We start from the raw sequence: 121,896 nt of genomic DNA, 5'->3' as shown, positions 1-121,896 counted from the left end.
CTGGCTGGCCAGCCAGGTATGTCTGACCACCGCAAGCCATCACTTTCCCTGTTTATTGTCTCCCTGTGTGCAGGTGAGCGGAAGCAGGAAGAAAGCCTTCCTGTCTAGCAGCTGCACACCCAGCCTCACTTCTCCAGCCTGGCTTCCCTCTCCACAACTCCATACAGCCTCCAGCTCAGGGCGCCCAAATCAACCACCTGTGGGGGTAAAGCAACAGTGCTGTTCCCTGGCTCCCGGCCGGGCTCCCAGGATGTGCGTCAGAAAAAGCCAATGAGTGAAATTCCAAAGCAATGTGAGTCACCGAGGAGGAGGAGAGGCCAGGACAGAAGTCGGAATGAGAGCCTGAGGACAAACCAAAGGCAGGGCCCCAGGGCCAGGGTCTGGGCCAAGATACCAAGAATGCTCACCTGTTCAAAGATGGGAATGGGACCTCCTGCCCGGGTGGCTTATCTGTGGGCTCTGCGCAGCCCTAGATGGGGAGGGAACTAACCAGGAGGCCAGCCCTCTGGCCCCACCCCTGGATATGGTAACCATGTCCCTCACCTGGCTCCCCATAGGCTGGGCTTGGGCTCTCAGCCCTTAAAGTCCATGTATTGTTTCCTCACACATTCCCTCCCACTGACCTGGCCCAGGACACTACTCTCGGACAGGGAATGGTGACAGGCCAGCTGGGCCCCAGAGGAGAGGCAGCAGGTAAGTCTACGACTCACACCCCACCAGTCCGAGACCACCCCTGGGCTCTTTCTCTGAGCCTAGGTGCTCCCCTGTCTTCACCTGGTCCCTCCCAGCACTCAGGAGGATGTGCGGGTCTCAGAATGCAGTCTCCTCGGAAGGTGGGAGATGTGAAGGCAGCACCAGGGGTGGGTGGGGTAAGGAATCACGTGTCTTACCCATCCAGGTATAGTAGCCGCTCAACTGTGGCCCAGCAACCCGAGGCAGCCAGTCTCAGGGCAGGCAGTGGGGGGTTCCACCTGCAATGGGAGAACCCGGAGGGAGTGTCTAAGGGGCCACAAGTCAGCGGCAGGCCTGGGTTCCCCTCTCCTTGTGAACCTGGCCAGGAGGGAAGGGGAGGCAGTGGAGCAAGCGGCTGACCAGGCATGTCTCTCTAACAGCCCGGTTCATCCCTGTCAATCAAAGGCACCCCTGGCCAGGACGGAGCCAGGGCAGCCTGTGACTCTGTGGCTGCCTAGGCCCTCTCGCCTGCTCTGTCTTCTGTCCCTCCCCAACCTGCAGGGCCACTGCCAATTCCAGCGATGCCTCCACGAGGCCAGTTATCCTGTGCTTGGCCTCTCCTGCCTGCTCACCCTGGCCTCTGTGCAGCCCCTGAACAGCTCCTCTCACTCTTGGAGCTCCCCAACCCCTCAGGCAGTAGGATGCATTTCTCCAAACAGGAACTGAGCAGCATCCTTAGCCCTAATTCTCACCCTCTCAACTTGGTGCCTCTTTCTAGTCCCACCTGGCCAAGGACTCTCAGGCTTGCACTGGGAATTCCTTCCAGGGCAGCAGAGACCCTGGGCCAGGCTGCGGTCACTTCCTGCAGAGGAGTAGCTGAGCGAAGGAGCTCCTTTGTTCTAGGCAGGGACCAGGCTGAGGCAAAGGCTTCTTGGGACCTGAGGGTGTCCCTTCTAGGCTGCGGCCACTCAGACAAGGGGCCAAGGCTGAGAGGTGGGTGGCTGTGGGCATTAGCAAAGGTGGAGATGGGTACAGCCCACAAGTGTCAGCCTATCTAAGAGGGGCTGTGTGAAGTGACCATTTAAGGATCTAGCTGACCATGTTCACAGTTAACCTTTGCCCAGGGCTCTAAGCTACATTAATTTTACGTCTTCTACCTGTCTCCCCATCTCTAGGGCATATTTCCTCATCCCCAGCTGTTGAGACCTGTCAGATCCTCCGTTGACATATATATATATATATACCCCATCAGTTGAGTCAAAATCCTGTGCCTTGAGGCATGAAAACATTTCCACATTCTTGGCTCCCTGTGGGGCAAGGATTGCTGGGCTGGGTGTGGGCTGGGAGAGGGGTTTGAGGCAAGTCTTAGCTAGTCCGTTCCTGCTTCTCTGCTTTCTGTCTCCCTACGGCCACGGAGCTCCTGTTGACCCTCTCCGATGGCAGAAAACAACATTGTATGATAACATCACACAGTCAGAAATTCAAAAGTGGGGGAGGTCATCCAATGGAACCGCGTGGTTTCATGAATGAGGAAATAGAAGCCGAGAGATAAAGTCCGGTGCAGGGGCCACAGCACTGGGCCTGACATGGCCACACACTCCCTGTGTGACTGTGCATGGCCATTTTCCACTCTGGCCCTCAGATTTCTCACCTGTAAGATAAAGAGGGTTATTTTTGTATGAATTAAGAACAACATGTTAATGCTCTAAAGTCAGGGCGTGAGGTTGTAAGGGACTCAGGGGCTGTGTGGTCTCCCCTGAGATGTTCTGAGCCAGCTGCTGGGTTAGAATCCTTGCTCTGTCCCTCCCGCTTTGCGACCCTGGCAAGCCACAGCACTTCTTGAAGCTTCCATTTCCTCATCCATCAAATGGGGATAATTGTAGTGTTTCCTCAGAGGATTGTTTTGAAGTTTAAGTGTAGTAGTACATGCAGCCCAATACTGGGCATGCAGTAAACTCTTGATAAATTATCGCTATTATTAAAATTAAGGCTCCCTGATGACAGGGATGGAGTCGTTATCATTTTATGATCCTCACAAGCTCTGGCACAGTGTCCGGCACTAGTAGGAGCCTCAGATGCGTGTGATAAGTGAAAGAAAGGATAAATGAGCGAATGAGCAAACAAGTCTCACTTTTCTCCAGATGCAGGATGAGTGATGTGACTTGGGTTGCATGGGCAGGTCATGTGCCTTCAGTCTGGAGGGCTGTTGGTGGCCCACACCACCTCTGCCCACAAAATGGCCACTGCGTGGGCCCTGGGGAGGCAGTGTGCGCTCAGGACTCTGACCTAAACCTCCCAGCACCGTGGCTCCCAGTCCTCTGTTCTGCATGGGTAAAATGGTGGTTGGAAGGGACATAAGCCGAGGTCTGCTGGAGCCAGTCTGCTGCCCCAAGCTCTCCCTGCTGGGGTGTGAAGACGGCAGGACGTAAGTCCCCTCTTTACACTGCCTCTGGCTTGAGGAGATTCCTCTCAGAGAGCAAAAGAAAAACAAGGTGGCAGGGGTGGGAGGGGTGGACTTTCGAGCATGTGGTGAGGCCCAGACTGCGAGGCTAAGTTGAGGCATACCTTCCAGTGGCCTCAGAGGGCCCTGAACTGTGTTTCCAAGGGCGCAGCGGCAGCACCCTGCTGCCCCTGCCACCCGGCTGGCTGAGGTCCTGCCCCACAGGCTGTCGAGTGGGCTGACCTGTGAAGCTTTCCCCGCGGTGTCCCGGTGTCAGCTGCCCTGAGGTCTGGCCTGCCTCCCTTCTCCTCATCTCACCTCCAGCCTTGCCCCAGAGCCCATTGAGCGGGTAATGACCACATCCTGCAGAGCGATGCTTTGGCTGAGACAGGGCGCATTGGAATCTCCACGAAGCTGGGTCCCCTTCTCAGACATTTAAAAACCATGCCCCTGGGAAGGGCTGCAATTTCCCTGGGGTAACTGGCTGCTAAGTGGCTGGTCAGAGCCTGAGAGAGGGCTGTTGGGTCCAGAGAAGGCCAGAGAAATACAGCTGCCCGGTTGGTCGCTCAGAACAGGGATGGCCCTGTTTTCTGGAGCTCAGGCACTGGAGGGCTAGGCACGGATGAAGCAAGCTGGTAGCCAGATCACTGGCCCGGGAGCCGAGATCTTGAGGCTGTCTGGAGTAGCCAGGAGGGGTGAGTTGAGGGTCAGGGTGGGGAGAAGGCCTGGCATCGGCCACAATTGGGGCAGAGCTGAACTGTCACTACCCCAGGACACTTCTGGCCAGCACTCCCTGGCTCCCTGGCTGCCTGCCTTGAGGACCATCCATGCCCAGGAGGGTCCCTCGTGTCCTGGCTGTTTGCCAATCCGCTCAGTTAACACACTGTCCTATCTTTGACCAAACTGGAGCCACGTGTGTATATGTTTATGGAAATCTCTGCGCAGGAGGTGGGGGAAGGGAGAGGAGAGAATAGGGAGACAAAGGAAAGAGAGAAGGGGAAGAAAGGAAGCGGGCTTGTTGAGGTGATGGAGGGGGTCCTTGTCCCATCCAGACTTTGTGGGGAACATGGAGTCAGGGGAGCTGGGGAACTCTCTTCCTCTGGTTATAAAAGAAAAGGGCCAGAGACTCTTCAGATATCATCCAGGTCAACCTGATTTCACCGGGGACCCCGAGGGGCGGGAACGCGGACTCTACTCCAGGACCTTCGCACCACTCTCTCTCTCTGTTGTTGGAGTCCAAGGACCAAGAGGAGGGCTTGGCGCTGGGGCGAAGGGTGCAGGGTGGCTCTGCAGAGGCTGTTCTGGAGCCCTGCAAGAGGAGCCCAGGGCGCAGGTGAGGACCAGGTCCCTTCCTGGATTGCCCCTGACAATCCTTTACCCTGGGTCACAAGCAGCTACAGCCCCAAACTCATATCTGGTTACAGACATGCAGCAGTGCGCAAGGCGGATCCAGGTTCAGGCTGGGCTGACCTCGACGAGAACACTGAGCCTCCAAGTGTTCACTCAACAAGCCCTGCCTGCCGGTGGGGCAGCCTCAGCCAAACCAGCCTCACTGCAGGGCCACTACTCTCTTAGAATGCCCCGTTCCTGCCGCGCACTCCTTTATCTGGAGCAGTGAACAGTAATGCACACTCACAGAGGACCACTTCTGAGGTCAACAAAACCCTTCTGGTCCCTAACATCAACTATTGTCCCTGTGAGCTCTAGCAGAAACTAACTACCAAGGGAGAAAAATGGGTCAGAAGAGAGGAGACTGGACACACACCTCCCCTGCCCTCTCTCCCAGCCTCCTCCCTGCCCTCCTAGAACACCGCAGCCACGTGAGGACCTGTGGGGAACAATTGGGGCTTTTTATAATCTTGATTTGTTAACAGTTCAGGCTATTTTTTTTTCCATGCTGCAAGAGATGCCAATGCCTCATGGAAAAGTTGTGAAAAAAAACATGTCTATTTTGGGGTGATCAGCCTCCTCAGAGCTTCTCGCTTGCGGCTCTGCAGAACTGCAGGAACAGGCCTGCCCTCTCTCAGGAGCTCCACAGCTTGTTTGAAGGACAGGATCTTGGGCCTGGACACATTGGCTGAGGGATGCATTTTTGACCCCTTCTTGTCACTTTTCTGCCTATAAAACAGGGCAGAAGTAACACCATCTAGCTGCTTTCTGCTGCAGGCCTGCCTGATGGTAGCTTCTGGTGCACTGTCCTGAGAAGTCAGCGTCCCAGGAGACTCAGGGTGGATCGTGCATTTCCCCCATGGCATCAGTGGTGGTGGTACTTTAAAGACCTAGGCCAAGAAATGCTCAAGTTTCTCTGCTGGACAAGGAGCTGCTTCAAAGCTGCAGCATATGTTTCATGGAGGCCTCAGTCAGCTGTGGCTTCCTGGGAGGAAGGCCAGGACAGAGGGGCTGGGGCGAGTGGGCCGAGGGGCTGGCACGCTTGGATCTCTGACAGCTGGGGCTGGCTGTAGCCTGCTTAGACCAGACCGGCAGTGGGCTCTTCAGTTCTGCTCTGAGCAGCCCGGCCAGCCCCACGGTGCTGAGGCTGTAGGAAGGCTGCGGGGGCTGGCCGGACTTTGAGGATCCCCAGCAGAATTCTCACTCAGGTTCCTTTCACTGCCTCACCTGGTTTCTTCATTTCCTCAGGAGACCCACCAGGCACCAGGGCCAAGGGGGGCAGGGGACTTTTTGAGCCTGGTGTGTTAGGCTGTCAGAATTCCAGCTCCCTAGCCTTGCCCCATGCCCTCTGGGCTGTCTGCTCGCCATAGGTGGCCCAGGTGGCATAGGCACAAATGGGAGTAGGGTCCCCCTTTACACAGGGGCACAAACCACAGGTCTGTGATAGGGAGAAGCAGAAGTGGAGGAAGAGTTAGAAGGATCACACAGTCTCTGATCTCACTCCTGGAAGGGGCCGTGAGAAGATCATCTAGTCACCCCCTGTCTTCAGGCAAGTAATATTGTTATCGCCAATGGAAGACCAGAGAGATTAAGCTCCTTGCCCAAAGTCACACAGCCAGTTCTTGGTGGAGGGGAGGCCAGCAAGGTCGGCACCAACTAGTGCAATGGCTGTTTCTGTGCTTTAGTTTCTTTTCACTCTGGGCTCTTAGGGCCACGGTTGCCCATATCCCTGCCCACACCTGGCTCAGGGGCCTCTTCTTCCCTTGGCTTCCTTCTGCCCTGTCACAATCTGCCCCTGGGGTGTCGTCACAAAGATGCTCTTCCATTCCCCTTTAATGACACAGTGCCAACTGCTTCCAAAGGTGCCCAGCTGGCCTCTCCAATCCCTTCCTTGATCATTCCCAATCTCTCCAGAAATTCTAGAGTTTTCTTTGGCTGAACTGGTCCCAAGATTGTGACAGACCATTGACGGAAGCTAAAGGTGGGGACAATTGCAGAATTAGACTCTCTTACCATGTGCCTAATCCCTCCCTCCTGCCCCCAAATGCCTCCTTCTTCCATTCTCAGCCTTGGTGGCCACCAGCTGGTGTTTTGCTGAGTCCCAGTTTGGGTCAGGAGCTGCTCCAGTGAAAAGGATGACCGATAAAATACAGGCTTTCCATGCTAGGAACCCATTTCAGACGTCAGTGCTGGAATGCATCTTGGAAGTCACCTGACCCAACCCTTGAAGATGAGAAGGCTGGGTCCCAGGGAGGAGAAGGAATTGTCCAAGGTCACACAGCTGCATGAGGATGGAATCCAGGCCTCCTGATGGACAACAGACCGCTCTTTCCAAATTACCAAACCAGTTCAGAAAGTGCAGATGCCCATAGCATGGGATGAACCCTGACCCTGGTTCTTGCCTCCTGGGTAGCCCCTTGACCCCCTGGGGTGACCTCTGTCTTGGTCCCCAGGCTGGGTGTCTCAGCCTACTGGCCTGGACACTAGGAGCCATGCTCTTGCCCTGAGTAGGACTCTCCGTTTGGGCTGACCGACCTGGTGGTGCCTCTCCGGGTCCGGGTAACTCACGCTGTGCTCATTCCTTCCCCCGCTGTCTTTCCCTGCTCTGCCTCATTCACTTCCATCCAGCTCAACCAGGAGCCCCAAGGGAGCACAGAGCAATGGCAGTCGGAAGGAAAGGCCGGTACGACCTGTGGAAGACCTCTCTGGACAGCACGTGAGTAGCCACTGGGTGGTGTCAACTCCCTCCCACCTCCAGTTCTCCTCCCCAAACATTCATTTATCCATCAAGCATTTACTGAGTGCCTGTTGAGCGCTTGTTGCCAGACCAGCACAAAGGATACTCTTTTGAATAAGCACAGTCCCTTCCCTAAAAAGTTCTCAATATGGAGAGGGAGAGAGACACCCAGTGATAGAGCAGTGTGGTTGGTATTATTAGGGAAGAGCAGAGGCAGGGCAGAGAACCCAGATTTTGTAGGGGGTATTCATGGAAGGCTTCCTGGAGGAAATGACATGTAGGGTGAAACTTGAAGGATGAGTAAGCACTGTCCAGGTGAAGTGGGTGGTAAAAGGAGCAGTGTTCAGGTTGAGAGAACTGCTCTGGTAAGGCCTGGAAGGGTCCTGCCTCCTTGTGGAGACCTGGAGGTGCCCCCTGAGCCCCGGGCAAGGAGGTTGAGAGACTTCAGGCTTACCAGATTCACCTCCTCCACCCTGCTGGGGCTCTGCATCTTGAGATGCCTCTGCCTTTGCTCTTGGCTGCTTCTGAACTTTGCCCCAAGTGCAGGCTGGCAATGCCGTGTGTCCCAGACTCTGCACGCTGCAGAGGAGAGGGGCAGAGCTCACGTTACAAGCCCTGTTGGGTAGGCTTTGCAGAGGCTCGGGTGCTCCAGGACAGGGGTGGAGAGAAGAGAGGTTCGTAGCCTGCAAATAGTCAAAGGGCTGGAGCTGCCTGTGAAGCAGATGGACCGTGCAGGTTGGAGGAGGGCTCAGTGAGAGGGGTCTGCACAGCTGGCCGGCACTGGGGAGGGGCCACGTGGAGAGGAGGGTTTGGAGTTCTGGCTGAGAGCCTGCTGCACGGGCGCCTTCCTGAGGACCAGGAAGGAGAGCTCTCTCGCCAGACTAGGTCCCCTGCTCATGGACTTCAGGAAAAAGGCGGCACACGATGCCCTTGAGGAGGGTGGCCATGGGGATAGATGGAAGGAGTGCCTTTGGGGACAGGTTCAAGAGGTTTATGTCACTGGGAAGGAGGAGTCACAAGAAGGCTTTGGTAAGGGAAGAAATGTTGGGGGAAGCAGGAGACCACAGTGGAACCGGGAATACCTCAGGCTGCAGCCAGGCATTGCCCTCCCGGGGCGAGTAAGCCAGGCTGTGGCAGGGCATTGCCCAGGCCCATCTGCGGAAGGGCAGTGAGAAGCCCAGCTGGCCAGTGACGTGGGGGAATCAGCAGCCGGTTCTGAGCTGCTCCAAAGAACCACACCAGTGGTTCCACGCTGAGGGAACTGGGCAGATGGGGTTGGGGTGTGGGTGTGTGTGCGCGTGCATGTATAATAGAAGAAAGAAGGAGGCAGAGAGAGAAAGAGGCTAGGAGTCTTTCTGGAAAAACTTCCCACCAGGCCTGACTTGAGAAGTAATCTGAAGCAAGGAAACTAGATTCCCCAGGCTTGGGGTGGGAGGGGTGCAAGGTGAGGGAGAGTGGGGAGCTGCCTGTGCTGAGATGCTGCTGATGGCTAGAGCTGGGGACTGGGACAGAGCCCACCCAGACTGGGCTGCTGACATCTCTTTGGTTGCTGGCGAGGAACCTGGCCTCAGGGGATGGCCCTGTTTTCTGGAGCTCAGGCACTGGAGGGCTAGGCACGGATGAAGCAAGCTGGTAGCCAGATCACTGGCCCAGGAGCCGAGATCTTGAGGCTCTCTGGAGTAGCCAGGAGGGGTGAGTTGAGGGTCAGGGTGGGGAGAAGGCCTGGCATCGGCCACAACTGGGGCAGAGATGGAGGGCAGAGCTTGGTGGTGATCTGTGTTTCGTGTCGAGAATCTTCAGTTGTACTGGGAGGAAAGAGCTGGATCCCAGTCACTGAGCTGGGAGTGAGAAACACCAGGGCCTTGTAGACTGGCTTGAGGGAGAGGTCTGCACAGGCTCCCAGACAGCCCAGGGCTGGGCAGTGGGGGATGCAGGCTGACTCTTTCTCCAAGCAGGGAAAGGACCTGGGCCCCAAAGCTGCAGGCCTGGTAGCCTCACAACTCTGGGTGGAGCTCAGTTCTGTTTTCCTGCTCTATGCTGCCCTGGAGCTGTGCCTGCTGCCAGGACCTGTGAAAGGTTGGCGCTCTGGAGCTGGGTGTGGGGAACAGGGTGCTGGTGGGAGAGACCCTGTCCCCTGGTGGCTCTGGTGGCCCCTGTGCAGAGAGCTCATACTGGGCTTTCCTTTGATGCAGTGAGCTCTGGCACACAGAGGATGGGGTGAGGCTCTTCAATGCCAAAAAATGTGGGAAGAACACACCTGTACACGGTTTAGTTTCTTTGCTAAGCATGTATTCAAACCAATACCTTGTTTTACGGACAGAGGGGCCTCCCCAGAAGTGTGAAGTAAGTAGGACCCTCAGTCATCCCTAACCTCTTCTCCAGCTCTAGGCAGATTCAGAAGGAGGCGCTTACTGAACGTGGACCAGGCCAGAACCCGTGTTTATCACAAACACCTTGATGGGCAACTTCCAACTACACACAATCACACATGGGAAGCATGCTTCAGACCACACAAAATTCACTTTTTATTGGCCTTTTTTTGGCAATGGATTTCTCTTTCTAATCATATTTTGCATAAACTAGTATTAAAGTGGATTTGCATCCTCAGAGCACAAGCTGGAGGTGTGATGGAGAGTGCTAGGTGGAAGGCATGTCAGTCTGGGCTTTAAACACTGTCTAGAAGTAACAGACAAGACGGATAAAACCAGACTGAGCTGACTATTGTAATTACTAGCAGTCAAGATCATCAAAGTCTAACCAGCCTTGAACATGGAAACTTCCTTTGAGGACCACTCATATTACAGATGTCATACCTTACAACTTCCCTATTTTACAGAGGAGTAAACTGAGGCAGAGAGCCCCAAGGTGCCTTAGGTACCGTCTCCTGGGCTAGTGTCTTCACAGCATTTCTCTCAGAGGTCAGAAGATATCGGTGAACTCAAAGTGGCAATAAGATGGGGGTGGGATGGAAGCGCAGACTGCCGGAGAAGAGTGGCAGAGAGAAGGCCTGGATGGTTAACAGGTACAGTGGTACAGGGACCCATTGTGAAACTCATTCAGGGCCAAGGCAGTTGGAGGCATAGGCTGTAGCCACAGGGGGTGGTGATGGTGGGAGGAAGGCCCTCAAGTGCCAGGATAACTCCCGAGCCGGCAGAGGGCTTGTACGGAAACGGTGTCTTCCTCTCCTTCTGGGCAGGTGGTGGAGGCCTGGGTTTAAGGGGCATGGAAAAAATGTTCCCTCCCCTAACTCGCATTCCTTCCAGGGCTGACCCAGGATACCTTTCAGAGTTCTTTCTCAGCCTCCCGGAGGAAAGGGGAAAACCTCGTGGGAGTCCAGTGAGGTTTCGCGCCTCCCCAGGTAGAGCGCCGCCGCCAGGTTCTGGGGGTGAGCCGAGACCCTCCCCGCTGCGTCTGCCGGGAGGGGCAGGGGAGGGGGAGGGAGGGAGCGAGCGGCGCCGGGGGCGGGGCCGGGGCGGGCCGCCGGGGCGCCCAATCCCCTTCTTTCCCCGCCCCTTCTCCGTCCCCCGACCCCTTTCCACCAACCGAGCGCCGCGGTGGGCGGTGCCTGTCGCAGCAGCCGGCCTGGACGCGATCTTCCCCCCCTTCCTTTTTTTCCTCTGTTTTTCCGTTTTTTTCCCTTTCTTTTTTTTGTGAATGAAAAAAGGAGGTCGCGAGCGGTCTCCTGGACTGCAGCGCGAGGCGTCTTGGCGGCCGCGCCTTCGAGCGGCCCGGCGCGGAGCAGCGTCGGCCTCGCCCCTCTCCTCCGCTCTCGGGCGCCGCCTCCCGCCGCGAGCCGGAGGACCGGCGGCGGTGGCGCGGCCCGGCCGCCCGAGGTCGGAGCGGCGGCGCGCAGCCGCCTCCATGACGCTGGGCGCCTGGGGCGCGCGGCGATGCTGATCCGGAAGAGGCAGAGGCTGCAGAGCCGCGCGCGGCCGCTCCCGGCCCGCCGTCCGGCCGGGGCTGCTTTGTCAGAGTTTCTGAGCTGACGCGACCCGGGTCCGGAGCGTGTAGCGGCAGCGGCGGCAGCGGCGGGGCGGCGCCGGCATCGTCCTAACTTGCACGCACGGAGTGACCCTAGACATTTCACTAAAATGAGCGTGCTTAGCAGGAAGAGATGTGTTCCTTACACTAGAAATTACCCCGTCACATGTAGAGGTGTAAGTAAATGATTAATTTCTATTATGGCCGGGTTGCAAACAGCCTCTGGAAACGCGCCGCTTCTCCTGCGCTCTCCGGGCCCTGTCTTCGCCCCTCCTGACATCCTCTCGGCTCTCGCTCGTCCCTTGGCTGTAGCTTAGGCTGCTGGGCTCTCGGGGGCGGGGGACTAACCTTTTCCGGGTTTTTCTAGGGAAAGGAAGATGACTTGATGGCCTTGGCGTCTCGCAGCCTTTCCCCTTCCCCGTTTTTTAATTTTAATTTTTGTCTTGTGTGTGTGCAGAGCAGCGTGTCGGGAAAAAAGGTCCAGAGTGGTGGAAATGTTTCTCTTAAAACCCAGTGGAATCTGGGTGCTTTGCTCGTCGTTTCGGAGATCTTTCTTTCAATCCAACTCCACTGCAGTCTGTACATCTGAGTTCTGGCAAACTACTGGGAGAAGAAATCCTTAGCGTTGTTTGTCGATGTTTCCGCATTTTAGGTTTGAGAAGGCTTATTCGGTATTCAGGCTTCTAGTTTTTGTTAATATGACCGTGCAAGATCCCGTGGGCCTTGCTGTTCATTGGCTCTGCAGGGGAATTCATCTCCCTGCCTTTCACCATATTACAATGTCAGCCACCCCTTGGGAGCCTCCTTTAATGCCGAGGCCACCCTCTCTTCTCTTCTCTTTCCGATTCTCCCTTCTCTTCCCAACCCAGCCTCCTTGATTTTTGCCTTCATTTTCAGGATATTCCTCCCTTTTGCATTTTGTAAGATGCAGGATGTGGGATATTGGTTGCTAGGAGACAAGTCAGGCTCCCGGGGAGATTCTGTCGTTTCCTTGACAACCAGACTAGGGCAGCTACAGATGAACAAGCCTCCTATCAGCTGTGGGAGGGAAGGGGGGGTTTTTCTGGGCTCTGCAAAGAGTGTGTGTAGGGTTGTGGGAGGTGGGAGTGGGAGCCCAGGAGGGTTGTAGCTAATCTGAGCACACCTTGCATTTTGGCCTGGCCTGAGCGCACAGCTGGGAGAGCAGTGAGCAGGATGCTGTTTTTGGAGAGGGGCACAGGGACCATGGGATGGGGTGGGGAGGGAGCTCCAGGCAACTCTGGGATCATTGAGGGCGTGCAGTGATTTGGGGTTGTGATATCCAGGGCAGGGTGGCAAGGAAGCCATAGTTTATGGAGGTTAGTCAGGAGGCTCAGAAGGAATGGAGATGAGGTAATTGTGCGGAAAAGTCTAGAGTCATTGAAGGAGAATGCCAGAGGGAGAGGGTAGGTTAAGAATCTCATTGGGTGGGTCGTATACATTAGCAATCATACAATAAAGTAACAATATTCTAGAGCAAAAATGACATTAGTTGGCATTGGCATGCTATCTTTTGTACAGGATCCTCAATTAAGACAGGCCTGATTGAACTAGGAGTTCTGCTGGCTTAACTGAGCCAGTCTGTATCTTAAGAAAGAGAGAACTTACACATGGAGATATGTAATCTAGCATTATATAATAATACCACATTACATAAGAAGACAGATACCTCCTTTCAGCCCAGGCTCTCTTGCCACAAATTCACCAAGCTTTAGGATACCTTCTTCCAAAGCTCTCATACCCATTTTCCAGAAGGGCAGACTGATGCCTAGAGAAGTGAAGTGATTTGCCCTTTCCTAAATATGACAATGAAGTTTGCCGGTTAGGCAGTTGGGACAGGGGTGAAGTGGGTGGGAATGATGAAAATAGGGAGGAAGTTGAAGTACAAGCAGAGGAGGCAAGCAGGGGCAGCTGGGGAATGGATGGGGAGGGGCGCTCAGCCTGGCAGCAGCCAGCAGGTCTGCTGTCTAAACTCTCAGCAGTGCTTGGCGCTGTCCTACTTGTTGGTTGGCCATCCCCTACTTAACCCTAGAGGTGCGTAAGGTGTGCGTGAGTGTTTTAGTCATAAACTCGCTGATCTTGGACCGGCACTGCTCTGCTGGTGTTCTGGCAGCCTCCTTGCCATCAAGATACTCCTGGATTTAAGAACTGATGCCCCTCCTTTGTGCCTCCTCATCCCCCTTCTGCCTATACAGCTACATGCTTCTAGAATCTAAATTTGAGAAAGAAGTTCTATTGGCTGGTGCGTTTTTCTTTCTCCTACAGCTGTACGTATTTGTATTTGGCGTCCTATCTGTTTTGTTCTTCAATCGATAAAACAGAAACCACAACCCAGATGATTCCTCCCAGTGCCAACCCATCCTCTCAGCTGCCTGACTTGAGACTAGGGACTGTCCAAGTAGGGTTCCCAGTTGGTCCTCAGCTCAGGAGAGAGAGCAGGGAGGAGGCAAGATGGTGGTTAGAAAAACCGTTGCTGGCTGGGGAGGACGAGGAGGGGTGGAGGAGGGAGAAGGAATGGTGCGGACTGTTGCCCTGGAGACGGGGATGGGGACCTGCCTGGAGACCCCTTGTGGTTTAGAGTCCTGATCCTGTAAACTTCCAAGAAGAAGGAGGCTCTTGGCTCATTGAAAAGTCCTTGCTGTACTTTTTGCTTAGGTTGCCGAGACGTATCCACTCGCGCAAATCCCAGTTGCCACTGTTACTTGGATATTTCAGCTCTGCATTCCTGCATGCTGGCATCCAGTCACAGCCCGGCAGGAATGGAGCAGCTCTCTTGCTGCTGGTGGCCTGGCTCTTGGGCTGGATGGCTCAGCAGTGAGGGCGTCTGGGCAGCCTCCAGGACTCCTCTGAGCGCAGCCTTCCTTGGCCTAGGAAGGATTCTTCCAGGTTGCTCCAGCCCCCAGCTGACTTCATGCACACTGGGTATGTGAGCAAGGGCAGGCCAAAGACCCTGGCAAAACCCAGCTCCCCAATAGTGCTTGCCCTACACTTACTCACCCCCCGACCCCCAACCCTTCCAGGAGGGTGGATGCCAGCTGGGAGGCTGCCAGCGAAAGTCCCCTCAAGCCTCCTGGTGACAGCTTTTTGAACACTGATGTGACATTTTGACTGCAGAAGGGCCTTCTGTTTGTTAATTTGAGCCATCCTTCTCTGTGGGTGGACAAACCACTCCCTCTCTGCCCAACACAGAAGGAAACTGAGGCAAGCATTTACCCAGAAATCCAGGCCCGTTTTTGACCCTCTGCTTGCCCCAGAAACCCTATTACCTGGGCAGTCAATTTAGCAAGCATCCTTCCAGGAGTGTCAGGTGTCTTGGGCTTCCAGCTTGAGAACTCTCCTCCCTAGGAATGGGAAGTGCAGAAGGTCCCATCCTGACTGGATGCAGGATGCTTGGAGGGCAGGCTTGGGTAGGCGATGGGAGGGCCCACTGGCCATGGAGTATATTATCCCAGGCCCGTAGTTACCCCCACTTCCATCTTAGAGCTGGACCTGCAGCTGAGTGAACCACACAGGTCACATGAGAGGGGAGGCCCGTGGGCCGCTCAGGTGCACCCAGAGGCCTCCCCAGATCAGAGAGACTGGGAGGAGAAAGTTTGGTATCTCTGTAAAGGGGAGTCGGAGCTAGGGCTTGGAAATCCACAAGCAGAGAGGGAGAGAGGCAAAGGTGGAGGCCAGGAATGCTGCACCCAGCTCTAAGTCCATTAAACTTTAAAGTGGCCCTGCCCTCAGGCATGCTGGGAAGGGTGGGGACCTGGTCCCGACTCTGCTTCTCTCAGCTGTTTGTTGTTCTGCTGCCACAGCCCTGCTGGTGGGAGGAGGAGAGCGGAGGAGAAGTGAGCTTCCCAGGCAGATTCTTCTCTTTCTGGGAGAGTGGGGACAGGCCCTGGGCAGGCTCCGCCTTGGGACCTCTCACAGCCCTCCCCCGTTTGGAAGCCCAGTTGGAGGATGGTGGCAACAGGAGGGGCACGAGCGGCTCATCCCGTGGGACTGCCCCTCTCAGCCTGAATGGGCTCCTGCCTCCTCGGCCCCTTCAGAGCTGTTGCCCAGAAAGCTACTCCCTTCTCCTCCTCTCCGCTCCACGGCTTGAAGAGGGGGCAGCCCTGGCTGAGGAGAGCTGCTGGCCCTGGCCCTCAGGGAGCTGGTGTGCGAAGCTGTCTTGACTGCTTCTCTCCTCTCCGTCAGGTCCCAATTAATGGATTCTGACATGGATTATGAAAGGCCAAACGTAGAGACCATCAAGTGCGTTGTGGTGGGGGACAACGCCGTGGGCAAGACCAGGCTCATCCGTGCCCGGGCCTGCAATGCGACCCTCACCCAGTACCAGCTGCTTGCCACCCACGTGCCCACAGTTTGGGCCATCGACCAGTATCGGGTGTGCCAGGAGGTAAGGTTGCAAGGCCTCCTGGCTGGGGGTCCACGCTGTGCATCTGGGCTTCTTCCCAAGCTGTAGCTCAGTGTCTCCAGGTAGGGCCTGTGCTGAGCTCACGGACCCTCACCTGGTGTGGGATGGGGGCAGCTGAAGAGGAAGGAGCCCCTGGAGAGAGGTCAAAGAGGAGCCCACCGCGGGGGAGTGGTCTTTGCCCATTTGTGGTTTGCATGGCTGAGCTGGTACCTTGGACCCCAGCTTTGCCTGGGGCACGGCATCTTGTGCAGTTACAGCCCCCAGTAATGGGAAGAACTGAGGGGGCTCTTTGGAGAGAAGAGAGCTGAGAGGAGGAAAGAAGCTGCCAGCTAATACCGAAAGATCAGAGGCTCGTAAACATGCGATTTGCAGGGGAAGCTAGAACAAGGGCAGGCTCCCTAAGAGATCCCTTCCACGCCTGTAACAGTCTGCCCTCTTAGGGTCTCGCCTTCTGGCCAGCAGGGAGGCTGCCTTGTTATTGAGTCTGCAGAGATGGCACCTGGATAAAAGTGGTGTGCAGGGTAGAGAGGTCCTAGCCCTGTCCCTCTACCCCCTTGCTGCCTGGGAACTGGGGTGGGGGGGCGGTGAGCTGGCACCACCCTGAGCTGATATGCAGAGACCCTAACAACTGCTGCCTTGATTCCCATGCCTCCCTGCCTCCCTGCCCCACCCAGGTGCTGGAACGCTCCCGAGACGTGGTAGATGACGTCAGCGTCTCCCTTCGCCTCTGGGACACCTTTGGAGACCACCACAAAGACCGTCGCTTTGCTTATGGGAGGTAGGGAAGGCCTCTGGCTGCCTCAGGGAGCCAAGCAACGGAGCAGCTCAGAAATATAAACTGGGAGGAAATAGCAACAGCAGAGCCTCGCAGGGGCGGCGGCCAGGGCCGGGGAAGGAGCCTGTCTGGGGGCAAGAGGCCTGGGTGGAGTCCTAGCCCTGCCGCCTGCTAGCTCTGTGACTTTGAGCGATTAGGAGAACTGTTCTGAGATGGTTTTTCTGAGCCATGACATGGTAAAAATGGCAATTTCTAACTCACAGGGTAACTATGAGGTCAAAATGAGAGTCTTTGAAGCTCTAAAATGCTAAATTAGACATAAATTAGGGGTACTATTATTGTACGTTTTATGTAAGCTCAAGTGAGCAGGTCCATAGGACAGATGTGGGATTGTTTCTACGGGTAGGGGTGGGGAGGCATGTTCTCCCTCATTTCAGGGCCAGGTAACCTGCCGCTGCTTTCTCTGCCCATAACCTCACTCTCCCACCCCCAGATCCGATGTGGTGGTTCTTTGCTTCTCCATTGCCAACCCCAATTCCCTCCACCATGTCAAGACCATGTGGTACCCAGAAATCAAGCACTTCTGCCCCCGAGCACCTGTCATCTTGGTGGGCTGCCAGCTGGACCTGCGCTACGCGGACCTGGAGGCTGTCAATAGGGCCAGGCGACCCTTGGCTAGGTAGGGGATGCTGGTGCCTAGGGAGGGGAAGGAGGAAGACAGAGGGAGGGGCGCATCTCCATGGCTCCCTGTCAGCCCTGAGGGAATCCACTGAGCCTTACATCTCTCCCTCCATTTGAAGCAAGCTCATGTAGAGAGCCAACAGAAGTGCTCATTCTTTCATTCACTCGTCCATCCATCCATTCATTCATTTATCTATTACACACTGTGTGGAAAATACTGGGCTAAGCATCATGAGGAGAGAAGGAGAACAGGAGGTAGTCTGCGTGAAAGGGCTTATAATATTGCTGAGAGATGAACTGAATACGTGAACATGTTAAAAACCAATGTGGAACATGGCGTGCTAATTGTTAGAGAGGTAGTTAGTGCTACCACTTCTTTGAGCTAGGGAGATCACCAGGGCCTGGCGTAGATATGGAAGGCTCCTGGAAGAAGAGGGGATTGGAGGTGGGCCCTGAGGACTGGTAGGATTTGGCCAGGCAGAGGAGGAAAGGCAGAGATCAGTGGAAATGAGCAGAACAGGAGTGAGGCCAGGGCCACAGATGCTGAGCAGAGACCTTCCCACCAGGTGCAGAAGGACAGGCTCTGGAGAGCTGCTTTTCCCCACCCTTACAGTCCGCCATCAACATGAGTTTGGTTTCCCTTCAACCCACCAGGCCCATCAAGCCCAATGAGATCCTTCCTCCGGAAAAGGGTCGGGAGGTGGCCAAGGAGCTGGGCATCCCTTACTATGAGACCAGTGTGGTGGCCAAGTTCGGCATCAAGGACGTCTTTGACAATGCCATCCGGGCGGCGCTCATCTCCCGCCGGCACCTGCAGTTCTGGAAGTCCCACCTCCGCAATGTGCAGCGGCCTCTGCTGCAGGCGCCCTTCCTGCCTCCTAAGCCACCTCCTCCCATCATCGTGGTGCCCGACCCCCCCTCCAGCAGTGAGGAGTGCCCCGCCCACCTCCTGGAGGACCCGCTGTGCGCGGATGTCATCCTGGTGCTGCAGGAGCGGGTGCGCATCTTTGCCCATAAGATCTACCTCTCCACCTCCTCCTCCAAGTTCTACGACCTGTTCCTCATGGACCTGAGTGAGGGGGAGCTGGGGGGCCCCTCGGGGCCAGGGGGCCCCCGCCCAGAGGACCACCGGGGTCACCCTGATCAACACCACCACCATCACCACCACCACCACCATGGCCGGGACTTCCTGCTTCGGGCAGCCAGCTTTGATGTGTGTGAGAGCGTGGAGGAGGGTGGGGGATCTGGTCCTGCTGGGCTTCGGGCCTCAACCAGCGACGGGATCTTACGGGGCAATGGAACAGGGTACCTGCCGGGGAGGGGTCGAGTGCTGTCTTCCTGGAGCCGAGCTTTTGTGAGCATCCAGGAAGAGATGGCAGAAGATCCACTGACCTACAAATCCCGGCTGATGGTGGTGGTAAAAATGGACAACTCCATCCAGCCGGGGCCCTTCCGGGCCGTTCTCAAGTACCTGTACACAGGGGAGCTGGATGAGAAGGAGCGGGACCTCATGCACATTGCCCACATTGCTGAGCTGCTCGAGGTCTTTGATCTGCGCATGATGGTGGCCAACATTCTCAACAATGAGGCCTTTATGAACCAGGAGATCACCAAGGCCTTCCACGTCCGCCGGACGAACCGGGTTAAGGAGTGCTTGGCAAAAGGCACCTTCTCAGGTATGGAATGTGCTTAGGAACTCACGGCCAGGAGGCAGGGGAGTTCCCTCCAAGCAGCCCTCTGAGGAGTCCGGGTTGGTTTGATTAGCATTCTGAGTCATCTCAGCTGCTGTGTGTCCTGGAGATGTGGTAGTTGTGCTCCTGAAGCCTTGTGCCCCAAGCCTTGCGAGCTGGTCGCACAGCGCTCCAAAGCTTGTGGCTCAGAAGGAGGCAGCTTGTCTGGGCACACTGTCGCCCCTTGGGGTTGGGTGTCTCACATTCTTTCACCACATCCTCACGTGGTGCCTCTTCTCCTGGACAGATGTGACCTTCATCCTGGATGATGGCACCATCAGTGCCCACAAGCCCCTGTTGATTTCCAGCTGTGACTGGATGGCTGCCATGTTTGGGGGACCGTTTGTGGAGAGTTCTACCAGGGAGGTAAGGCTCGGATGAGAATGGGTGGGAAGGGGAGAGAGACTCAGACCCTTTGCATCTGAGGCACTGTCATTTGGTGATACTTTTCTCAGCACTGACTGTGTGCTAACCGCTGAGTGACAGGCCCAAGAGAAGTTTGAGATGGTTCCCATAGCTAAGGATTTTACAGTATGTCAGGACAGGGAATTGTAGTAACATCTTAACTTTATAGTTTAGAAAGTGCTTTCAACCCATTATCTCATATCGTCTCACACATGCCTCTTATACATAGCATAGCGTTCCCACTTTATACACAAGGAAGCTGATGGCCTGAGAAGTTCAGTCACTTGGGTCAAGCTGTGTAAGTAGAAAGGAGAGGTTGGGACTTGAACTCAAGACTTCTGATTCCTTGGCTCTATACATTGTAGCTTGCTTTCTCTCTGACACATGTGAAACAACTAGAAAAAATTCAGTGTGTCCCAAACTGAATCCATCACTGTTTTAAAAAGTAGATTTTATTGTTATTGAGGTATGGTGAAGCCAACAGATGAGGAGAAAACAGCCATTGAAAAGGTAGATTGTTATACTCACAGATCTCAACAGGAGGGGCATGCACAGCACGGAGGGCTGCACCGGGAAGCACCAGGGCTGGTCAGGAGGCAGGGGGAGGAAGGGGAGAATGTGGACAGGAGCCTCTGCTGTGCTTTCCACGGGAAGCAGGCAAAGCAGGGCAGGCAGGTTTAGGATTGGCTGGTTTCCATAACTTTAACGCGCTCTGGGGCATAGGGTCTGTCCCGAGTCGTTGGCTGCTTGGCCCTGGGGTGATGGGGGCAGGGGGATAGTGGCCTGGAGTGTGCCAGCTGATAAAGGAGGTGGTTGTGAGTGTGAGTTCTGGATTGGTTGGTTGGCATATGAAAGGTGTGCTCTCAGGAGAGTCCTTTTCTATCTCTAGGAATTGGCTACCCTGGGAGGGGCAGTCTCTCCAGAGTCAGCAAGGCCCCCTATTTCAGAGCATCAGAACACAGACAATAGAAGACAAGCTTCGTGTAATCGCCTTTCCCTCTCATCAGGGCCACTCTGATTCACTTGTTCTCTCACTGCTTCTGCTACTTTCCCAGGCGCTGGGACTGGAAATGCAGAGTTGGAAGGGGCCTATCAACGTATCCCTTAGAAATAGTCTCTTAAGTCTGTTCTCTCCTTTGCATTCTTCCAGCCAAGCAAGGAGCCCAGGCCATGGGCCTTGGTGTCCTCCATCTTTGAATGACTGTAATATTGATTGTCTATCACTCAGCCTTGTAGTTAACAAGCTACTACTTTGTGCAGCTGCTGAAAGTTCGGAGTGCCCACACGCAGTTTTCCCAGCTGGTCTGTGATTTCTTTTGAAGGTGGGGACTAGGTCTTTTACTTCTACCAAGTAGCCCCCTCAGCGCTGGTCACTTAGTAAGTGCTCACCAAACACTCAGCGGAAACTTGGCTAAGGACAATGCAGCATAGTGTCCTTGACACAGAATAGGAGTTTCCTAAGACTTCTGGGAAGGAAGTCCTTGTAGAAGGCTAAGTGGGGGGTTGAGGTTTGAGTCAGTCTCTGATCCTTGAAGCTGAGTGGGATTTGGATATGCAGAGTGTGAGACGAGGCGCTCTGCAAAGCCCCAGGGGCCTGCCCGCCCTCGGTTCTCCTCAGCACCATGGAAGCCAGCTTGAGAGCCCAGGCGATTCCCAGGGCAGCTGGGAGACTTGTGTCTGATGAGAGCAGTTTTGCTGCTGCGCTGCTCCGAAGACATCTCCAAGGCCCGAAGCAGCAGCTTCGAGCACCTGGCTTTGCTCCCTCCATATCCCAGTTGCACTGCTCCCTGCAGGGCCGGCAGGGCCCGGGGTGTAGGCTTAGGTGACTAGAAGGGCCCCTCAAGCATCCTCCAAGCCGGAATGTCTTCGGGAGGATGCCAGTGAGATCCAGGTCCTCTAAAAAGCTATCAGAGCGCTGCTCGCTGGGGCTGTCAGCAGACGGGCTCCGCACAGGTTGTTGCTCTGGGAAGCAGGCCTTTAGGGGGCTTCTGAGCGGGTGTAGGGGCAGCCTGGGGGTGGCTCCCTGTCTGAGGGAGACCAGCGATGTGAGCCAGGGCCTTTTGAGTTTCTCCGAACTGAGTGACTCTCCCTAAAGCTGGGCCTCACTGCAGCCTGCTCTGTTCCTTCCCACCGCAGGTTGTGTTTCCTTACACAAGCAAGAGCTGCATGAGGGCGGTGCTGGAGTACCTCTACACGGGCATGTTCACCTCCAGCCCCGACCTGGATGACATGAAGCTCATCATCCTGGCCAACCGCCTCTGCCTGCCGCACTTGGTTGCCCTCACCGGTAACTAACCAGAGCGCTCAGGGACCTCCTGGGAGAAGGCAGGGAAACCTCAGGAGTCATTATTTCTCCTCTCATCTGTCTCCTCCTAGGGGACAGGCTGCTAGCACCAAGGGAATGCGTTTACAAAAAGTGAACTATATCGGTGTGTATTGGGGTTTGGGTGGGGACATAGACGTAAAGAAGTGTGTGTGAGAGAGACGCTTGATGGGTCATGTTATAGGCTCTCTCCAGAGGTGATTTCAGCCCCACAAAGTGCTCTCCAATCGATGATAGCACGTGGTGTTCCTATTAGCTTGATCTCACTCAGGCCAGCTTAAGAAGTTGAGAGTGGAGCGCACTTCCACCTTCCCACCCTTTGGTTCCTCTCCTCCCCCTCCTCCTCCCCCTCCTCCTCCTCCTCCTCCCCCTCCCCTCCTCCTCCTCCTCCCCCTCCCCCGCCTCCTCCCCCTCCTCCCCCTCCTCCTCCTCCCCCTCCTCCTCCTCCCCCTCCTCCTCCTCCTCCTCCCCCTCCTCCTCCCCCTCCTCCTCTCCTTTTCCCTCTCCTTCTTTTTCTTTTCCTCCTCCTTCTCTTCCACCTTCACTTACTCTTTCTTCTTCCAAAAACAGACAACAAACTTTGACCTGCCACTCCTAATTCCTCTAAAAGATTGTAAGAGCTGGAGCTCAGCTTTTAGAATGAACCAACCGCAGAGGCCCTGGGGGTGGAGCAGGGACTGAGGCAATAGGGAGACCAAGTGAGGGGCTGGACAAGAGAAATGACTGTCCGGATGCAGGGAGTCTGGGGCCAGCGAGGCAGGCAGACAGATGGCTCCTGTTGATGTTGGAATTGGCATTTGCTTTGTTGGTGTTAGCATTGGTACCTGTACTGGTGTTGATATCAGGGTTAATATTCTTGGGCAGGTCAGGAGGCAGAGAGCAGGGCCTCAAGATGTTGAGTTGAAGTTCAGGGAAGGACCCTGGGTCAGAGCTGCTGGGCCCTGGGCAGATGGGCAAGATTAGGACTGAGATACAAAGGAAGCAGCAATGCCATGGTGAGAAATGAGTTATAAGGTGGGACTTGGTCATAGGAAGAAGGCAGAAATTGTTGATCAGAACTGGAGTACCAGGAGCTGAGCCTGGAGAGGGAGTCCAGGGGCCCCAGCTGGGGACATCAAGGGCTTTAGGGTGGGGGGAGCCAGAGAGAGGCTTCCAAAGATGACAGCTGAAACAGTGTGTCATCCACGGCTGTCCAGGGAGGGTGGTGTGGTTTTCCCAGGGCACATAAAACTGTGCAACTCTTGGACCAAGTAATTCAACTTTAGAAAGACTATCTCCAAAGAAATGACCCAAAGGAAAAAATTGTATATAGATGCTTCTCCAAGTTTGTTTCATCATGGCAGGCAATCAGAAACAAGTCATATATGCACCACTGGTTATGCACACATAGTAGCCACTAAAATTTCACAAGGTAGCCAATAAAAATGTTAAGCTGTCCTGCTGCATGGAAAAGCTTACAGAAGATGATGTTGAATGACTTTTCCTATGACATGGCCATACATGCTAGAAAACATACACAAATTTGTTGTGTACGTGCTTTGTCAAGGATCAGTGGAAAATGCCAAGCAGGGTCTAACTGGTGATGCTTTGTGTTCTGTGAGACGTGCTTCCTATGAAGCTATTAATTCCAACTTAAAACTTTTTCATTGTTTTATTTATTATTGTTAAATATAACACACGTACATGAAACATAGGTTTAGCTTAATGAATTATTAGAAATCAAAATGACCTATATCAGGAGCTCCAACCTTGCCAGCCACGACAAAGCCCTGCACCTGTCCCTCCCAATCAATCTTTCCTCCCCTAGAGTAACTGCCCTGCTTGTTGCTCTTTTTCAGGCACTTTTTCTGGCCTCATTTCCTTGTTCTTCTTCATAGTTTTATCACCCAAGTGTGCATCCTTAAGCACCATAGCATGGATTTATTTTTTATGTATCTTTTAAGTTTCTTATAATCTATAGGTACCTTGTCCATTGAAAAAAATTTTTTTCCTTGCAATTTATTCGTTGGGAAAGATCCACTAATGTCCAGAAAGTCTAGATTTTTGCTGCTCGCATTTCCAGAGTGGCTGTCTCTCCCGTGGCCTGGTGGTGGGCCCTGGCGGCCAGGCCAGAGTCACAGGCAGCACTCTCTCGGGGAGACCGCTCCTCAGGTTGCGTCTGTCCCATCAAGAAGCATAGATTGTCTGCTTTTGTCTCTTTTTGTGATGTCAGCAGCCCTTGAGCATCGTTGCCTGAGCCATTACTTTATGAGGGGAGGTGGAGTGGCAATATTCCGATTCCGTCGTTCCCTCTGTGTTTATCTGTTGGAATGCTTCTAGAAAGAGGGAAGCTTCCCCTCACCTCCTGTTGGGTTACCCAGTGGTACAGTTCATTTAGGAAAGGCAGGTGTATGCTTCATTTTTTTCTTTCATTTACCAATTTTCAAGATAAATTTGCTTCCTGTCATCCTTTGAGGATGACCAATTAGTTTTAAAAATTTTTTGAAGTATTATCATGTGTTGGGTATTATTAAGTATTCTTCTGAACTGCTAGATTTGAGCATACTTGGTTGGTTTCAGTGAGCTGCAGTCATGCTGACTGAAGCTCAGACGCTGCTGCGCTGTCACCCGGGAGGCGTCTCTGCAGGTCGGCCCCACAGTTGTTGAGCTTCCTGCTCATCTGGAATGATGAGATGTTCCAGGTTCATCTTGTACATTTCCTGCCCCAGACCTGGAATCAGCTATTTCTCTAAGAAGGCCTGGTTTCTTAGAGTTGGAAATGGTATTTCAAGGCTACAGTGTGTGCCTTTGGGATGCTCATTGCTACTGGGATATTGTTTCCATGGACTGAGCTGGGAAATATATTTCTATTTTTAAAGATAAAATACCTTACGAGTTTATACTGATACAGTTAAAATTCAGGACTAAGAGTGTTCACTTCTTCAATATAAACATTTCAACATAAAATGCAAGGTTAGTATAAAGTTTGCTGCAAAATTTAAATTCATACAAACAACTAGGGTTTGTTTTGTTTTGTTTTTTGCTGAGGAAGATTAGCCCTGAGCTAACATCTGTACCCATCTTCCTCTATTTTATATGTGGGTCGCCACTGCAGCATGGCTGACAAATGGTCTAGGTCCACACCCAGGATCCAAACCTGTGAACCCAGCCTGCCAAAGCAGAGTGCGCTGAACTTAACCACTAGGCCATGGGGCTGGCCCCACAAATAACTAGGTTTAATCTGTAGATCTAATTTGTAGTTCTCAGTAAACTGTAGACTTCATACCCTCTCCCATTGGTATGCATGGCTCATTCCACTGGGGGCTTTCACCCTACAGACATCAGACTATTTGGTCCAATGTGTGTAGCTTGAAAAATCCTCTTGGGTGATTCTAATATCCTCCTTCACTTCCCATCCAACTCCACTGGGAAAGTCTTGCTCTAATCCCAGTTTCCTCACTGGTGGGAGCAGACTTAAATTGCTTGTGGCCTTTCTTGGCCCATTGGGACTTGCCCTGGGTCCTGATCTTTCTTTGCCCTGCATCGGCCCCTGCCAGAGGGTGTATGTGAGTGCATGTCCACTCATGTGGTTCTTTAGCTGATTCCTGGCTGTGTGTGTCACAGAGCAGTACACAGTGACTGGGCTGATGGAAGCAACTCAGATGATGGTGGACATTGACGGGGATGTCCTTGTGTTCCTGGAGCTGGCTCAGGTATGACGGCAGGGGAAGGAATCTCTCTAACATTCCCAACTTTGGGTTCTGTCTGTGCATTGGCAGAGAATGGGCAGGGCCGGAGGTGGGGGGAGGAAGGGAACCTGTTTGGGCGGAGCCCATCCATCCTCCATGCCAGGGGACATACCCTGATGTGCCAAGAGGAGGGGCTGTGGTGGGGGAGGGGACTGAAACTTCAGGCACCAATCTGTTGTGGAGGGAGCCCCTGCCTCCAGGGTAGATGTGGTGGCTGCCTGCCTGAGGTCATCTAAGGGACACTGAGGACTCTCCATCTAAAATCCACTTTCACCTCCTGATTCTCAAATAAGCAAAATCTCCCAGCCTAGCCCCATCAAGTGCCAGAAATTCTACCACTAAACATGAGTTTATGAAGTGAAAGCAGAGCAGATTTGAGGCTTGCTCACACACCTGGGCGAGTCAGCGCCCTAAGCCTGATTGTCAACACCTGAGTGCAGACTGCTTTGGCCCCTGACGGAGAGAAGGACTGAGGAGGGTGGACATGGCAGGAAGCCACCACTGGGGGCGAGGGGGTCTCTTTGGATCCCAGGGCAGGACAGAGGAGAGGTGGTGGTGGTGTCAAGGAGCATGTCAGATGCCGTCTCCTCAGTTTTGTGTGGGCTCACCTCTTGATGACTGCAGGGCCTTTGCCCACCTGCCCCAAAGCTTCAGGTCTGAGGTGACTGTAGGTGTCTATGCAGACCCGCCCCAGGGTCCCAGCACAGACGCTCTTCTGTCTGTCCCCAGTTCCACTGTGCGTACCAGTTGGCGGACTGGTGTCTCCACCACATCTGCACCAACTACAACAACGTATGCCGGAAGTTCCCCCGAGACATGAAGGCCATGTCCCCAGGTGAGCGTCCCCCGAGAGATGAAGCCCATGTCCCCAGGTGAGCGTCCCATGAGACATAAAGGCCATGTCCCCAGGTGAGCGTCCCATGAGACATAAAGGCCATGTCCCCAGGTGAGCGTCCCCCGAGACACGAAGGCCATGTCCCCAGGTGTGCATTCCCATAGGACCTGTTCCTCCTCCCTCACGCTGCAGGGGCCTTAACTTGGGTCCAAATCGCCACTTGACCCCAGAGCACCTGGAGGCTGCCTGAGATCCTTGGGCTTAACTTGACCTTGTAGGTGGGGAGAGGTGCATGCAGCCAAGCGGAGGGGGCCCAGGAAAGCGCTGGCCCGGAGGGCAGGGCTGCTGGGGGCCTCAGGCAACTCACTACCTCCCTGGGCCTGTTTCTCACAGGTACAAAGAGCGTGCTGGGCTAGAGTTGGTATTTTTCAGATTTTTTCGACAGGACTCCACAATAAGAAATACATTTTATATTGTGAGCCAGTACAGATACTGAAAAATATATAAATTGTTTTTAATGCTGCTCATGAGCTGCTACATTGATTTCAAAGCCTAGGAAAGGGCACAAGACACGGCGTGGACAGCACAGGTCCACATCTCCTCAGAGGTCCCTGCGGCCTGTCTCTGCGCCCCTAATGACTCGGGCCCTGGGGCCAGGCAGGAACTGACTGCAAGGGCTCCAGGGGGAGGTGTCGCTGCCCCCCAGTTCCCGCCACTTGGTTCTGCAGGTCTTCACCGGGGGCTCCCCTCTGCCGGACCCTCCTCCCTGCCACCAGGTGTCGCTGCGCCCCACCAGGGCGCTCGCCCCGCTCTCTCCTTGTTACCCTTCTGGTGTTTTCCTTCTAAAGCAAAGCTCCAATCGCCTCACGCCTCTGATTTCCAACCCTCCGTGGCCCACTCGCCTTCCAGCATAGGAGCAGAGCCCTCAGCTAGCATGCCCTCCTGTAGCCTGCGCCCGCTCCCCGGAGCAGGAGCCCTGCTCTCACCCGCGCCCCTCCCGCATCCTCCATCTCCGCCCGCGGGGGTCCTCCCTGTGCTAGAAGCTCGGCCCAGGCACCACTGCCTCCCGCGGCCGACGGCCCCTCCTTCGCCGGGCGGTTGACCTGTCGGGCGCTCTGCAGCTCGAGGCGGGGCATCTGAAGGCAGGGCCCGGGCCGCACTGAAGGCCCTGCAGGTCCCCGGACGCCCTCCGCGTCCCACTGCTCTCTGGCCCCTTCTGCCCTCCTTCTAACCAAGCCTGCTGCGTTCTCTCCAGAAAACCAGGAGTATTTTGAGAAGCACCGGTGGCCGCCCGTCTGGTACCTGAAGGAGGAAGATCACTACCAGAGGGCGCGGAAGGAGCGGGAGAAGGAGGACTATCTGCACCTGAAGCGGCAACCCAAGCGGCGGTGGCTGTTCTGGAACAGTCCTTCCTCGCCATCCTCGTCGGCGGCCTCCTCGTCGTCCCCGTCTTCCTCCTCGGCCGTGGTCTGAGATGCTGCCACCCTCTTCTGACCCTTCTGCTGTCGTCCCCACTTGCCCTTGCCCCTCTGCTCTTCTGCATCGCCCCCTCCACCCTCCAGGGACAAGGGGACCCACATAACCAGGACCCTGAGGGCGGAGCTGTTCTCACCAGCCAACACAGCGCAGCAAGAGAGGACGGGCCTTGTGGATCAGGACAGGGACTCCCTGCACAGGTCCCCAACCCAAAGCAGGGCAGGTGACAGCAGCTGGGAGGTGGGGAGCAGGGAAAGAGCTGAGAGTTCTGGCATCTTGTCTCTGGGTTGGAGAACCCTAGAGTCGAAGGGAAAACTCTCCCAGCCATGAGGCTGAGTGTCTTGGTCTGTGGAGGCGGCCTCCTCCCACTGAGCCACGGTGTGCACGCAGGGAAGGTCCTGTCCCTATTGCCACTGATTTTCCACTGATGGACTTGATGGTTGCAAATGTTTTGTGGGCATTTCCATAAGGAGTCTACTCAGATCCTCACTGGAGAAGTCAGGGTAGAAATTAAGCCTTCAGAGCCCAACTCAAGGCTTCCACATCCTGGGCTGTAGCTCCCAGATGCCACAAGTGGGAGGCTTGCACGCTGCCAGCCTCCCTCCCAGGGCTGTCGGCAGCCAGGCCTGGTACAGGGTGGCGGAGGTGGTTGGGAGCTCTGGCCTATCAGGAGTGCCTCCTGGTGCCATGAGGAAGTTCTCCCTCCTCCCTCCTTCACCGCTCAGATGTGGAGATGGGTACCAAAGGAGGCAGCCGGAACGGGGGAGAGAGAAGAGGGGGTGAGGGGGTCTGGGCACAGCAATCCCATGCTCCTCTGGGCTCTTCCCCTCGCCTCTGGTTAGCACGGCTTCTTATGGAGTGGGGTAAAACTAGCAAAAAACCCTAAACAACGACAAACAATCACCACCAATGAAAACACTCTAGCCTCTATTCCCTCGAAGAAAGGAAAACAGAAGACCCTGTATAGCTTACATCTTTATAAAGCTAAAGAGGAGACCCGTGTTGATGAGATAAAGGTTTAGGTTGTAGAATTGATTCCAGTGCCTGTCAGGAAAGAACCTGTCACCTGCTGTGGCTGAGGATGCCCTGGCCCTGCTGGCTGGCTCTGCGGGGCAGCACCCATCCCATGCCTTCAGCATGAAGGATTGAGGTTTCAGGGGGCAGGGAAGGGGTGGTCTCAGGGCTCCAACATGGCATTGGACCCTTGTTTTTGCCCATGATGAGAAACACATTATCCTCTTCACCTTCAGAGGGTGACTCCACAGGATGTGAATGTGTTGGGGGTAGGGGGTTGGGGTAGGAGTCAAAGGTCAGGTAAAAGGGCACTGACTTGGAGACTAGGAGTCCCTGTAATGAAGGATCACAGGGCATGACTTTCCTTAGTGCTGGTTTAGGATAGGTAAAAGGGAAAGAGAAAAAGGGAGACTAAAGCAGGAGCAAAACCAAGATCAGCTTGTGGGGAAAAGCTGGGCCATGCCGACCCTTCCTGTTTTCTAGCCCTGCTCCATATTGCTCCCCCACACCCTTCTTAGACCGGGAAGAGTCTCTCTGATAAGGGGTGGAGCCAGCGAGACAGCTCCTGGGCTCACCTCACCTCAGAAAGATGCTTTAAGAAGAGGGTCTGGCTTTAGGTCCCACGGCCCTGGGATGGGCTCCACCACCAAGAGTCTGGCTTTAGGTTTGGGATAGAGCAAACCCAGAAACAGAGGAAACCTGTGCAACATTTTTGTGGTGCCAAGACTTAGAGGTTTGACGTCACGTCTTTGTCAAGAGGAGGAGCAGGAGGTGGCAGGTCTAGAGTGACTATGACCACTGTTGTCCGAGCCCCAGACTTCTCCAAGGCTATGGCTGCCTCCCCTCCAAGTCCTCCTGCAGGGTGGCTGGCTGGGAAGCCAGACGTGTGCTGCCCTCTACTGACTGGTCAGCCTCCCTTTCACTGAGCCTGCAGGCTGTAGCTTCTGGGTGAAGCTGAGGAGCCAATGGGCAGGGGCAGGAGGCTGAGGACCCAAGGGGAAGACTGCTCTGGGAAGAGGGACAGGGGTGGGGCCATGGGGCCTCCCAGGAACTCTGGGTAAGAGGGAGAGCCGAGGCCTAAAGAGCAAAAGGAGGGGAAATGGGTCTCCAGGAGCTTGCAGGGCTGAGCCATCTGACCCACTGATGAGAATGCAGTGGGGAGAGAAAGTGAAGGTGGCCCAGGAGGTGCAGGAAGCCCACAGGAGAGGGGCCACAGAATGACCCCAGCAACTAGGGTGGACTCACCCCTCAGGGACCCACCACCCCCTTCCCAAATGCTGTGTCAGAGCCAGCCTGCACCACACTGGAGCCCAGCAGGCCCAGGTGCAACCCAGAGACACCACCTGGGGAGGCTGTGGGGGAGCCAGGCCAAGACTAGTGTCCCTCTCCCAGGGGGAAGGGCAGGGAGGTGAAGGAGGGGCAAGGTGCTGAATTCCAGTTCCTCAGGAACCTGGCACTTGGAGATCCAGAGTCAGCAGGAAACCCACCCATGCAGGGCAAGCCTGGAGGCACAGAGGGGAGAAGGGAAGGAGCAAGTCCCACAGCAAGAATACACACCCTTGCACTTGTGTCACTCGGAGCTGCTTCAGAGGAGAATGGGGGGATGGGGGAGAAAAAACCCACACCTCTTTTTATATAAGGTTTCATATTTAATTTGGTCATGAGTTCATAAATACATGAGTATTTTGTACCTAACGGCCTTCCTCGTAGTCTTTGATATTTCCAACAAGCTCTTCAAAGGTGGGACCTTCCAGTGGAGAGAAGCATGAAAGGATCCCCAACCATTAATGCAATACTTATTAAATGCCTACTGTGTGCTATTTGGCTGGATAAAAGACAGTTTTCTTGAGAAAGAAGAACAAAGTTGGAGGCATCATGTTCCCTGATTTCAAATTATATTACAAAGCTATAGTAATGAAAACAGTATGGTATTAACATAAAAACAGACACATAGATCAATGGAATAGAATAGCCCAGAGATATACCCATGCATATATGATCAATTAATTTATGACAAAGGAACCAAGAATATACAATGGGGAAAGGACAGTCTCTTCAATAAATGGTCTTGGGAAAACTGGACCATCTTACACAATACACAGAAATTAGCTCAAAATGGATTAATGTAAGACCTGAAACCCTTGAACTCATAGAAGAAAACATAGGCAGTAAATTCCTTGATATATGTGTTGGCGATGATTTTTTGAATCCGACAACAAAAGCAAAAATAAGTGGTACTACGTTACACTAAAAAGCTTCTGCAAAGAAAAGGAAACCATCAACAAAATGAAAAGGCAACCTACTGAATGGGAGAAGCTATTTGCAAGTCATGTCTCACAAGGGGCTAATATCCAAAATATAGACGGCCCCTGACTTAGGATGGTTCAACTTAGAATTTTTCTACTTTATGACGGTGTGAAAGCGATACACATTCAGTACACACCGTACTTGGAAGTTTGAACTTCGCTCTTTGCCCGGGCTGGCGCTTTGGGGGACAGTCCTGTCTTGTGATGCTGGGCAGCGGCAGCTGCAGCTGCCAGTCAGCCCCGCAATCACGAGGGTGAACAACCGATACACTGACAGCCACCCTGTCCCCACACAGCCATCCTGCTCGTCACCCTCAGCGCAGAGTTCAGTATGTCACAGGAGACGTTCAGCACGGTCTCATAGACGAGGCTTTGTGTTAGAGGCCTCTGCCCAACTGTGGGCTAAGAGTCCTGAGCACGTGTGAGGTAGGCTGGGCTACACTGCGATGGTCGCTAGGTTAGGTCTATTACGTGCATTGTCGACTTAATGATATTTTCAACTTCCGATGGATTTATCAGGATGTAACCCCATTCTAAGTCGAGGAAGGTCTGTATGAAAAGAACTTACAGAACTCAATAGCAAAAAACCAAATAATCCAATTAAAAAATGGGCAGAAGACCTAAATAGACATTTTTCCAAAGAAGGCAACAGCTACATGAAAAGATCCTCAATATCATTAATCATCAGGGAAATGTGAATCAAAACGCAATGAGATAGCACCTTATACCTGTTAGAATGGCTACTGTCAAAAACACCAGGTTTCGGTTCAAGATGGCAATGTAGGAGGATCCTAAACTCACCTCCTGCCACAGACACACTGAATTTATGGCTATATATGGAACAATTTCCTCTGAAAAAAACCTAAAAACTGGTGGAGTGACTCCTTCACATCGAGTAAACAAGAGAGAAACCGCATTGAAGCAGGTAGGAAAGGCTGAGACGCAATCCCACCCCTGGTGCAGCGACCCACAATGGCGAGGGAACTCAAAACCCTGAGTTTCTCCCTGAGGAGTGAAGTGTTAGTACTCTATATTGGGCACCTCAGCTTTTAAGACCAGCACCCGAGAGATGAGCCCTCAAAACATCTGGCTTTGAAGACCAATGGGACTCTTGCCCACGAGACCCACAGGATGGTGGCAAACTGAGAAACATCTCTTAAAAGGCCCATGTGCAGACTCACCCACCCCAAGGCACAGCACAGAAGCAGCCCTTTGAAGAGTGCCCAGGCTTTGTGTGAAAGACTCATTTCCTAAGTTTAAAGCATTGGTCTAATGGGCAAGAGATTCTCTCCAGGGATGGAGGCTAGGGGGGCACCATCTTCCTGCTCTCCAGTAGGCATCATCTTTTTCTCCCCTCTTTTTTTCTTTTTCTTCTATTTTTTCTTTTTCTCATCCTTTTTTTCCCTTTTTTGGTGAGTGCCATCTTCATGCTCTCCCTTTGCTGTGCTCCAGAATGCCAGTATCTTCCAGAGGGTAGCTTCTACACACATCTGGTGACCCAGTTTTTGTGGCTGCCACCCAGGGGATGCCCCTTGATTGCCTGGCCATGAAGGCCAGGGGGCTTGTGTTCTTGGGTCCCATGGGGCTGTAAAAATCAGAGAAACAGTTCTTGGCAGACTGTCACTCCCAGGGCACTGCACAGAGAGAAAACTGAGGCACAGCCCTAGTTTTTATCAGAAAGAGGCCTATCTGCTTGTCCAGGAGCTTTGGCCTGAGGAGCAGGCTGGTTTGGCACACTTACAGGGGCTTTGGAGGGGCTCTCCGAGAATGGAGGCCAGGGTCACCATCTTTGTGCTTTTCCCTTGCCTCACTAGAGCTCCCTAGTATCTCTCAGAATGAAGCTTGTACACTTGTCTGGAGCCCTGATTTTTGAGAATGCTGCCCAGGGGACATCTCCAGATCACCTGGCTCTGGGGCCAGCGGGGTTTACACTTGCAGTCCCACAGGACTGTATATATTTGTATCCTTTAAAAGCTGTTTCCTGAGGTTCTGTCTTCCAATCAGCCTGAATCTAGGTGCTTACTGTAATCCAGCTAGTGGGACACTGACTGGTCTTGGCACACCCTAATCTACTGGGAGCTATTAAACATAAAATAGGCTGCTTGGACAAGCACAAAGATTTGAGAGATGACCAAGAGTCAGGGCAGGGTTGAACAATAATGTTCATCATCTACACAAGGCCAACTCTTCAAGACTGGGAGAAGTGGTTGTTTCATCTAACATGTAGAAACCAACAGAGAGTGAAGCAAAATGAAAAAACAAAGGAATATCTTCCAAATGAAAGAACAAAATAAAACCTCAGAAAAAACCTTAATGAAACAGAGATAAGCAATTTAACTGATAAAAAGTTCAAAGTAATGGTTATAAAGATGCTTACTGAACTCAGGAGAAGCATGAAGACAGTGAGAGCTTCAACAAATAGATAGAAAATATGACAAAGTTCCAAACAGAAGTCACAGAGCTGAAGAATACAGTAACTGAACTGAAAAATACACTAGAGGGGCTCAACATCAGGCTAGATGAAGCAGAAAAAAGGATCAGTGAACTCAAAGACAAGGCAGAGGACCTCACCCAATCAGAGCAGCAAAAAGAAAAAAGAATGAAAAATAGTGAAGATAGCTTAAGGGACTTATGGGACATCAATTGGGCCAACATTCACAGTATAGGAGTCCCAGAAGGAGAAGAGAGAAAGGGGCAGAAAACTTATTTGAAGAAATAATGGCTGAAAACTTCCCTAACCTGGAGAAAGAAACAGACATCCAGATCCAGGAATCCCAGAGAGTTCCAAACAAGATGAATCCAATGAGACCCACATCAAGCCACATTATAATTAAAATGTTAAAAGTCAAAGACAAGGACAGAATCTTAAAAGCAGCAAGAGTAAAAACGACTTGTTACCTATAAGGGAACCCCCATATGACTATTTTTCAGCAGAAACTTTGCAGGCCAGAAGGGAGTGGTATGATATATTCAAAGTGCTAAAAGAAAAAAATTCCAACCAAGGATACCCTACCCGGCAAAGTCATCATTCAGAATTGAAGGAGAGATAAAGAGCTTTCTAGACAAGCAAAAGCTAAAGGATTTCATCTCTAGTAAACCAGATAGTAATAATAAATAATTATTTAAAAACTATAAAAATAAAAATAACTGTAACTACAATAATTAGTTAAGGGATACACACGATAAAAACATGTAAAATCTGACATCAAAAACATAAAATATGAGAGAGGAGAGTAAAAGTATAGAGCTTTAGAAAGCATTCAAACTTAAGTTATTATTAACTTAAAAAAGAATGTTATAAATATAACTTGTTATATGTAAGCCTCATGGTAACCACAAAGCAAAAACCTATAGTAGACACACAAAAGTTAATGAGAAAGGAATCTAAGCATACCATTAAAGAAAGTCATCAAACCACAAAGAAAGCAGGAGAAGAAGAAAGGAACAGAGGAACTACAAAACAGCCAGAAAACAATTTAAAAAATGGCAATAATTTCATACCTATCAATAATTACTTCAAATGTAAATGGACTAAATTCTCCAATGAAAAGACATACAATGAATGGATAAAAAAACAGGAATCATCTATATGCTGCCTACAAGAGACTCACTTCAGATGTAACAACATATACAGACTAAAACTAAAGGCATGGAAAAAGATATCCCATGCAAATAGAAATCAAAAGAAAGCAAGGTAGCTGTACTTATATCAGACAAAATAGACTTTAAAACAAAGACTGTAATAAGAGACAAAGAAGGGCATTACATAATGATAAAGGAGTCAGTCCAACAAGAGGATATAACATTTGTAAATATTTATACACTTAACATAGGAGCACCTAGGGGCCAGCCTGGTGGTGAAGCAGTTAAGTGCGCACATTCTGCTTCGGTGGCCCGGGGTTTGCCACTTAGGATCCCAGGTGCGGACATGGCACCGCATGGCAAGCCATACTGTGGTAGCTGTTCCACATATAAAGTAGAAGAAGATGGGTATAGATGTTGGCTCAGGGCCAGTCTTCCTCAGAAAAAGGAGGAGGATTGGCAGATGTTAGCTCAGGGCTAATCTTCCTCGGGAAAAAGAAAATAGGAGCACCTAAATATATAAAGCAAATATTAACAGACCTAAAGGGAGAAATTAGACAGCAATACACTAATAGTAGGGGACTTTACTACCCCGTTTACATCAATGGGCAGATCATCTAGACAGAAAATCAATAAGGAAATGCTGGCTTTCAATGACACATTAGACCAGATGGACTTAACAGATATATACAGAAATTCCATCCAAAAGCAACAAAATACATATTCTTCTCACGTGCACATGGAACGTTCTCCAGTATAGATCATATGTTAGGCAACAAAACAAGTCTTAACAAATTTAAGAAGACTGAAGTCATATCAAACATCTTTTCCAACCACAATGGTATGAAATTAGAAATAAATTACAAAAAGAAAATGGAAAATTTACAAATATGTGGAGACTAAACAACATGCTACTGAACAACCAATGGATCAATGAAGAAATAAAAAAATGAAATAAAAAATACACTGAGATAAATGAAAATGGAAATACAATATAGCAAAACTTATGGGATGCAGGAAAAGTAGTTCTAAGAGGGAAGTTCATAGCAATAAATGCCTACCTCAAGAAACAAGAAAAATCTCAAATAAAAAACCTAACTTTACACCTCAAGGAACTAGAAAAAGAAGAATAACTGAAGCCTGAAGTTATCAGAAAGCAGGAAATAATAAAGATCAACGCAGAAATAAATGAAATAGAGACTAAAAATATAATAAAAAAGATCAACAAAACCAATAGTTGGTTCTCTGAGAAGATAAGCAAAATTGAAAACCTTTAGTTAAACTCACCAAGAAAAAAAGAGGGCTCAAATAAGTAAAATCATAAATGAAAGAGGAGACGTTACAACTGATACCACAGAAATACAAAGGATCATAAGAGACTACCACAAACAATTATACACCAACAAATTGGACACCCTAGAAGAAATGGCTAAATTCCTAGAAACATACAACCTTCCAGAACTGAATCATGAAGGAATAGAAAATTTGAACAGACTGATTACTAATAAGGGATTGAATCAGTAATTTAAAAACTCACTACAAACAAAAGTCTAGGACCAGACAGCTTCACTAGTGAATTCTATCAAACATTCAAAGAAGAATTAATACCAACTCTTCTCAAACTCTTCCAAAAAACAGAAGAAGGAAGCTTCCAAAAACAAAAATTAACTCCAAAAGTCTTGAATGTAAGACCTGAAACCATGAAATTCCTAAAAGAAAACAGAGGTGGTAAGCTCCTTGACATTGGTCTTGGTGATGATTTTTTGGATTTGACACCAAAAGCATAGGCAACAAAAGCAAAAATAAACAAGTGGGACTACATCAAACTCAAAAGCTTCTGCACAACAAAGGGAACCATCAACAAAATGAAAAGACAACCTACTGAATGGAAGAAAATATTGGCAAATAATACAGCTGATAATAGGTTAATATATATATAATATATGTTATATATTATACATCCAAAATATATAAAGAACTCACCCTTAAATAAATAACTCACAAATAAATAAACTCATGCCTAAATGAAGAACTCATACAACTTAATAGCAAAAAAACCCAAAAAACCCAATCCAATTAAAAAATGGGCAGAGGATCTGAATAGACATTTTCCTAAAGAAGGCATACAGATGGCCAACAGGTACACGAAGAGACCCTCAGCATCACTGATCCTCAGGGAAATGCAAATCAAAACCACAATGAGATATCACCTCACACCTGTTAGAATGGCTATTATCAAAAAGAAGATAACAAGCATTGGTGAGGATGTGGAGAAAAGGGAATCTTTGTGCACTATTGGTGGGAATGTAAGTTGGTGCAACCACTATGAACACAGTATGGAGATGCCTCAAAAAATTAAAAATAGAACTACCATATGATCCAGCAATTCTACTTCTGGGTATTTATCCAAAGAAAACGAAAACACTAACTCAAAAAGATATCGGCACTCCCATGTCCATGTTCACTGCAGCATTACTCACAACAGCTGAGATATGGAAGCAACCTAAGTGTCTATCAACGGATGAATGGATATGGAAAATGCTGTGTACACACACTCGAATATTATTCAGCCACGAAAAAGAATGAAATCTTGCCATTTGCAACAACAAGGAAGGACCTTCAGGGTATTGTGCTAAGTGAAATGTGACAGAGAAAGAGAAATACTGTGTGACCTCACTTATATGTGGAATCTAAAACAAACAAACTCAGCTCACAGATACAGAGAACAGACTGGTGGTTGCCAGAGGTAGGGGGTAGGGGTGGGAGAAATGGGTGAAGGGGGTCAAAGGCAAAAATAAAAATGAATAAATACTGTGCATTACTGAGCAGGAGCAGCAATAACAACAAGGAACACCGAGTGTGAAGGAATAGATCAAATATTCAAATAAAGAAACAAATTTTAACAGAAACTGGAATATATTTAAAATTAAACAACAGTAAGACATATAAAGGAAAAATAAATAAAACAAACAAAAAAATAACTTCATGCTCTCATGAGGCTTACCTTAAATGAACACAGGTGACAAGCACGGACATGGCTAACAGTTTAGATGGGCACTCAAGTTCTCTGAGAAAGGGACCACTGAATCTCGACTGGCAAAAACTCAAGGCTCCACCCGAAGCTATAAGGCCAGAGTGGCCCGCACTGAGGGAACAGCTAAGGCAGGAAATACCTGTCTTTCGGGAAAGCAAGTGGGAGAGGGATGTAAGCCCTAAGGCCGTGGAGGCTGTGCCCCCACCCAGCTCCACTAGAACACCAGCACCCTGAGCGTGCCTAAAAGTTCAGGCAATTCCAGTTGCAGCCAGCCACGCTAGTCTTGGAACAAGACAACACACAAAACTTTGAGATGAAAAAGACCGAAAACCCTGAGAATTTCTACCTCCACAACTTTATCTTGTCATGACTGGAATACTACAGCGATAGTTATGGTGGAAGGAGGGCTCAAGTGGTTACAAAGTATTTTAAAAAGTAAGAGAAAGTGATACAAGAACAAAACTCCAAAATATCAGCCATTTTAGGCCCAATTCTCAGTGTCTAAGAATTAGTATTTACGTGTTAAGTCAGATGCTTATGGCAGCACTAAGCTCCTCAGATGGGGAACCTGTACCCTGAACAGGCAGTCTTGGGCCTCAGATTCACAGACCAAGAAGTGAGAGGAGATCCAGTGCTGAGTCAGCAGATATTTAGCACAACCCACAAGCACGCAGCAGACCCCAGGAGCAGACCCCATTCTCTCCCTTGAGCCCAGACAGGGCTGAGGGTGCACTAACGTGACCTGAAATGGTACCTGACATAGAACCTATTGCCCCCTCAGATCCAACCCATCTCCCAGCCTCCCCCCGGCACCCGGCACCCACAGACGAGGAGCAGGAGGCCATGCACGGCTGCCCAGTGCAGACACCCAGACACGGGGTGACATGCGATACCACTTCTCCCCTCTCTGCTCGCTCGCAAACATGTGCCTGTAAATAACATAGATATTCACACACCTATGAAACTGCCAGGTTGAAAAGAGTGGGGTCTTTAGAAGTTGCCGGTCATCTAATCCTGGACAACAAGCTCAAAGTGTGTATGAGGGAGAACTGGAACCCACCAGTGCCCCCCGCAGACATGGGGTTTTCAATCCTCCCCTTTGTATTTCTACTCATCTTATGGTCTCCTGCTCCCATTCAGGTAACCCATGTAATCAACTTAGTAAGTACCGCTCTAAAAGGGTTTCCGTGCTCATATAAATATATACAAAAATATAAAAATACAAAAATGCCACATAAAATAGACATAAATAAATGCATACACATGAACACGACTGCATCTTACAACATAACAAATACAAGTAAAAAGCACAGTTCTCTTAGGATAAAAAGTGGCATTAACCGAAAAAGAATGATATCCTAAAACAACTGCTCTCAGTATGTATATGAACAGACAACTACACTCTGCATAGAATCTCATTAGACGTGGCATTTCCACAGGTTGCTTATTATACCAAACATTTCATAAAAATTATTCCACCTGGGGCCAGCCCTGTAGCATAGTGGTTAAGTTAGCGTGCTCCACTTCAGTGGTCCGGGGTTCATGAGTTTGGATCCCAGGTGCAGACCTACACACAGCCATCAAGCCATGCTGTGGTGGCATTCCACATACGAAATAGAGGAAGATTGGCACAGATGTTAGCTCAGGGCCTATCTTCCGCACCAAAAAATAAATAAGTAAAAAAAAATTCTTCCACCTACTTTGAAAAAGTGCTAGAACATTCCAAGAGCTCTAGGCTTTCGGACGGTAGAGTTTCTTCAAGTATTGGTCAAGAACTAGGCATGTGTCCAATCGTGTCTTTTCCAGGAGAGAAGGTAAACTAGGGAACCCCTAGTTTCCTAAAGAGATTCTTTGATACTCAGGACACAGCAGAGCCTGCCCCATCTTCCTCATAGACATACTTTCCGGAGGCCAACAGGTGGTCCTGAATTGTCTCCTTCGCATATTTTTCCCCGAGTGTTTCCAAGGCATCCAGCAGGGTGTTGACAGAGGCACTCCGCCCTGTTTTCTTGAGCCAGATCGTCAGCATTTCATACAAGGCATCCTGATGGCTCGTGATTTCAGCTTCCGTCACATCGATCTCATTTTGTGTGAGACCCAACTGCCGCATCAAGCGTTTCCATGACTTAAAGGGCACAATTCTTGGAAAGTAATCAAAGAACAGCTGCAGGCCTAGGTGGGGAAAGCACAGGGACAGTCAGGTGAGCTGGGCCGCCTGCAGAAAGGGCAGAGGACCCTCAGTCAGGCCCAGACCTAATGGAACCTGGTGGAACCTTGTGCGCTCCCCCTGCTCTGAGCCTGCTGCTCTGCCTCCCTTACCTGCTTCCCATCAGCAAAGGATCAGGCCACGCTGCCTGGGCCCCACCTGGGCCCAAGTCACTGCGGGGAGTCGAGGTCAACAGAGAATCCTGCCCTAAGGGAGGCTGAGAGCCCACCTGGGAGGGGAGACGGATGTCATGGAGGGAGAAAGCAGTATGTGGCGTGAGACAGACCGGGTGCAACAGGTCCTCAGAGGAGGGAACCCGCTCAGGCTGTGCCCATCAAGCAAGGGATGTCCCAGGGCTGCCACACCTGCCCCTGTGGAGGCAGCAAGGTCTCTGGCTTTACACCCGGCCTGGGCTCCGTCACTGACACTGTGGCAGAGCGAGATGAGGACAGACAGACTCTGAGCCAGAATTTAACCTGTGAGATGGAGCAGACACCACTCATCTCGTGGGACCGTACTACAGTGCACACCACCACCCACAGGTATATAAGGCAAGCCAGGCTACTTGTTTAAATGTTGATAATAGCTTCATTGAAGAAAATAAAAAGAAACAGGTGATATTAATTTTAATAATACAGTCATGCGCTGCATAATGACTTTTCAGTCAGTGATGGACCACATATACGACAGTGGTACTACCATAAGATTAGTACCATATAGCCTAGGTGTGTAGTAGGCTGTGCCATCCAGGTTTGTGTAAGTGTACTCTATGATGTTTGCACAATGGCAAAATCACCTATTTCTCACACAACGCATTTCTCAGAATGTATCCCAATCGTTAAGTGACGCATGACTGTATATGGTACTAACTCGATAGCTACAAAATATTATCATTTAACATGCAATCAATAAGCAAAAAATTACCAATGGGATATTTTATATTCCTATTTTGTGCTAAGATTTGAAATCTGGTTTGTAGTTTACAATTACAGCTCATCAAATTTGGCCTAGCCACAGGTCAGGTGCTCGGAGCCTCCCGAGGCCAGTGGGTGCCCTGCTGGTCAGCTTAGCCCCTTAGGAAGCCCTCAGTGTAGGGGAACCTGGCACTGAACAACAAAGGAGAACAGAGTATGGTGGAGGAGGGAGAGACAGGGAGGTGCTAGCAGATGTTGTTGGGGACAGAGGGGTGCAGTGAGGGGAGAAGAAGAGGTGGGAGAGCCTCCTCTTAAGGGTCCCGATGGCCCAGTGACAATCAGCATAGGCCCCCTGTGTCCAGCATCCCCTGCTCTGTACTTCCCTAACAGCTAAGACACAGCAGGAAGGATACTGACCCTCTTCCCTCCACTGCCCCGAATAAAACACTCACTTTCAGTGGGGTCTGCACCGTTGGCTGGAACCAGCAGCCTCCTTCTCATCTGAGACCCTTCAGCTCCTGCAGGTCCCTGTGAAATACAGTGGAGACTGCCCTCGGGTCGAGACAAGAGTCCTAGATCTCAGACCTGAGCCTGACAACCAGCCAGCCGTGTGGCCTGGGGCAGCCACCTCGCCTCCCAGGTCTCCATGGAAATGGAGAGGAACCTCCCACTCCGTGCAGCTCTCAGGCTGCGTGTGCTTGTGTGCTCACGGAGGCCCACCCTACCTGCATAATGCCCACTTCTCAAGTGTCGTTCCAGCTCTGACAACTGTATACACCCAAGTAACCATCACCCAATCAAGACATGGAACATTCTCTCCACCCCACACAGTTCCCTTCTGCCCCGTGCAGTCCATCCCCACCCACCCCATCAAAAGAGTCAGCCCACCACAGGCTTTTATGTGACTCAAAGGAAGAAGATAGATGGGGGCACTTTGGAAAATCAAAAGTAAAGGTTTATTCCATTAATGCAAAGATAGTTTCAGCAATAACAGTGTACTATTTAAATAGTCTAAATAAGAGAATGAAAGCATTAGATAGTCTCCATGGAGTATGGAAAGGTATTTTGTAAAATTAAATATGAATTCTGATTTTTTAAAAACACCTCAAAATAGGATAAGATCCTATTTTGCATCCATAGTGCACTCATAATGATAAGATTTTCTATAGGAAACCAAGAGTCAACATCATTCCTAAGGAAATATTGGAGGCCTTCCCAATGAAATCAAATCAAGACGAAAACACCTGCCTTCTCTCAGCATCTCTGAACATTTGTTCTCTAAGTCCTGGGCCATGCAGCAAGACGGGAAACACAAATGAGGCACGACCCGAGGAAGCGGGCAGAAACAGTCACTATTTTAGATGTGATTATATATTTTTAAAAAGCTCTATGGTGTAAACTGCAATATTTAAAAAAGAATGTATGTCTTGCTAAACAATAAATTAAAAAATAGAATTATAAGAGGATCCAACCGATAAGACAACAAAACACATAAGGTACAAAGAAACAGCTTTGACAGGAAACAGGAGTAATTTATCTGAAGAAAAACACAAATCTTAACTGAGTCATAATAAAACCCTTGACTTGAAATGCTATCTTCTTTGATAAGAAAAATATTTAATATTGACAAGATCTCAATTCTTCCTAGATTAATTTATGAATTTAAGATGATATAAAAAAATTCCAATGATTTTTTTGGGGTGGAGGAAATCTTATAAAATAATTCTAAATTTTATCTGGGTAAAAATAAATTTTGAAAAAGGAAAGAAGAGTTATTTGCTCTCCCAGATATTAAGACATATTAGAAAGTTTCATTTGGTGGGATATTGTACACAGATGGTATTTGCATAAAGATTTAAGCCAAGAACCACAAACAATTATGTCTCGTGGTTATGTGAAATGAAAAGAGCCAGGGGCTGAGAGCCAGGGGCAAGAGCAGGAGTCGGTCACTGCCCACTGAGAACCTTTCTGTACCACTGACAGTTTCTCACTGTGGATATGTATTAACCACATTGAAAAAAAGTGAAAAGTGATCAATCCGGATGAAGGGATTATTGGCCTTTTTTGTTTGTTTCCTTTTATACTTTCTCTTTATTTAAAAAGAATGTAATATAGATGCAGAAAAGGAACAGAAAGGAGCACTCTAATTACAAACAGGATCATTGTCAATGCAAACATTTCACAAGTGATAATGGAGGGACCAGAAGCAGAGAGATGTGTGAGCAACAGCCGCTAAACGGAGTTGGAGGAGGGAGGGGGTGAGTCAGAATTCAGGGGGCACCTCACGACATACCATATCACAAAATAAATCCCATTTAGATGATATTGCTATGTGATAAAAATCGTTATTAAAGAAAAAACCTCTGTAAGAAATGAGAGAATTTCATCCTATCTTATACTGGGGGAAATGACTTTTCAAGCTTATGAGGAATGAAAAATTAAACGTTTCTACAGATTTACTACTCAATGTCACATCGAAACTGATGAACCGATATGAACCAAACTGGATATGTGTGTGTGTGTGTGTGCATGCATCCAGCAAAAAACTACTTCTACACATTAACCTAGAAATTCTACTTCTTCTAAGAAGCCACAATACAAATATGATCAGATATCTGGACTAAGAATTTTTTTACATGTTCCATGTAATAATAATCTTGAAATAAACTTGAAATTCTTAGTGATATGAGGAGTGGCTTAAAATTAAGTAACACACAGTGGAGCACTATGTAGCTGTCATGATTCAACAATCATAGAAGCGCCTGCTCTATGGCTCTTATTCTAGACTCTGGGGATACAGTGAGAACTGGACAGATAGGAAGACCCACACAGGCCACAGGGCTGACACTCTACCATATCCGGGTGGCGGGCTCCTGCACACGCAGCCTCCTCCTCTTCTGGGCCCAGATCTCCCTCCATCACCACTTCCCATGGACAGGAGACCTGACCAGTGCCAGCCTTTCCCTGTTCCTACCACGGTCCTGGGCAAGCAGAAGGGCCAGGGCGCCACATGGCCCATCACCCACTCACCAGCAGACGCTCTGCTTCCCCTTGGGACTGTGCGCTGACACCTGTCGGCTCTGCCTGCTCCTTGCCTTCCAGTTCCTGCTCAGAAACCAGGGTGGACGATGACTCTCTGTTGTTCAGGGTCTCGTTGTAGGCGTTGTCCAGAGCCTCAGGTCTTCTTGGGGGACAGGAGCGCAGGAAAAAGACCTTGGGAAGGCAAAGAGCTGCCTCAGGGGTCCTCACCCACAGCCCCCTGCAGGGCCCCAGGGGACACGGCAGGCTCTCCCCCATCCCCTCCCACGCTGTCCCCCAGGCTGGCCCAGGCTCAGCACATCCAGGACTCGAGGGTCGGCACCCCTGCCTGACGCCCCCGATGCCCAGGGGCAGGGCCATGGGGTGAGGGCATCTCACAAGCAGCAGGAAGGACAGGACTCGGCACTGCCAACAGGCCTGGGGGCTGCTCACAACGGGCCACTTGACCTCTTACGGTCAGCCCAGGCCCCCAGGCCACTTTAAGAGCCAGGGGCAGCAGTACAGGACAATGGGGACCACATCCACCCAGGGCTTGCTGTGGGCGGGAAGAGGTTCCAGAGGGCCTGATGCGGCCAGATCCTGGAGAAACCAGCTCACTCTGTTTATGCAGTTGGCGGCCACTTCACAACCTAGAAGAGAAGGGGCATCCGCCTTAGCCATGGAGAGGCCTCTTTGCAGCGCCTCCCTGTCCATGGACAGTGCAGGGGCAGGGTGTGGGCTGGGGGCTCAGACACCAAACAAGGAGCCCCGGGCCTGGTGACAGGAGGGGGCCATTCCAACCCCAGGCACCCTGGGGGACGGGGAAATAAAAATAAACACATATAGATCTCTGTTGGGTTCTGCTCTGACCAAAGCTGTGCAGACCCCTGACCCTCTCCTCTTGAGTCCAGGCACCCAGTCGAGGAGCGGACCACCCCTCTGCCCTGGCTGGGGCCCGAAGGCATGAAGAACTGGCTCTGCCCCCCTGGACTTATCTAGGGACAGGAGGTGACCGTCAGCCCCAAGAAGAGGGCACTGATGTGATCTCGGCCCTCGTGAGGTGCAGGTGAGGTGGGAGATGGAGGGAGATGACAGGAACAAGATCAGAGCGAGACCAGAAAGACCAGGGGGTTCGGGAGTTGGAGGGGAGGGCCCTTCTGTCGGGAGAAACAAAGTGGGGAGTGAGGGAGGCAGAGAGCGTCAGCGCCTCCCCGCCCACCTCACCTTGAAGGATGCGCCTCCGGCAAAGATACACAGTCAGCCCCAGCAGCAGCACAGCCACAGGCCCGACTACAATCCCGATCACTGGCCATGGATTGCCTGAGGAGGGAGAGGGAGTAGTGGGTAGCCCCACGGTCACTGGCTCTCCAGGAACCGGGGCCTCCCCACTGGCCTGGGTACCTGATCCTTGGTGGACACACTTGAGGTCACTCCAGGGGGTACAGGGACTGGCCTCAACCATCCCATCAGGGCACCTGGGCACAGACACAGAAAGGACATGGAGGGGATCGGTGAGGGAGAGCTGGCAAGAGGAGGAGAAAGAAGGCACAACCTCCCGCCCAATGTCCCTAAGAGTGGAGGAAGAGCGGCCTTCTCCTGTCTGCAGGCCCTGGGCCCCTCACTCCCCTGCTGGGTGCCAGAGGATCTGAGCATGCGCACTTCAGCCCCTGGGGCCCCTGCTGAGTGTTCAGAGCTGCACCTGCAGGGGCTGCGCCTTCTCTGCAAGCTGAGCTTCCCTGGCTGCGGGTGGAGCCCTGCATGAGGGGGCATCTCACCCAGGTCAAGGGTCAGAAGCCCTTTAGGCGCCAGCTGAGCCTCATCCTCCATCAACCTTTAATACAAGGAACGTCTTGTCCTCCCCGTGCTGACTATTCCTACCAATCGTGGCCAACACCGGGGTCAGAGAACAGGAAATTACTGCTGGACCCTGAATCCCAGTAACGGGGAAACGCACGTCTCACTGGGGTGACAGGGGCCTGGGCCAGGCAGGCTGAGTTGGCTCAGGGCTTTGTGGGAACCGGGAAGGAGCCACAGGCTAGGTGTCATGGGGGCTCAGCTGTGGTCACATTCGTGTTCACGGGCCCCGCCTGCATAAAAATAATATTAAAAATCACGCTTGACGACGCAATTGTTGTAAAGAAGAAGACAAGCCCAGCTGCACTCCACTCAGTTTTCCCTTGTGATTCAGAAGAAACTAAACCTTTTCTTGGGCCACTGAGAGCATCACGGGCCCTACATAGTGGCCCAATGTGCCCCGTGGAAAACTTTACCCGGCCGCAGGGCAAACACGTTGTGAGATCAGGGAAGGGGACACTGCAGGGGCCAGGGTGGGGGCACGCTGATGGATGACGAGCGCCGCTGCAGGCTCAGAAGACCCCACAGGCACAGGGAACCCTGGGGAGGCAGAGGGGCTGCATGGACGAGGACAGAGAGAGGGTGGGGGAACCTGTGTCTTCTGTGGGCTGGGAGCCTCGGCGGCTCCTCGTCTCACCTGCTGCGGCAGGTCTGGCAGACCTCGGGGAAATCTTCTCCGTGGAAAGTGCCACGTTTGCACCGACACTGTGTGTCCTCAGTTCTGGTGCAGTCAGCTATTCGTTCTTCATCTGATGACAAAGGACACGGTTTTGGGGACGTGTTTCCCTCACGTGTCCCTCAACACTTCTTCACCGCCCCACTCCCTCCCGCTCAGCTCCACTCGGTTCACTGCAGCTTTGAGGGTCAGTGGCTGCAGCACACATGTGGGGTACTTAAAGGACAGCCACCATCCACCTGTCACCAACACCCAGAGGTGTAAAAAAAAGGACACGATTCATTATTTAAAGCATCAGGATAGGGAGAAAAATTTTAGCTCACTAGGTCAGTAGGAAGGGCGGGGTATAACCTGAGGGACTGTGGATGGAGAGGAACCCTGGGTGACTCACCAAAACCTAGCCCTGCTGGAGAGGCAGACGGGCCTTAGGCTGTGAAGGCTGAGAGAGGCTGAGCACCTGCCATGGGCACCGACTGCAGGGCCAAGAGGAGCCTGGCCCAGGACCAGACCCACGCCACAGCTCAAATCTAGCCCTTCTCCTGGGCCAGGCTGTTTCTTGTGCTCTAACTACACAGCTCCCTCCATCAAGGGACACTTATTTTCCCACCACTTTCATCTGATGGTTTAAAAGATTTCCCTACCACGTGGCATGCACTGTAAAAATAATTTCTATTCTTATTTTATTGACCTAAGTCATAATCATGCAGCCTGCATGCATCATTAAGACCAAGATGGATTGGATTAAGATGAAGAGCAAGAAGGGCTGGAATCCAGGTGTCCTGACGCCATGTGGGCTGCAATGCCCACCTCATCACCCTTGCACTTGGCGTGGGGTCTCCATGTTCTGTACCTGATTTACATGTAGAGCACGGTAAGCAGGAAGAGAAGAGATTCTTGTGACTGGTATAATCCACTCCATCTGTGCATGGTGTACAACTTCTACTGTCTTCTGAAACATGGTATCCTGGGAAGGGAGAGAAAATCTGGTAGGTGAATCCTTATAGGATTCCCAGGGGCTGGCAGTGGTGATTGGGGGACCCCTCTTTCGGCCATCAGTGGAATCCTAACAGGGAAATCCACTCTCTCGGGCTTTGGCCAGTTCATCAATTCTGCATCTACCATACACCCTTGACCAGCATTGTAACAGAAATATATTAAAAGCCAACATGAAATTCAAATACTACAGACGTCACCTTAAAAGAGCAGAAGGAAACAGGTCAAATTAATTTTAACCAATATATTCAAAATAATATCACTTAAACATGTAATAAATTTAAAACATTCAAATATTTTACACTATTTTTTCAGAGTATGTCTTAGAATCCAGGGACTCTTTCTCCCTCACAGCACTCACAATTCAGAGTAGCCATATTTCAGGTGCTCAAAACTCTCACAGGCCTAGTGACTACTGTATTGGACAGTGCCACCCAGGTCCCTGGAAAGTCACAGAAGAAAGTCCTAATCTCTGTCCTCAGTGAGGTCCAAGTCAGTGGAAGACACAAACAACAATCAGGGACAAGCCTTCAGTTAAAGTTCCTGCCACCTGCCATGGCAGGAAAATGGGAGGAAAAATGGGTCCCCTATGTAAAGAGTCAAAGAATGATCCAAAGAAAGGGGCTTGTGCCCTGTGTGCAGAGGAGTTCTCCAGCCACTGCACTGTGCTCAGTAAGCAGTCGCTCCCCGTTTCCCCCGCCCTGCCCCCGAGAACTACTCACCTATGTCCTGTAGCTCAGAACTAGCCTAGTCTCGACAACCCTACAAGGGAATCATGATTGTCTTTGGCGCATTTCACTGAGCATAATGTTTTTGAGGCTCAGGCGTGCTGCTGCATGTATCAGAATTTCAGTCATTGCAGGAGCTCTCCCTTCCCGGAGCCCATGTCCCGAGGCTAGACTGGCACCTCCAGGACTGCTCCTTCAGGTGACCTCGCTCTCCCCTGAAGGATCAACCTCTCCTTCTCTATATTCATTTTTTCTTTTATTGTAGTAAAATATACGTAACATAAAATTTGCCATTTTACCACTTTTAAGTGTACAATTCAGTGGTATTAACTATATTCTTTGTACAACCACCACCACTATCTATTTGCAAAGATTTTTTCACCCTAAACAGAAACTCTGTACTCATTAAGCAATCACTCCCCGTTTCCCCTTCCCCCTCAGCCCCTGGTAACCGCTCATGTGTTTTCTGTATCTCAGAATTAGTCTAGTCTAGATATCCCTATGAGGGAATCACGCAATGATTGTGTTTGGCTTATTGAGCACAATGTTTTTGAGGTTCATCCATGTTGGAGCATGTATCAGAATTTCAGTCCTTTTTAAAGGCTGAATAATGCCCCATTGCACGTACATAACACATTTTGTTTATCCATTCATCCATCGATGCACCTGTGGGTTGCTTCCACTTCTCAGCTATGGTGAATAGTTCCGTGAAATTGGGTGTGCAAATATCAGTTTGAGACCTTGCTTTCAATTCTTTTGGATATATACCCAGAAGTGGGATTGCTGGATCATACGGTATTTTAATTTTTTAATTTTTTGAGGAGCCTCAATACTGTTTTCCATAAGGGTCGTACTACTTTACAATCTCATCAACAGTGCACAAGGGTTCCAATTTCTCCAGATCCCCACCAACACTTGTTATTTTTTGTATTGTTGATAGTAGCCATCATAATGGGTGTGAGGTGATATCTCATTGTGGTTCTGATTTGCACATCTCTTATGATTAGTGATAGTGAGCATCTTTTCATATGCTTGTTGGTCATTTGCATATCTTCTGTGGAGAAAGGTCTATTCAAGTCCTTTGCCCACTTTTTAATTGGGTTGTTTGTCTTTTTGATATTGAGGGGTAGGACTGATTTATATATTCTGGATATTAAACCCTTATCAGTTATTTGACTCACAAGTATTTTCTCACACTCTGTGGGTTGCCTTTTCATTTAGTTGATTGAGTCCTTTGATGCACGGTTTTAAATTTTGATGTAGTTTGATTTATCAATTTTTTTCTTTTGTTGCTATGCTTCTCATGTCATATTAAAAAACCATTGCCAAATCCAAAGTCATCAAGAAATGTCCCTGGGTCTGGGCCGGTGGTGCAGCGGTTAAGTTCGCATGTTCTGCTTTGGTGGCCCGGGGTTTGCTGGTTCAGATCCCGGTGCAGACATGGCACCACTTGGCGCGGCATGCTGTGGTAGGCATCCCACATATAAAGTAGAGGAAGATGGGCACGGATTTTAGCTCAGGGCCAGTCTTCCTCAGCGAAAAGAGGAGGATTGGCAGCAGTTAGCTCAGGGCTAATATTCCTCGGGGGGAAAACAAAAAAGAAATGTCCCTATGTTTTCTTCTAAGAGTTTTAAAGTTATATCTCTTTTATTTTGGTCTTTGATTCATTTTGAGTTAATTTTTTATGTGATCTAAGGTAAGGGCCCAACTTCATTCTTTGCATGTTGGATATCTAGTTTCTTCAGTGCTATTTGTTGAAGAGACTACTCCTTCCCCATTGAATGGTCTTGGCACCCACATCAAAAATCAGTTAACATAGACATGAGGGCTTATTTCTATCAATCCATAGGTCTGTATGTGTAATCCTTATGCCAGGATCACACTGTTTGGATTACTGTACTTTTGTCATAGCTTGGATATCAGGTGTGAGTCCTTCAACTTTGTTTTTCTTTTTCAACATTACTTTGGCTATTCTGGGTCCCTCTTAACTCCATATGAATTTGAAGATGGGTTCTTCTGTTTCTGAAGTTACACTGTTGGAATTTCGAGAGGGACTGCATTGAATCTGCATATTGTTTCAGTTAATACCGTCATCTTAACAACACTGTCTTCCAACCCATGAACATGGAAAGTCTTTCTGTTTATTTATGTCTCTTTGCACTTTTTTCAGCAATGTTTTGTAGTTTTCAATGTAAAAGTCTTGTGCCTCCTTGTTACATTTATTCTTAAATAGTTTATTCTTTTTGATGCCATTCCATATGGAATTGTTTTAATTCCCTTTTGGGATTGTTCATTGCTAGCATATAGAAATATAAGTGATTTTCATGTGTTGATGTTACTAGTTCTAGCAGGTTAGAATTCATTTGTTAGTTCTAATAGAGTTTTTTTGCACGTGGATCCTTTACATTTTTTACATATAAGATCACGTGATCCACAAGAAGTGATACTTCTACTTCTTCCTTTCCCATTTGGATTCCTTTTATTACTTTTTCTTGCCTAATTGCTCTGGCTAGAACTTCCAATACTATGTCAAATAGAAGTGGTGAAATTGGGCATCTGGTCTTGTTCCTGAACTTACAGGAAAAGCGTTCAGTCTTCACTACTGAGTATGTTGGCTACGGTTTTTCATAGACAATCTTTATCATGTTGAGAAAAGTTCCTTCTAGTCCTAGTTTATTGAGTATTTTTATCACGAAAGTGTATTGGATTTTGTCAGATGATTTTCCTGCATCAATCAAGATGATCATGTGGCTTTCCCCCTTCATTCGATTAATGTCATGTATTACATTGATTGATTTTCATATATTGACACACTGTTGCATTCCTGAGATAAATCCCCTAGGGCATGCTGCGTAGTCCTTTTAATATGCTGAATTCAGAGCTGGCCCCTTGGCCGAGTGTTAAGTTTGTGTGCTCCACTTTGGTTCGGATCCTGGGCACGGACCCGCACATCACTCATCAAGCCATGCTGTGGCGGCATCCCTCATAGAAGAACTAGAAAGACTGACAACTAGGATATACGACTACGTACTGGGGCTTTGGGAGGAAAAAAAAGAGGAAGATTGGCAACGGATCTTAGCTCAGGGCCAATCGCTCCTCACCAAAACAAACAAACAAACAAACCAAGCTCAAGTTGAGTTGTAAAAGAAGAGTATTAAAAAAATATGCTTAATTAAGTTTGCTAGTATTTTTTTGATGATTTCTTTGCATTTATATTCATAAAGGTATACTGATCTGTGGTTTTCTTTTCTTCTGGCATCATTGTCTGGCTTTGGTGTCAGGGGAATGCTAGCCTCATAGAATGAGTTAGGTTCTGTTCCCTTCTCTTCAACATTTTTGGAAGAGTTTGAGAAGGACTGGTGTTAATTCATTCAAAAATATTTCATAGAAGTTCACAGTGGAGCCTTCTGGTCCTGGGCTTTTCTTTGCTGAGAGGTTTCTGATTGCTAATTAAAGCTCCTTACTTGCTATAGGTCTATTTAGGTTTTACATTTCTTCTTGAGACAGTTTTGGTAGTTTGTTTTTCTAGGAATTTGTCCATATCATCTAGGTCATCCAATTTGTTGATGTATAGTTGTTCAAAGGATTCTGTTACAACCTTAATATTTCTGTAAAGTCAGTAGTAATGTCCCCTCTTTCCTTTCTAATTTGAATATTCTTAGTCAATACAGCTAAAGTTTGTCAATGTTGTTGATCTTTTCAAAGAATCTTCTTTTGGTTTTGTGGATTTTTCTCTATTTTTCTATTCACCATTTCATTTATGTCTGCTCTAATCTTTATTTTTTTCATGCTTCAGTTGACTTTGTTCTGGTTTGTTCTTCTTTTTCTATTTCCTCAAATTGTTTTGTTACATTATTTATTTGAGGTATTTTCTCTTGTTTTAATGGAGGCCTTTGCAGTTATAAATTTCCCTGAGTACTGCTTTCACTGCATCCCATATGGAGTTGTGTTCTTGTTTTCATTTGTCGGAAGCTATTTTCTAATTTCCCTGTGATTTCTCCTGGACCTACTGGTTGTTTAAGAGTGTTGCTTCATTTCCACACACTGTGAGTTTTCCAGTGTTCTTTCTGTCATTGATTTCAAACTACATTCCATTTTGGTCAATGAAGAAACTCTGTATGATTTCAGTCTTTGAAAAGTTACTGAGGTTTGTTTTGTGGCCTAATATATGGTCTATCCTGGAGAATGTTCCACGTCCACCTGGGAAAAGCATGTATTCTCTGATGTTGTTGGGTGGAACATTCTGTATGTGTCTTTTAAATCTAATGGATTTTTTTTGAGCGTTGCTCAAGCCCTCTAATTCCTTTTGATCTTCTGTCTGGATGTTCTAGGCATTTCTGAAAAGGGGTATTGTAGTCTCCAACTACTATTATTGAACTATTTCTCTCTTCAATTCTGTCCATTTTTGCTTCATATTTTGGGGGCTCTGTTGTTAATATGCTTGTAATTACTATATCATCTAGATGGTTCAAAACTTTTATCAGAATAATGTTCTTGTGTCTCTTTTAAAACTATTGTGATTTAAAATCCATTTGGTTTGTTCATAATGTAGCCACCTCGGATCTTTTTTGGTTACTACTTGCATACAATATCTTTTTCCATCCTTTTACTTTCAACCTCTTTGTGACTTTGTGTCACTAGAGGGGTTAAATGGTAAATTTGTGCATGCAGAATAAACAAAATCAGTGAACACGTAGATAAGTCTATGGAATTACCCAATCTGAGGGGCAGAAACAAACAAGTTTTCTAAATTTGATAACAGATTTGCCCGTGTATCCAAAAAGCTCAATGAACTCCAAGGAGGATAAATGTAAAAAGATCCACCCAGACACACAGTCAAATGGACAAAAGCCACACACAGACAGAGAAGCTTGGGAGCAGCAGGTGACATACGACTCATCACCTGCAGAGGATCTCAGTGAGGCTATCAGCCAATTTCTCATTAGAAACCACAGAGGTCAGGAGGCAGCGAATGACACATTTACAGCACCGAAAGAACATTATCTGTCAACCAAGAAGCTCTATATCCAGCAAAACTATCTTCAAGGATGAAGAAGAAATTAAGACATTCCCAGATAAATAAAAGCTAACAGAGTTCGTTACTAGTAGACATGCCCTATAAAAAAGTAAACAGGGTCCTTCAGTTTGAAATGAAATGACAGATAGTAGCTCAAAGTCACATGACAACACAGACACTGGATACAGAAATAAAATACTGCAAAAGGTAACTACACAGATAAATATAAATGCCAGTATGTCTTAGTCTATTCAGTGCATGGAGACAGACAGAGAGAGAGAGAAAACAAGCAAGCCGTTCTTATCAGGGCACCAACCCCATCATGAATGCCCTGCTTTCATGACATCATCTAACCCTAACCATCTCCCAAAGGCCCATCTCCAAATACCATACACTGGGGATTAGGGCTTCAACAGATGAATTTTGGGGGAACATAATTCAGACCATGGCACAGTTTTATAGTACTTTTGCTTTGTCATTCCTCTTTTTTTTCAGATATTATTTAATGGGCAAAGGCATAAAACAATAGTAATAGATCTGTCTCAATGATCACACAATGTACAAATATGTGACCTATGACAGCAACAATATAAAGGGAGAGAGATGGAGGTAAAGGAGGACAGTGTTTGGATACCATTAAAATTATGTTGGTATTATTCATTCAAACTAGGTTGCTCAAGTTTAAGATGGTATTCATAATGTCCAAGGTAACTGTGATGTATAATTTTATGTATCAACTTGGCTAGGCCATGGTACCCAGATATTTGGTCCAACATGGCTGGATGTTGCTGTGAAGATATTTTCTTAGATGTAATTAACATTTAAATTAGTAGACTTTGAGTCTAATTTGAGTAAATCAGTTTATACCAAATCGAGTGGGTGGGCCTTATCCAATCAGTTGAAGGTCTTAACAAAAAGGACTGAGTTTCCTGGAAGAAGAGGGAATTCTGCCAGTAGCCTGCCTTTGGACGCAAACCGCAACGTCAATTTTCCCCTGAGTCTCCAGCCTGGGTTTTGGACTTGCCAGCTTCTACAACCACAGGAGGAATTCTTGAAAACAAATCTCCATCTCTCTATTGGTTCTGTTTCTCTGGAGAATACTGACTAAAACAGATTTTGGTACTGAGAGTGATTCTAGAGAAACAGAAAGTTAAGGATGGGTTTTCTGGGGTTTCTGGGATTGGTTCTTTGATCTAATTAGGCTTAAAGGCACTGATGACTCATTTCCTGTAGTAAAGAGTGCACTGACGGTCCATGGCTTGATGTGGCAATAGAGATATGCAAAATACTCACCACTGTATACTCCTAATCCAATACGTATAAGGGACAAGGTTCCGGTCAACCATTTATATGATACCTTTGAATTTTTTTTTAAATTGTGGCAAAAAATATATGACTTTCAATTTGCTATCTTCATTTTTAAGTGTATATTTCAATAATGTTAAGTGTATTCATATTGTGTACAACAGATCTCTAGAACTTTCCACCTTACAAAACTGAAACTCTATTTTCATTAAGACTAATTCCCCCTCCCAGCCCTTGGCAATCATCTTCCTATCTTCTGTTTCTATGATTTTCAGTACTTTAAATATTTATATGAGTGGGATCACACAGTATACATCCTTTCATGACTGGCTTATTTTGCTTAGCATAATGCCTTTGAGGTTCAACTATGTCATAGCATGTGACAAGATTTCCTTCTTTTTCGAGGCTTCATAATATTCCACTGTATCTATATAACACATTCGCTTTATCCATTCATCTGTTGATGGACAGCTGAGCTGCTCCCACCTCTTGCTATTGTGGATAAAGCCGCTGTGAACAGGAGTGAACAAATACCTGTTCGAGACCCTGCTTTCAATTCTGTGGGATATACACCCAGAGGTGGAATTGCTGGATCGTATAGTAATTCTGTTTTAATTTTTTTGAGTAACCTCCATACTGCTTTCCACAATGGCTGCATCATTCTACATTCCGACCAACAGTGCTCGAGGGTTCCAATCTTTCTGCATCCTCACCAACACTTGCTATTTCCTGTTCTTTTGGTAGTGGCCATCCTAATGAGTGTGCGTTGATATCTCATTGTGGTTTTGATTTGTGTTTCTCTTATGATTAGTGATGTTGAATATGTTTTCTTACGTTTGTCGGCCATTTGTATACCTTCTGTGGAGAACTGTCTATTCAAGTCCTTTGCCCACTTTTAATCAGGTTATCTTTGTTGTTGTTGTTGAGCTGTAGCACTTCCTTATATTCTCTGGATATTAACCCCTTATCAGATATATAACTTACAAATATTTTCCCCCATTCAGTAGGTTGCATTTTCACTCTGTTGATTGTTTCCTTTGATGCTCACTTTTAGAGTTTACCATTTGTCTGTTTTTGCTTTTGTTTCCTACTACCTTTGAACTTTTCTGTAAAACTAATGAACAAAGTGAGACCGGCTGCCTGCTCCTAATTTTGCTGGACAGAATGGGGACAGGAAACAATGAGCTCAGAGATCTGAATTCCCAGCTCAAGCACCGCATCAATGGCCCGAAAGCTTCTGTGTGCGCCCCAAAAGAGACTCCTTTCCTGCGCTGCAGAGCTGAGGTCGCTGGAAATCAACCCAGCGCCCAGCGGCTGACCCACAATGCCAACTGTGCACCGTACTCCAGAAGAGCTGCTTGACTTTTTCAACTTAGAATCCGGGGATATTTGTGGGAGTGGTTACTAAGGTTATGGAATAATGGTAGAAGGAATATAAAGTTGGATCAGGCCAAATTTATTGACATGGGTCCACTATACAGAGATTCTGCATTAAAGCTGGAGTTTGGGGAGTTATAAAGGGCTCTAATTGATTGGCTGCTTGGCTGAAACATGAACTAAAAGGTGGCTCACAGTAAATGAATCTGAAATGCTGGACCTGCCTGGGGATACTGTGGACGAAGGGATTCAAAGGCTGAGAGAGACTGGAATTTCAGACTAGGTTTGACATTTAAGACCTGCTCACCCACTCTGGGCTGGCCCAGAGGCGGCACCTTTCACTGTGATTCTGGGAAATAACTTTGCGTGGGGAAATAAACTTATGAAGGACCCCCACAATCCTTGAAGAGCTCTGTGATTACTCGTCTCGGCAGGCCAGAAAGCACCATGGGAACTGCTGCCACTGAATTGGGAAAACTAAATGTGATGGGGGTAATTAGGTCCCAAGGTGACAGGAACCAAGTGGCGGAACTCAATCAACAAAGGCAAGGTGGGCATGGTCATTGAATGGACAGCAGACTCAAAGGAGGAATCCGAATAGTCTGATTCACAGAGACCTAGGGCATTGGTGAGTTGATCTTGGTGTTCCTAAAACTGAAATAGATGGAAAGTCTACACATTTGTACTCGATACACACAAGTAGAAAAGTTCTAGGGCAAGTGAACAAAAGTCCAACTTGAATCATAAAAACAGAGTCATGGCCCCTCAACCAATTCCTAAACTTTAGCAAGTTTACAGACCGAGACCCCCTGAATGCAGGGCGATCTGAGTACTCTCTGAGGAAAAACCCTAGGACGCTGCCAAAAGCATACACTGGTGATCATTCTCCCAGCCTTCCCCAAACAGACTTTTACCAGAGTGACTGCGCACTGAGGAAGAGGAAACAGTCAGACCTTTCAGACACTGCTGGGCCCTGGCTCTGAACTGACTGCTTCCGGGAGATCCAAAGCAGCCCTGTGATCGATGGGTCAGAACAAGGGCTTATGAAGGTCAGATGAATGACACAGTTTTAGCTCAGGTCCATCTCATGGGGGTCCAGGGGATCCCCAAACACATCATGTCATGATTTCCCCGGTCCTGAATGCATAATTGGAAGAGACATACTCAGCAACTGGCAGTTGCCCCACATTAGTTCTCTAAGATATAGAATGAGGGCTATTAGGTGGGAAAGACCAGGTGGAAGCTACTAGAACTGCCTCTACCTAGGAAAACAGTAAAGCAAAAGCAATACTGCTTTCTTGGAGGGAGCGCAGAGATTAGTGCCACCATCAAGGACTTGAAGGATGCAGGGGTGGGATTCCCACCACATACCCATTCAACTCGCCTGTCTGGCCTGTGCAGGAGACGGACAGGATCTTGGAGAATGCCAGCGGATTATCAGAAGCTTAACCATTGCAGCTGCAGTGTGGTTTCATTGCTTGAGCAAATTAGCACATCCTCTAGCACCTGGCATGCAGCTATCAATCTCCACATCGGTTGGTAAACGCCACTAGCCGGCAAGGCCAGCCATACACCTTCACTGTCCTACATCAGGGGTACGTCAACTCTCCAGCCCCAGGTCATAATTTAGTTCACAGGGATCTTGATTGCCCTTCCCTTCTACAAGGTATCACACGGGTTCATGACATTGATGACATTATGCTCATTGGACCTAACAAGCAAGAAATAGTAAGTACTGTAGACTTATTCGTGAGATATTTGCATGTCAGAGGGTGGGAAATAAATCTGACAAAAATGCAGAGAACTTCTACCTCACTGACATGTCTAGGGGCCCAGTGTTGTGGGGCATGTTGAGATATCCTTTCTAAGATAAAGGATAAGTTGTTGCATCTGGCTCCTCCGACAACCATGGAAGAGCCGCAATGCCCAGTGTGCCTCTTTGGGTCTTAGAGGCAACAGATTCCCCATTTTGATGTGTTATTCTGGCCCATTTACTGAATGATCCATAAAGCTGCTAGTTTTGAGTGATGCCTAGAACAAGACTAAGCAGTGGGTTCATGCTGCTCTGCCATTTGGGACATGTGACCCGGCAGATCCAGTGGTGCCTGAAGTGCCAGCGGCAGATGGGGTGCTGTTTGGAGCCATTGGCAGGCCCCTATAGGTGAAGCTCAGTGCAGGTTCTCAGGATTTTGGAGCAAAACTCTGCCGTCCTCTGTGGCTAACTACTCTCCTTTTGAGAAACAGCTTTTGGCCTGCAACTGGGTCTGAGTAGATACTGAATGGTTACCCACACGCCACCAAGTTACCAGGTGACCTCAGCTGTGCATCACATACTGAGTGTTATCTGACTCACCACGCCATAAAGTTGGGCATGCAAAGTAGCACCCCATTATTAAACGGAAATGGTATATATGAGATTGGGCTGGAGCAGGCCCTGGAGGCACAAACAAGTTACACGAAGAAGTGGCCCAAATGCCCATTGTCCCCACCCCTGGTACATTACCTTCTCTCTTCCAGCTTGTTCCTACAGCCTCATGGGTATTTCCCTAATCAGTTGGCAGGGAAAGAGGAAACCAGGGCCTGGATTACAGGTGGTTCTGCAGGATACAAGGCACCACCCAGAAGTGGAGAGCTTCAGCGTGACAGCCCCTTTCTGGGACATCGTTGGACAGCAGTCAAGGGGAATCTTGCCAGGGACAGAACTTCTGGTTATGCATTTTGCTTGGAAGAGGAAATGGCAGACGTGTGACTATATACGGACTCAAGGGCTGTGGCCAATGGTTTGGCTGAAGGGTCAGGGACTTGAAAGGACGGTGATTGGAAAAGTGGTGACAAGAAAGTCTGGGGAAGAGGTCTGTGGATAGACCTCTCTGCAACAGGCAAATAATGTGAAGACATTTGTGTCCCATGTCAATGCTCACCCAAGAGTGACCTCAGTGAGGAGGATTTTAATAGTCAAGAGGAGAGGATGACCTGTTCTGTGGATACCAGCCAGCCCCTTTCCCCAGCCACCCCTGTCATTGCCCAATAGGCTCATGAACAAAGTGGCACAGGTGGCAAGGATGGAAGTTATGCATGGGCCGAGCAACATCACTTCCACATGCAAAGGCTGACCTGGCTATGTCCACTGCTGAGTGCTCAGTCTGCCAGCATCAGAGACAAACTCTGAGCCCCTGATATGGCATCATTCCCCAGTGTGATGTCAGCCACCTGGTGGCAGGCTGATGACACTGGATCACTTCCATCACAGAAGGGGCAACATTTTGTTCTTACTGCGATAGACACTCTGGATATGGATTTACCCTCCCTGCATGCAATGCTTCTGCCAAAACTACCATGCATGGCTTCCAGAATGCCTTATCCACTGCTGTGGTGTGCCACACGCCGTCGCTCTGATCAAGGAGCTCACTTGGCAGTAAATGAAGTACAGCAATGGGCCCATGCTCAAAAAATCCCCTGGTCTTACCATGTTCTCCACCATCCTGAATCAGCTGGCTTGACAGAACGGTGGAATGGCCTCCTGAAGACTCAGTTACAATGCCAGCCAGGTGGCAACATCTTGTAGGACTGGGCCAACGTTCTCCAGGAGACTATATATGCTCTGAATCAGCATCCAATATATGGTATTGTTTCATTAATAGTCAGGATTGATGGGTCCAGAAACCAAAGGAGAGGGAGAGGCACCACTCACTATTACCCCTAACTATCTGCTAGTAAAAGTTTTGCTTCTTGTCCCACAACATTATGCTCTGCTGGCCTAGAGGTCTTAGTTCCAGAGGGAGGAACACCTCCACCAGAAGACACAACAATGATTCCACTTAACCGTAAGTTAAGATTGCCGCCCATCTCTCGTCAAGATGGCGGCATAAGCAGACTCTGAACTCATCTCCTCCCACGAACACAACCAGGTTACAACAATTTTTGGAAGAATTACCCTGGAGAGAAAACTGAAAACTGGATAAAAAGAACCCCCACAACAAGGGACAGTCCTGACAAAGGCAGAAGAGGCAGTAATTACTGCTGGAGAGGAAAAATGCCACCTTTGGGAGCAGCGGAGCTTCTCAGCTGGCCAGGCAGGAGCCACCCTACGGTATGCAGCCCTCCCTGGAGGACTGAGGTCCTGAGCAGGGGCCGATACTGCTAGAAGCATCCTTCAGACTCGGCCCAACTGAGACGGGGGGGTCTTACTGTCAGGCTTTGCTGGCTATTAACTGCAGAGAGGACACCCCAGACAAGCTATTGGCTGAAAGCCAAAAAGATCTGGGTCTTAAAGGGCCCATGCACAAACTCACTCATTGCAGCAACCTAAAACCACCAGAGAGAAGGCTGACAGTCCTTTGGTGAAATGAGACTCACCTGGTGGGCCCTGGGGGCAACTTGGTGAGAAGAGGGACAGCTCCGGAGACTGAGACATTGGTGGGGGCCATTGTTCTGACCTGGTCCAGGTGTGCTGACACAGACCCCGGTGGGCAATATTGAGGTTTCTCCCTGGGCCCGTTAGCCCAGGGGTCTGCCATGCCCACTAGAGCACAGATTTAATCCAGTTCAGCCAGGGCAGGCAACCCACCCTAGGGACTGGCCCCACCTAAAGCAAGCCCTCAGGCTACTTTTCAGGCTGCATTGACTGGCTGCCTTGATCCTCTACAGGCAGGCAAGGGTGTCTGCCTCTGTGAGGCAGGGCCTGTGTGAGGACCAGGTGAACTGTGGGGGGCATCGGTGAAGGGGTGGGGGCCTCTGCAGTGCAGCAGCAGGGTGCACTCCAGGGGGTTGAGAAGTGTGCACGGACCAGGACTGTGTTGATAGTGTGTGTGGTCCTGTGGGGGATGAGGCTTATCAGCTGCAGAAGACCTGTGCTTCACAAACAGCCATAAAAAGGATCAGCCCCACTTTCCAAAGCCTGAAACAATTGAGTGCTCCCATGCCTAGGGCCAGCCCCACTCCTAAGAAAACTGACAACAGCCTTGTAGGCCTGAGGCCTATCACAACCGTAAGCCCCTGAGCCTAGAAACCAGCTACACTGGGTACCAACCCAATTAAGAGGACAACTGCAATAAGAGTGTGCTGATAGACTTTGTAGCCACCAGTGCTGAGACTCCCCAAACTGGACTTACAAACAGCTGGCCAGGGAAGGAAAGACTAGACTCCCTGGGTACCTGCAGTGCGAGCAACCCTGCCACAGCAAAAGGACACAAGTAACCCACAAAGGGGTCACTCCTGGATCTTCTGGACTGGTGACAAGAGGGAAGCACATTGCTCGGTCTCATAAGGCATCTCATACATAAGGCCACTTCTCCAAGATCAGGAGACATAGCTGACTCAACTAATACACAGAAATAAGCACAGAGAAAGAGCCATAATGAGGAAACAAAGGAATACTTTCCAAGCAAGGGAACAGGACAAAACCCCAGAAAAAGGACTAAATGAAACAGAAACAAGCGACCTACTCAACAAAGAGCTCAAACAAAATATCATGAAGATGCTCACAGATATTGGGAGAAGAATGGATGAACACAGTGGGCACATCAGCAAAGAACTGGAAGATATAAAAAAAAAACAATCAGAAATGAACAACACAATACCGGAAATGAGAAATTCATTAGAGGGACTCAATAGCAGAGTAGAGGATGCAGAAGAATGGATCAGCGAGCTAGATGAAAGACTAGAGGGATCACCCAAGGAGAACAGAAAAAAGAAAAAAGAATTAGACAGAATGAGAACAGTCTAAGGGAACTCTGGGACAATATCAAGCATGCTAACATTCGGATTATAGGTGTCCCAGAAGGAGAGGAGAGAGACAAAGGGGAAGAAAATTTATTTGTAGAAATAAAAGATGAAAATTTTCCTAATCTGAAGAAGGAAACAGACATCCAAGTTCAGGAAGCACAGAGAGCTCCAAACAAGATTAAGCCCAAAGAGGCCCAGACCAAGACATATCGTAATTAAAATGTCCAAAATTAAAGATAAAGAGAGAATCCTAAAAGCAGCAAGAGAAAGGCCACAAGTGACATATAAAGGGAAGTCCATCAGGCTATCAGCGGACTTCTCAGCTGAGACCCTACAGGTGAGAAGAGAATGGCATGACGTATTTAAAGTGCTAAAAGGAAAAAACCTACAGCCAAGAATACTCTATTCATCAAGGCTGTCATTCAGATTGGAAGGAGAGATAAAGAGCTTCCCAGACAAGCAAAAATTAAAGGAGTGTATCACCAAGAAACCAGTTCTACAAGAAATGCTGAAGGGACTTATTTAAGTGGGAATGCAATGACCACAAATAGAGATAAAAAAAAATTACTATCAAAAAAACAAAACAACAATAACAAAAAAAACAGGCAATAAAATCACTTGTAAGGTAAAAATATAGTAAAGGTAGCAGATTAACTACCTGTGAAGATAATATGAAGGTTAAAAGACAAATGTACTAAAATCACCTATTTCAATAAGAGGTTAATGGATAGACACACACTAAACAAGAGACTATATATGATTTGAAAAACATAAAATGTGGGAGGAGGGGAGTGAAAAAGTAGAGCTTTTAGAAAGAGGTCAAGCTAAAGAGTCTATCAACTCGATATAGACTGTTATATACATGGAATATTAAATAAGATCCTCATGGTAATCACAAATCAGAAACCTATAACAAGCAAGAAAAAAGTAAGACAAAAAAAATCAAACATATTACTAAAGATAGCCATCAAACCACAAAGGAAGAGAGCAAGAGAAAAAGAAAGGAACTGAGAAGAACTACTAAAATACCCAGAAAAAAAAGTAACAAAATGGCAATAAATACATATTTATCAATAGCTACTCTAAATGTCAATGGACTAAATGCTCTAATCAAATGCCACAGGCTGGCCAACTGAATAAAAAAAAAAAGACCCATGTATATGCTGCATACAAGAGACACACTTCAGACCTAAAGACACTCACAAACTGAAAGTGAAAGGATGGAAAAAGATATTCCATGCAAATGGCAAAGAAAAGAAAGCGAGGGTAGCAATACTTATATCAGACAAAATAGACTTTAAAACAAAAACTGTAAGGAGACAAAGACGGGCACTACATAATGATAAAGGGTACAATCCAACAAGAGGATATAACACTTGTAAATGTCTATGCGCCCAACATAGGAGCACCTAAATATATAAAGCAATTATTAACAGACATAAAAGGAGAAATAGACAGTAACACAATAATAATAGGGGACTTTAACACTCCACTTACACCAATGGATAGATCAACCAAACAGAAGATCAATAAGGAAACACTGGCCTTAAATGACACATTAGACCAGATGGACTTAGTAGATATATACAGAACATTCCATCCAAACACCACAGAATACACATTCTTTTCAAATGAACATGGAACATTCTCCAGGACTGATCACATATTAGGCCACAAAACAAGTCTCAATAAATCTAAGAAGAATGAAATAATACCATGCGTCTTTTCTGATCACAAAGGTATGAAACTAGAAATCAACTACAGGAAGAAAACCAGAAAAGCCACAAAAATGTGGAGATTAAACAAAATGCTACTGAAGAACGATTGGGTCAACAAAGAAATCAAAGGAGAAATCAAAAGATTCCTGGAGACAAATGAAAATGAAAATACAACATGCCAAAATCTGTGGGATACAGCAAAAGTGGTTCTAAGAGGGAAGTTTATAGCAATTCAGGCCTACCTCAACAAAGAAGAAAAACCCCAAATAGACAATCTAAAAGTGCATCTAAAGGTACTAGGAAAAGAACAACAAACAAAGCCCAAAATCAGCAGAAGGAAGGAAATAATAAAAATCAGAGCAGAAATAAATGAAATAGAGACTAAAAAAACAATAGAAAAAGTAAATGAAACCAAGAGCTGATTCTTTGAAAAGATAAACAAAATTGACAAACTCTTAGTTAGACTCACCGAGAAAAAAAGAGAGAAGCCTCAAACATAAAATCAGAAATGAAAGAGGAGAGATTATAATGGACACCTCAGAAATACAAAAGATAATAAGAGAATACTATGAAAAGCTATACACCAACAAATTGGCTAATCTAGAAGAAACGGATAAATCCTTAGAAACATACGACCTTTCAAAACTGGACTAAGAAGAAGCAGAGAATTTGAATAGACCAATCACCAGTAAGGAGACTGAAAGAGCAATCAAAAACCTCCCAAAAAATAAAATCCAGGACCAGATGGCTTCCTTGGTGAATTGTACCAAACATTTAAAGAAGACTTGATACCTAGCCTTCCCAAACTCTTCCAAAAAATTGAAGAGGAGGGGAAGCTTCCTAACTCATTCTACGAAGCCAACATTATCCTGATACCAAAACCAGACAAGAACAACACAACAAAAGAAAATTACAGGCCAATATCACTGATGAACATCAATGCAAAAATCCTCAACAAAATACTAGCAAATCAAATATAACAATATATTAAAAAGATCATACATCATGATCAAGTGGGTTTCATTCCAGGGATGTAGGGATGGGTCAACATCCACAAATCTATCAACATGATACACCACATTTACAAAATGAAGAATAAAAATCACATGATCATCTCAATAGATGCAGGGAAAGCATTTGACAAGATACAGCATCCATTTATAATAAAAACTCTAAATAAAATGGGAATAGAAGGAAAATACTCCAACATAATAAAGGCCGTATATGACAAACCCACAGCCAATATCATTCTCAACGGAGAAAAACTGAAAGCCATCCCTTTAAGAACAGGAACCAAACAAGGATGCCCACTGTCACCACTCTTTTTTAACATAGTATTGGAAGTCCTAGCCAGAGCAATCAGGCAAGAAAAAGAAATAAAAGGGATCCATATTGGAAAAGAAGTGAAACTGCCACTCTTTGCGGACGACATGATTTTACATCTAGAAAACCCTAAAGAATCCACCAAAAAACTTTTAGAAACAATAAAAGAATACAGTCAAGTCACGGGGTACAAAATCAACATACAAAAATCGGTTGCGTTTCTATACACTAACAACGAAGCAGCAGAAAGAGAAATTAAGAATACAATCCCAGGTGGGTGGAGCAAAATGGCGGAGTGAGCTGACCCGGGATTCTCTCCCCTCCAAAATACAACAAAAGATTGGAAGAACTGAATTTCAGAGAATAAACATAATGCCAGCTCGTTAGAGACCTACAATACCAAGAAGGCAGAGATCATAACCTTGCTTACACCCTCGGAGGCGCCGGAACGGTAGGAGAGAACATCGCTCGCTCCCCTAGAGTCTGCCATCGCTGCGGCACAGGTCGGGGAGGAGCGGGGGAGGGGCCGCGCGACCGGGGGATCATCCAGGACTCCTGCCGCTGATTCAGAGGAGACCCACTGACGGGGGGGAAGCTTCCATCCGCGGGTACCATATAAATCAAGGGCCTTGGGAGACCAGAGAACAGAACAGATCTGAATCCAGATCGGTGCGTGTGAGTAACAGCCCCCCCTCCCCCCCGCCCCCGCAAAGTGCACTGGGTGCCGCCATCTTGCCCGAAGTCGGAGAGCTCAGAACATGTGGCTCTTGACCACCATCTAGTGGCGACAGGCTGTAACTGCAACCAAATTCTACCACCATGCGAAAAAACTGCTCCTCTAACATCCAGCAATTTATAAAAGCCCCAGGCCAGAAGGAAAACAATAAAAACATAGAATTAAGTCCTGAGGACTTGGAATTAGGTAAACTAAGTGATAATGAATTCAGAGCAGCTATAATCAAAAAACTCAATGAGGTAGAGAGAAAGATAGAGAAACAAGCCGAGTTCTGGAGTTACTTCACAAAAGAGATTGAAATCATAAAGAAGAATCAAACAGAATTACTTGAGATGAAAAACACAATGGACCAGATAAAACAGAATATGGATTCCCTGAATGCCCATGTAGACAACATAGAGGAGAAAATTAGCATAATTGAGGACAGACAGGCTGAATGGCGCCAGACAGAGGAAGAAAGAGAACTAAGAATTAAAAAAAATGAGGAAAATCTCCGAGAGATAATGGATTCAATGAGGAGTAAGAACATAAGGATCATAGGAATTCCCGAGAATATGGAAAAGGAAAATGGAGCAGAAAGTGTGCTTAACGAAATTATTGAAGAGAACTTCCCAAATCTAGGGATCAACGGAGAAATGTGTGTAGAGGAGGGTTTTAGATCTCCTAGATTTGTCAATGTAAAAAGACCCACCGCACGGCACATAATAGTAAAGGTGGCAAATAGGAATGATAAGGAGAGAATACTCAGGGAAGTAAGGAAAAAAAAGAGAATAACCTATAAAGGAGCCCCTATCAGACTGTCAGCGGATTTCTCTACAGAAACCCTACAAGCTAGGAGAGAATGGAGTGATATATTCAAAGCTTTAAAGGATAAAAACCTTCAGCCAAGAATACTCTATCCAGCAAGAATTTCCTTCAGATATGAGGGAGAAATTAAATCTTTTCCAGACAAACAAAAGTTAAGGGAATTTGTAACTAAAAGCCCTCCATTACAAGAAATCCTCAAGAAGGCTCTCATACTTGAAAAAAGAAAAAAGGGAGAAAGGGGACACAATCCACAGACTAGGGAGACCGATGGATAGAACCAGAACAGGATAGCAAATATTCAACTATGGCATTAGGGTAAAAGTAAGGAAACTACCAAAACAAGGACGATCTTAGCACTCTAACTACAAATTAATAAGACGAGTTGGAATAAAAAATGAACATAATTATTTAGGAGGGGAAGAGCAAAGGGTCTAAATCAGTATTGGTCAAGTAGGTAAGAAACCACCAGAGAATAGACTATATTATACACGAGATTCTAAATACAAACTTCAAGGTAGACACTAAAACAAAGTACAGAACAGAGTCACAAATCATAAATAAGGAAAAATCTAAGAAACCCAGCATAAGAAATTGCAGTATTAAATGGGTAGTCTAAAGCACACAGGAAAAGAAACACAGGAAAACAAGATAATGAGCGACAGATTGACAGCATTAAGTCCACATGCATCAATAATCACTCTCAATGTGAACGGATTGAACTCTCCAATAAAAAGACACAGAGTGGCAAAATGGATTAAAGAACACGATCCAACAATTTGTTGCCTCCGGGAAACACACCTCAGCCCCAAGGACAAACACAGACTCAGGGTGAAGGGGTGGAGGACAATACTTCAAGCAAATAGCAAGGAAAAAAAGGCAGGTGTTGCAATTCTCATATCAGACCAAGTGGATTTCAAAATAAGACAGGTAAAGAGAGACACAGAGGGACAATATATAATGATCAAAGGGACACTTCATCAAGAAGAAATAACACTTATAAATATCTATGCACCCAACAGAGAAGCACCAAGATTCATAAAGCAACTATTAACAGACCTAAAGGAAGATGTTAAAAACAACACAATAATAGTAGGGGACCTCAACACCCCACTCACATCAATGGACAGATCATCCAGACAGAAAATCAACAAGGAAATAGTGCAGCTGAATGAAAAACTAAAACAATTGGACTTAATAGACATATATAGATCACTCCACCCTGAAAGAGCTGAATACACATTCTTCTCAAGTGCACATGGAACATTCTCTAGGATAGACCATATGTTGGGAAACAAGGCAAGCCTCTACAAATTTTAAAAAATTGGAATAATAACAAGCATCTTCTCAGATCATAGTGCTATAAGGCTAGAAATTAATTACAAGAAAAAAGCTGAGAAAGGCACAAAGATGTGGAGACTAAACAACACACTACTGAACAAGCAATGGATCATTGAAGAAATTAAAGAAGAAATAAAAAAATACCTGGAAACAAATGAAAATGATAGCATGCCATACCAACTCATATGGGATACAGCAAAAGCTGTATTAAGAGGAAAATTCATCGCAATACAGGCACATCTTAACAAACAAGAAAAATCCCAAATAAGCAACCTTAAAGCACACCTAACTGAACTAGAGAAAAAAGAACAAATGAAGCCCAAAGTCAGCAGAAGGAGAGAAATAATAAAAATCAGAGCAGAAATAAATACTATTGAAATGAAAAAGGCAGTAGAAAGGATCAATGAGACAAAGAGCTGGTTTTTTGAGAAGATAAATAAAATTGACAAACCACTAGCCAGACTTACAAAGAAAAAAAGGGAGAAAGCTCAAACAAACAAAATCAGAAATGAGCGAGGAGAAATAACAACAGACTCTGCAGAAATACAACAGATTATAAGAGAATGCTACAAAAAACTATATGCCAACAGAATGGATAACCTAGAGGAAATGGATAAATTCTTGGACTCCTACAATCTCCCAAAGCTCACTCAAGAAGAGGCAGACAATTTGAACAGACCAATCACAAGGAAAGAGATTGAAACAGCAATCAAAAACATCCCAAAGAATAAAACCCCAGGACCAGATGGCTTTCCTGGGGAATTCTACCAAACTTTCAGAGAGGATTTAATACCTATCCTTTTCAAGCTATTCCAAAAAATTAGGGAAGATGGAACACTTTCTAACACATTCTATGAGGCCAACATCACACTGATACCAAAGCCTGACAAGGACACCACGAAAAAAGAGAACTACAGGCCAATATCACTGATGAACATAGATGCAAAAATTCTAAACAAAATTTTGGCAACCAGAATTCAGCAATTCATCAAAAGAATCATACATCAGGATCAGGTGGGATTCATACCAGGGACACAGGGATGGGTCAACATCCGCAAATCAATCAACGTGATACACCACGTCAACAAACTGAGGGATAAAAACCACATGATCATCTCACTAGATGCAGAGAAGGCATTTGACAAGATCCAACAGCCATTTATGATAAAAACTCTGAACAAAATGGGCATAGAAGGAAACTACCTCAACATAATAAAGGCCATATATGACAAACCCATAGCCAACATCATACTCAATGGGCAAAAACTGCACGCCATCCCCCTGAAAACAGGAACGAGACAAGGATGCCCTCTATCACCACTCTTATTTAACATAGTACTGGAGGTCCTGGCCAGAGCAATCAGGCAAGAAAAAGGAATAAAAGGAATCCAAATAGGGAGGGAATAAGTGAAACTCTCACTGTTTGCAGACGACATGATCTTATATATAGAAAACCCCAAAGAATCCATTGGAAAACTGTTAGAAGTAATCAACAACTACAGCAAAGTTGCAGGGCATAAAATCAATTTGCATAAATCCATAGCATTTCTATACTCCAGTAATGAACCAACAGAAAAAGAACTCAAGAATACAATACCATTCACAATCGCAACAAAAAGAATAAAATACCTTGGGGTAAATTTAACTAAGGAAGTGAAGGACCTATATAAAGGAAATTACAAGGCCTTTCTGAGAGAATTGGATGACGACATAAGGAGATGGAAAGACATTCCATGTACATGGATTGGAAGAATAAACATAGTTAAAATGTCTATTCTACCTAAAGCAATCTACAGATTCAACGCCATCCCAATCAGAATCCCAATGACATTCTTTACAGAATTAGAACAAAGAATCCTAAAATTCATATGGGGCAACAAAAGACCCCGAATTTCTAAAGCAATCCTGAGAAAAAAGAACAAAACGGGAGGCATCACAATCCCTGACTTCAAAACATACTACAAAGCTACAGTAATCAAAACAGCATGGTACTGGTACAAAAACAGGTACACAGATCAATGGAACAGAATTGAAAGCCCAGAAATAAAACCACACATCTATGGACAGCTTATCTTTGACAAAGGAGCTGAGGGCATACAATGGAGAAAAGAAAGTCTTTTCAACAAATGGTGCTGGGAAAACTGGAAAGCCACATGTAAAAGAATGAAAATTGACCATTCTTTTTCACCATTCACCAAAATAAACTCAAAATGGATTAAAGACCTAAAGGTGAGACCTGAAACAATAAGGCTTCTGGAAGAAAACGTAGGCAGTACACTCTTTGACATCAGTATTAAAAGGATCTTTTTGGACACCATGCCTTCTCAGAGAAGGGAAACAATAGAAAGAATAAACAAATGGGACTTCATCAGAGATTAAAGAGCTTCTTCAAGGCAAATGAAAACAGGAATGAAACAAAAAAACAACCCACTAACTGGGAAAAAATATTTGCAAGTCATATATCTGACAAAGGCTTAATATCCTTAATATATAAAGAACTCTCGCAACTCAACCACAAAACATCAAACAACCCAATCAAAAAATGGGCTGGAGACATGAACAGACATTTCTCCAAAGAAGATATACTGATGGCCAATAGGCACATGAAAAGATGCTCATCATCGCTGATCATCAGGGAAATGCAAATCAAAACTACACTAAGATATCACCTTACACCCGTTAGAATGACAAAAATATCTAAAACTAATAGCAACAAATGTTGGAGAGGTTGCGGAGAAAAAGGAACCCTCATACACTGCTGGTGGGAATGCAAACTGGTGCAGCCACTATGGAAAACAGTATGGAGATTCCTCAAAAAACTAAAAATAGAACTACCATACGATCCAGTCATCCCACTACTGGGTATTTATCCAAAGAGCCTGAAGTCAGCAATCCCAAAAGTCCTGTGCACCCCAATGTTTATTGCAGCACTGTTTACAATAGCCAAGACGTGGAAGCAACCTAAGTGTCCAGCAACAGACGAATGGATAAAGAAGATGTGGTACATATATACAATGGAATACTACTCAGCTGCAAAACAGAACAAAATCATTCCATTTGCAATAACATGGATGGACCTTGAGAGAATTATGTTAAGTGAAATAAGCCAGCGAGAGAAAGATAATCTGTGTATGACTCCACTCACATGAGGAATTTAAAACTATGGACCAAGAACAGTTTAGTGGATACCAGGGGAAAGGTGGGGTGGGGGGTGGGCACAAAGGGTGAAGTGGTGCACCTACAACATGACTGACAAACATTAATGTACAATTGAAATTTCACAAGATTGTAACCTATAACTCAATAAAAAAATTAAAAAAAAAACAAAAACAAAACAAACAAAAAACAACAACAACAACAAAAAAGAATACAATCCCATTTACAACTGCAACAAAAAGAATAAAATATCTAGGAATAAATTTAACCAAAGAGGTGAAAGATCTGTACACCAAAAACTATAAAATGTTGTTGCAAGAAATCGAAGAAGACACAAAGAAATGGAAGGATATTCCGTGCTCTTGGATTGGAAGAATTAACATTGTTAAAATGTCCATACTTCCTAAAGCAATCTATAGATTCCATGCAATCCCTATCAAAGTTCCAACCACATTTTTCACAGAAAGAGAGCAACGAATCCTAAAATTTATATGGAACAACAAAAGACCCCGAATAGCCAAAGGATTCCTGAGAAAAAAGATCAAAGCTGGAGGTATCACACTCCCTGACTTCAAAATGTCCTACAAAGCCATAGTAACCAAAACAGCACGGTGCTGGCACAAAAACAGACACACAGATCAATGGAACAGAATTAAGAGCCCAGAAATAAACCCACACACTTATCGACAGCTAATATTCGACAAGGGAGCCAAGAGCAGAGCATACCATGGAGAAAGGAGAGTCTCTTCAATAAATGGTGTTGGGAAAACTGGACAGCCACATGCAAAAGAATGAAAGTAGACCATTCCCTTATACCATGCACAAAAACCAACTCAAAATGGATTAAAGACTTGAATGTAAGACCCAAAACCATGAAACTTCTAGAAGAAAACATAGACAGCATGCTCTTTGACATTGGTCTTAGCAGCATATTTTCAAGTCCCATGTCTGACCAGGCAAGGGAAACAAAAGAAAAAAAGGAACAAATCAGACTACATCAAACTAAAAAGCTTCTGCAGAGCAAAGGAAACCATCAACAAAACGAAAAGACAACCTAACAATTGGGAGAAGATATTTGCAAACCACATATCAGATAAGGGGTTAATATCCAAAATATACAAAGAACTCACACAGCTCAACAACAAAAAAGCCAACAACCCAATTAAAAAATGGACAAAAGATCTGAACAGAGATTTCTCCAAAGAAGATATCCACATGGCCAACAGGCATATGAAAAGATGCTCAACATCATTAGCTATCAGGGAAATGCAAATCAAAACTACAATGAGGTATCACCTCACTCCGATCAGAACAGCTATAATTAACAAGACAGGAAACAACGAATGTTGGAGAGGATGTGGAGAGATGGGAACCCTTGTACACTGCTGGTGGGAGTGCAAACTCGTGCAGCCACTATGGAAAGCAGTATGGAGATTCCTCAGAAAATTAAGAATAGATCTACCATATGATCCAGCTATCCCACTGCTGGGTATTTATCCAAAGAACTTGAAAATGCAAAGGCATAAAGATACTTGCACCCCTATGTTCATTGCAGCATTATACACAATAGCCAAGACTTGGAAGCAACCTAGGTGCCCATCAAAGGACGAATGGATAAAGAAGATGTGGTATTTATACACAATGGAATACTACTCAGCCATAAGAAAGGATGAAATCCGGGCATTTGTAACACCATGGATGGACCTTGAGGGTATTATGCTGAGTGAAATAAGTCAGAGGGAGAAAGTCAAATACCATATGATCTCACTCATAAGTAGAAGATAAAAACAATGAGAAACAAACACATAGCAACGCAGAATGGATTGGTGGTTACCATGGGGGATGGGGGGGAGGGCAAAAGGGGTGATTAGGCTCACATGTGAGGGGATGGACTATAATTAGTTTTTGGTGGTGAACATGATGTAATCTACACAGAATTCGAAATATATTATGATGTACATCCGAAAGCTATATAATGTTATAATCCAATTTTACTACAATTAAAAATAAATTAAATTAAAAAAAAAAGACTGCCACCCAGCCACTTTGAGCTCCTCATGCCTCTGAGTTAACAAGCAAAGAAGAAGTTACTGTGCTGACTGGGGCGAGTGACCCTGCTTACCAAGGAGAAGCTGGAGGAGTACTACACAGTGGAGGTAAGGAAGATCATGTCTGGAATACAGGAGATCCCTCAGGGTGTTTCTTGTATTGCTGTGCCTGTGATTAAAGTCAATGGAAATCGATAACAACTCAATTCAGGCAGGCCTCCTAATGACTCAGACCCTTCAAGAATGAAGGTTTGGGTCACCCTATCACACATAGAGTCATGATTAGCTGAGGTGCTTGCTGAGGGCAGGGGAAATGGAATGGGTAGTGGAGGAAGGGAGTTATAAATACCAGCTATAACTGTGTGGCCAGTTACAGAAACAAGGACTGTGACTGTTATGAACATTTCATCTTTACTATGTTTGGCATATTTTTTGTATGCCTACATGTTAAGCAAATATCTTTGTTTTCTTCCCTCTCTTATCCTATTATCATATAACACAAGACGTATTGACTTTGTATCACAGTATTTAAGTATTGTTAACTTACATCACAGTATTTAAGTTAGCGGACATCAAGGCCAAGAGTAAACATCACCCAAGGACACTGGGTCCTCTTCTGGGGAAAGGGTTAGTGTGTTCTCAGATGTGTGCAGCAGTTTATCACATTAGACAGAACGATGAGCTTCTTACTGTCTTTATTTGGAGATCAAGTATGGTCGAAAAGATTTGAAAATCTAAAATTCTGTACTTGTCAGGGTTCTTGAGAAAGAGAACCAGTAGAGAGAGAGAAAGAGTGTATATAGAAAGAGATTTTTATTTTAACGAATTGGTTCACACAATTGTGGAGGTGAGCAAATTCAAACTCTGTGGAGTCAGCCAGGAGGGAAGAGTTGCAGGCTGAGTCTGAAGGCAGTCAGCTGGCAGAACTCCCTTTTCCTCCAGGGAAGTCAGTCTTTTTCTATGCAGACCTTCAGATGATGAGATGGGGCCCATTCACATTAAGGAGGCTAATAAGCTTCACTCAAAGTCTACTGATTTAAATGTTAATCTCACCCAAAAAAAATACCTTCACAGAAACATACAGAAAACTGACCAACTATCTGGGTACCACGACCTAACCAAGCTGACAGGTGAAATCAACCATCACAAGTCCACGCCTTGTCAGCTTGGCGCCCATACACATCGCCGTAAGTTCTATGTTAATGGGCACACTATGTACAAAGTTGTGATCTACAACAATACGGAGTAGCAGAGATGGAGATGCATAGGGGAACAGTGTTGGGATTCCACTGAAATTAGGTCAGGATTATAAAAACTAGGTTTCTATCAGCTTAAGATGCTAACTGGAATCTCCAAAGTAACCACTAAGCGAAGTAAAAAATACACAGAAAAGGAAAGAAGAAAGGAATCCAAACGGTATTGCAGAAAGTTAACTAAACAGAAAAAAAGGCAGTAATGGAGGAATTGAGGAGCAAAACACATAGACAGAAAGAAAGCAAGTACCTAAAGGTCAGAAGGAAGTCTCACCTTATCAGTAATCCTGTTAACTATAAATAGCTTAAACTCTCCAGTTAAAAGGCAGACATTGCAGAACAGGGAGAAATGACAAAAAAACATAATCCTTCTATACGCTGTCAATGAGCCTCCAGATTTATTTTTATCAATATTGAAAGATATTCTAAAAAATCTACTTACACAAACCTTACTTAATAATGAATTATCATGATGGTAGTTGATATCAATGATAACAATGTGATTATGTAACAATGGTGCTGGGGCAACTAAGAAGACTACTGGAAAATAAAGTGTCTTTCTTACTCTCTTCATACAAGAAAATACCATCTGAGCGAATCAGTGACTTAATTATAAAATAGGAAACCGAGGGGTGTACTTCAGTCATGCCTGAAAGGCCCTCCACCTGGCCCATTCTCGCCCCCTTTCAGTCCAAGAGTGTGCGCTTGAAACACAAATCCGATCCCAGCAGTCCTCTGCCTGTAACGTTTCCAAGATGTCCCTCGCTCACAAAATGAATCCCGTGCTCCCTGTGTGGTCTGCCCCAGCTGTCCCTCTCACCTCTTCACCCTCCGCTCACCCCAGCTGCCCCCTAGCTTCGCTCAAACAAGCCCCGCCCAGGGGCGACAGTTTCCTATTGGTCTCCTGGGGGTCCTCTCAGGAGCACCTACCTGGCTCTCTGCAGGAAAGTCACATCCCTGGGAGGCCTCACCAGCCCCGCCTCTGTCCCACCCATCACTCAGTTATCCTCACGGTTCCTAGCACGCCTCTCTGACTGTCACGTTCGTCCTCTGGGGACCATCCCAGAAGGCGGGCTCCAAGGGCAGGGGCCTCTTGCCCTCCACTGGCACGGTGCCTGGCACACAGAGGACATCCAGTAAACCCCTGGGGAATGAAGACCCAGGAAGTGCAGGAATAGAAGACTGAAGGGCATGGAGGCAGGCTGGGTAAAGCGTTAGAGATCAGTCTTGGAAAGTACCTGCTGGACACTTGGTGGACATCTGTGGGGCCGCTAACTGCTGGTGAACTCTCTCCTGCCGGATGATCACGGCTGAGGCAGCTGGGCCCTGTGGGGACAAAGCAGGGACGGGCATGAGCGGCTTCCAGACCCTCACCCTCCCAGGATCTGTTTCACATTCTCTTCACTCCACCTCCCATACTAAACAGAACTTCCACCTTTCTTCCAGCTCTAAACTCCCAAATATTCTTTTGTACCTATGTTTGTCCTTTCATAATTCGGGACTAGCCAAGTAACATACACTTGAAAAACTCTTCTTTATCCTTTTCTCATTATAAAAGAAAACATGTTTATTCCAGAAAATATGAGCAAGTTAAGTTTTTATAAGAATACAAAAACCACATGTGGTTTCTCAAAAACCACATGTGTATTCTCAACTAGAAATAGCATCCACTAATATTTTGTCTTACTTAGTTCCACTATATCACCATATGTGTAAGGACTCACTCTCCCTCTCTCGCTTACACACACACACACATAAAATTTACAAATGAGAGTCATACAATATGCAAGCTTTGAAAAAAATCAGGATGCAGAATCAAACATTAAATAATGAATTTCTGGTTTAAAAAGGTACCGCAGACATCTACACCAATGGAACAGAAGAGACGGCCCAGAAATAAACTGTTGCATATACGTTCAAATGATTTTTGACAAAGGGTACCAAAACCACTTCCCCAGTGGGAAAGGAAAATCTTTTCAACAAACAATCCTGGGAAAACTGAATATCTATATGCAAAAAAAAAAAATAAACTTGGACCCTTATTTCATATAATATACAAAAGCTAACCTTAAATGTGTCAAAGATCTAAACATAAGAATGAAAACTATAAAACTCTTAGAAGAGAACATAGGGGTAGTTCTTCACGACTGTGGGTTTGACAAGGATTTTTTGGATATGACACCAAAAGCACAGGTAACATAAGAAAAAAATAGACAAATTGGGCTATATCAAAATTTTAAAACTCCTATACATCAAAGAAAAGAATCAACAGAGTGAAAGGGCAACCCACAGAATGGGAAAAATATTTGCAAATCATATACCTGATCAGGGGTTAATATCCAGAATATATAAAGAACTCCTGTGCACAAGAATAAGCAACCTGATTTAAAAATGGGCAAAATGGGGGGCCAGCTCCGTGGCCGAGTGGTAAGTTCGCGCACTCTGCTGCAGCGGCCCAGGGTTCGGATCCTGGGCGCGGACATGGCACCACTCATCAGGCCATGTTGAGGCGGCATCCCACATGCCACAACTAGAAGAACCCACAACTAAAATATACAACCATGCAGTACTGGGGGGATTTGGGGAGAAAAGAAAAAATAAAAAAGATTGGCAACAGTTGTTAGCTCAGGTGCCAATCTTTAAAAAAAAGAAAAATGGGTAAAAGATTTGACTAGACATTTTTCCAAAGAAGATATACAAATGACCAATGAGCACATGCAAAGATGCTCAACATCCCTAATCATTAGGGAAGTGCAAATCAAAACCACAATGAGATACCACTGCACACCCATTAGGATGGCCACTATTTAAAAAAAAAGGCAAGGAAGAAACTGAGAAAATACAAGTGTTGGCAAAGACGTGGATAAATTGGAAAACTTGTGCACCATTGGTGGGAATGTAAAATGATGCAGCCCCTATGGAAAAAGTTTCCACAAAATTTGAGGGTTTCTCAAAAAATTAAAAATAGAATTACTATATGATTTAGCAATTCCATCTCTGGGTACATATCCAAAAGAATTAAAAGCAGGGTCTCAAAGGGAGATACGCAAATGCACATTCATGCAGCATTATTCACAATAGTCAAAAGGTGGAAGCAACTCAAATGTCCATCGATAGGTGAATGGTGAACAAAATATGGTATATATACAACGGAATACCATTCAGCCTCAAAAAAGGACGGAAATTCTCACCATGTCACAACATAGATGAACTTTCAAGACATTATGCACAGTGAAGTCAGTCAGTCATAAAAAGACAAACACACAGGATTCCACTTATATGAAGTACGTAGAGTAGTCAAATTCATAGAAATAGGAAGTAGAATGTTCCTTGCCAGGGACTGGGGGGAGACAGAAATAAAGTGTTATTGTTTAATGAGTAAAGGTTTCAGTTTGAAAAGAAAAAGAAAGTTCTGTGGGTGGATGGTGGTGGTGGTTGCACAGCAATGTGAATGTACTTAACGCCACTGAACGCCATACCTAAAGACTTAAATGGCAAATTTCATGTCATGCACATTTTACTACAAATTTAAAATTTTTTAAAAAGTGTTTACTGTAATCCCTACAGCAATTGCATATAAATATTGTATATATTATAGATAAAAAGCCAATACACAATTAAAATGAAGTTCTAAAATATACTCAATTAACATTGAGTTAAGGAGGAACAGAGAAGAAATGGAGTGCACAAACAAAAGAAATCATAAAATTGCAGAACCATTTCAACCATACCAGTAATTACATTACCTGTAAATCCATGAAACACTTCAACTCAATGGTAGAAACGGTTAGAATGGATGAAAAGACAAAACTCAACTGCATAGTATTAAAAATGCAATTTAAAAGCAAGACACAGATACACTGCAAGCAAAGGGATGGAAAAAGATATACCACGCAGACAGTTAGAAAACTCTGTGACCACCTTCCTATCAGACAAAGGTAATTTAAGACAAATGATAACACCACAGATAAAGAGGGGCCTTTTGTAGTGTTAAAAGGGTTAATTCACCAGAGTCATGATAATCATAAATGTGTATGTGCCCAACAACAAAGCTTCAAAACACATGAAGCAAAAATTGAAAGACCTAAAAGGAAATTATAAGACCCTTCCCTCAGCAACTGATAGAACAATTAGACAAAAACATCAGTAAAGTCATCAAAGATTTGAGCACTGTCAACTTAATGGACATTCACAGAGCAGACATGCAACGTCTACTGAAGACTCATTCTCTTCTGTGAACACGTACGTTCACCAAGATAGACCACATTCCGGGCTGTAAAACAAGTTCAAATACATTTAAAAGGAGTGAAATCATATCACGTATGGTCTCTGATCTCAATAATAATAAACTGGAAATCAATAATGACACCCAGAAAGACTTCCAATGCAATTAAAACCACATCAAAATACCACCTCACACTCATTAGGATGGTTACTATCAAAAAAGAAAGAAAAAAAGGAGAGAAAGAAAAGTGTTGGTGAGGACGTGGAGAAATTAGAAGCCTTGTGCACTGCTGATGGCAATGTAAAACGATGCAGCTGCTATGGAAAACACTCTGGTGATTTCTCAAAAAATTAAAAATAGGATTACCATATGATTCAGCAATTCCACTTCTGGGTATATAAACAAAAGAAGTGAAAGCATGCACTCAAAGATATTTGTACACCCATGTTCACAGCAGCATTATTCACAACAGGCAAAGGTGGAAGTGACTAAGTGTCTTCTGATGAATGAATGGATAAACAAAATGTAGTATATCCATACAATGGAATATTATTCACCTTAAAAAAGAAGGAAATTTTGACACATGCTACAAGATGGATGAGCCTGGAGGACATTATGCTAAGTGAAATATGCCAATCAAAAAAGACAAATACTATAGGACCTGGAGTAGTCAAATTCAAAGAGAGGGAAAGTAGAATGTAGGTTGCTAGGCTGTGGGTGGAGGGGAGAAGCGGAAGTTGTTTAATGGGTATAGTTTCAGTTTTGCAAAATGAAAATAGTTCTGGAAATGTGTTGCACAACAAAGTGAATGTAGTCAGCACTACTGAAGTGTACAGTGAAAAAATAGTTGATGGTAAATTTTATTTAATGTATATTTAAAATTTAAAAATTAAAAGAAATTAAAAAAATGTTTTTAATCTAAATTTGAATTAAAAAAACTTTTTAAAGGTACCTGACAAGCTGTCCCTAATAGAACCTGTCAGTGTCCCACCAAATACCAGAGTCACAGAAAGGGGACAATACAGTGATTTGTGTCATGATCTCTGAGCTACAATTAACCAACAAGAATGGGAGAAATGTGAATGGGGTCTGAGCATTAGGTAATCGTAATGTACTGATGTTAATGTTTTGATCTGAAGGTTGTATTGCGGTTAAGAGGGAGAATGTTCTCGTTTGTAGGGAGTACACACTAAAGTGTTCAGGAACGACGTTCATGTTAGCATCTAGTTTTCAAATCGTTCAGAAAAAAGTTTTTGTATAGTTTTTGCAACTTTTCTGTAATTTTGAGAGTACTTTAAAATAAAGTTAAATTCAGAAAGTAAGACAGAAAAAAAACATGTTTTTGAGCTCAGTTCAACCGACTGTGTCCACACAAGGTAAAATGCAGCCGTCTTCCAACGGCTGGTCAAGCACCTGGTGACAGCTCAGCTCGTGTGTCCCCAAAGCCCTCCCTTTCCCGGGCTGGGCCTCCTGAGTCCAAGCAACGTCACGGCGCCTTTCACAAGGCTCTTCCCTTCTGTGTTTACTGGCTCTCTCACTGATTCTTTCCCTGAACATTTTATTACAAAAATTTTTACACACTCAGTAGAATTTACAGACATGCACAATGAACACTCACAAACAGTGAAATGCATATTTCTTAAGTGTGCCATTCAACGAGTTTACCAACTCACACGCGTGTGTAACCCAAATCCTTTATCTAGATCACAGAACACAGCATCGCCACAGGACACTCCCTCATGTGCTTCCTTCCAATTCATCTTTGGTAATCTGAATCCGCAACTCCATCCCAAAAGGCGGTTATTTCTCCATGGAATGAGTCTTCAGTAGATGTTGCATGTCTGCATGTCTGCTCTACGAATGTCAATTAAGCCAAGGCGGTTGACAGCGTTCAGCTCTCTCATGACTTTACTGAGCTGTATTCATCTAATTGTTCTGGCAGTTGCTGAGAAAGTTGTGCTGTGGTCTCCATTTAGTCCTGTAGAGTTTTGCTGCATGTATTTTGAAGTTCTATTATTAGGCACATACAGATTGATGATTATTACACCCTACTGGTGAATTAACCCTTTAACACTTCAAAAGGTCTCTCCTTATCTCTGGCAATATTCTTCGTCCTAAATCAACTTCATCTGCTGTGAAGATAGCCACAGAGTTTCCTTAGGCTTACTCTTTGGATGTTATATCTTTTCCCCATCCCTTTACTTGTGTCTTGCTTTTAAACTGCATCTCTTATTGACAGTATATAGTTGAGTCTTGCTTTTTCATTCATTCTAACCATTTCTACTTTTGAATTATTCTGATGTGGAGTTAATATAATTACTGATAAGGCTGAAATAGATCGACAGTGTTACCATTTGTTTTCTGTTTGTCCAGTCTATTGTTTTCCCTGTTGCTCCTTCTCTGCAGAGTTTAATATTAACGAAATATTTTTTAGAATTCCATTTTAGTTGTGTGTCGGCTTTTTGTCTACACACGCTTACTTATTTCTTTAGCAGTTCCTACAGGGATTACATTACATACTTATAACTGTCTACAGTTTATTTAAGTTTTTACAGATAGATTTATAGACTACAACAAACTGCACACATTAAGGAATAAAATTTGATGTATGAATTCATCTGTGAAAATTTCACCACAGTCAAGGTAATAACCAGGTCACCATCCCAATAGTTCCCTTTTGCCCCTTGGCAATCCTTCCTCCTGCCCTAACCCTTCTGGCCCCAGGCAACTACTCACCTGCTTTCTGACACTAGAGATTAGTTTGCATTTTCTAGAATTTCATATAAATGGAATCAGACAGTATGTACTCTTTTCTGTCTGGCTTCTTCACTCAAGATAATTATCTGGAAGTTCATCCATGTCCTCATGTGCATTAATACCCCATTTCCTTCCAATACTGAGTTGTCTTGCTGAATTAATAGTGTAATATTAATATAGAATGTTGGAGACTTGCAACATTATAAGTCCATTCCTCACTGGCCTAATTCTTATTGTTATAGTTGTCCTAGGAATTATGTGGATATACTTTATAAACCCTAGAAACAATGTTATAATTTCGATAGTGTATAATTTCAGAAAACTAAGGGGAAATAACAATTCTTTACATTCGGCCACATTTTTGTATTTCTGATGATTCTTCTTCTTCCTGAAGATCCATGTCTCCATTTGATTTCATCTGTCTTCCTCCTGAGATCTCCATTTAGCATTTTGTGTGGTACAGGTCTGCTGGCTATAAAGTATCAACACTATTTCCAATATGACATTCTTATTCCTAATTCTCAAACCCTTTTCTCCCCACTTAGTCTTTGATTTTGTTAATGACCTGTGCCAGCTCTCAGGTTAGGAAACTAGAATCCACCTTGAACACTCTTCCCTCCCCTTACCAACCCATCGCATCACCTGCCCCTGCCCCGTGTTATCATGATCACCTGCCTCATACCCACATCTGCTGCCACTTTGCTCTTTCAGGCTGACAGAACCTAACCACTCAACCTAACCACTAGGACACGTGTCAAATGCTCAGGCCATGTCTGAGTAGCGGAAATTAATAAAAGGAACCGTTAACTAAATTAGAGTCGGGAAGGCCTGTAGGGGGAGCTCTCACGCCCTATCATACCTTGTCAATGACTCCAAACAGGATGAGACTTGAAGTAAAACCACCACATTGTTACCGAAGGAAGATCTCTCTCCAAACCTGGCAACAGCGCAGCCAATGAGAAGTGCCGCAGCCGGGCCAACCAGAAATGCTGCGGCCCAGCCGAGAAGCTCTTCACACCCTGAACTGCGACTTTCCCTCAATGGACTTGGGTTTAGAACAACCCCTACCTATTCTCCCTTTTTCCATTAAAGCAAGCTCCTCTCCTTTGTTTTCTGAATTTGCCTATGGTTCGCCATAGCAGGCACACTCTCAATGCAATTCTTTTGGCTAGTCCTGAATAAACTCCTTTTGAGGGTCAAATAATAGGCAATTTGACTTTTAAGTTGCCAGAGTTCACACTTTTAAACCACTATGCCCTGGGCAAACACCCATAAAAGTGCCGATTTGATCAGGTCCACCCAGTGAAAACCTGACCCCAGGCTCCAGGAGCCTATGGACCTGGGGAATTCCTCTGCATTACTTTTAGCTACCTCTCTGCTCACCTGCCTGTCATATTTCCCACCACTCACATTAAATACACTCTAGAAAGGATGAGGAAATCCTATCAGCTTTAGTCCAGGCATCTTAGAACCCAAGTCACCCTCTCACTCAGGGAAGGCATGGCTGGAGCCTGGGGAGCAACCCTGTGCAAGGGCCTGAGGAGCATCAGGGACAAAACGAGCCCCTTCCTTTCCTTAAGGCAGCTCCCGGTCACAGGGAGCCAAGGCAGAGACACAGGTAACCCCAAGGTCAACAAAGGTGGAAAGAGCTGGAGGGGCTGCTCAGGCAGAGGTGACAAATGCCATGGGTGGCAGGGACACTGGTGGACATAGAGGGAAGTGTCTGCATGGACAGGATTGCAGAGAAGAAAGGAGTCAAAGGAACAGGGTGGCGGGAGAGGACAAAACCAAGTCGGGTGGGGGAGACGCTTTCTAGGGCGTGGTCACCTCTGCTTGAGGGACCAAGGGCGCGGCTAGGGATGCGAGGCTGTGTCAGTCCACGGGGGGGTGTGTGTATGTCTGTGTGTGCATGTGTGAGAGAGAGAGAGAGAGTGAGTCAGAGAGGGACTAGAGAGAGTGCAGGGCTTGAGCAGCATGGTCAAAGGAGAGAGGGAAACTGCAAGCCAGGATGCAGTGTGTTCTCCCTCCATCAATGAGTCACTAGCTGAGGACGCTCCTTCCCTTGCTCCTCCCCACAAATGACGCAAGAGTTAGAGTCCATAGCCAAGTTTGATCCTCAAACTCAGGACTGTTTCCTCATCAAAAATTAACTCAAGCAATTTCCCCTGTCTTCCCTAGGTTAACACACCCCGAAAGCTGGCCTGTTTACCTTACACTATCAGATCTGTCCTCAGCGTCTTCCTAGGCCTGAGATCTGCTTCTGAGGTTTATGGGTTGTTATTTTTTAACTGCAGTAAGAAATTAAATTGAAAGTCAAGTCACCTGGCTTCTAGTCAGGGCCAGGCACTAAACAGCAGCATGATCCTGGGACAGTCACTTTCCTTCCTCTCTAAACCTCATGCTACCATTTTTGAAATGACAGGCCACACTAAATGACCTCTCAGGGCCCGTCCAGCAGTGACCCTGGGCCGGTCGACTCCAGGCCTCACAGACGAGCACCAAATGCTCACCTGGGTCAGCGGTGGACCCAGTGACCCAACCCTTGGTGTCACTGCCCCTGGGGCTGCTCACCCACCTGCCCGCCCCTCCACCAAAGAGCTGGGTGACCTCCAGCAAGTCGCCGAATTAACCTGTGTCTCACACTGCTCATCAGAGAACAAAGATAATCACAGCTCCTACATAGTGGGGTTGTGAGAACGAAATGAGTTAATAAGTCTATAAAGTACGGGGACAGAGCTGGGCAAATGGTAAGTGTTGTATTTAAGCACAAGCTGTGTTAGTATAATCATTACCCTCAATGCCGATTTAATCAACACCAATCCTCCAACCAGCGATACCACAACCCGAGGCCTCGCCTCTGTCAGAGCAAATTTGTGGAGGAGGCACTTCACAGGCCCTCTGGAAGGCAGGGCGAGGTCTCACGCCTCCCTCAGGCTACCTTCTTTATTATTTAGGTCCCTCATCCCATCTCCTCCACCACACTGCAGCTCCCAGGCGCAGGATGAACATGGTCATTTGTTCCCTCCCCGAGGGCCCCTAGGTTCCCAATCCTTGGGGGGTGAATAACAGCGTCCTCCCCTAGGACACAAAGGAGGTGAGTCCAGAGACTGACAGCCTCAGCGTCCTGCCCAAGGAGAGTTTCCAGGCTGCAGCCCAGGGAGGGGAGCAACAGGAGCCCCGGGGCCTCTGTTGAGGAGATCCAGATAGGAGCTCCCAGAGGCCAAAGGCGGGGCAGAGAGCTGGAGAAGGAGAAGCTGCTCAGAGAGGGCCCTGGAGACGCCCAGAGGGGCCCATCCAGCATCTGCATGAGTGCTGATCTGTGCACGCAGGAGAGGGACCTGCCCGGCTGAGAAGAGGCCCCGAAATCAGCAGGCTGGACAAGGACCGGGGTTCACCGGGGCTGGGAACTGTCCACGTGCCCATCCACCAGAGGGGACAGACCGCGTAAGAGGGGTGCTGTCTGGTTATCAGAAGTTTACCGTTAACTAACCCTTAAGAGGCAACTAAACTCCAATGACCTAATAGTGAAATTCCAGTTTAATGCTGAGATTGGCCCTATATCTTGCTTTTAAAAGTGGTCATTCCTGTTTCGCCGTCTTCCTCTCAGCTCCTCTCTACAGACTTGAGTCCCAGCCCGGACACGTTTCCTCTTTGAGCTGCAGTTTCTCATCTGTAAACTGTAATTACCTCCACTCCCCCAAAGGACCGAGGTGGTCGTCTGAAGCGTTGGCACCCTGGGGTGTTAGGGTCAAGGCAGAGCCTCCCTCCCTTCCCCACTTGTCATGCACACATGAACAGGAATGGCAGGAGGTACTGTTCCCGGGCCAAAACGTAGCTGCTATTATAAAGGAGCTCAGGCCAAAATGCCAGAGACCATCCTACTGAATCTCGTTTCCTCCACGTTAAAGACACGTGAAAACCATGCCCAGCTCCCGGGCTTCTCGGGGAAACTACACAGGATAACGGATGCTCAGGGCAGGTCCGAAGCTGCCCAACAGCACATGCTCAGTGCCTGTCACTGCCCCGCTCCCCGACCCCACCCTGGAAGGCGGAGCCCCCTTCTCTTCCATCCCTGGCTAAGGGAAAGTGGCCCAAGAACAGGGACGGAGGCCTTCTGAGCAGGGCCTGGGGCCACCAGCCACTGCAGCCACACAGATTGATAGGCTTCCCGCTCGCCCCTCAAAGTGCACCTGTGCAAGGCCCTCAGCAGAGGGACAACAGAATCATCTGGACACACCAGGCCTGTGGCCCTGCAATGCCGTCACTGTCATCCCTTGATGTTTGGGTTCCTCTGCATTGCTCCATGATCCCCTCCAGCATCTCTCCCCCCCCCCCCCCCCCCCGTGTCCTTCAGAAGCTCCTGCCTCCACCTCAGGGAGCCGACAGCAAGGTGCCAATCAAGCAGGTGGCAGCCACTGCTGGGCTGCACACCATGTGCCCTGTGACCCTCCCAGCACCACAGTGACCGACCCCACCCTGAGGATGTGATTTGTCCTCCCACAGGCGCCCTCACGGCTCTCAGTGGTTTACAAAGGGCCCTGCAGACTTTCATCTCCTCCCCGTTTCACACTTGGGGAAGCAGGGGCCACACCAGGGTCCCAAAGCTGGAAAGGAGCAGAGCAGGCCCGCTGTCTCCAGCTCCAACATCAGGACTCACAAGCCTGAGTGAGCTTCCGAGCCGCTGAGCCTCACAGTTCCTACTCTGATAGGAGTAGGTGGAAGCCTGCGCAGAAGACCTGGAACGGAAATGGGGCCGTGCCAGCACTGCAGACAAGGACCGGGACCAGGAAGGAGCTCAGCACTGGGCGCCGTGACGTCCCCCTTCAACAGCCCGAGGACACGGGCCCCATCACGTTACAGGCAGGGCTGGGGCAGCAACTGGCCCCAGGTGACACAGTTCAAGGGCAGAACTGGGATTCCAGTCCCCCTGCCACCCTCCCCTGCTGCCTAATCTGGGTCATCCGCCCCCAGTCTCAGAAAGCTCATGGAGCCTTGAAATCTCTCAGAGCACCGAGGAATCAAAACCACGACTCTGTGGCCCACCGCTTTCTACCTCTTGACGAGCAAAGAATTACAGCCGAGTGCAGCAAGGGTGTAAGGAGCCAGGAGCACTTGTGGACTCGGTGGGAGTGTAAATGGTGCAGCCTGCTTTCGGAGGACAGTTGGTCAATATCTGAACAAAAGCATAAAATAATCTAACCGACTGACACAGCAATTCCACTTCTAAGGGGCCACCCAACAGTGCACATGGATATATGGCACACACAAGGGTGTGCACCACAGTGCTGCTGGAATTAGCCAAGACAAACGGGATATAATCTAAAAAGATATTCACAGGAGACAAGAGAAATAAACTAGCTCACCTAATGTCTGCTTTATCCATACAATATTAATTCTGTTGCTAAAAGAATAAGATAAATATGCATGTACTGACATAAAACATATAATGGAATTTGTTATTAGCTCCGGATTTAACAAAAGGGATCATGACTGTAAATGCATAAAAAAAGGGCAAGAGTTGAGACGGGTTGAGAAGAGGAGTTTGGGATGTCAGAGGCTTAGGTCTCATGTTGCCCAGAGCATGAAATTCAGATTTTTGACCTCCTCCACACAGGTATCCCTACATTCACCCAGAGACACCCGGCCTGACTAAAGAAGCCGTTCATGACGCAGCGTTAAACATAACTTTGTTAAAAATAAATTCCGTAATTTGTGATTATAAATATGATTGCTTCTCTGAATTTTAAATTTGTTAAATGAAAATATTTAAAATTTCGTGATATCGGTAATGTCGATTTGGCATTTAATTTTTCTTTTTAAACATATAAGGAACCTGAGAAGCGTGACGAGCCAGAGTTTCATCAGCCGTGCCCGGAATACACGCGGCCTCCCGCGCGCCCGTTCGGGATGCGCACTGCTAGTTCGCGTTTGGGAAGCTACACACCCCTTCTTCCTCGCGGAGTGAGGGCGGCTCGTATCGAGCCTTTTCTGCGCCGCTTTTCCGTGTGCCGGAAAGTGACTAGAAGAAAGCCGGGAAAGCGCGCCCCGCGGACATCCGGGCTCAGAACTGAAACGTGGGGCAGGCAGCAGAGTGAGACTTCGCGGGCTACTGTTTAACCGACTTGAGATGACTACGTTTTAGAATTTAAATCTGAGTGAAAAAAGTAAAAAGAAAGAAAGAAAAGAAAGCCAATATCTCTATCGCTCCCTGCGCTTGCTCGGGAGTTTCCAACTTGACCCTGGTCCTTCCACTATTCTGGAATTCACCCCTGGGACCGCCCGCCGTGGCCAGCCCGGCCAAGGACCCGCAGGCGGAGCGCGGGCTCTTCGCCCTCTCGGTCCAGGTCGGCGCCGCCGGGCCGGGGACCCCGCTCTTCTCCGGACTCTGCCCACTGTTCGATCTGCCTGGACATGTCCCGGCCGCTGGTGACCCGGGCAGGCACCTGGCCGCGTCCCCTCCCCCTGCTCCCTTCCGGCCACCAGGCGAGCCTTCCCGAGCCAGGAACCCCGGCGGCGACTCACCAGCAACAGGGTACCCAAGACGAAGATAAGGGTCCTGGGGCCCGGCGCCGGCCTGGGACCTGGCGCGCACCCTGCCGGGGCGCCCGAGGCGGCCAGGGCGCTGGGTCCCCGCTGCCCCGCAGGGTTAGGGAGCGCTCCGAGTTCCGGGCGCCGCTGGGTGACACCCGGCAGAGTCATCAGGAATTAATCCGTGTGTTCCCGGAGCGCTGTAGGACGCGGCGCGTTCAGCAGCTCCGCTGGGGAACCGTGGAGGCGGCTTTGGTACCTTTGCCTTTTACCAGTGGGAGGGGCGAATCGGAGCCAGTAAGCAAGCCCGCCCGCAGGTTGGCAAGACTCGTGACTACAGTGACGTGACTGCAGTGGCATGTAGTTACGTCCAAGCTCTGGTTCCTCGATGGAGGGCGGAGCCACATCGAAAGAGTTTAAAACTAGGGAGTTTGTTAGACATTTCTAACACCTTATTATTGATTACGTTATGACAGAGTGAAGTCTTGGCTTCCTGGTCTGACATTTAAGACCCTGCTATTGGCTGACCTGTACCAGCCTTTCCATCCATTTCTTTCACTCTGCTTGTACATGAAGACCTCCTCCCTGACCTCCAGTCACCCTGGTAGCTATTGTTTGTCATTCTAAGGAAATCGCTTTTTATCATATTCCTTGTGTCCCAGGCCTCACTCTTTTTTTTTTCTTTTTGACACTTATCTTTCCGAAGAAAAAGCCCGAGGCTCACAATGCACTGGCAAGCAATTGTCAGACTGTTGACAATAAGGAAAAGAAACAGGATGAGTGTCTAAAGGCAGCGATCCATCCAAGCTTAAAGTACTAAAAGGAAGGAGCTGACCGCAAAAGAGTCATTGCACACATTGTCTTGTCCTCAGTGGCATTTGATACGTGGTAAGTCAAAGCAGCAGCAGCCACGTCCAAACTACCTTGAAGGTCAGGTTGGGTCTCTGCTACATTTTAGCAATTCTAAACATGAGGTAATAGGAATATTTCCCTTCCCTTTAAAAAAAACTATTTATTTTTATTGAGATATAATTTACATGTAACATTATATTTGTTTCAGGTGTATCACGTGATTCAATATTGTATATATTGCAAAATGATCACCACAATAAGTCTATTTAATATCTATCACCACACATAGTTAACAAATTGTTTTTTTCTTGTGATGAGAATTTTTAAGATCTACTCTTTCAGCAACTTTCAAATACCCCATACAGTAACTATAGTCACCATGTTGTACATGACATCCCCAGGGCTTATTTCGTTTATAACTGAAAGTTTATACCTTGCCCTTGAAGGGAGTGTCCTGTTTTATGTTCTCCACCATCCTTATTGCAATTACCTTCGGGTTTCATTCTTTATTCCATCTCATCCAAAAGATTTCTTCTTTCTTGGAAATATACTAGCTGTTCTCTACTGCTCACTTGACACAGCATGTCTTCCCTTCTATTTTCTTTTCTTTTTTTGCATACTGTATATGTTGTGACAACAATTCTGTTAACATAATTTTCGTATCCCCTTCTTTTTTTTTTACTTCAAATATCTCTTTGTTTTCCACATTGTGTCTTACATCCATGGGCTAACAAAGAATTTGCTCAATAATTGTAGATCTTGATCTTAGGGAGACATAAGCTTGTCCCAATACCTTTTTTTTCCTTACTGGGACTATGTAAGCTTTCCAAATGACTGTTATTTCTAATTATTGAGGTCCTTGATGAAGATGGCCAGAGTGGGGGGTGATGCAAAGGGGAGGCAGGGACAAGGACAAGCCAGAAGAGCCAACTTCCTACTTGTGTCTTCCTTTGGTTCCTCTTTTAGGCTATTTATATTTGAATATTAGCCTTGCAGAAAGTGAGGGTCGATAGAAACCATCACTTATTGTCAAAGTTCCCTAACATTTCTCCTGTTTGAGAAAAGTCTCTGATCATTTTATGACTAATCTCTGAGCTACTTCCTACCTGGCAACCTGGCGGCCCAAAGGAGGGCTAGAGAGGACTACCCAGAGCCTTTCCCTCTGGCCACAGCTGACTGGTATTGGGCAGAAATCCCTTTCACCCTCCCTCTTGCACAAGAAAATGATGATAATTGGTGCTGCCACAGATAGGAATTGAGGCTTCTTGAAAATCCAGAGTTGGCTTTGTTATTGTCACCTTCCTGATCAGTGACCTTACATGGTGGGCCACAGCCTGAGGACCCGCTGTCAGGGCATCTAGATGGAGCAGGACAGCTCTGTCCTCACAGTCAAAAGGAGTTCTCAGTGTTCACAGTGACAGTGGGTAGTGTCCAGGACCCTCGGTGGCACTGTTTGTGTTTCTCAAGCATGTTCAAAATGTCAACGCCTCAATCTATGAAGCAAACAGTACCTGCCGTAGACGTAGGGATCCAGTTTTATTGGATTCCTGGTATTCACCTGACACTGATTTAGCTACTTTACATTCATTGTCTTATTCAGTTCTCAGAACAGTTCTTTGAGGAGGTATTAGCAGCCCATTATTGCAGATGAGGAAAGCTGAGGCCCTGACAGGTGATGCAGCTCGCTCAGGTGAGGTCCCTGCATTTAAATAATGGAACTGCAGTTTAAACCTCTCTTGTCTGACTCCAAATCCTGCCTTTCCTCTCCACTGTGGTGATTTGCTGAGGTTTGCCCAGAGGACGTGGACCAGGCTGCATACATTTACAGAAGATACTGTACCCTCTGTGTGGGAGGTACCCAATCTTGTTTCATTGCCTTATTCACCAAGAGAACCTTGCCCACTGCCTGGCTCAAAGCAGATGCTTGTAAACGTTGGCTGCACAAGTGAGTGAATAAAAGAAGGACCACATGACGCCCATTGCTCAGAACAGACAAGAGAGTAGAAGGTCATCCCTTTTGTGTATTCTCTACTTCTTGGGCAGTCCTACCAGGGTCTCTCTCCCACAAGGTTTCTGCCTGCTGTGGTTCTAGGAGGATTACAAACATCATCTTAAATTGAGATTAATGAAAGCAAAGGCCATTTGTGCAATCATAACAATGAGGAGCAGTTTCATTACTGTCAAACAGGTAGGAAGAATTGAGATCTTTTCAATATTTTTCTTTCAAAAAAGATACTTCAATTCAAGTATTTTATTATAATTCAATTGACATTTGTGATTTTCTTCAGATAAACTATTCTTATTTCTTATCAAGGCTATTTCTTTGTATTTTATAACCCTTATGAATTTGATTCTCTTGTAAATATATTTTTAACTGGTTCTTTCTACTAAGCGTTTTGAATATTCATCCAGATATACGTTTACTTTATTTACTGTAGTTTAGACCTAACGGTTTTTAAAGTATGCAATCACGTCTAAAATAGTGATTACTTTCTCTACTCCCTTCCAAGAGTCTTGCCTTTTATTTTTGGTTCTTGTTGTATAGGCTAGAACTTTGAGTACAAGGTTCAATGGTGGTTAGAGAAGGTAGGCATTTTGGTCTTGATTTGGTTTTATTGGGAAGGCCTAAAGGCCTTTCACCATTAGTAATGACATTTGCTCTTGTTTCCCTATAGAAATTCTTCTTATTATATATCCTCCTATTCTGATCTGTTTTAAGAACGAGAATAGGTGTTTAATTTTGCCAAAACCTTTTCAGCCTCCATTAAGACAATAATGCTTTTTTATTTAGACTGTTGATATAGTACATTATTATTAATCAGAACACAGTCTCATTCTTGGAATAAGCCCTTACTTTAGATTTTCCAAAGTACTCTTATATATATTCTTCCATTGAGTTTCATAAAAGTCTGTGAGGAAGTAACTGTCTCTTGTGGGGGTGGCAGAGAATTGACTGGAAGGGTGGAAGGGGACTTTCTGGGGTGTTAGAAATTTTCTGTCTTGATTGAGTAATAGTTGCATGCAAGTACACAGTTGTCAAAGTTGAAATGGAATGCTCAAGAAGTGAGCAGATTACTGCACATAATTTATGCCTCAATGAGCAAATAGGTACACAGAGACCATGAGCTACACAGAGTGGGAGGTTTTTCTCCATGTTCATAGAGACTCAAGAGGGGAAGTGGCATGGCCCCGTTCACACAGCTAGCTGGTTGTCAGGATCAGCACTGGAATCCAGAACTCCTGAGTCAGACCGAGGACCTTCTCTACTGTATTTTACAGGAACAGGCAAAAGATGAGATGAATGAATGAATTACAATTAATGTCATTGGTTTCTTTTTAACTTTTAAAAAGATACAGCCTTTAGAAAATATAAACTTATATTCCTGACTTGCCTTGTATTTCTATGAATGGTGGTGTGCTGTGCATTCCACGCACATCTCATTTAATCCCCAGTACAGTCCCAAGACTTGTATGATTTGCTCTGTTGTACAGGTTAAATTCTTGCTCAGAGTCTGTTTGCTCTCTAGCTCTGCCATGTTATTGGAGGGAAGGCTGAGCTGAGTATAACGCCAGGAATCTTCCTGCCCTCAAGCCCTTGCCCCTTCCATAGATACACATATGGCAGCCCTGGTGCTTTACGCCATCATAAGTGCAGCCCGAGCAGATTCCCTCCTCTGAGGTCCTTTTCCACCCAGTCTGTCCAACCCTCTGGCTAGTACCACTTACTGCTTTCTCTCTTTGTAACATCCATCTCCCCTCCCCAGGAGGGCTCTCAGCCCTCCCTTAGGGCAGGATTCTCTGTTGACCTTGACTCCCCGCAGTGCCTTGGGCCCAAGTGAGGCCCAGGCAGTGTGGCCTGATTCTCAGCTGATGGGAAGCTGGGAAGGGAGGCAGAGCAGCAGGCTCACCAGTATAGGGAGCTCATCAGGTTCTACATTTGGGTTCTAGGCCTGATTTAGGGCCCTGTACTCTTTCTGAAGGGTGTCCCAACTCACGTGACTATCTGTGTATCTTTCCCACCGTCCAGCCCTGATGCTGTTCTTTGCTTACTTTCCAAGCCTTGAGCCCTTTAATTCCTGGAACCCACCCATGTGGCTGAGGGGCCTTGCTAGCAATGAGATCCATGTGGCTGGAGCACGAGCCATGGGCCCACAGGATGCCTTGTATGAAATGCTCCTAAGTGGCTCAGCAAAGCACTCTGCTAGATGCCATGGAAATGTTAGAGGAAAGAAACGTAAAGAAGACAATTCAGGACCACCTGTTGCCTCTGTAAAGTTTGTCTATCAATACAGGGGGGCCTTCTCTGCTGTATTGAGGGACTGAAAAAAATCTCTTTAGGAAACCAGAAGTTCCCTCATAGGTGTTAATATATAATACTTATTGATTTATGATTACTATTAAATAAACACTAGAAAAGAAATATTGCCTACATGAGGCCCATGTATTAAGTTCCTCTTTTGTCCTTAAACTGGGCAGTTTACTTGGGTCTCTGTGTGTTTCTTTATCTGTTAAAAGTCTTTTTGGGGATGAGTGCAATTAGGGCAGGACGGAAGGGTGAATGAGACTTCAGGTAATCAAGAGGTTTTGTTTCATATGCTACTTCTGATGAATGTGAGTAGTTGTGCAGGGTACCATGCTCAGATCAAGGCCCCATGTTAGTTACATATTGCTGCATAAAAAAGTCCTCTGGAATGGTAACATCAGCACAATTGTAGACCAAGATGCTCCAGGTCCTCATTCTCCCACAGAAACACCCGGTAAATAACAACATGCTGACCAAAGTAGTTATGTGGGGATTCGAGAAGTCAGCTAATGATGTGTAGCAACCAAGCAAGTGCCCAACCAAGTGAAAGTCAGACACAAAGCTGTAGGGAATTTCATGGCATTTTTCTTGTCCATATCCCATCCCTTCAGTAGGAAATCTCCCAATTCCTGGTTCCTCCCTCGGGCTGGAAGGAAATGTGTGGAACTTGTTTGCAAAGTTGTAGCTTGTCTGAGGGCTGCCTGAAGGACTCGTGTCTGTCTCACCTGCTTTGGAGGGCCAAAGATAATGGTAGCAGAGTTTGCATGTCGTATTGGAGGCTGCTGAAAGCAATGGTGGGCACTACAGGTCAAGAACACTGCAGGGAAGCTAAGATCGGCAGTGCCTGGGGGTAAGAGATTTTGGGAGTGAATATAATAGACCAAATACAGCCCAGAGAAGAAGCAGGAATGAGACTCTTAGGGAACTTATGACATTTAAAAGAAGGTGTGTATAGCAGGGTTTGGGGAGAAAAGCATACATACAGTCCCAGGGGAGATGTATTCCCAGAAAAGGCCTGAGAAGACCTTTAGCCCTTATAGCTGGACTGATTAGACTTGCATGGAGCCAGTCTGCAAAGGCTGGGAGAGGTAGTTGTTTGGCCAAATACTCAATTTTTAACAAAAGATCACAAGGCTTACAAAGAAACAGGGAAACATAGTTTTTTTTTCAAAGGAATGAAATAAATCTCCAGAAACTGACCATAAAGAAACAAAAGCTTTGGACTTAGTTGATAAAGACTTTAAAACAACTGTCTTAAGTATGCTCAGTAAGCCAAAGAAGAACACAGACAGACAACTGTACCAATTCAGTAAAAATGTACATAACTGAAATGAGAATATTAACAAAGACATGGACTTTATAAAAAAAAATTCTGGAGCTGAAAAACAACATAAAAGACTTGAAAGCATCAATGGAGAGATTCAACAGTAGACTTGAGGAGGCAGAAAAAAGACTCAGTGTGCTAAAAAATAGGTCATTTGTAAATATCAAATGGATAAAAAAAGATAAAAGTTATTATCACATATGTAGTTCCTCAGTAAGACTGTTAGTGGTTTTCTCAGCAGAAGCCTTGGAGATCAGAAGGCAGTGGGATAATATTTTTTAAGTGCAGAAAGAAAAACTGTCAACCAAGAATTCTATATCCAGCAAAACTATCCTTCAAAAAATGAGGGAGACAGGAGTGACATCAGTAGCATGGCAGAATGAATTGTTCCCTTTGCCTCTCCCCTCTAAGTTATAACCAAGTGGACATCCACTGACCAACAGAGGGTTCCCTACACAGCACAACAGGAGGCCTAAGAGAGCCTTGCATCCGTACATCTGAAGGTGGGTGGACTGGATTCCTGGAGGCAGTGGAACTGGGGGAGCAGCCCCCCACCCCTGGCAGCAGCAATTCAGGGCATGGATCCTCACATTGGCCCACATGCCTGTGAGAAAACAGGTGCAGCTTGCTCCCTGCCTGTCTCCCAGTGGACCCAGCCTGCAAGCCTATGAGCTGTTGTGACAGGGGCTGAGAAGGTGAGTATGGCTTGCTCCCTGCCCACCTCCCAGCAGGTCTAGGGTGTGCACTCTGTCTCCTTCCCCTGGCAGTGGCCAGGTCTTTCCAAAAGTGAAGATAGTATACAAAATTTGGATGTTCCCAGCTAGGGAAGGACACCTTGACTTGAGATTTCAAAACACATCAGCAAGTGCCAAAGACCAGAGGCTGCACAGAAAGCAGCAACAAAAACTTCTGCCTGCTTAGCCCCTGCTCTCCCCTCATGGAGGCAGGTGGAACCTGTGACCAGAGGCTTCAGGAACCACAGCAGAACCAGTGAACCAGCCCCTAGTAGCATCATCCCTGACACCAGCTCCACTAGCAAAAGGCGCTGCATACAACTCCCTTGGTCCCCAGACTCCCAGCAGCGACAGTGACACCCATGAACCCAGCACCCCAGCAGTGGTGCAACCAGTGCCCCCAGACAACTCAGGAGCAGCAGCACAGGTGGTGCATGGGGCACCAGCATCTGAGCCTGTGGAGAGCCCACAGAGAACCAGTGGAGGAACATGAGACCCAGGCAATGCTGGAAGCAGTAGAAGTGCTTAAAGCCTGGTGACTCCAGTGGCGACACCTGAAACTGAAGTTACATCATACGCAGCAAGACACCAGTGACCCCAGAGTCAAAAGTGGCACAAGGAGGACACTGAAAATGCTTCTGGCAGGGGCAGTGGAGGGTGGAAAATGCAGACTCTCAAACACAACCAGGAGCAGCTCAGAACCAAAGTAACCAAAGCCTTACCCAAATAAGAAATGTGATTGCTACCACAGAGTCACTGGCAGAGGAGGAACTCATCAAACTCCATAAAGAACTACTGTAACACAGCAGAACAGAAGGAGAATGACAGCTCTCCAGAAACCAAACTTGAAGTCACAGAAGATTACAATCTAACTGACAGAGAATTCAAAATAGCTGTCATAAAGAAACTCAGTGAGTTACAAGAAAACTCAGAAAGAGTGCAGTGAGCTCAGAACTAAAATTAATGAACAGAAGGAGTCCTTCACCAAAGAGATTGAAATTCTAAAAAAAAAGACAAACAGAAATTCTGCAGATGAAGAACACAATTAATGAGATGAAAAGTAATGTAGAAAGCATGAAAGATAGAGCAGACCATATGGAAGAGAGAACTAGTGATATTGAAGATAGAAACCTGGAAATGATTGAGGTGGAGGGGGAGGGAGAACTAAGATTTTTTAAAAGTGAAGAAATTCTTCAAGAAATATCTGACTCAATTAGGAAAAGTAACATGAGGATTACAGATATTCCACAAGGAGAAGTGAGGGAGAAAGGAGCAGAGAGCTTATTCAAAACAATAACAGCTGAGAACTTCCCAAATGTGGGTAAGGAACTGGACAAGCAAGTACATGAAGCTAATAGAATTCCCAGTTACTTCAAAACAAAAAGACCTTCACTAAGGCATATAATATTAAAACTCTTAAAAGTTGATGACAAAGAAAAAATATTAAGGGCAGAAATATAGAAGAAAATAACACACAAAGGAACCCCCATCAGACTTTCAGTGGATTTCTCAGCAGAAACCCTACAGGCTAGGAGAGAGTGGAATGATATATTCAAAATGCTGAAAGACAAGAGCTATCAGCCAAGAATACTCTATCCAGTGAAATTATCATTCAGATATTATGGAGAAATAAAAGCTTTCCCAGACAAACAAAAGCTGAGGGAGATCATTGCCTCTCAACTTGCCTTATGAGAAATGTTGAAAGGAGCCCTCCTACCTGAAATAAAAAAAGAAAATATTTACAAAACCTTGAGCGAGGAGATAAATAGACAGAATCAGAAAAGTGCAGATCTACATCAGAAGAGTTTAGTAAAGAATTATAACATAAAGGATAAAGAGAAAGAAAGTATCAAAAATAACTATAACCATGACGTCACCAAGATGGCGGAGTGAGTAGTCTTCTTTATCTCTCCCCCTTCGAATCTACAACTAATTGGACATTCATCGGTTAACAAAGGATATCCATATAGCATCTCAGGATGCCTGAGAGACCTGTGCTGCTATACATTGGAAGGCAGACGGACTTCCCTGGGAGGAGGTGGAGATAGGTGAAAACTCTCTGAGCCCCGACCCCTGGACAGCGTAGTACCTGCAAGAGGCTTTCTTCCAGCGGACTCCCCCATAGCATCTCCATGCACCAAGGGTGGGAGTGTGCGCACACAGGCAGAACGATGGTGGAAACAGGTGACTATAGCCCTACCTAAGCCCCCCATGATTACACCTAAGCCCAGGGGGAAACTCCAGGGTCCTGCACCAGTGGTAGGGAAAGCCTCCACTCGCCATTAGCAGAGAGGTCCTGCCCAGCCTTCAGAACTCCAGGTGGCTCCCAAAGAGGAGGATCCCGGGCAGGGCAGCAGCCCGCCAGCTGCCACCGGACTCACAGACTCCAGCTGTCTCCCAGACAGGGAAAGGGCCTCCCGGAGATCCTGTGGGAGTGGTCTGGGGCTGGGTGGAGTTCCAGTGGCCCGGCTCTGCGGCCCAGGGGGAAACTCTAGGGTCCCGCACCAGTGGCAGGGAGAGCCTCTACTCGCCATTAGCGGAGAGGCCCCACCCAGCATTCAGAACACCAGGAGGCTCCCAAAGAGGAGGATCCTGGTCAGGGCAGCAGCCTGCCAGCCACCGCCGGACTCACGGACTCCAGCTGTGTCCCAGAGGGGGAAAGGGGCACCTAGAGATCCTGTGGGAGTGGTTGGAGGCTGGGTGGAGCTCCAGCAGCCTGGCTCTGTGGCCCAGGGGGAAACTCTATGGTCTCACAGCAGCCTCAGTGAAAGCCTCTGCATAGCACTAGTGGAGAGGCCCCAACTGGCAATCACAAGGCTGGAAGGCCCTGGGGCAAAAGTAGCACAGCTAGGTGAGCTAACCACAGACTGCAGAAGATACCCATAGCTCTGCTGTGACCTACTGTGGACAAGTGAGATTTTGTGGGCTCTGACAGTGACAGTGCTGTGAATATAGGTGATCCTGATCCCGGCCGCTGGAAAAGCCCATAACACTGCTGCAGACCCCAAGGAGGGAGCATGTCTAAGTGATCTGCAACAGTAGGCACCAGCAGCCTGAAACCCCCTTGCGATTGCCCCCACAGCTGACGAGGGACCCCATAGGACCACTGTGACTATGAGGAGGGGCCCAGGTCCAGTCAGCAACAGCTGGCAGGGTTCCTGATCAGTGCAGTCTAAACAGCTGCTCCCCCCAACACACCAGTAGAAAAAAGTGGAAGAAGTAACTAAACTCTGTCTCTATGCGGAGGCACAAATCCACGCCATCAAGCAGTATGAAAAAATATATTAAATCTCCAGAACAGAAGGAAAATGACAAGTACCCAGAAAACAATCCCAAAGACAATGAAATCTATAACCTAAATGATGATGAATTCAAAACAGCCATTATTAAAAAACTCAACGAGTTAAAAGAGAATACAGATAAACAACTCAACGAGTTCAGGAGCTATGTCACAAAAGAGCTTGATACTGTAAAGAAGAACCAATCAGAAATACTGGAGATGAAGATCACAATGGAGGAGATGAAGAAAAATCTGGACTCTCTGAACAGTAGGGTCGATAATATGGAGGACAGAATTAGCAATTTGGAGGATAGGAATATAGAAATGCTGCAGACAGAGGAGGAGAGAGAACTAAGACTAAAAAGAAATGAAGAAACTCTCCGAGAATTATCTGACTCAATTAGGAGATGCAACATAGGATTATAGGTATACCAGAGGGAGAAGAGAAGGAGAAGGGGGCAGAAAGCCTGTTCAAAGAAATAATGGCTGAGAATTTTCCAAACCTGAGGAGAGAGATGGAACTTCATGTGACAGAAGCCAATAGATCTCCAAACTTTATCAATGTAAAAAGACCAACCCCAAGGCATATAGTAGTGAAGCTAGCAAAAGTCAACAACAAAGAGAAAATAATAAGGGCAGCCAGGCAGAAGAAAATAACCTACAAAGGAACCCCCATAAAGCTATCAGCAGATTTCTCAGCAGATACCTTACAGGCCAGAAGAGAGTGGAATGATATATTCAAAACTCTGAAGGACAAAAACCTGCAGCCAAGAATACTCTACCCAGTAAAAATATCCTTCAAATACGATGGAGAAATAAAAACTTTCCCAGATAAACAAAAGTTAAGGGAGTTCATTGCCACAAGACCTCCTCTTCAAGAAATGCTCAGGAAGACCCTCATACCTGAAAAATCAAAAAAAGGAAAGGGGTTACAAAACCCAGAGCAAAGGAGATAAGTAGAAGGACAATAACAGAAAGTAGCAGCTCTCCATCAGAACAGGGTAGCGAAAGTTAAATAAAACATTAAAGATAAAAGGAAGGGAAACACCAAGAATAAATATAATCCTGTCATTTTAACCAGAAACTCACAACACAAGAAGGAAGAGGAAAAAAAATATCTGACAATAACAACCTAGAAGGGGAAGAAAAAAGGGATGGAACGTTTCAATTTAAGGAAATAAGAGGCTATCAAAAAATGGACTATCTCATCTATGAGATGTTTTATACAAACCACCTGGTAACCAGTAAACAAATAACAAGAATAAAGACACAAATTACAAATAAGAAGAAAGCCAATACAGAAATTTACCTACCTGAATTAGTAATCCAAAAATCATGGGACAAGAAACAAAGGAAATGCAAGAGAACTGGGAAACAAGTGATAAAATGGCAGTGGTAGGCCCCCACATTTCAATAATCACTCTAAATGTAAATGGATTGAACTCTCCAATCAAAAGACACAGAGTGGCAGGATGGATCAAAGAACAAGACCCAACAATATGCTGCCTCCAGGAAACACACCTCAGCCCCAAAGACAAAAACAGACTCAGAGTGAAGGGATGGAAGACAATACTCCAAGCTAATAATGAACAAAAGAAAGCAGGTGTCACCATACTTATATCAGACAAAGTAGACTTCAAAGCAAAATAGATAAAGAAAGACAAAGAGGGGCAGTTTATAATGATAAAAGGGACACTCCACCAAGATGACATAACACTTATAAATATATACACACCCAACACAGGAGCACCAAAATTTGTAAAGCAACTCTTAACAAAACTAAAAGTTGACATGAACAACAATACAATAATAGTAGGGACCTCAACACCCAATTAACACCAATGGATAGGTCATCCAGACAGAAAATCAACAAGGAAATTATAGAATTAAATGAAAAATTAGACCAGATGGACTTAATAGATATATATAGAACACTTCATCCAAAAACAGCAGGTTTACACATTCTTCTCAAGTGCACATGGAACATTCTCAAGGATAGACCATATCTTGGGAAACAAAGCAAGCATTGATAAATTCAAGAGGGTTGAAATAATATCGAGCATTTTTTCTGATCATAATGCTATGAAACTAGAAATCAACTACAAGAATAAAGCTGGGAAAGGGGCAAAAATGTGGAGACTAAACAACATGCTACTGAACAAACAATGGATTATTGAAGAAATTAAAGAAGAAATCAAATATTATCTGGAGACAAATGAAAATGAAAACACGCCATACGAACTCATTTGGGATGCAGCAAAAGCAGTCCTAAGAAGGAAATTCATTGCAATACACCTCAATAAAGAAGAAAAATCCCACATAAGCAACCTCAAACGACACCTCATAGAATTAGAAAAAGAAGAACAAATAAAGCCCAAAGCCAGTAGAAGGAGGGAAATAATAAAAATTAGAGCAGAAATAAACAATATTGAAACAAAAAAGACAGTAGAAAGGATCAATGAAACAAAGAGTTGGTTCTTTGAAAAAAATTAACAAAATCGACAAACCCTTAGCCAGACTCACTAAGAAAAAAAGAGAGAAGTCTCAAATAAATAAAATTAGAAATGAAAGAGGAGAAATCGCAACAGATACCAAAGAAATACAAGGGATCATAAGAGAATACTACGAAAAACTATATGCCAACAAATTGAACAACCTAGAAGAAATGGATAAATTCCTAGACTCTTACAACCTCCCCAAACTGAATCAGGAAGAAATAGAGAATCTGAATAGACCAATCACAAGTAAAGAAATAGAAACAGTAATCAAAAACCTCCCCAAAAATAAGAGTCCAGGACCAGATGGCTTCTCTGGAGAATTCTACCAAACATTTAAATAAGATTTAGTACCTACCTTCTCAAACTATTCCAGAAAATTGAGGAAGATGGAGCACTCCCTAACACATTCTGTGAAGCCAATATCACCCTGATCCCCAAACCTGACAAGGACAACACAAAGAAGGAAAACTACAAGCCAATATCACTGATGAACATAGATGCAAAAATCCTCAACAAAATTCTGGCAAACCGAATACAGCAATACATCAAAAAGATTATACACCATGATCAAGTGGGATTTATACCGGGGACACAGGGATGGTTCAACATCCACAAGTCAATCAATGTGATACACTACATTAACAAAATGAGAAACAAAAACCACATGATCATCTCAATAGATGCAGAGAAAGCATTCAACAAGATCCAACATCCATTTATGATAAAAACCCTCAATAAAATGGGTATAGAAGGAAAGTACCTCAACATAATAAAGACCATATATGACAAACCCACAGCCAACATCATACTCAACAGACAAAAACTGAAAGCCACCCCTCTGAGAACAGGAACAAGACAAGGGTGACCACTTTCACCACTCTTATTCAACATAGTACTGGAGGTGTTGGCCAGAGCAATTCAGCAGGAAAAAGAAATAAAAGGAATCCAAATAGGCAATGAAGAAGTAAAACTCTCGCTGTTTGCAGACAACATGATCTTATATATAGAAAACCCCAAAGAATCCATAGCAAAACTATTAGAAACAATCAACAGCTACAGCAAAGTTGCAGGGTATAAAATCAACATACATAAATCAGTGGTATTTCTATACGCTAACAATGAACTAACAGAAAAAGAACTCAAGAACTCAATCCCATTCACAATCACAACAAAAAGAATAAAATACCTTGGGATAAATTTAACCAAGGAAGTGAAAGATCTATACAATGAAAACTACAAGACTTTCTTGAAAGAAATTGATGACGACATAAAGAGATGGAAAGACATTCCATGCAGATGGATTAGAAGAATAAACATAGTTAAAATGTCCATACTACCTAAAGCAATCTACAGATACAACACTATCCCAATCAGAATCCCAATGACATTCTTTACAGAAATTGAACAAAGAATCCTAAAATGCATATAGGGCAACAAAAGACCCCGAATTGCTAAAGCAATCCTGAGAAAGAAGAACACAGCTGGAGGCATCACAATCCCTGACTTCAAAACATACTACAAAGCTGCAGTAATCAAAACAGCATGGTACTGGTACAAAAACAGGTGCACAGATCAATGGAACAGAATTGAAAGCCCAGAAATAAAACCACACATATATGGACAGCTAATCTTCGACAAAGGAGCAGAGGGCCTGAAACGGAGAAAAGAAAGTCTCTTCAACAAATGGTGCTGGGAACACTGGACAGCCACATGTAAAAGAATGAAAATTGACCATTCTTTTTCACCATTCACCAAAATAAACTCAAAATGGATCAAAGACCTAAAGATTAGGCCTGAAACAATAAGTCTTCTAGAAGAGAATATAGGCAGTACACGCTTTGACATCAGTTTCAAAAGAATCTTTTGGGACACCATAACTCCTCAGATGAGGGAAACAATAGAAAGAATAAACAAATGGGACTTCATCAGACTAAAGAGCTTCTTCAAGGCAAGGCAAAACAGGATTGAAACAAAAAAACAGCCCACTAATTGGGAAAAAATATTTACAAGTTATATATCCAACAAAAGGTTAATCTCCATAATATATAAAGAATTCACACAACTCAACAACAAAAAAATCAAACAACCCGATCAAAAAATGGGCAGGGGACATGAACAGACTTTTCTCCAAAGAAGATATAAGGATGGCCAATAGACACACGAAAAGATGTTCATCATCACTAATCATCAAGGAAATGCAAATCAAAACTACACTAAGATATCACCTTACACCTGTTAGAATGACAATAATATCCAAAACCAAGAGTGACAAATTTTGGAGAGGTTGTGGAGAAAAAGGAACCCTCATACACTGTTGGTGGGAATGCAAACTGGTGCAGCCACTATGGAAAACAGTATGGAGATTTCTCAAAAAGTTAAAAATAGAAATACCTTATGACCCAGCCATCCCACTACTGGGTATCTATCCTAAGAACCTGAAATCAGCAATTCCAAAAGTCCCATGCACCCCCATGTTCATGGCAGCATTATTTACAATAGCCAAGACGTGGAACCAACCTAAGTGCCCAGCAACTGATGATTGGATAAAGAAGATATGGTATATATATACAATGGAATACTACTCAGCCATAAAAATGGACAAAATCGTCCCATTCACAACAACTTGGATGGACCTTGAGGGTATTATGTTAAGTGAAATAAGCCAGACAGAGAAAAACGAACTCTGTATGACTCCACTCATAGGTGGAAGTTAACATATAGACAAAGAGAACTAATCAGTGGTTACCAAGGGAAAGGGGGGGTGGGGGGAGGGCACAAAGGGTGAAGTGGTGTTCCCACAACATGACTAACAATAATGTACAACTGAAATTTCACAAGGTTGTAAACTATCATAATCTTAATAAAAAAAATAACTATAACCACTTCAATTTGGTCACAAGCTCACAACACAAAACAGAATATCTTGTGACCAAAAAAACATAGAAAGACAATAGGAAAGGGATGGAACCTGCTTAGGCTAATAAAGATAAGAGGCTGTCAGAAAAGGACTGTCTCATCTGTGGGATCTTTTATACAAACCACAAAACAAAAAATCAGAGCAGAGTCACAAATCATAAAGAAAGAGAAAATAGAGGAAAACATCACAGAAAACCACCAAACTGAAATGCCAGACAGAAGCACAAGGAAAAAGAAACAATGGAAATATAGAACAACTGGAAAACAAAAGATAAGATGGCGATATTAAGCCCTCATATATTAATAATCACTCTAAATGTGAATGGATTGATTTCACCAGTCAAAAGACATAGAATTGCTAGATGGATTAAAAAACAAGACACAACAATATATTGCCTCCAGGAAACCATTTCACCTCTAAAGACAAACATAGGCTCGAGTGAAGGGATGGAAGATGATACTTCAAGAAAATGGCAAGCAAAAGAAAGTGGGTGTTGTCATACTTAGATAGACAAAACAGACTTCAAGATAAAAAAGATAACAAGAGACAAAGACGGGCATTATATAACAATAAAAGGGACATTCCACCAAGGAGACACACACTTATTAATATATGTGCATCTAACACAGGAGCACCAAAGTATAAAAAAGAACTGTTAACAGATCTAGAGGGAGAGATCCCAAAACTTATGGGATGCAGCAAAAACAGTACTAAGAGGGAAGTTTATAGCAATACAGACCTAACTCAACAAGCAAGAAAAATCTCAGAATAAACACTCTTACACTATGCCTAAAACAACTAGAAAAACAAGAACAAGCAAAGTTCAAAGTCAGTATAAGGAAGGAAATAATTAAAATCAAAGCAGACATAAATGAAATAAAGATTTTAAAAAACAGTAGAAAGGACCGATGAAATTAAGAGCTGGTTCTTTGAGAAGATAAAACGTTGACAAACCTTTAGCCAGACTCACTAAGAAAAAAAGAGAGAAGATTCAAATAAATAAAATCAGAAATGAAAGAGAACAACAGGCATCATAGAAATACAAAGGATCAGGGGCTGGCCCCGTGGCCGAGTGGTTAAGTCTGTGCGCTCCGCTGCAGGCGGCCCAGTGTTTCGTTGGTTCGAATCCTGGGCACGGACATGGCACTGCTCATCAAACCACGCTGAGGCAGCGTCCCACATGCTACAACTAGAAGGACCCACAACAAAGAATATATAACTATGTACTGGGGGGCTTTGGGGAGAAAAAGGAAAGAATAAAATCTTTAAAAAAAAAAAGAAAGAAATACAAAGGATTATAAGACAATACTAGGAAAAGCTATATGCCAACAAATTGGATAAGCTAGAGGAAGTGGATAAATTCTTAGAATCGTAACTGAATCAAGAAGAAATAGAGAATCTGAATAGACCAATCACAAGTAAAGAGACTGAAACAGTAGTCCAAAACTTCCCAAAAAACAAAAGTCTAGGACCAAATGTCTTCTCTTGTGAATTCTACCAAACATTCAAAGAAGAGTTAATACTTATCCTTCTCAAACTATTACAAAAAATTCAAGAGGACAAGACACTTCCTGACTCATTCTACAAGGCTAACATTACCCTGATACCCAAACCAGGCAAGGACAACACTAAAAAGGAAAATTACAGGCCAATATCCCTGATGAACATGGACGTAAAATCCTCAACAAAACATTAGCAAATCGAATACAACAATACATTAAAAGGATCATACACTATGACCAAGTCAGATTTATTCCAGTGATGCAGGGATGGTTCAACATCTGCAAATCAATCAAAGTGATACACCACATTAACAAAACGAATACTAAAAATCACATGATCATCTCAATAGATGCAGAGAAAGCATTTGACAAGATACAACATCCATTTATAATAAAAACTCTCAATAAGATGGGTATAAAAGAAAAGTACCTCCATATAATAAAGGCCACATATGACAAACCACAGCCAACATCATGTTCAACCATGAAAAACTGAAAGCTATTCCTCTGAGAAGAGGAGCAAGAGATGGATGCCCACCCTCACCACTCTTATTCAACATAGTACTGGAAGTTTTAGCCAGAGCAATTAGGCAACAAAAAGAAGTAAAAGGGATCCAAATTGGAAAGGAAGGAGTAATACTTCCTTTTTTGTAAACAATGTGATTATATATATAGAAAATCCTAAAGAATCCACCAAAAAAGTTAGAAATAATCAATGAATACAGTAAGGTTTCAGGGTACGAAATCAACATACAAAAATCAGTAGCATTGCAACACACTAACAACAAACTAGCAGAAAGGGAAATCAAGAATATAATCCCTGGGGCTGGTCCTGTGGCCGGGTGGTTAAGTTCTCGCACTCCAACGCAGGTGGCCCAATGTTTTGTCAGTTCGGATCCCGGGCGCGGACATGGCACTGTTCATCAAACCACGTTGAGGCAGCATCCCACATGCCACAACTAGAAGGACCCACACCTAAAAATACACAACTATGTCCCCGGGGGCTTTGGAGAGAAAAAGGAAGAAGAAAATCTTTTTATTTTATTAAAAAAAAATACAATCCCATTTACAATTGCAACAAAAAGAATAAAATATCTAGGAATAAATTTAACCAAGGAGGTGGAAGACCTATACACTGAAAACTGTAAGACATTATTGAAAGAAGTCAAAGAAGACATCAAGAGATGAAAGGGTATTCCATGCTCATGGATTGGAAGAATAAACACAGTTAAAATGTCCATATTATGTAAAGCAATCTACAGCTTCAGTGCAATCCCAGTCAGAATCCCAATGACATTCTTCATGGAAACAGAACAAAGAAAACCAAAATTTGTATGGAATAACAAAAGATCCCCAATAGCCAAAGCAACCCTGAGAAAAGAGAGCAAAGCTAGAGGTATCACACTCCCTGACTTCAAAATATACTACAAAGCTATAGTAACCAAAACAGCGTGGTACTGGCACAAAAACAGACAGACAGATCAATGGAACAGAATTGAAAGCCCAGATATAAACCCACACATCTGTGGACAGCTGATCAATGACAAAGGAGCCAAGAACATACGATGGAGAAAGGAAAGTCTCTTCAATAAATGTTGCTGGGAAAACTGGACAGCCACGTGCAAAAGAATGAAAGTAGACCATTATCTTACACCATACACAAAAATTAACTCAAAATGGATTAAAGACTTGAATGTAAGACCTGAAACCATAAAACTCTTAGAAGAAAATACAGGCAATAAACTCTTTGACATTAGTCTTAGCAGTATCTTTAAAATACCGTGTCTACCTAGGCAGGGGAAACAAAAGAAAAAATAAACAAATGGGATGACATCAGACTAAAAAGCTTCTGCGTGGCAAAGGAAACCATGAACAAAATGAAAAGACAATCCACCAACTGGGAGAAAATATTTGCAAATCATATATCTAACAAGGGGTTAATTTCTAAAATATGTAAAGAGCTCATATAACTCAACAACAATAAAAATGAACATCCTGATCAAAGAAAGGGCAGAGGATATGAATGGACATTTTTCTGAAGAGGATATACAGATGGCGAACAGGCACATGAAAAGATGTTCAACATCACTAATTATTAGGAAAATGGAAATCAAAACTACAATGAGATATCACTTCACACTCATCAGAATGGCTATAATTAACAAGACAAGAAATAACAAGTGTTGGAGAGGATGTGGAGAAACGGGAACCCTCATACACTGCTGGTGAGAATGCAAACTGGTGCAGCCACTATGGAAAACCGTATTTCTTAGAAAATTGACAATAGTAATAGAATATGATCCAGCTATTCCACTACTGGATATTTAGCTAAAGAGCATGAAATCAATAATTTGAAAAGATATATGTACTCCTATGTTCCTTGCAGCATTATTCACAATAGCTAAGATGTGGCAACAACCCAAGTGCCCATCAATGGATGAGTGGATAAAGAAGATGTGGTATATATACACAATGGAATACTATTAAGCCATAAAAAAGACAAAATTGTGCCATTTGCAATAACATGGATGGACTTTGAGGGTATTATACTGAGTGAAATAAGTCAGACAGAGAAAGACAAATACCATATGATTTCACTCATATGTCTAAGATAAACAAACACATAGATAAGGAAAATAGATTAGTGGTTACCAGAGAAGGGAGTGCGGGGAGGGCAAAAGGGGTAAAGGGGCACATATGTATGGTGATGGATAAAAACTGGACTGTTGGTGGTGAACACAATGCAGTCTATACAGAAACTGAAATACAGTGATGTACACTTGAAATTTACACAATGTTGTAAGTCAATATGACCTCAATAAAATAATTGTAAAAATAAGTAAAAATTAAAAAAATAAATGAGGGAGAAATTAAGACATACACAGATAACAAAAGCTGAGGGAGTTCATTACCACTGGTCCTAACCTACAAGAAATGCCAAAGAGATTCCTTCAAGTTGAAAGGAAAGGAAGCGAGACAGTAATTTGAACTCACACAAAAATATAAAATTCTTTGGTAAGATAAATATACAGACAAACATGAAACCAGTATACTATTGTAATTTTCATTTGTATCTCCACTTTTTATTCTTTTGCTTTAAATGACAAAAGCATAAAAATAATTATAAGTCTATGTTAATGGATACACAATATATAAAGATGTCATTTGTAACATCAATAACATAAAGCGGACGGAATGAAGCTGTAAAGGGGTAGAATTTTTATATGTGATTGAACTTTTTCTTTTTTGCAGGGAAAGATTCTCCCTGAGCTAACATGTGTTGCTAACCTTCCTTTTTTCCTCCCCAAAGCCCCAGTGCATGGTTGTGTATTCTACTTGCAAGTTGTAAGCTGTTCTGGTTCTTCCGTGTGAGCTACCATCACAGCATGGCAACTGACAGACGGGTGGTGTGGTTCTCAACCGGGAAGTGAACCCGGACTGCTGAAGGGGTAACTTCTGAATTTTAACCACTAGGCCATCCGGGCTGGCTCAATGGTTGAACTTTTTATTAATTTAAAATAGATTGTTATAACTTTAGGATGTTATATGTAATCTTCACGGTAACCACAAAGAAAATAGCTATGGAATATATTCAAAAAGAAAAGATAAAGGAATTCTGAACTGTCTTTTCTCACAACACTTCTGACACAAAACATGTTTTTTTTTTTTTTTTCTCTACACCAGTCAGTTCTGATGCAAGATGCATGTCCTATAATTCAGTTCAATTCTGGCACTATTTACCTGAAGTTAGCATCAGACCACAAGTCAAGGTCTCGGTTCTGAAACAGACTGTCCCCACTTCAGACACCAGTCACAAGTCCAGGGCCTCACATACTTCTGATCAACCAGCTATAAATTGAGAGTTCCCGCGACTCCCACCTCAGGCTTGATAATTTGCTAGAGCACCTCATAGAACTCAGGGAAACTGTTTACTTATTGCTGCCAGTGCGTGATAAAGGACATGCTCAGAAACATCCAAATAGAAGAGACACACAGAGCAGCGAGTGGGGGGGGAGGGACCGGGCTTCCATGCCCTCTCCAGGCACGCTACCCTCCCATCACTTCAATGAGTTCACCAACCCAGAAGCTCTCTGAACCCCATCATTTAGGGATTTGGGGGAGGTTCCATTACATAGGCATGATTAATTAAGTCATTGGCCATTGGTGGTTGAACTCAATCTCCAGCCCTTTCCCTCCCTGAAGGTCCCTGTGTGGGCTGAAAGTTCCAACCTTCTAACCATGCAATGGGCTAAATGTGTGTGTCCCCCTAAAATCCATATATTGACATTTTAACCCCGAAGGTGATAATTTTAGGAGGTGGGGCCTTTGGGACGTGGTTAGGTCGTGAGGGTACAGCCCTGCTGAATGGGATTAGTGCCTGTATAATAGAGGCCCCAGAGAGCTCCCTTGCCCCTGCTACCACATGAGGACACAGTGAGAAGGTGCTGTTACAGAGGAAGCAAGCTCTTGGCAGATTCCACATCTGTCAGTGCCGTGATCTAGACTTCCCAGCCTCCAGAACCGTGAGAAATAAATGTTTGCTGTTCACAAGCCATTCAGTTTCAGTTTCTAATATTTTTGTTGCAGCAGTATGAGTAGAATAAAACAAATTACGTGGTTCGTTCCTCTGGTAGCCAGCCACCATCCTGGAGCTATTAGGGACCCACCCAGAATCATCTCATTAGCACAAATCAAGTATGCTTGAAAGGGACTAATGGATAACAAAATATGCTCCTATCACTCGTATCACTGAGAGAATTACAAGAATTTTAGGAGTTCTGTGCCAGGAACTGAAGTTGAAGACAAAATATATATTTCTTATTATATCATGATATGACAGGAATCAAAACATTTCACTAGAAAAAATCAACCAAACACAAAGGAAGCAGTAATAGAGGAAATGATAGACAAAAAAGCTATGAGGCATACAGAAAAATAGCAAAAGGGCAACAGTAAGTCCCCCCTAGGCATAATTACTTTACATGCAAATGGATTAAGCTCCCCAATAAAAGATATAGATTGGCAGAATAGATTAAAAAAAACAGGATCCAACTGTATGCTATCTACAATGACTCATTTTAGATCTAAGGACACTGTATCAGTCAGAGTTCTTCAGAGAAGCAGAAACAGTAAGATATATACTGAGAGCGAAATAGTGAGAGAGAGAGAGAGAAAGAGAGAGAGAAAGAGGTATAAGAAATTGGTCAGACAGTTATGGAGGCTGATAAGTTCCAAGATCTGCAGCCAGCAAGCTGGAGACTCAGGAGAGGCAGTGGTGTAGTTTGAGTCCAAGACCAAAGGCCTGGGAACTGGGAGGGCTGATGGCGTAGTTCTAGTCTGAGGGCTGGCAGGCTTGAGGCACAATAAGGGCTGATGTTTCAGTTCAAGTCTGAAGGCAGGAAAAAACTGGTGTTCCTGCTCAAAGGCCCTCAGACAGGAGGAGTTGAAGGTCAGCCTTTTTGTTCCATTCAGGCCTTCAGCTGATTGGATGGGATTCACCCACATCAGGGAGGACACTGTGCTTTACTCAGTCTGCCAATTCAAATGCCATTGTCACCTGGAAGCACCCTCACAGACACACCAAAATAATGTTTGACCAAATGTCTGGGCACTCTGATACCCAGTCAAATTGACATATAAAATTAACCATCACAAACACATGTAAGTTTAAAAAAAAAAAAAATTCAAGCAAATAGTAATTGAAAGAGATTAGAGTTGGCTCTACTAATATCAGACAAAATAGATTAAGTAAAAAACTGTTACAAGGGGCAAAGTAGGACTTTATATAATGATGAAAGAATCAATTCACCATGGATATATAACAATTATAAACACAGGTGCACTAAACATCAGGGCTCCTAAATATATGAAGTAAACGTGCACAGAATTGAAGGAAGAAAGAGACAGATCTACAATATCACCAGGACACTTCAATATCCCACTTTCAATAATGGATACAACAATCAGATGAAAGATCCATAAGGAAATGGAAGACTGGAACCAAACTGCAGAGCGATTGGACATAACAGATGTATATCGTACACTCCAGCAAGCAATAGCAGAATACTCATTTCTCTCAAGTGTGCATGGAATAGTCTCCAGGATAGACCATATATTAGGCCACAAAAAAGTCTCATAAATTTAAAAAGATTGAAATCAGGCAGAAGATTGAAATTATGCAAAGTGTATTTCCCAATCACAGTGGAATGAAATTAGAAGTCAATAGCAGAAGTAAAACTGAAAAATCCAGAAGTGTGTGGAAATAAACAACTCTTAACCAACGGTTCAAAAAAGAAATCACATTGGAAATAAGAAAATATCTTAAGACAGTGGAAAATGCAAACACAGCTCCTCAGTTCCTGTGGAACGTGGTGAAGGCAGTGGGAGAAGGGAAATTCACAGCTTTGAATGCTTGCATTAAAAAGGAAGAAAGATCTCAAGTCAACCGCTTAAATTTATACCTAAAGGAACTATAAAAAGAATAACAAACTAAACTCAGATCTATCAATAGAAGGAAATAATAGAGATTAGAACAGAGATGAACAAGTGAGGGAATAGAAAAATAGAGAGAAAATTAACAAAACTGAGCGTTCATTCCTCAAAAAGATCAACAAAACTGGCAAACCTTTACGTAGATTAAATTAAAACAAAAAGGCTCAAATAAAATCAGAAATGAAAGAGGGGTCATTATAAACAATCTTATAGAAATAAAAGACTACAAGAGAGTACTATGAAAAATTGTATACCAACAAATTAGATAACCCAGATGAAGTGGAAAAAAATTATAGAAACACACAACCTTCCAAGACTGAATCATAAAGAATAGAAAACCCGAATACACCTATAACTTTTAAGGAGATTGAATCAGCGATCAAAAATGTCTCAACAAAGGAAAGCCGTGGACCAGATGGATCAATGGTGAATTCTACCATGCATTTAAAGAATTAACACCAATCCTCCTCAAACTCTGAAAAAGAATTGAAGAGAGAACACTTCCAAGCTCATGCTATGTAACCAGAATTACCGTCATACCAAAGACAACATGAGAAAGTAAATCTACAGACCAATATCTCTCATGAATATCGATGCAAAAATCCTTAACAAAATACTGGATAACAGAATTCAACAGCATATTAAAAGGAAGCACCACGACCAAGTGAGATTTATTCCTGGAATGCAAGAATGATTCAAAATATGAACATCGATTGATGCAATACTCCACGTTAACAGGATGAAGGAAAATAACCCACATGACCATCTCAATTGATGCAGAAAAAGGATTTGACAAAATTCAACACCTTTTCACAAGAACAGTACTCAAAAACTAGGAATAGAGGGAAACTATCTCTACCTAAGAAGGGCCACATATGAATGGCCCACTGCTAACATCATAGGAAACAGTGAAAGAAAGCTTTTCCTCAAAGATCAGGAATAAGACAAGGATGCCCACTTTAGCTATTTCTATTCAACATAGAACTGGAAGTCGTAGCCAGACCAATTAGGCAAGAAAAAGAAATGAAAGGCATTCAAATTGGAAAGGAAGGAGTAAAATTATCTCCATTCTCAGATGACATTGTCATATATACGAAACTCTAATGATCACACATATACCTATTAGAGCTAATAAATGAATTAAGTAAAGTTGCCGTACACAAAATCAAGACACAAAAATCAGCTGCATTCCTACATACTAACAATGAACAATCTGAAAAGAAAATTAAGAAAATTCCGTTTACAATAGCATAAAAAAGAATAAAATTCTTATGAATATACTTCACTACGGAGGCGAAAGACTTGTACACTGAAAACTGTAAAACTTGGCTGAAAGAAATTAAAGACACTAATAAATGGAGAGACATCCTGTGTTCGACTTAATAGATTTATTATTGTATTGTTAGACTTAATATTGCTAAGATGTCAATAACACCCAAAGTGATCTGCAGACTCAGTGCAGTCTCAATGGTGGTTTTTGCAGAAATAGAAAAATTCACACTGAGCAGCTCGCAGTTCATGAGTTACAGCTCAAGTGTTCCTAGCTGGCACCATTCCCCCAAGTTCCTGACCCACGGATTCTGCTCTGGAAAGTTGTGAGTGTCTGCATTTCCCTGTAGGCCTCTCAGATTTGCAGGCAGCGATTTCCTCTCCAAGCTCACTTCTCTTACGGATCTACAAGAGTTGTTTTAATTTGTTCAGCTTCTTCATTGTTTTTAGGACCGAGTGGTGACTTCCAAGCTTCCCCCATACCAGGAAAGTAACCGGAAGCCTATTTAAAACCTTTTAACAAAGAAAACTCCAGGCCCAGGTGGCTTACTGGTGAATTCCACAAATATTTATCAAAGAGATAACATCAATATTACATGTGTTCTTTCAGAAAATATGGGAGGAGAGAACACTTCTTAACTGTTTTATGAGGCCAGCATAAACCTGATTTAAAGAAAAACCTGACAAAGACGTCATACACACACAAAGAAAAAAAACTGGTCGATATCCCTCCTAAATATCAATGCAAAAATCTTTAGTAAAACAATACCTAATTGAATTGAAAAAATTTGAAGAAATCAATATATAATGACCAAGTGAGAAGAATTTCAGGAATACACACTAGATTATATCTGAAATTAATCCATGTTTTTCAGTACATTAACAATGTAAAGGAAAAAAAATATGAACATCTTAATAGATGTAGAAAAGACATTTGACAACATTTAACACCCTTTCATGATCAAAGCTCCCGTTGTATTGGGCACAGACAGGAATTTCCATCATCTGCTAAAGGGTATATATAAAAAAAGCTCCAACTAACATCACTGAAAATGGTAAAATACTGAATGTTTTCCCATGAATTCTGGGAAGAATTCCAAGTGTGCTAGCTCATCAAATCTATTCACCATCGTCCTAAAGGTGCTAGCCAGTGCAGTAGACAGGGAAGAGACACAAGGATTGGAAAGAAAGAGATAAACTGTTTTCATTTGGAGAGAACAGCTACTAGACCCAGTCAGTGAATCCAAGAGATCACAGGATACACTGTCAACGTACAAGCATCAATCACGGTTCTCCACTGCTGTTCTTAGTGGCATGGAGTTGATTCTGACTCCTAGTAACCGGTGCACAGCAGAGTGGAACCCTGAGCAGGGCTTTTGCACCATCTACTTACCTCTGGCACTCTGTCAGATAATGCTCCACTGTTCACTGCTGTTCACAGGATCTTCATGGCCAGTTTTTTCAAAAGTGGGTGGTCAGGTCCTTCTTCCTAGTCCGTCTTAGTCTGGAAGCTCCACTGAAAGGTGTCCACCGTAGGTGATCCTGCTGGTGTTTGAATTCCCAGTGACACAGCTGCCGTAGTATGACAACCAACAGACAGGTGGTGTGGTTCCCTGACTGGGAAACAAACCTTAGCGGGGTGGCCAGAGCACCAAATCTTAGCCACTAGACCACCAGGCCTGGCCAGTTCTATATATAGCAGAAAACTGTTGGGAAGGCCAATTTTAAGATCCTGTTTAAAAGAACATCAAAAACCATAACACATAAAGTGTAGAAGTTTGATTTAAAATAGTGTCAAAAGCAAAATTGTAATCATGCAGACCTTTAGAGAGAAAACTACAAAGCATTGCGGAAAGAAGTTAATGAAGACCTAAATTAGTAGAAATTCATCGATTGGAAAACTCCATATTGTCAATTTTACCCAAATCGATGTGTAAATTCAATGCATCCTATAAATTCCCAACCCTCCCAGGTTTTTCTGTAGAAATTGGCAAGCTGATTCTAAAATTAATATGAAAACACAAAGGTTCTAGAATACCCACAACAACACTAAAAGAAAGAACACAATTAGATGACTCACCCATCTGACTTCAGGACATAGTGTAAAGCAACATTAATTAGAACAGTGTGGTACTGTCAGAATTTTGGAAAATTAAATCAATGGAACAGAATAGACAGCTGCAAAATGGACCCAGACCTGTATGTTTTCCTGATGTTTAGCCAAGGTGTCAAAACAATTCAATGGGGAAAGAAAATTATTTTCAGTGAAAGATGATGGAACAATGGATATATCAATTTGGGAGAAAAGGAATATCATCTCCTCCATCAGACTATACTCAAAAATTGATTTGAGATGGGTCATTACCTACCTACAAAACCCAAACCAGAATGAAGATTCTTGAGGAAAGCTTAGGAGACAATATTTGCAACTTGAGATTAGGCCAAGTATTTGTATTCTTCTTCTTCTTCTTCTTCTTCTTCTTCTTCTTTTTTTTTTTGCTGAGGAAGATTCACCCTGAAGTAACATCGATGCCAATCTTCCTCTATTTTGTATGTGGGCTGCCGCCTCACATGCAGTAAAAGTGACAGAGGGAGAGAGGGAGAGAGAGAGACAGAGAATATTTATACATATGTTCAAAGAATTGAACCAAGACAAAATATTAATAGGTACTATGTCTAGTTGAGGGGATCATGTGCAGTTTCTGCACTCACAAAAACTTTCCTTGCCCAATTTTCTGATAAACATGTTTTATTTTACAATAATAGAAAAAAATACTGAGGAGATTTTCAGGTGTATGTTACTTGGTTAGTCCCAAAGGGCAAGGGACAAACACAAAAACAGAACAATGAGTTTAGAGCAGGAAGAAAGGTCCCACTTCTATTTGCTTTTGGTGGCTGGGGTGAAGGAAATATGAGAGGGATCCTGGGAGGGTGAGGGTCCAGAAACCGCTCATGCCCGTCCCTGCTTTGTCCCCACAGGGCCCAGCTGCCTCAGCCGTGATCATCCGGCAGGAGAGAGTTCACCAACAGTTAGCGGCCCCACAGATGTCCACCAAGTGTCCAGCAGGTACTTTCCAAGACTGATCTCTAATGCTTTACCCAGCCTGCCTCCATGCCCTTCAGTCTTCTATTCCTGCACTTCCTGGGTCTTCATTCCCCAGGGGTTTACTGGATGTCCTCTGTGTGCCAGGCACCGTGCCAGTGGAGGGCAAGAGGCCCCTGCCCTTGGAGCCCGCCTTCTGGGATGGTCCCCAGAGGACGAACGTGACAGTCAGAGAGGCGTGCTAGGAACCGTGAGGATAACTGAGTGATGGGTGGGACAGAGGCGGGGCTGGTGAGGCCTCCCAGGGATGTGACTTTCCTGCAGAGAGCCAGATGGGTGCTCCTGAGAGGCCCCCAGGACACCAAGAGGAAACTGTCGCCCCTGGGCGGGGCTTGTTTGAGCGAAGCTAGGGGGCAGCTGGTGTGAGCGGAGGGTGAAGAGGTGAGAGGGACAGCTGGGGCAGACCACACAGGGAGCACGGGATTCATTTTGTGAGCGAGGGACATCTTGGAAACGTTACAGGCAGAGGACTGCTGGGATCGGATTTGTGTTTCAAGCGCACACCCTTGAACTGAAAGGGGACGAGACTAGGACAGGTGGAGGGCCTTCCAGGCATGACTGAAGCACACCCCTCGGTTTTCTCCTGGTGTGGTGTGTGTGTTCCATGTGGCCCTGTGAGCATGGGGAAAGGCGCAGGAGCCACGCGTGGCAGGTGGTTGGCTGGGGGTTTGCCTCTTGCATGTCTGCTTCTTTGTCTACTTGGGTGAGTTGGGAACTGATCTCCTGCACAGGGGCGTCCAGAGCTGGCAAGAGTAGCACTCAGGGTGCTTAAGATCCCTTTAAGAGTTTGCATTTCCTTTCTGTTACTGAGTGCATCATAGGAAAGTCTTCTGTGCCCTTCCGTTAGGGCGAGCCCACATTCCACAGCGGGCTCCTCAAGGTGTCAGGATGTGGAGAGGGAGGAGCCAGGCCAGACAAGCACACGAAGGAACTGTCAAAGCAGGAGAGCTTCAGGCACTGTTGCTGTGGTCCATGGGTAAAGATGGGGGGGCTTGAGCAGGATAGTGAGCTGTAGGCTGTAGAGCTGTAGGCAGAACAGGAAAGACTTGGGACACGGTCAGCGTGAGTGATTAGCACTTGCTGATGGATTATGTTATGGGGAGTGAGGACAAGAGAGGCACCACTCTGAACTGCTGGGGTGAATTGAGCCTCTGAGGACATGGTGTCTGCAGGGCTAGTGGTACACATCTGGGGACATCAGCACATAGGTGGTACTTGACCCTGAGTCCTGAGTGGGTCCCCAAGGGGTAGACAGCAGATACTGAAGAGGAGAGAGGGCACAATTGATCCCAGAGGACTGGGACATGCAGAGGTCAGCTGGGGATATGGGTCAGCAAAGGAGCTGGGAAGGAATGGCCAGGAGACAGAAGGGAGAACACAGGTCCTGGAAGTGGAGAGAGTCCCATCCAAAGGTTACGGCCACTTAGCGAATGCCTGGGACCCGAGACAGGGAATCTCCCCCGAATTTGCATTTCTCATACTCTGAATGAGGATGAAGATCTATTCAAGAGTTACAGATCATTTGTGCTTTACTTTCTGTGAGCATCTCTTCAGTTTCTCTATTAAGGTATTGGTTTTTTATGATTGAATCATAAGAATTATCGATCAGGGAAATTATGCTTTTGTGTGATTTGTGTTGTAAGTATTTTCTTCTAGTTTTTTTTAATCTTTGTCATGATATCTGCCATGAAGATTTTTCTTCTTAACATTTTTATGTGCTAGTTGACTTTATCCAATTTTGATAGTTTCTTGTCGTACTGAAATTGTCCTTTTGCTGTACAAACATGTAAGAAGAATTTCTCATATTTATTTGCAGGGGTTTGTGGTTTCCTATTTTACAGTTAAGTCATTGGTCCGTCTCACTTTATTTTCTTAAAAGCAGAGAGTAAGGAGGATGCTCTTTTCTTTAAACTCATCATTGATGTTGGCGGGTTTTTTTGACATACAAAATGCTGTAGAGCATTAACGTATACAACTTGAGTTTGGAATAAGTATGTGCCTGTGAAACCATCACCATAATCTATGCCATAAACCTGTCCATCATCTCTAAAAATTCCCTCCCATTTTAATTTATTATTATTAATTTATGATAAGAACACTTACCATAAGATCTACCTTCTTATCAAATTCTTAAGTTCACAGTACAGTATTGTTAGCTATAGGCACTCTGCTGTACGGTAGATCTCTAGGACTTATTCAACTCCTATAACTGAAACTGTGTACCCTTTGCTAACACCTCCCCAGCTCTCCTCCCGCCAGCTCCTGGAAATCACCATTGTGCCACCTGCTGCTATGAGTCTGGCTGTTTGGATTCTTCATATAAGTGGGATTATGTAGTGTCTGCTCTTCTGTGTCTGACATTTCACTTAGCACAATGTCCTCCAGATTCATTCATGTCACAAATGGCAGGATTTCCTTACTTTTTAAGGCTGAATGATATTCCACTGTATGTATACACCACGTTTTCTTTATCCATTCATCAATCAGCGGGCGTTTAGGTGGGCTCCACATCTTGGCTATTGTGCATAATGCTGCAATGAACACGGGAGTGCAGACATCATTTTAAGATCCTGATTTCAATTCTTTTTGATATATATCCAGAAGTGGGATTGCTGGATCATACAGTAGTTCTATTTTTAGTTCTTTAAGGAATCTCCATACTGTTTTCCATAGTGGCTGCACCAATTTACATTCCCACCAACAGTGCACAAGAATTCCCTTTGCTTCACATCCGCATTAGCATTTATTATCTTCTGTTTTTTTAATAACAGCCATTTAACAGGTGTGAGGTGTTATCTTCTTGTGGTTTTGGTTTGCATTTCCCTGGTGATTAGTGATGTTGAATATCTTTTCATATATCTGTTGGACATTTGTATGTGTTCTTTAGAGAATTGTCTATTCAGGTCCTTTGCCCATTTTTAAATCAGGTTATTTGTTTTTTAGCTATTGAGTTGTAGGAATTCCTTATATATTTTGAATATTAACCCTTTATCAGATAAATGGTTTGCAAATCTTTTCTCCCATTCTGTAGGTTGTTTTTTCATTTTCTTGATTGTTTCCTTTCCTGCAGAAGCTTTTTTAGTTTGACGTAATCTGATTTGTCTATTTTTGCTTTTGTTGCCTGTGCTTTTAGTGTCATATCCAAGAAATCATTGCCAAGGCCAATGTCCAGAATTTTTTCTCCTCTGTTTTCTTTTAGGAATGTTACAGTTTCAGGTCTTACATTTAAGTCTTTAACCCATTTTGGGTCGATTTTTGTGTACGATGTGAGATAATGGTCCATTTTCATTCTTTTGCGTATGGATATCCAACATTCCCAACATCATTTGTTGAAGAGACTATCCATTCCTCATTATGCCTTCTTGGCATTCCTGTCAAAGATCAATTGACTGTATATGTTTGGGTTTCTTTTTGGGCTCTCTATTCTGTTCCATTTGTCTATGTGTCTGTTTTTACACCAGTACCATGCTGTTTTGATTACTATAGCTTTGTAATATATTTTAAGATCAGGAAATGTGAGGCTTCTAGTTTTGTTCTTCTTGCTCAAAATTGCGTTAGCTATTCAGAGTCTTATGTGGTTCCTTATGAATTATAGGAATTTTTTTTCTGTTTCTATAAAAAATACCATTGGAATTTTAATAGGGATTGTATTGAACCTGTGGATCACTTTGGATAGTAAGGACACGTTAATAACATTAAGCCTTCCATTCCGTGACCATGGGATGTCTTTCCATTTGTTTGTGTCTGTTTTAATTTCTTTTATAAGTGGTTTATAGTTTTCTGTGTACAAGTCTTTCACCTCCTTGGTTAAGTTTATTTCTAAGTATTTTATTCTTTTTGGTGCTAGTTTAAATGAGATTTTGTTCTTAATTTTCCTTTTGGATAGTTCATTGTTGACATGTAGAAACACAACCAATTTTGTACATAGACTTTGTATCCTGCAATTTTCTTGAATTTTTCTATCAGTTCTAACAGATGTGAAGTCTTTATAGTTTTCTACTTATAAGATCATGTCATTTGCAAATGGAGGCAATTTTACTTTTTCCTTTCTGCTTTGGATGTTATTTCTTTTTCTTACCTAATTGCTCTGACTAAGACTTCCAGTACTATGTTGAATAGAAGTGGCAAGAGTGGGCATCTTTACCTTGTTCTAGATTTTAGGGGAAGAGCTCTTAACTTTTTACCATTGAATGTGAGGTTATCTGTGGGCTTCTTGTATATGGTCTTTATTGTGTTAAGGTACATTCCTTCTATATCTAATTGTTGAGACTTTTCATCATGAAAGGGTGTTGAATTTTGTCAAATACTTTTTGTATATCTATTGAGATGATCATATGATTGTTATCCTTCATTCTGTTAATGTGGTGTAGCACATTGATTGATTTGCCAACGCTGAACCATCCATACATCCCAGGGACAAATCTCACTTGTTTATGGTGTATGATCCTTTTAATGAGCTGTTGACCTTGGTTTGCTGATATTTTGTTGAGGATTTTTGCATCCATCTTCATCAGGGATATTGGCCTATAGTTTACTTTCTGGTTGTGTCTTTGTCTGGCTTTGGTATTAGGGTGGGGCTGGCCTCAAATAAAGAGTTTGGAAATACTCCCTCTTCCTCTGTTTCTTTTTGGAAGAGTTTAAGAAGGATTGGTATTAATTCTTCTTTAAATATCTGGTAGACTTCACTGTGAAGCCATCTGGCCTTGGGTTTTATTTGTTGGAAAGTTTTTGATTACTGACTCAGTCTCCTTGTTTGTTATTGATCTGTTCAGGCTTTCTGTTTCTTTTGAGAGTCTTGGTAGATTTTATGCTTCTGGAATTTATTCGTTTCTTCTAGGTTATCCAATTTGTTGTCATATAATTTTTCATAATAGTCTGTTGTGATCTTTTTTATTTCTGTTGCTTCAGTTATAATGTATCCTCTTCCATTTCTGATTTTATGAGTCCTCTCTTTTTTCTTAATTAGTTTAGCTAAGGTTTTGTTGGTTTTTGTTTATATTTTGAAAAAACCAAAGAATTGTTTTTTTTATTACTTTTCTATTTTATTTATTTTCTGATATTTATTTTTTCCTTGCTTCTGTGAACTTTGGGCTTAGTTTGTTCTTCTCTTTCTAGTTCCTTGAGGTGTAATGTTAGGTCACATATGAGATAGTTGAGATTCTTTTTTTTTTTTTTGAGGAAGATTAGCCCTGAGCTAACTACTGCCAGTCCTCCTCTTTTTGCTGAGGAAGCCTGACCCTGAGCTAACATCCTTGCCCATCTTCCTCTACTTTATATGTGGGACGCCTACCACAGCATGGCGTGCCAAGTGGTGCCATGTCCGCACCCGGGATTCAAACCGGCGAACCCCAGGCTGCTGAGAAGTGGAACGTGCGAACTTAACCGCTGTGCCACTGGGCCGGCCCCTGAGATTCTTCTTTTTTGTTGTGGTCATTTATCACTATAAAATTTCCTCTTAGTGCTGCTTTTGCTTCATTCTGTAAGTTTTGGTATGTTGTGTTTTTGTTTTTGATTGTCTCAAGATATTTTCTAATTTCTGTTTGATTTCTTCTTTAACCCAATGGTTGTTTAAGAGTGTGTTGTTTAATTTACATGTATTTGTGAATTTTTTTATTTTCATTTTGTTATTGATTTCTAATTTCAATCCATTGTGTCAAGAAAAGATTCTTTGAATGATTTCAATTTTCTTAAACTTTATAGGACTTGTTTTGTGACCTAGTATGTGATATATCTTGGAGAATGTTCTGTATGAGCTTGAGAAGAATGTGTATTCTGTTGCTGTTGGGTGGAATGTTCTGCATTTATCTGTTAGGTCCATTTGGTCTATAGCATAGTTCAAGTCTGCTCTTTTCATATTGATTTTCTGTCCAGATGATCTTCCCATTGTTGTAAGTAGGGTAAGAAATTCCCCTAGTATTATTGTATTGCTGTCTATTTCTCCTTTCAAATCTGTCAATGTTTGCTTTATGTATTTAGGTACTCAGATGTTGGGTGCACATATATTTATAATTGTTATATTGTCCTGTAGAATTTACCCTTTCATCATTATGTAATGACCTTCTTTGTCTGTTTTGATAGTTTTTGGCTGAAATTCTATTTTGTGTGAGATAAGTATAGCTACTCTTGCTCTCTTTTGGTTACAATTTGCATCGAATATCTTTTTCCAGCCCCTCAGTTTTAACCTAGATATATCCTTAACTCTAAAGCGGGTCTTTTATAGATCACATATAGGTGGATCTTGTTTCTTCGTCCATTCCTCCACTCTATGCTTTTTTATTGGTGAGTTTAATCCATTTACATTTGAAGTAATTATTGATAGGCTAGGGCTTAATAGTGCCATTTTGCTAATCGTTTTTTGTTTATTTTGTAGGGTTTTTTTTTCATTTCTCTCTT

At 45.2% G+C, this 121,896-nt stretch overlaps 2 protein-coding genes across 5 annotated transcripts; one reads left to right on the top strand and one right to left on the bottom strand.

Moving 5' to 3' along the window:
• The first annotated feature begins 671 nt into the window (after positions 1–671).
• Positions 672–30,301, top strand: RHOBTB2 (Rho related BTB domain containing 2). 3 transcript variants are annotated; one of them, XM_014867121.3, is made up of 11 exons: positions 672–693; positions 7,130–7,217; positions 15,420–15,621; positions 16,314–16,417; positions 16,908–17,093; positions 17,750–18,771; positions 19,073–19,191; positions 21,367–21,517; positions 25,157–25,245; positions 26,011–26,116; positions 27,372–30,301. In XM_014867121.3, the coding sequence occupies exons 2-11, from the start codon at positions 7,162–7,164 to the stop codon at positions 27,587–27,589; spliced, it is 2,253 nt and encodes a 750-aa protein (XP_014722607.2). In that variant the 5' UTR covers positions 672–693; positions 7,130–7,161; the 3' UTR covers positions 27,590–30,301. The 3 variants fall into 3 exon arrangements, with proteins under 3 accessions (XP_014722607.2, XP_014722609.1, XP_044622761.1); XM_014867123.3 differs by lacking the exons at positions 672–693; positions 7,130–7,217 and adding an exon at positions 10,795–11,395; XM_044766826.2 differs by lacking the exons at positions 672–693; positions 7,130–7,217 and adding an exon at positions 14,141–14,159.
• Positions 30,302–39,355: 9,054 nt separating this feature from the next.
• Positions 39,356–87,537, bottom strand: LOC106847693 (tumor necrosis factor receptor superfamily member 10A-like). Of its 2 annotated transcripts, XM_044766828.2 has the most exons (10): positions 87,224–87,537; positions 74,958–75,045; positions 47,047–47,160; positions 46,158–46,269; positions 45,068–45,141; positions 44,891–44,986; positions 44,285–44,316; positions 43,679–43,861; positions 41,101–41,176; positions 39,356–39,700 (listed from the first exon to the last, which is right to left on the bottom strand). In XM_044766828.2, the coding sequence occupies exons 1-10, from the start codon at positions 87,398–87,400 to the stop codon at positions 39,387–39,389; spliced, it is 1,266 nt and encodes a 421-aa protein (XP_044622763.1). In that variant the 5' UTR covers positions 87,401–87,537; the 3' UTR covers positions 39,356–39,386. The 2 variants fall into 2 exon arrangements, with proteins under 2 accessions (XP_044622763.1, XP_044622762.2); XM_044766827.2 differs by having other exon boundaries at positions 44,891–45,141; positions 87,224–87,501.
• Positions 87,538–121,896: the final 34,359 nt, after the last annotated feature.

Source organism: Equus asinus, chromosome 3, assembly GCF_041296235.1.
Source record: "Equus asinus isolate D_3611 breed Donkey chromosome 3, EquAss-T2T_v2, whole genome shotgun sequence".
Lineage (NCBI taxonomy): Eukaryota > Metazoa > Chordata > Mammalia > Perissodactyla > Equidae > Equus > Equus asinus.
This window is presented reverse-complemented; position numbering and strand designations above follow the sequence as displayed.

Coding starts and splice junctions, on each gene's coding strand:
- RHOBTB2 (XM_014867121.3), top strand. CDS start 7,162: ATGGCAGTCGGAAGGAAAGGCCGGTACGACCTGTGGAAGACCTCTCTG. Junction 18,772..19,072: donor GGCAAAAGGCACCTTCTCAG/GTATGGAATGTG, acceptor TCTCCTGGACAG/ATGTGACCTTCATCCTGGAT. Junction 26,117..27,371: donor CATGAAGGCCATGTCCCCAG/GTGAGCGTCCCC, acceptor CGTTCTCTCCAG/AAAACCAGGAGTATTTTGAG.
- LOC106847693 (XM_044766827.2), bottom strand. CDS start 87,400: ATGACTCTGCCGGGTGTCACCCAGCGGCGCCCGGAACTCGGAGCGCTC. Junction 46,270..47,046: donor GTGCTCTACATGTAAATCAG/GTACAGAACATG, acceptor CTTTGTCATCAG/ATGAAGAACGAATAGCTGAC. Junction 44,317..44,890: donor CCGGAGGCGCATCCTTCAAG/GTGAGGTGGGCG, acceptor CTTCTCTTCTAG/GTTGTGAAGTGGCCGCCAAC.